Raw genomic sequence first — 127,986 nt, 5'->3', positions numbered from 1 at the left:
GATACTACACCGGTTTTAACCCGATGTCTAAAATGGCAGACTTTTAACATCGGCTTCATAGACATCGGTCGAAAATGAAATAGACACCGGTGGAAAATCGATGTCTATGAAGATTTTTGTTGTAGTGCACGTCTATCATTAATACGCTTCCTAGGGGATCGACACCTGTCCCATGCCTTTATTGCTTATGCAGTATGCCGCCGCCTACGCCACTCATTTTTGTACACGATTTCCCATAAGCGCATGTCCCTCTGCGATCGGACGGCTTTAGACACTTCACCTAAAAAGATACTCGACACCTTTTCGATAATCCCTAGGAAAACTCCCCTTATAAAACCTAAAGGCATTCCGCAGTCATTGCTTTGAGCATTTCGACTGTCTTCGTCTTCGTGTTGCTTCGCCATCTCTGGTGTTCCGACCCTTCCCCCTCTAGCCTATTCACGCCTGGTGCTCTTCCTCTTCTCAACTAACCCCTTCTTCAACCTCCTTCCCCTTGATAATGGCTGACGGTAAGACCTCCTTTTGGTACTCGTGTTTCATTTCTGACATAGACAACCACGACCTGTCCATGATTCGGTCTGACTTGAAGCTTGGCAAAGAATACGAACTTCATATCCCCACACCCAACGAGCATCCTTCATCCCCTCCTGAAGGTTTTATGACCGTTTTCAGGGATCAACTGCTGGGGGGCCTTCGTTTCCCCATCCATCCTTTTATTTCTTCTCTAAGCCAATACTTTGGCATCTGCCCTTCTCAGTTTGCTCCCAACTTTTTTAGAGCAGTTTGTGGTATTGCCATTCTATGCCGCATATACCAAATTCCCCTAACTGTTCAGCTCTTCCATCATTTTTATTCTTTCAAACGCTCGGAACCGGGAGTGTTTATGGTACAGGCTACGCCTGTCTTTAAGTTCTTTTCTGGCATGCCCTCTTCCAACAAGGGATGGAAGTCACGCTTCTTCTTTATTAGATTACCTACATCTTCACCTTTGTATGAATCGACCCCTTGGCGCCCTGATATTCCTTCCGCCCTTCCTGTACACCACCATCAACCTTCCTGCGACGCCGCTTCCGAAAAACTTCAAGGAGTGAGCGTTCGCCTGTCTATACTACTACTGAAAGGTTTTTTGTATTTATTCGGGCTCAGCCCAGTTCCGGCGGATATAGGGGCTCCGCTAGATAAGAATCCGTTTTCCTCTTTGCTATTCTTCGCTAACTGAGATATTTCTCTTTCACTTTGCAGAGGCTGCCATGCTCTGAGCATATTCCTCAGATATAAAAGGTCAATCTTTCTCCATTCTGAAAACTATCAATGCGGAACTTAAGCAGGGCTTGGAGGCCTCTTCCCGGTCTGCCCCTTCTGCCTCGCAGTCCGCCCCTTCTGCCCCGCAGTCTGCCCCTTCTGCCTCTCAGCTCGCCCCATCTGCGCCGACCCAGGAGGAAGCTTCCTCGGCCCTTCCTCTGGTTGTGGCTCCTGTGGAGGACCTGGCCACTGTAGAGCAGGTCGAGGAAGAGCGGGCTGCATCTCTCCCTCCCGCCCAACGTCTAAGGCTCCAACGCAAGAGGAAGAGGGTCATTCCTGCAACCCAGGCATCACCTCCACCACTTTCTTCTGGCCGTCGCCCCTCAACCACCTCTCAATCTTCAGAGGCCAGGACCATTACCCTTGATCGGGAGCCGACTTTGGGATCTGAGGTTCCCCCTCTGTCGCCTCAAATACCAGCCTCGACCCCCAGTAGGGCTATAACTTCCGATCAGGCCTCTCTTCCCGCTCAAGCCTTCTCTCCTGGGCAGCTACCCCTTCCTTTAACGGACCAGCCCGGGAGTTCTGCAACTCAATCTGCCTCCCTCCCGTTAACTGTTCCGGCCTCTACTTCTAGATCTCGGAGGAAAATTCGCAAGAAGTATGCCTTTATTGATTCTTGGCACCTACCCTCTTCCATAGAGTCCGGCGCTGCCGAAGAAACTACAGGAGAGGCTCCCATAAACGGCGCCAAATTTGATCCCGTCCGGAAGCTGAGTCGGATGAAGGCGGGCCTTGTTGTACTGGAAGTTGACGGAAAGTCGCTAAAGAGTTGGATCTACCGGGTACCCCCTGGAAAGGTTCGCACGGGCGGCTGACGAAGAAAGATGACCCAGACGATGACACTGTTGCTCTGCGCACACTCAAACCAGTCCACGAGTCGTTAGAGACCAAAAACCAGGGAAAAAGTCCCCGGGTCAAGCTCTCCGACGCTCAAGTCAGGTACTTTTTCCCCAGAAATCACATAGAAAGGACGAAAAGTAAAGACTAGTGAGAAATGACAAGTGAGCGTACCTGCATAAGGGACAAAGCCTCCCTTTTTATACTGCAACGGATGCCTCTGGGACCCGGCAAGTGTCAGGAAATGTCGGCTGTCAGGCTTTGTCTGGCGGTGATTGACACGTGGCTCTTCCTGATAGGCTGACGGCAAAACCGAAGGCATAGCGCGATCCAATTGTTAGCATATTTCCTGACACCCTGATTGTTCTCTGACATTTTCTGACAAGCGGTTACGATTCCTTTGCTTGTTTGTCTTGTAGCATCTGAACGACGAGTCTGCATTCCGAGATCTGTACTCGCCCTGCTTTTATGTACTATTATCCGACTTGTATGTCCCGATCTGCGTTAAGCTTGTATCCTGACCCGCCTTTGTCATCTGCTATCCACGGTATGAACATCCCGATCTGCAAACTAGGTCTGTGTCCAAACCTGCTTCTAGTTACTTTATCCATGGTTGGCACTTCCCTACCTGCAAGACAGGTCTGTGTCCCGACTTGTTTACTGTTAACTGCTATCCATGGCTTGTACGTCCCGACCTGCACGCCATGTCTGTGTCCAGACCTGCTTATATCCGCTGCTATCGATGGCTAGTACGTCCCGACCTGTAAGCCAGGTCTGTGTCCAGACCTGCATGTATGTCTGTTATCCTTGGCTTCGATGTCCCGACCTGCACGCCAGGTCTGTGTCCAGACCTACATGTATGCATGTTATCCTTGGCTTGGATGTCCCGACCTGCACGCCAGGTGTGTGTCCATACCTGCATGTATGCCTGTTATCCTTGGCTTGGATGTCCTGACCTGCACGCCAGGTCTTTGTCCAGACCTACATGTATGCATGTTATCCTTGGCTTGGATGCCCCGACCTGTACGCCAGGTCTGTGTCCAGACCTACATGTATACCTGTGATCCTTGGCTTCGATGTCCCGACCTGCGCGCCAGGTTTGTGTCCAGACCTGCTTATATCCGCTGCTATCCATGACTAGTACTTCCCGACCTGGCCCATGAGTCTGATCCTTGACCGCTATCAGGGCTGATCCTTGTCCTGCATATAATCTCATCTTTTGACTGTCCCATCTGCTAAGACTTCGACCTTGTCAACGTAAGCTTGACTTTTGACCTTCTTGACCTCCACATCAGCTTGATTTATGACCGGCCATGAAGGCTTGACTTCTGACCTCCTTGACCTCCACGTCTGCCTGATTTCTGACCGGCCACGGAGGCTTGACTTCTGACCTTCTTGACCTCCAGGTCAGCTTGACTTCTGACCCTCTTGTGGCCTTGACTCATAACCACATCATCTTATCGACCCCACAAACATGCGCCGTATCAACAATCTCTCCTCCGTTAACACCAACGACACCTCATCCGACCTTCATCTGACTCAGATTCCAAACAAGATCAACGAGGTTGGAGAAAGACGAGGGTTTTCTCGTCGTAAAACCCAGCTGAAAGTGCGCGACGCAGCAATCAAAGCCACTCAATTGGATCGCACACAGTTTAATACTTAACTAATCTACTAGACCTGTTCAATGACGTATTCCATTGCCGTTGGAGGATCATCATACCTGAGAACACTCGTGTTCTTGCTTATCTCAGATTTAATAAACTTGCCATTAGTTTGTGGCCACTCGTGTTCTTCATTCTACGAAGCATTAGTGATTTCATTCACTAATGGTGCGGATAGAATCGCGGCCTAATATCGGCACAGAAGATTTTCCCCAAATACTTCATGCATTTTTGGTCCATTTTAGGTTTGCTGGCCTTCAATTGGTTTCAGAATCTTTAACTATTTTCACTTGTAGGTTAGAAGGGACGGAATTAAGCAAAATATCATCGGAATCGGAGGTGATTTAGTTGAAGTTAAGTTGAGCTAACGTAGGTTCTGTCATGGTGATTTGTTAGTTGATTCTTTAATTATTTATATGTACTCATCGAAAAAGTCTTCAGTTTTGAGTTTGTAAACGTCAAAAATAACTAGTTTTGAGTTCGAGTTCGTCAATTCTTACATCAAGCTAAGTTCGATCGTGCGTAAGTAGATTAGTGATAATCGGCCTATGAAAATGGAAACTAGTTCTCATTGCAATTTAAATGAATAATTTTGTAAAATTTGCAGCATCTAAATCTGGTGGCAAAAAGCGAATTCGTTCGCCCCAACACTCCTACCAATTTATCCCACGATCAACATGGAGGAAGTAAATCATGGACAGCATTTCAACCTGAAATTATTGTACCTAATCCTCCATCGTCCGCTTGGCTGCAAGCGGAATTTGCCACCACCAAAATACAGACTCGTCCCTGGCTACCCGCCTCGTGGACTCGTCAGGAATCTAGCAGTAACGGTCCTCATACACTCTAGCTCGACGGGTACACGGAGTGTAAGAAACAGGCCTTTCGTTGCTTCCCTCCCCTCGGATTCCCTGCAAGGCTGCAACGCTGTCGTTTATAATATATGGACGAGGGATCCACACCCTCGTCCACGCCGGCGATTCCTCCGCCGTTTACCACCACCACGAGGATAATAATAATAATAATAATAATAATAATAATAATACATTTACATTTACATTGAGTGATTTATCAAATAGCGCATGGAAATTTTTTAAATCATATTTAAGAATCACTAACGAGTGCACGGCTTTGGACGCCCTTTTTATTCTATGCTTCTTAGATCAACTGTAAATTTCAATTCATACTTCTAATAATTCCTAAGCATCCGACTCATATTAAAAAGATTAAATATAAAAATTATTTATGTGAGTTTGGTCTCGAGATTAGGATAATAGTTGGGCATGAGATGAGAGAACATCAAGACCAAGTTGTGTTCTTGATCAGAATCAAAATTTGACATAATAAGTATAAATTTATAGAAATTCAAATATCTTATATTCATCAACGAGTTTCAGTCAATATCCACCGATCAATATAAAGAGCACATATTACATTTATTTAAGGTCATGTTGGTTTCTTAGATTGCAACGGATATAGAAATATCCCCCATTACTTATTTTGAAATTCTTTAAGTCGATTAATAAATTTTAATCAAAACACTAATGGATCTAAATTATTTGGATTTCTATAAATTTACAACTACACGAGAGTTTATAGAAAATAGATTTAATGTCAAATTTTGGTTTTGATTTTAATAGTTAAATTATAAAAATAAATTTGAGCTATATAAATAGAAGAAAGAAGAGAGACTAGAGAGATTTACTTTCCATAAAAGATCGGAAAAGAGAGGGATTTGAGATTATATGCGTCTAAACTATAGAAAATAATTTTTATATTTAATATTTTGAATGGGCCTGGATGCTTTGGTAGTAGGAAACTGATGAAATCTAGTGTTGGTAAGATGGGTACGTAGAACGGGAAGTGCTCCTAAAGCAGTGCGCTCTTTAGCTCTTTAGTCAGTATGGTGCACGATTTAAGAATTTCCCGATTTTACATGTGTCATTTGGTAAATCTTCGTTTTACATTTTCTTCCGCCTTTTAATCACGATGCATGCCTTGTCTGTTCTTACCTGGCTCCATCCCTATGGATTTGAACGTTAATCTACGTAACATCTTCAAAAAACAAAGAATTGACCTGTCACGTACTCTTATATTAATATCTGTCTTATATTAACCCACTCAAATTTATTTTACCATTAACCTTTATTATTTATGATTATCTGGTTCACTCATTTAATTTTATTTTTATGTGATATTAAATAAATAAATATATTGAACATTGACTTATGTATAAGTATGAGAACAGTAGAACACCGCCCATATTAATTAAGTATTATAACATCCCCGCATTAAAATGGACGTGGGTGCTCTAAATATCATTAAATGAACTTATTTTTTTTTATTTTGCACAAAAAACAGTAAAAATTAATACTTTTGTTCTAAATCCATTAAACTGCTTACTGACCAACTTTTAACTGTTTTACTAGCTACTTTGCTCCCTACTTCACCTAAAGCTAACGACTCTCTCGTGCACGTGGATGTGACACGAAACATTATTGCACGTAACAGATATGCTTGTTATATTTTTTTGCTATTGACTAATTCACCCATCTTAAAAATGTATTTTTTTTTTTTTTGCAAATTAATTAAAAGAGACAGACGTATGAAGTACGTCGAGTTTGGATGGAGACCTTAATGCATGCGGCCAAAACATCCCACCTTCTTGAAACAGCAACAATATAGAGAGATAGATAGCTATAGCTCATATGATGCATCATTTCAAGAACTTTTAAAATTGATCTGAATCAAGTCGAAGCTACGGAATAGTTCTGATAATTAAATCGATCACAATTCTGAGAAAAATCTCCTACCATCTGTATAGATACAGATATATATATTTTGAAACAAATTAAAAGAAAAGGTAAGCGTAATCGACAACAACCCCATGCAGATCGTAGTATAGTTAATTAATTTAACTGCCATGGTCAGAATCTCGAACCTTCTTCCCCTTGGCCTGTGTCGTCGTCGGCTCGTCGACCTCGCGATCTCTCCGCTTGAACAGCTGCTCCAGCTGTCGGGTCTCCGCCGCGATGAGCTCCGGCGGCGGTGGAGGCGGAGGGGGCCTCCGCCGCCGCCTCCTCCATTTCCGCTTCCTCGGCGCTGGCGGGCAGTTCGGCGGCGCCGGCGGTAGCTTGCTCTCTTCCGAAGTCGGCGTGCGGCAGGAGTGGTGGGGATCAGCAGCCTCCGGTGCTCCTTCGTTGACCTCCTGCAGCTCTTCTCTTAGCGGAGGGGAGCCAGTCACTTGGATGGGCCTCGACTCTGCAGAGGCGTCTGACATGACGCACAGCAACAAATGAAACACCAATCTATGTTCAAGAGCACATATAGTTACTTCGTCGGGCATTATACGGAGGATTTTTTACTTTTGTATGGATGGACGCAGATGGTGTGAGGGACCATCCGAAGAAGGTATCTCATCTTCTATTGATTCTAACTTTCTAAGGCGACAGGGAAGGGAGGCAAAGCGATGGGGGGTGTGCTCGGAAAGCATATTCTTTTATGTATCTGCGTCTTATCGGACCCGAAACAAGATGGAGGGCCCCTTTTGATGGAATTAGCTGGATAAATATTTAGGAAGCTTTTTGGTGGTGCATTTGTGTCTGCTGGTGCTGTAGAAGTAAACAGGGAAAGGCGGCTCATAGGATACCTTGAGCAGAGGTGGGGCCCAGGGCTAAATGGACTAGGCATTGGATGCTGTTGGGGGCGATAAATGCACCGCCTATTTGCTTGACGGGGAGGGAGTTAATTAAAGGGAATCAGCTCTGGTTTACTTCTGCTGGTGTATTATTGTGGGGAGCTGTTATGTTATGGTGCTGCGAGTAAAAAATAATTTAATTCAGAAATTTTATTCAATTAATTCAAAATTTTAATTTATTAGCGATATTCTCCGTGGCTGGTATCCACAATCAGGGATGCCACGCCGTTGCCTCGCCGACGGCCTGTCGTCGACCTTCCTCTCGTCGTGCTTGAGAAAGAGTGCTTCCTCGTCGAGCCTGCGCGATGGGCGAGAAGCCCACGCGCAGGTCGTCGCCCGTGGCCTTCTCCCCCACGTCACGCTCGAGACCGACCTCGTCCTCATGTACGCCCGCTGCTCTGGCATCCACCTCGCCCGCATGGTGTTCGACCGGATGCCGCAACGGAACATGCATTCCTGGAACATCCTCCTCTCCTCCTACGCCCAAATGGGGCCCCTCGCCGACCAACTTGGGGTCCTCTCTCTTCCCCGCAGTCTTCTCCGCTCCGGCCTTCTTCCCGATCACTTCACGCTTCCATCTCTCTTCAAGGTCTGTGCCGCCGTCAGAGATCACTTTCGAGGCATGGCATTCCACAACTGGGCCATATGCCTCGGGCACGAAGGTTGTTTCATCGTCCGGAGCTCCATTATGGATATGTACGCGAAATGTGGGCTCTTGGATGATGCTCGCTACTTGTTTGAAACAATGCCTCGAAGGGACAGTGCTATGTGGAATTCTATTGTCTCAGGTTATGCAAGGCTTGGATGTTCAGCGGAAGCACTGGCCCTTTATCGCCGTAGGCCAAAATGCGAGGTCGAGGAGGATTTCATGGCCATTCCAAGCATCTTGAGTGCATGTGCTAGGGAAGGAGACTTGAGAAGTGGGATGGAAGTTCACGGTAGAGCTACTCGGTGTTTGTTGTTTGACTGCGATGTCACGATCGGCAATTCTCTGATTGATATGTATGCTAAGTGCGGCTGTGTGGGTGATGCACAGAAAGTTTTCTCAAGAATGAGCCGGCAAAATTTGGTTACATGGTCGACTTTGATCTCTTGCTACGGTGCCCATGGTGACGGCTACGAGTCACTGAGACTGTATCAAGAAATGCTAGAGCGAGGAATGAAGCCAAATCGTATAACATTCACTTCGATCTTGTCCAGTTGCAGTCACTCTGGACTTGTGAGCCAGGGAATGAGGATCTTTGAATCCATGCAAGATGTTCACAGTGTGGAGCCTGGAGTCGAGCACTATGCGTGTCTAGTGGACCTTATAGGTCGTTCAGGAAGGATCAAAGAAGCTCTAGATATTATTCAGACAATGCCCATGGAACCAACTTCTAGTGTTTGGGGAGCACTATTAGGTGCTTGTGTGATGCACAGAAATATAAAGGTCGGAGAGATCGCCTCGTCTAGATTATTTGAACTAGAGGAAAGGAATGCTAGCAACTATGTGGCTCTTTGCGGAATACATGAAGCACTTGGCCAATTGGACTGTGTGGCCAAGTTGAGAACAAAGATGAGAAAACTGGGCATGGTGAAGAAACCAGGGTGCAGTTGGCTTGATGCGGACGGGAAATTGCAGATTTTCTATCAGGGAGATGCCGTGAATCCCCAAGTAAACGGTATCCGCAAATTGTTAGATGCTATGAATAAACATTCATCAATCCTATTATAACTGATCTTGATTGTTACTCTGAATCAGATATCCTTGTGTTGGAATGTCTGCATCTTTTGGCCATGCCTTCTCAATAAGAAGACTCAAATATCTTTTAATGGTTGCTGCAAGCATTGCCTTCTAAAGTACTACATGAAGCTAGAGTTCACAGACATCTACAGCGATGGCCGTTAGTTCAATTCGAGGACAATATTCAAACAATCGAGATATTGGCTTTGCGGAACGACTTTCTCCTCTTTGAGAGAAGATGATTCGAAGTAAAATAAAATGAATCCAAGCACTATCAAAAACTCCAGCAGAAGTTTTGGATGCCAAGAACTTGATCAAAGTAGCCAAAAAAAAAAGAAAAAGATCCAGCATCAATCACTATCTGAAAACAAAGACAGTTTTTAAGTCATAAAAACTGTAATGGAAGAAGAATGATGGTAAAAAAGAGCAAGTTAATCACAAAAAGGGCAAGATAAACTAGTAGATAGCATATCTGTTAAGAATAACACTTCTATTCTTGATGAGCCAAGAATTTCATCTAACAGTATACTCACTGCCGCACAATACAGGACGCCCAAATGCTAATTATTAACAAATCACCAATCAAGATCAATTGTTTAGGTAATCGGAGGATAGCATCAAAATTCATCTATCTTTTACCCTAAATCTACGTTCGTCAGAAGGAGTCACTGAAAACAACCAAATGGGATCACCCTCCATGAAATCCAAAACATGATTCAAATCAACATGAAAGAAAACTGAAGTATTTGTGGCTCATCAAACAAAATCCGACTACCTTAAAGCCAATCGAAGCATGGGGTTGGATCGCTTCTGTCTCAGGCGTGCCCTTTTAGGAAGGCAGAGTCGCCGGGGGGGCGCCGAGGAGGGCGGACTGCTGCATCTCCAGATCGTTGATTTGCTGCTCTCGGTCCATCTCGATGATGAGGGGGACGACGAGCACGAGGAATGTCGTTCCTGCTATCCACGCGGCCTTTCCAGTGCTGCGGAGGAGCTTCTTGGCTACGGTGGACGCCTCAGCAGCGGCGTCTCTGCCTCGCGCGACGATCGCAGACTGCGACACCGATCTCGATATGCGGGACAGAACTCCATCGCCATCGCCGCTGCCGCCCGGGGCTGAGGAGGAAGAAGACGCCATTTTGAGAAAGAATGAAAGGCGGCTCGAAGCGGAGGGAAGGTGAGGCTAACCCTTAACAAGGTGGATTTGTATCCTTATACTAGGAAATTTACAGGCAAATTTACGGAACCACCGGCCACGTTTGGATATGCTCAGAAAACGTCAACTAGTTTCAAAATTTCTCAAACTAGGCCCCCTTTTGAACTACTATACTTCTCAAAATAGCCCCCCTTTTGAAGGTATACTACTATACTTCTCAAAATAGCCCCTCTTTAGACTTCAAAGTTTGTAACTTTTCCAAATATATTCTACATCTTTAGATTTTCCAAAATGCGCCTCTGACTGGGTAAATGTACAAAAGATGTTCCCTCTAGCATACCGTTTTTATTTATACCAAAATTGTAATTTTTTCATTAAGAAAAATAAGGTATCATTAAATTTGCGAAAGTAAAATTTACACAAAAAAATATTATTGACTTAAAATGAGTTATTTAAATTCATGTATTGTTGGTGCTTGATCTCCTTAATGTAAAGTGTCGCATGAGTAATTGATCTCTCCCTTGTAAAGAGTTATATGATAGTGTCGCATGAGTAATTGATCTCTCCCCTGTAAAGGGTTATATGATTATTAGAATAGGTGTCTTATAAAGTCAACTATTAATTAGGACTTTATTGACTATTATAAATAAATTTTTATTTTAATATAATTCGAATTAGTTTTATATTTACTTTATCTTTATACCCATATTAGATATATAGATAAAATCTTTGAATATATTATAGTAAAATATGGTGATATATATAATGGTCATCATGAAATATATCAATATTCATTGTATATTTTAAATTGATATATTTCATTGTATATTTTAAATTTGTTCCTAATCAATTAGATCACCTAATAAATAAAGATAAAGGTCACTTAAGCTAAAGGCTAGCATCTGTGATGAAGTATACCATGTTTCATTGGTAAGGATATAGAGATGTTTAAGCATACAGATAGGTAATCATATGATGAGTTCATAGAACATCTCTCACGACTTTCCAAGTAGTTGTTATTTATCGAGTGGATAATTTTTTGATTGATCCTTATGACTCAAGACAACACTGAGACTCTATATGTTGGGGCTATACTTTGACTCATTTACCGACTCTATTAGAGTCATCAAATGGTGAGATTGAGTGTAGTAATGAAAAAAATGTAGATCCGCTACATCAACAGTCCCCTAGTGTCGGTCCTATGGATATGAAAGGAGGTAAATGCAAGTACACGGACGTTAGGGGCATGATGGGGTAAACCTTAGATCGTCAGTTCTTAAGAATCAACCCCTAACCATTACGCTAGAGATGTCATACGTCCACCGTTTGCGCTACATCCTAAGGGCGAGGTGTAATAATGAAACATATAAGAGTCAGTGTATTATAATCAGGGATGCACCACACATCCACAGGTGTGGATATCCTATGTAATACTATAAGGTAAGCTTTAGGAAATGAGTTTCCTAATTGCACATGTCATATCACTATAGGATATATCATATAGTTGTCGAATCAATAAACAACCCTTGATGTACTAATGGTTGTAGATTTAACTGGGATATATGATATGAAGGGACTGGACTGTATGTTACCATAATCGACTGGTTCTTACAAACACTATTCAGTGATACGTAGGAAATCATGGGGTGGTGCTGCTAGACACTCTTACCATGATTCATTGGATGTTAATCAAAATTAGCTTTGACGTTCTATGATTAAGGAGTTGATCATGATATGAGGCTATTAAGGGTATGCCCAGAATAAAATGTTAGGATCGATTTGTAGCTGAATAGGGGGGGGGGGGGGGGGGGGGGGGGGGGAATAGCTCGTTGCGCTTTATTGCTTGCTCCTTAATGATGATATACAGCAAAATGTAATTGAAGCAATGTTAACACTAGGATTTACTTGGTATCCATCTCAAGATGAGGTGACTAATCCAAGGATCCACACACACGAGCACTCTTCACTAAGAAAACACTCCTTCTCGGTAACTACCGAAGGTGGAGAAACCTCGTACAAGACTCACACAACAAGATACACTCAAATAAGAAGAAAATACACGAGTGTATATAAAAACCTTCTCTTGCTTGATCTTGTTGATGTAGATCGCCTCTGGACCCTTTGGAAAGTGCAACAACACTTCTCTTCCATGCTCGAAGTCTGGCGGTGAGTGTCGGAGAGAATCGTAGTAAGATCAGGAAGAAGAGTTACGGAGAAGAAGCTCACCAACGGCTATATCCTTCGTGCTTCTAGGGCTCCCAATCAATTGGACATGCTCCCAATCGATTGCCACATCAGATCCGTGTCATCCCAGTCGTCCATCACTCACTACTTGCACAATGTTCACATCCCAATCAATCGGCTGATCGATTGGGGAGGTTGAATCGATCGGCTGATCGATTCAGCCTTCTTCTGTGCTCTCGTGTCTGCACGAGAAAACTTGCCCCAATCGATTAGGGAGCCCAATCGATCGGTCGATCGATTGGGAGCATTATGTGCTCGCTATTTCACTTCCCAATCAATTTGTCGATCGATTGAGCCAGCTTTCTTCGCAGCACACCTTCAATCAATCGACTGATCAATTGAACTACAGTTTAATCGATCAGTTGATCGATTGACTTCCTTTTGACTTGCTTAATTCAAGTTTAGGGTCCCTAATTCCAACATCTGGTCAATCGTGCCCTGTTAGAACTCCTTATATCTAGCATCCGGTCAACCTTGACCTGTTGGAACTCCTTATGCCTAGAATCCGGTCAACCTTGACCTGTTGGGACTTCTTCACCAAGTGTCCGATCAACCTTTGACCCATTTGGACTTTTCTCCTCGTGCCAAGTGTCCAATCAACCTTGACTCACTTGGACTTACCGTCTCGTGTCAAGTATCCGGTCCTCTATGACTCACTTAGACTTCCACCAGATGTCCAGTCAACCTTGACTCATTTGAATTTCCTTATGCTAAGTATCCGGTCAATCCTTTGACCTACTTGGGCTTCCCAACATCAAGTGTCCGGTCAACCTTAACCCACCTGGATCTCCACGTGTCTGACTTCACTCACCAGATCTTTCCTTCTGCTAAGATTCACTCACTAGGATTTTTCATTTATCTGGCTTCACTTACCAAGACTTTCACCTAGCTTCACTCATTAGGGTTTTCACCTGACTTCACTCACTAGGATTTTCCTACTACCCGGCTTCACTCATCGGGACTTTCACTTACCTAGCTTCACTTACTAGGTCTTTCACCTGCCTTCACTCACCAAGATTTTCTAACTACCTAGCTTCACTCACTAGGTCTTTCACCTGACTTCACTCACCAGGATTTTCCCTTGCCTAACCTCCAGTTAGGACTTTCCCAGTCAAGTATTCGATCAACCGTTTGACTTATTTGATTGTTCTTCACATCTAACTGGTTAGTCATTGACCAGAGGAGAATTATATCAACAATCTCTCCAATCGGATGATTGCATCTGCAATCTCCATGTATTGTCAAATATCGAAGCCCAAATATCAAAACTTAAGCTTAGTCAATCAGGTCAGCCTTGACCTAGGGATATTGCACCAACATAAAGGACGAGCATCGTCTTAAATCATAAAAAGTTATGGATCCATGACTATTTGTATCCATGAACCATTGAAGGTCATACAAGTATTTGTTTCCCTATTTCCCATTAAGAAAGTCAAATTCAATGTGAATAAATTTTGATGTGATCAAACAATGTATTGACAAATAAAGTTTGATATGGTCATATGAGTTATTTCTAGTTAATGGAAATAAGGAGAATGAAGAGTTCCACGTAAAGTCTACAAATCAATTTTATGTTATTATAATAGCGAGCAAGTGTTCTTGCCGTATCAATAATATTGAATTATTGATATGATTACAATGAACTTGTATTATTGAATTCTAGAAAAATTCTAAAAACCCAAAAGACAAAAATGGAGGAGGAATAATGAGCCTTGAAAACTCAAATCCATTACAATTACAATTACAATAAAATAAAATGGGGCTTACAATTACAAATACCTTGGGGTCACATGGTTGCTTAGTCTCCCCTATGCAAAATACCTCGTTAAGTGCTGAACTCTCCCATACAAAAGGTAGGTCATATCAACTCCACATTAAAATAAAAAAAGGTAAATCACATAAAAAGGGGGATATTTTACCCTAACACGACGATCATTTTGTATAGAGAAAATTAAATACCTAACAAAATATTTAACATCTATTAAAAATTAACCCAAGACCTATTAAAATTTGGAGCAATCAGATACCAATTGCGTCAACAAGCAGAGTCATCATGCTCTCAGATGCTCTCATATGAAAATATACGAAGAGAACCTTTCACGAATTCCTATGTAACAGCATCATATTATTTGGATTCCCTTCGACGTTTCAGATTGCAGTTGATCAAGAGGGTAAAAGAAATGGAAGAATCCAACATAAACGAACATTAATAATTATGAAAGATCAGAATGTTTTATTATGATACAGCTTTGAATTACCTTAAACGTGCAGAATTATCGACTTGGCGACATAACAAATTGCAGCCAAGTGTTCTAGATTAACAAGGAAAAGGCAATAGTGACATACCGGAGCAAAGATACTTCAAGAATTTGGATTCACCATCAGTGTGAAATGAACAGAAGAACTCTGATAAAACTGCAGTTTGTGCACGTAGCCTACATCTTACAATGACACTAAACTAATTTTCCACGTCATCTAGTCACTCACCCATGGCATTGTGTGTTTGTTTTGGTAACATATTTTAGTTTGCTATTCTTTTCAGGCTTAGTTTTAAATTTGTGCTTGGAAGAATTTGAAGGCTCGATTGAGCCTGCTCTACGCGACGCTTTCTCTGTGCTACAGGATCTGCCACCTACAAAGCTATCGTACCCTTTCTCCATGCCATTTGATGCACATGGTTTTTCAGGCATTATCTCGTAGTGGCCGTTTTCAGCAGTATCATAATCATCAGATACTTCAACTTCAAATGGTAAAACTAGCCTCACATGATTGGCTACAATAGCCTCCTTCCATCCTGCATAAAAAACAAAGGTAAATCAAGTTTAAGATGCATCATCGAGACTAGTTAATTAAGATATTGCCGAGTAGAAAAGAACAGGATTAATTAGTGGGGGAAAGACTCTTACGCTGTCCGAGAAAAGAATCTGCAATTTTGCTTGAGAATAAAATTAAAAAATCCTGCTGTGCCTCAGAAGTACTGTCCATCCACCCATCTGGAGAGAAATTGGTCTCATCAGCAGGAACTGGATCGGTGAATTCTTCACGTGGAGAAAAGTTTTCTTTCCTTGTATTTGACACACTGCTCGTAGCACTCCTGTTATCATGGAGGCCCGCAGGTTTCCACAGCATCCTGTTTGGGGGGTGCTGTTTAGCATGAAACTTGTCTGGCTTACTTCTAGTTCTATCGCCACTTCCAAGTGCTACAAGAATAGAGCCAATTATAACTTCAGAACTATCAGGATTGACTGACTGATCTTGATGAATCCTATCAATTCTGTCATATGGTGCCTCTTCATGTTTATTTTTCTGTGTCCAAATCTTATCGAAGGCCGATGAGGTGGCCTTCAGGTCCTTGTAAGGGCCATACCTCATTGAAACTGAAGGTTTTGCTCCAGGGAACTGAACTGTATGCCCATTTCGAATGGTTCTTTTTGATTTATACTGGGTCAAAAAAGAATGCCTGGGATTCATCATTCATCTGATCTTGAACAATATTACAATCAGCAACTTCGGTATCCATTCTAACATCAATTGCTGCAGTAGGGCCTAGAGATTCATTAAGTTCCACAGGATGATGGTCTTCATTTTCTCTCTTTGTAGTATTGAAATCTGAATGAGGGGAATCATTTTTTTTCAGTGATCCTATCCGAGAGTCGAGGCAATGGCAACTGGGGGTGTGGCGCTCCTGTTGAGCGCTGATGAACTCCTGGTTGGCGGGACCTGCAACCATAAGACGTCAGTGCCAGGCCAGGGAAGGGTTCCCCGGCGATGACCCTCCGACGCTCAAGTCAGACACCGGGATATAGAAGAAACGGGGAAGCAAAATGACAGTGTAGCTGGAGCTACAGTAGAGATTATACATACCTCTGACGAAGCTTGGGGCTCCTTATATAGGACCCCAAGAGCGAGCGTGCACGCTTCTCAAAGTCTTCCTTGAAAGGACATGTCAGAAAAAGTACCTCTGACGTCATACCTCAATGATCCGAGCATATCCTGACAAGCCAGTGGAAACTTCCGTTGTACGATTCTCTGCCGGATCATACATGATCATGCCGCCGACCATGCTGTTTGTCGGCGGCACAGGTCTCGAGGAGGATATCAGTCGATCCTGCTTTTGCCTGCTAGTGGGCCGAGCGGATGACCGCTCGGCTACTTCCGCTGTCTAGGCCAAGCGGGGTGACCGTTCGGCTACTTCCACTGTCTAGGCTTGCCGGGTCGTGTTTCCGCTTCGCTGGCTGTGATCCGATCTTTGGCTGATCCGGATGTCCTCCTAGCACATGGCAAGTCACTCGGCACATGCCCAGCCGCTCGGCGCCTGCTTTGGTGATGCTGGGTCTTTGAGCGTCGGAAGCTCGATGCGAGACCGAGTTGTGATAACGTCGGACCGGCCAAGGAGGGGTCCCGATCGGCTGATGGGGTCGCCCGGTCGGACGCTAGCTCGGGGGCGTTGACTGCCTTGACTTTGACCTTCCACGTGGTGTTGACCTCCTGTGGGGCGAGGCCCCACCTTACCCCCGGATCACGTGCCTCCCCCTCAAGTCTAGTCGAAGGAGGTTGTAAGTCCGACTGACTGGAGAAATAGTCTGGAGATCGGTTGGCCGATCGACCATGATGCTAGTTGGACCCTGACCAGTCCGTGCAAGACTGATCTTCTGGGCCGCTCGGCGATCCGATGGCTTGCACTTGGGAGGTTTTTCCTTCGGCGTCTTTGGATGGGCCCGGACCGCGTGGTCAAATGTTGACGTAGCTGGAATCTCCTTGGAATTCGTGCAAATCTCCTCCATTAAGGCCGAGTACGCACCCACGCCTAATAATGTCACCCATTAAATGCTATCTTGTAGGAGTATGCCATGTGTCGCCGCCGCAGTTGTCGTACATTTGAGGTGACAGCTACTGATGTGATGTTTAGTGGTTTGAATTCGAGGGCTGGATTTGTGTTTCAATTCCCGTGACCTAAATCCGACGGCTCCAGTCGGCCGAGCTGATCTTTATAAAGCCGCAACACCGCCTCCGTCTTCACTTTGCATCTTCCTTCTCAGCAACTGCCGGTGACTTTGCGCGACCAGTGCTTCGGCAACCGTTCGTCTTCTTCCCCGACAACCTCTTTCTGTAAGCCTTTTTGACCCTTCCTGCCGTTTAATCTTTAGCGATCTTGTTCCTCTTGTCCCACGCCCCAGCCCGACGTCTGTTTTGTGTTTCTCTGGCGACCTTTCCGCGGAACTTCTCGTTTTCTCCCCTTTCTCCGGCAATGGCCAGTTCTTCACAGCAGTCGAACCCCTCAACTAGAGGCTCTGGTACTCCACCATGGAGACCAGGTTCGATGAGGGTGACGCTGAATCCCTTAGGAACACCTTTGAAATTCCTTATAATCATGAGGTGATTTTGGCTTCTTCGGCCGATCGGCCAAATTACCCGCTGACCGACACCTTCTGCTTGTTCCGAGACCAGTTTGTTGTCGGCCTGCGGTTTCCCATTCACCCCTTTATTATTGAAGTTTGTAATTACTTTTGCGTCCCTCTTCCACAACTCGTCCCGAACTCCTTTCATCTGCTGTGCGGCGCTGTCATCCTATTCCAGCTGCACAGCATCCCTTTAACCCCGCAAGTCTTTCATTACTTCTACTACCCCAAGCGATCCGAGCTGGGAACTTATCTCTTTCAATCTCGGATCGGTTTGATATTTTTTGAAAAGATATCCACTTCAAATAAACACTGGAAGGAGTACTTCTTCTACTCGAGACTCCCTGAGCGGCCAAGCTTTCGAACCCAGTGGCAAGTCGGACTACCACCTCAGCTGGACCTGAAGAAGTACAAAGCCGACCTGATTACCTTCACGCCGCAAATATGTTGGCCAGACAATCCCTATTCTTCGGAAAATCCTACAAATGCCAAGGAATAGTTACCCAAATGAAATCAAGTGAGGAAATAGTCATAAAAATATATAAATAGCATAATCATTTAAAGTTGATGAGAATATAGATTTTTTTTTCTTCAATGAAGTTCAAACCTTAAAGTATAGGAATCACGTGTCCATTTCTAGTATGTCCACAAAATAAGGCAGGAAGAATAGTGAAAATTTGAACAATTTACTCAGGCAAATAACAGGCACCTTTGGAAAAAGTGATGCGAACTTATAAAACACTGTGGGCAGTAATTCAAATACAGTTGTAATTTATAATTTCGAACAACAGGGAAACCAGAGAAGAAAGATTTTATTCACATAATGGTATCACCAGAGCAGGTCTTGTACTTATGTACATATCTTTAGCTCATAAAGGAAAAAGGAATGGACATCTATTGTCCTACTAAAGTAGATAAACGAAAATTTAAAATGAAGATGCAACTTAAAATAAAGAAGTTCAAAGGGTAAAGACCTTATCAATGTTTAGGGAGCGCCTATGCACAAGTATGTGCCTTCTATAATTTATTGTAGAGCAGAACACTCTAGAACATTTTTCACACTTCTGAAACTGAACCTTAGGTGATGAAAGAAAAGGCCATCCTGGAATATCCGGCAAAAGAAGAAAATGCACATTTATTAACTTGGGACCAAACTCTTTGTTTTTGCCAGACTTCAAAACCTACTCCTAGTTACATCTCAAATACCTGTTTTAGAGAGTTGACATACATTTTTCAGGCTCACCATTCGCTCTTGCAGCAGCTTGAGCAAAGGCTAAAATAGCTTCAAGAAATCTAAGTGCTTGCATTTGTTCAGATGATGCTTTTGTTCCCTTAAATGCATATTCATTGTCATTTGAAGAACAACTAGGTTCCTTAGCCTCATTCACATCAGTAGGCTCACCCTTCCATAGTTCAAAAGGGATCTGCTTTCCACCTGCACAATTTTTCAACTTTAAACCTTAAGGAGTTTGAAACCAGAAACATTAGTGCTGGTATTATGAACAGAGTATATTTAACCATTGGACCAGATGATCACCAGTTCTAGACAATGGATCCTTCCCAATTGCTTGTCTGATGAAAGTGCTAGGTGAATCCTGCCCTTCCTTATCTGGCTTCATCTGATTAAATGATATCACAAGCTCATATATTTGGCAACAAAAACACAAATCTTAGCAAGATTTGTTTTTTTACCTTTCTGGTCATAAAAGAATACAATTATACTTAGACCAATGAAGTCCAAGAATCTAATTAATCAACACAGCCTGAGAAAAAAAAATATTTACCCACCAAAAAGTCAAGCAAACACTAAATAAACAAATCTTGTTCAGCAAACAAATCCCAGCAGTGTGATACAAAGCTAGATGGACGTATGAAGACAAATTGGAATTAATGTTTTCAAAAACAGATGCATGTGTTGAATAGTCAAGTCATGGCAGAAAATGTGAAACATTGGTGCATACACTGTCCATATTTAAAAAGTGAATCATACATTAACAAGCACCAAAAAAATCAAATAAAAGCTGTACAAACTATAAATAAAAAAATAAGCAATCCATATGAAAAAGTATTTAATCTAACATATAATGTATAAAATTAATCATAGCAATTCATAAATCCTATAGAGCTTTAGAACTACCACCTAGCCCATCCAAATAATCAAGTCAGACAATTCATACTAATAATATCATAACATAACCCAATATAATTACAGCCTCTTCTGAATTTTTTAAAACTGTGTTGACTAATTTATTTTAACATTTAATTAATTTTACTCATGAAAAATAAAAGAATACCATCTATTAGCCCAACAAATGATTCAGCCAGCAAAATGTTAAGAAAAAAAAACGCCCTCAGACCTTGGACCACAAAAAAGAATACATAGTTTTGTTTAAAAAAAAACTCTCTTCTCTTTATAGTGTTCCAATTTATCAATACATATTATCATACTTATCAATACCCTAACATTGTCACCTATGTTACTTGGGTGTTGGTGTCTGAATTAGACCAATATGATGTGTTGGCAATGTGGTTTTAAGTCAAATGTATTTTATTTTTTGATACATATACCAAGTGTACAAGTACTTGGATAGTGCACATGATAATAATGAAGATTAGAGACATGATGTTGGACCCCGTGGTAGTTTTGATGTAATCAACCAAGTTGGTTAGGTCCTGTTTTGTGTTTGATCCCTGTGTCTGAGTGTGCAGGAGCTTAGGAGCACAGGAAGTCGAGCGGAAGACGCAGCTAGCGAGAAGGATGACACGGGAAGGGAGCCGACGGGCTCGGTGCGTCCGAAGGACGAGAGAGCTGCAGAAGAGTACTCCGGTGGAGCGAGAAGAACGTGCGCGACGTTCGAGGGACGAGAAGCCGGACGGAAGCCTGCTCGAGGAGAAGGCCGGGAATTGGGTTCGGGTGAGCCCTATTTTGGTTGGCCGAAATCACCTAAAAGAACGGAGCGTCGGAAGCTGAAGAAAGCAAGCTGGAATTCGAGCTGCCAGCTTGGAGGTGCCTCCAGCTTGAAGGCGCCTTCAGCCTTGTTGAAGGCGCCTTCAACAGGTCAAACTGACCGTTTCGAGCTGCGGATAAAGTTTTATCCGCTCACCCCTTGGAGGCGCCTTGGACCCCTATTGGAGGCGCCTTGGACCCTCGAGATCAGATTTCCAGAGGCTATTTAAAGGCCCCTGAAGCTAGGAATTCAATACAACTCAAGCAATCAATACTGTAAGCAATTCCTAAGCAACTAGTGAGCTTCCAAAAGTGTAAAAGGCTTCTCCGCCTTCAGAGAAGGAGATTTTTGTTAGTGCGCTTTTCATCGTCCTGGATTAACAACCCTCTTGGTTGTAACCAGGTTAAATTCTGTTTCTGATTTATTTTCTGTCTCCTTAATTTAGTTGCTATTATTTTACTGCTGCTTTTTTTTTTAGTTGAAATCCAAGGAAGGTATAGTTTGTTTTTGATTTCAGCAATTCACCCTCCTCTTGCCGGCCTCCGCTGCACCTACAATTGGTATCAGAGTCTGATCACCTCAGAAGGACTAACCGCCAACTGAAGCACTACGATCAAGACGATGGCCGGAGCAAACATCCATCCCCCAAAGTTCGACGGAGACTTCGCCACATGGAAGCGCAAAATGGAGGTATTTTTTAAAACGGATTTTGATATTCTTATTACAATGAAATATGGTTTTGCATCGCCGAAAGATAAAGAAGAAAACACATGAAGCAAGAAGGAGCAAGCCGATTTCGTCGCCAACGGAAAGGCTGAGTTCCATCTACTTAGTGTACTGCCACCTCAGGAGGTAAATCGAATCGGAAGCTACGACTCTACGAAAGATCTCTGGGAAAAATTCCTGGAGCTTCATGAAGGTACCTCCGAAGCAAAGCTAGCGAGGCGCGACATCCTCCAGATCCAGTTGACAAACCTCCGGATGAACCAAGGCGAGAAGGTAGCGCAACTCCAAGCAAGGATCAAAGAGCTGATCACGCAACTAACCAATCTTGGAGAAGAAGTAACGAACTGGGACTCGATCCGATACGCGCTCAACGCCTTCCCCAGAACTCCAGAGTGGGCCTCCTTAGTAGATGCGTACTACATCTCTAAGGACTTCGAGGTAAGTACTCTAGAACAACTGTTTTCCACTTTTGAACTTCACGAATCTCGAGTTTCAAAGCCCAATGGAGTAGAGAAGACCAGTCAGAACATTGCCTTAAAGGCAAAAATAAACAGTTCTGACTCCGAAGCCTTGATTGACGAATTAGAAGCGGCACTACTGGTAAGACGCTTCAATAAATTTTTTAAATCTAACAAATTTAGATCGTAGAGGCATGAGAGAAAAAGAAGAATGACTCGTTGCTACAACTGCAATGAAGAAGGGCACATCAAGGATGATTGCCTGAAATTGAAGAGCAAGCAAAAGGAGAAGGCAAAGACCAAGTACAAGAAACCAGATTCCTCCAAATACAAGAACCTAAAGGCCACTTGGTCAGACTCATCCTCCGAATCAGACGTGGAAGAATTCTCGGGAAGAGCACTGATGGCCAACCATCAGCCAGAAGAAACGTCTAGCTCAGAGATGAGCATCGATGAAGGGGGAGGAACATCAGAAGAGGAAAGCTGCAGTGAAGGGGGAACCTCACCGAGTCAGGTAAGTCAGGTACGAAATCTAACCCCGACTCAGTCTTTTCGATTTATTAAATCGCTTTCTAAAGACTTATTCGAATTAGAAAAAGAAAATAAAGAATTGAAAAAGAAATTAGCAAAAGCATGCCCACTTGAGATGTACGATAATATAAAATCAGAAAATGATAAATTAAAATTAGAAATTGAAAAATTGAAATCTGATGCATGCTTAAATAAATTTCCTAAATCAAAATTAAGAACTTATGGAAAATTAAATTGGTACATTAGAAAACACCAGGGTCAACTTAGAAAAGTGCCCAAGTTTTTGACCAACCCTGCAGAAAGGAACCTTTATTGGGTTCCAAAATCTTTGTTAGGTTAAATTTCACTTTTAATTAAAAGCTTACAGTGAGAAAATTAAACATTGAAATTCTTTATGGAAGCTTTGTCTAAGGAAGTGGTTGTTGCTCCAATAACCAAGAAAGCCTAGTGCCTCGCCATGACCTGGAAGCTGAAATATTGAAATAAAATGTTTAATTAACTTTCTGAAAAAGCATTAAAACTAGAATTAAATAATGCTTTGAAAGTTTATCAAACATTTTTTAAATAAACCAAAATTTCTTTTACTTAGAAATTTTTCTTGAAAATTCTAACTTAAATTTTTTTTTTTGTTGGAAATTTTTTCCTGGAGAAATTCTAAAAAACTTCATTTTAAAATTTTTTTTAGAACATTCAAAAATTTAGTTTACTTAGAATTTTTTTTAATTAAATGACTTAAAAATTTTTTTTGGAAAATTCAGTTTAACTTAGAAATTTTTTTTGTAAAATTCTAAAAATTTATTTTTGCTTAGAAAATTTTTCTAAATCCAATTTAACTTAGAAATTTTTACTCAGAATTTTTTCTACCTTAATATTTTGTTTAATATTCTCTATTATTGGTACTCTATTTTTGCTGTGATCAAAGGGGGAGAGAAAGGTACAAGTTTAGGGGGAGTTAGGAAAATTAAAAATTAAAAAAAATTTCTAAACTGTGTTGCAATTTTATTTATTGCAAATTTATGCTTAAATATGTTAGTTTAGTAATTTTTCTTTAAAATTATTTTTTTGTGTCTGTTTCTTTAAAATTATTTTTCTAAACTATTTTTGATCCCTGTGTCTGAGTGTGCAGGAGCTTAGGAGCACAGGAAGTCGAGCGGAAGACGCAGCTAGCGAGAAGGATGGCACGGGAAGGGAGCCGACGGGCTCGGTGCGTCCGAAGGACGAGAGAGCTGGGAAGAGTACTCCGTGGAGCGAGAAGAACGTCGCGGCGTTCGAGGGACGAGAAGCCGGACGGAAGCCTGCTCGAGGAGAAGGCCGGGAATTGAGTTCGGGTGAGCCCTATTTCGGTTGCCCGAAATCACTCAAAAGAACGGAGCGTCGGAAGCTGAAGAAAGCAAGTTGGAATTCGAGCTGCCAGCTTGGAGGCGCCTCCAGCTTGAAGGCGCCTTTAGCTTTGTTGAAGGCGCCTTCAACAGGTCAAACTGACCATTTCAAGCTGCGGATAAAGTTTTATCCGCTCACCCCTTGGAGGCGCCTTGGACCCTCGAGATCAGATTTCCAGAGGCTATTTAAAAGCCCCTGGAGCTAGGAATTCAATACAACTCAAGCAATTCCTAAGCAACTAGTGAGCTTCCAAAAGTGTAAAAGACTTCTCCGCCTTCAGAGAAGGAGATTTTTGTTAGTGCGCTTTTTATCGCCCTGGATTAACAACCCTCTTGGTTGTAACCAGGTTAAATTCTGTTTCTGATTTATTTTCTGTCTCTTTAATTTAGTTGCTATTATTTTACTGCTGATTTTATTTCTGAGTTGAAATCCGAGGAGGGTATAGTTTGTTTTTGATTTCAGCAATTCACCCCCCTCTTGCCGGCCTCCACTGCACCTACACATGAATCAAGTGCAACTCATGGTACTTGTAGACGTGGTAATTGTGGAAATTGTAAATCAGAGGCAAGGACAAAGTGGAGCTCATAGAGCATATGGACATGGAACTTATGGAGATTGTATGATGCTCAAGGGTTAGAGAATTGCGAGTGGAGAATGGAGCTAAAAAATTTTGAAAGTTGTTTAATTGGGACTTAGACAATGGTATTCAATTGATAATATTGGGTTTCTCCAACATTCCCAATTAACTTGTTAGAGACCGATCATAAATATCATAAATACCAATATCTATCAAACATAAATATACACATCATATATGCAAACATTAAACGATCATAAGGTCAAAAAGGGGAATATTACCTATCTCAACCATCATGGGTCATAACGGAAATCTCATAAGAAACTTGGAAGTTGTCATACCAGTGTTCTCTTACATCACAGGTACGATTCAAAAAATTGAAATCTCTAGAAAATTAGGGTGTGTTTGATTTGTGTGTTTTCCATTTTCATTTTATGGAAAATGCACGTTTCTAAAAAATGATGTTTGTTTTGCATTTTTCATGTCTGTTTTCTAAAAAAATAGGTAGCATTTTCTGGAAAAATAAAGAATGTCTAAAAGTCATTTTCTATTTTCTAAAAAACACATGTGTTTCAGAAAATGAAAATAGAAAACGCGCAACCAAACACACCCTTAACATTCTAAGGCAACTAGATATCCTAGATAACATCCAAAGTCTACTAGATTCAGCTTATAGTTATAGCCAACTAAAAATATCAGGTTAATGAATATTTAAAGATCCATATCAACAGAAGCCATGAAATTAGTAACAACAAACAAAGGATGCATCAAACACAACCAGCGCATTGGCCACAAACTAGCAATCCAATTTGGCACCCGTATATGAATCCGACATCTAACAGCATATAGTGATAAAATGGCATAACTAATTTTAATATTTCAAGTAAATTTCTTCAAAACGAATGATAGGAACTCAGTCGCTTACCGAATTCAACTATCCCAGAAACGATAGAGGCGATTCCGAGGGTCTTAAAACGACGATCTGACCAGTATTTACGAGAATCTCAACGTGTCCGAACCCAGACGACGGGTAACACTAACGGAACGAATCGATCGATATGAAGCGAAGCGGAGGCCGGCGACGCCTGGTCTATGCACAACCGGGAGATCAGCATACAGAAGACGAGGGCGGTGCCGAACGGATCATCGAGGGGATAGGGACAATGTGAGAGAAGTTCGATGTGAAACCTAGAAAAGCGGCGATCAACGGAGCATTCTCGAAGAAGACGGATGTGAGCGGGAGTATACATTGGAGAAGTGAAAAAAAAAATGACAAAAAAAAGAAAAGTGGCAAAAGGCGATATCGCTCGCCCCTGGAGAAGTTAGTGCGTAATGGGAAGAGGCACACAAGGACGAGATAGAAAAGTTAATGCATAGTGGGAAGAGGTACACAGGGACCAGATAATTACGCCCTGACTACTCTGCGATTCGAACCCACGCTCTCAAGTGACAAACTTCAATGCACTAACCGCTCCAAATAACCCCGTGAGGCACGAATGGTAGGCAATTAGCCGCTAATTGTTCCTTAATGCGTTCGCACGAATGGTCATAAAATTAAACAATTTTCTTATTATATTGGCTAGTAGATGCTAATGTTGTATATGATTTTTTGGGGGGTTAAAATATCCATCATTTGTGCTTTGGAATTAAATTCTTGGTTAAGAAACACAACTATGGTATTTTTTAAAAAAAAATGTTTAATTTTAAAAAAATTATTAATAGCTTAATTTTATTTTTTTTAAATGCAAGCTATTTTTTTAAAAATAATAATCAAAGAGTAGATGATGACTACTTGTCAAAAATGATAAGACATTTAGACACGATGATTACTTATCAAAAAAATATATGGAGTTGATACTTTTTTTATCCTTCAAACTGATTCATCGAATCAAATGACTTAATAAACAGCATTTTCAAAAAATATGTAACATAAGCAAGGCATTTATGTACAATGATTGGAAAGGAACTTTGATCCAATCTAAGTATTTGATCATAGATTAAGCATAAAAAATAAATAGCTGCAGAGAGGCCGTGACCTTTGAAGGAATTATATTTAACCATCCCCATTAAGTGAATTTGATCCCATTCGTCTTATTCCTCCACTTATGCAGACAATCCATTAGTAACTCCAATTTACCAAACAAATTCGCGAACGCAATCACAGAATATTATAGATCAGTGTGCAACAACCCTAAACTTCTTAAGATAAACAAAGTTTCGCCCCAGATTCGACGTTAGACCTGATTAATCATTTGTTATAAGATAAACAAAGTGCAAAAAAACTTTACACACAAATTATGCCCATGCCAAGGCGGTACCTCTGCAAGCTTGCAAGATTACACAGTAGGAAGTTTTTACTCGTTTTTTCCCCATTAGTTGGTCTCCAAACTGCAAAATGCAAAGCATAGAATGTGAACTCAAATCAGTAAATGAATGCAACAAGAACGATAAGTGCATAAAAATGGCATGCTTTTTTAGGAGAATGACACCGCATTCGATCAAACAACAAAAGCAACAAATATCCTAACATCAAGTGCAAATCTCCAAAAGGATCCGAAATGGATGAGTGACTAGATGAGGAGTTACCATGCGTCATCTTCTCTTCTTGGTAGACTGTAAAGTTGCTGGAAGTGGTATCGATCTTTTTTTGACAAAAGCTCTTGTTCTGCTCTCTGGTTCATCCTCCTCACTGGACACATTCTCTTTAACTGAGGTATTGTTCTCTACATTTTCCGAAGACAATTTCTTCTTAGAGTTTAACTTCCCAAGCAATCTCCTCTCTGCTTGATCGACTGAAACTGCTACTTTAGCTTTTGGTGCGAGTTTAGCTCCCAGACCCAACCTACACAAGCATATTAATCAACCAAGTCTCATAGTGACATAGTGTCCGACAAATAATAAGCATAGCTGCGCAACATTACCGAACCAAATGCCAACAAGATACCAAAAGTGGTGAAACTTGACAAAGCACTGAAATTGGTAATGCATTTCGATATTGTCTTTGTTTATCATTAGGTTTATTTCTTAAGTTGTGATGCTTTGTCAATATTCAGTTTATTGTTGGTTGTTAAAATATTAGTGTGATATTTAGAGGCATGGACTGATATTATTAACCCATGTTTCAGCCTGAAATCCACATCTCCGTTAGAATCAATATGGTTATATGGTTTCCCATAGTTCTAGATTAAGCTTTCTCAATTTTCAATAATCCAAAAGACAAGAAAAAGAATAATATAAAAAAACAAAGGTCATGTGAGTGATATGCTCACATGCAAACCAGAATGTAACAAGGTAACCAGTAGGCAATTAATGGAATCATGGAGTTCAATGTTTTTACTTATCACAACAGAATAGAGATATGTTTGCAGATTGTTATTAAAATATGTGGATATACATTATTTTTCAAGATCCTATATCTCATTTATTAGTCTTCAGAGCTTGGTCCATGCCTCTAAATATCACACTAATATTTTAACAACCAACAATAAACTGAATATTGACAAAGCATCACAACTTAAGAAATAAACCTAATGATAAACAAAGACAATATCGAAATGCATTACCAATTTCAGTGCTTTGTCAAGTTTCACCACTTTTGGTATCTTGTTGGCATTTGGTTCGGTACCCATCCTATTTTCTTATAAACTCAGACCCTTCTTAGTCCCTCGATAATGTGTCAGGACCTGCTCAGATTATGGCATCATTGTATTAGACAGTAGCATCTTAATTATCCAAATAAAGAGCCTGATTTGTCTGTTAGTACACCAATTAGGGATTGTAAAGGAAAAACATAATTAAGCACAAGCAACGATAGCCCTACTCAAACCTACCTTAGTTATATTGATTTGAATAGTGAAGCATTATCATTTTAGGTAAAAATGATATTATGGATTAAACAAAAGAAATAGATAAGTATTAAACAACACCACATTTTTTTTGTTCAATAGAAGGAAAAATGTCCATCTAAGATTCAATGAGAGGGAAAATTACCTTACAAAAACACAGATATAATAGTTAGCGAGGCAGTAATATGTCTAAACAAATAAAAGTATACAGGCCAATCCAGACCGCACCAAATACAAGCTTGAAGGTAAGAACCACTAGAAGACACCATCGCCCCAATATAGAACAAGCTGATGATGCTTTTTAGTTTGTTTATGAATCTTTTATCACATGGACTTTGTATTATCTAATTAAGTAGGTTAGAAAACACGCCTCCTCCCTCCTATGATCTTAGACGTTTTAGCGTTAGGCTGCAGGAGCTACGCACAGAGAAGAGGATGAGGAGATGCACCTACTACGAGCTTCACCAGCGGTTGGACGGCCCTGGAAACTGGTCGACACGACGTTTTTGCCAATAGAGGGAGGTGCTGTAGGAGGAATGACAAGGAGTAGACGGCGCCAGAGGGAGCGGTAGAACCGGAGAAGTTCCCTGTATTCGTGTTTCTAAACCCTAATAGATTTCAGATATACGACGACTGTTAACGCTGACGAATCTGGCCATTATCTACCAGAACCTCAACGTGTCCGAACCCAGACAACTGGTAACGCTGACAGATCGATCGATACGAAGCGGACGCAGGCGACGACTGGTCGACGCAGAACCGGGAGATCAGCACACAGATAGGAAGGAGGTGAGAGAAAACTTCGATGGAAAGCTTAGAAAAGCGGCGATCATCGGAGTATTCTCGAAGAAGACGAAGAGGAGATGTGAGCGGCAGTATAAATAGGAGAAGACCAAAAAAACGACTTTGTATCAAGTAAACTAGGTTAGAAAACACACCTCTCCTTCCTCCGATGATCTTAGACGCACGCAGAAGAGAGGATGAGGGGATGCACGTACTACGAGCTTCACCAGAGGTTGTACGGCCCTGTAAACTGGTCGGCTCGACGTTGATGCAAACGGAGGGAGGAGGCGCTGTCGGAGGAAAGCGGAGGAGTAGACGGCGGCGGAGAGAGAAGGAGAACCGGAGAAGCACCGTGTTCGTTTTTCTAAACCCTAATAGATTTCGGATACACGATACGGGTTATCTATAAATCCGAACCCGACTAAATCCCCACTGACAAAACTGAACCGACTAATAATAACTTATTATTAGCGGGTAGCGCGGATCACCTGGTTAAATCCGACCCGACTTTCGTCGTATAAGAACACAAAGGGAGTTGATGGGGGACGGCCGATATGGATCGCAGCAGGGATGACAAGCTCTCAAGCGATTCCAAGAGGCCGTCTCCTTGCGATGTGGAGGCGCTGAAGAAGTGCTTGGAGGAAAACAAGGGCGATTACGTCAAGTGCCAGGCGCAGATCGAGGCGTTCAAATCTTCTTGCTCCTTGAAGAAGCCTCCATCTCCTCAGGTCTCATCTTAGTTTTCGTTCATCATAGATACTTTTGAATTTGCATTTCACTTGTTTGATAAAATTCCCATGAGGAAAGTTGCTTGCAAACTTGTACAATATACTTGTGTTATTTGATAAAATTCCCATGAGAAAAATGTAATTATTTCTTCTAGAAATTGGTTGCAAACTATTCTCATCCTACATTATACTTGTGTTATCCATGCTTGACAAAATGTTATATGGAGTTTTATGTCTTTTCAAGTGTTTGATTGATGCAATCTGATGTCTTTGGAGTTGAAACTGTTTGTTTATTGAAATTGTTGCCGCAATAGCAGTCTGAAAATGTTGTTCATCGGAACATAGTTTGGTTTCTTGAATCATTTGTATGTTTCACTCGCTTGAATTGTGATGAATTAGCAATTTAATACATTGCAGATCAATATATTGACTGACTAGCTTTTAAGTTTTTTTTGAAAATGGATTCAGAATGAATGGTTATATGTACTAAAGGGAATCCTAAATGTGCAATAGGAAAACAAATAGAAGTAAGAGAAGATTGTTTATTGCGACAAAGGAATTCTCCAGGATACACAGTTTGACTGAGGATAAGAAACAAACACAGATCGAGTAGAGAAACAATATTTATTTATCTTCACCCATAGAATAGAGGAATGGACGATGAAGAACTGTCAATGTATTCATGGCTGCCAATTTCATCGGATGACAATTTAAACAGTCTTCATCTGCTCCTTTGAGATCTCCATTGGGCCTTCTATAAAAAGCAAATGTGAAGGGGAGATTGATTGATGAATTGCATTGGCACCGCAAGCACTAAGAAGAAAATAGTGTTAAATTTATAAATGCATTAAATTTCTAAGTCTACACAGGTTGATAGATGGTAAATTTACACTTCCTACTCATTGCAAACTTGAAACCAGCAAACAATCTGGCCCAGTTTGAGTACTAAACTGGTTGTACAAACACCATCATATTTCAAAACTATAAAGCAGTAAGTTTAGTCATATTAGAGCTCTCCATGAGTCTTTGAACCTCTGCAAAGCCTTTTTTTCTCCTGCATCAATTCAGTTTGTATCCACAACTTCTGTCAATAACTTTGAGGCAATGCACTCAGTCCCAAGCTCCTATTATCGTTGGCACCGATACTGTTTGAAAGTGGAGTAGAAGCATAAAATCTCATGCTCGAAGGTAAACTTAAGCCCCTCCTAAGAATACTCCCATTACAATGCGAAAAGGCTGCAACAATACAAGCTGTTCCAGTATACGTACCAGATTCTCTATTTAAAATTAAAGATAGAAAAATTAATTTTATTAAATATAAATATTCATTTTGCACTGTATAATATATCAACTTTTTTATAATTTATTTTATTTTTATAATTTATATTTTTTTTCTCTTTCTTATTATTTTTTTCTCTTTCTATCTAATATTATTCAATTTGTTCTTTTATATCTATCCTAAATCAAATAATATTTTAATATTTAATGAATATATTTTATTTTTTAAAGTTTAGAAAGATATTATTTTTAAAAATAAAATGGATAGAATAGTTGTATATATATATATATATATATATTTTTAAGTAAAATGTAAAATTTAAAATAAATTTGGTATTTAGTAAAGCTTACTGGTATGATGGGAAGAAAAGAGTAAAATGAAACCTGTGAATTAAGAATTACTTCAGAGGCAGCGCCGAGAACTGCATCACTTCATCCAAAGCTGCTCCCATAGTCCCATGGCTCGGAGTTCCATGTTGTTGTATTCGGGTGCGCTGCCTTCTACGAGGGCATCTTGATTAGAGCATATCCAATGTAAAATTTACGGGAGATTTACGGGAGGTTTTTAAAATAAAAAAAAGTTAAATAAAAAAATTTAAATCATTGTAGATATAAGATTGTAAATATAAGATTTGAGGTTGATATTTCAAGAACAGTAATGAAAACTTAAATTTTTTTTATTTTTATTAAATTGATGTATATATATAAAGCCATGTAATTATATGTTATGAATTATATTATAAAATAATTCATTTAGAATTTTAATCATTGTAATGTTTCATTATAATATTGACATGACATATTGAAATCATAACAAAAATTTATTTAGAACTTTAACGATTAAAGATGTCTTTAGAATTCTACGATTTTTTTTTTATTCCAATGATGATGCTACATCAATATTCTAAAAATCAACAATGACAATATTTAAGATTTAAATAAATTTTATATCTTTTCCTATCCTTATTTATTGTATCTATAATCATATCTATCATATATCTATAAGTTATTTAACTTTCATATCTATCTTTGTATTCAACTGAGTTTTGAGTATCTATATCTTATCTATCATCCTATTATTTTCTATTATTCTCATATTTTTTTTAAAAAAAATATTTCAATGTTCTTGTTAGCTCTTTCTCGTCTCACACTCCTTCGATCGGGTGAATATTTTCCGTGGAAAAGAAAATGAGATATGTGTTGATGACTGAATAAAAAGACAAATTAACAAAGTTATTTTTTTCTAAAACGGAAAGCAATATATATATATATATATATATATATATATAACACTAATATTATTTAATATTATTTTTATGAATTAACTGATATTTTTTAACGAACGATTAATTTAAAAATAATAGATTAGTGGTTATAAATATTTTTTTGATTTATTTTGATGATTAATTAAAAATATGTGTGGAACCATATGGATCACTTCAGGGTACATGAGATATATGATCTTAATTAAAAATAAATAAATAAATAATACTAATAATATTATATTGCACCAATTATAAATTACAATATAAACAGTACTATAACACTTATCAATTATGGTCTATAAATTAGAATTGTTATAATATATATAATTTATTTTTAATTAATATTATATTATAATATTATGTAACAGATTGTGTAGCAGTTATAACAATATAAAAAAAATATAATTTTAAAAAGAAAAATATGAAGAGAATCAGAAATGTTATTTTGACCATAAATGAAAACAGAAAAGCTCCTTGTGAGTTGTGACAATTATCCTCCTGACTTTTACCCCTTTTTTTTTAATCAATTTTAGCCATTTACACAATCGGATAGTTTTTAAAAGAGCAGCGCACTTTCGAAAATATAAATAATTAATGATATTTTTTCCTAATAAAAATGGCATAATTTAAGTCCAATAACAAAAATAAAGAGAGAGAAAAAAAAAATCTAAAATCCATGTCGGTTAGGCCTTATAAAATTTATACAAATCGCCGCTCTTCCGTACCATCCCTCTCGTCCAGCTTCTCGACGCTGTCTCAACGCGTATCCCCATCTACTTGCCTTCTCTGCAAAGTCTCCGCCGCTGCTTTTATTGGCACCCACCTTCCCCCAAACGCCCCAAGGCCGCCATGGATTCCCAGAAGCCGTCGCCGCTTTACCCTAAAATCACCGACGACTCCAATCCCCAAATCCACTCCCCTTTCCCCTCCTCCTCCAAACACTCCCTCTATCCCTCCCTCGACTCCCCTTCCAGTCCCACTCCCTCCCCTCCCCCCTCCGCCCCTTCCCTCTACCCTTCGCTCGACATGTCCGATCTCGTCGAGAACCTCTTCCCCGATACCTCCCACGGCGATGGCGTCGACGACGACAAGCAGACTCTCCTTCCGCCTCCCGTCGAGGAAACCATCATCCGCATCCCCGGCGCGCTCCTCCACCTCATCGACCCCCACCGCAGCGTCGAACTCGCTGCCGGTGACTTCTCCCTCGCCCGCCTCCGCCAGGGCGACAACGACCTCGCCGTCCTCGCCCGCGTCGGCGACGGACTCGTCCAGTGGCCCCTCGCTCGCGATGAGGCCACCGTCAAGCTCGACAACTCCCACTACTTCTTCTCCCTCCGCGTCCCCCCGACCTCCGTCGGAGACCAAGACGACGGCAGCGGCTGTGATCTGCTTAATTATGGCCTCACCTTCGTTGCCAAGGGTCAGGAGGGCCTCCTCGAGGAGCTCGATCGCCACCTCCAGGCCTACAGTAGCTTTTCCGTGCAAAGGATTGAAGTCAAGGGCAGGGATCTGCCTTCGGCAGAGGTGCTGGATGGGTCGGTGACCAAGGAAGTGACGCCGGAGGAGGGGATGGGGCCGAAGAAGCAGATGTTGGAGGAGCGATCAGCGGCGTACTGGACGACCGTCGCGCCGAACGTGGAGGAGTATAGCAGCTCGGTCGCGAATATGATCGCTAAGGGTTCCACGCAGCTCATCAAGGGCATATTGTGGTGCGGGGACGTTACGGTTGATCGGCTCAAGTGGGGAGAGAATCTTCTGAAGAGAAGAATAGAACCAGGTTCAAAACCCGCAGAGATCAGCAAAGACGCCATGAAGAGGATGAAAAGGTTAAGCTTGCTGTTTCATTTCCCCTATTTTAGGGGGAAACTTACGATAATATACCTCTTCTAATTGATTCTCACCAAATCACACTCCATTAACCACATTTCATTTCATTGTGCAACGGTGTTTTACTTGGCCTCAAACACTTACTGATCTGTCTATCTTCCTCCAGGGCGAAGAGGGTCACAAAAATGTCAGAGAAAGTTGCTACTGGAGTTCTATCTGGAGTTGTGAAGGTTTCTGGTTTCGTCACGAGCTCTGTTGTAAATTCAAAAGTAGGCAAGAAGTTCTTTGGACTTTTGCCCGGGGAAGTCGTCCTTGCATCTCTAGATGGTTTTGGTATGATTCTATTTTTACTTCTCTATTTGCTTGCTTGATTTTCTAGCTCAGTTTAATGATTAACCTGTAGCATGTTAAACAGCTCATAGTCAGAACTAATAATTGTTGCTTGCTGCTGTTTTGTTTCTTAGCTTGATTAGCATATTGTATTCATTTGGATCGTCATTTTTCCATCAATGTTCTTTGTTTCTTTTACACGGATCTTCTTGTCAAAAACGAACTGTGTACCCTTATTGTAGCACACAATGTGGTTGCTAGTATTACCATCCAAGAAAATTGGATGCAATGCCCATTTACCTTGGCAATACAAGATTATCTGATTAGTTTTTTTTTTTTAATCGTAGGTTACTTCTATGCTATACGAGTACGTCACAGTAAATTGCCATCTTTTGAACCTATGGACAGTGATCTGATTTTGTAGTTATTTCTGGTCAAGTTATGATATATCAACTGACACCAGTATGAGGTTTGATAACAAGTTAGCAGTCTTTAGTGTGTTGATTTGTAGAAGAATATTTGATTGATTTCTTCCAGTGTCATCTAGCCATGACTCACTCGAGTCTTCCTAACACAAGAATTCTAGAGTGTGATTTTTTGTTAACTGATAAGTTTTTTTCTATTTGTGAGCCTTCCCAATTTCCACTGGATTTTGTGAGAACTGTTTCCATAGGATCGTCTAATGCATTGTTTCTTTTTCCCTTCGGACAAAGTATAACAGGAATGCCAAGCAACAATCTTTTATATATTACCTGGTCTATCTTCCACTTAATCAAATTCTCATAAGGTGCAGTAGTACAATTAGATTTTATTGTGGCAGAAGGTTTCTTTTAGATCACTAGCACAAATACCACTGGAACAAGACAGTCTAGATGATGGATAAGATTTTTAACATGTGGTCAACTATTAAAATGGTAAATTTTGTAGTGATTCTTTGATTTTATCACGCCAATTACGCATAATAATGCTTACAACTTTATAATGTCTTGTCAACCGTTCACTACTAAGGCCTAACTTCAAAGGTTATAGGCTTCCTCATGGCTCAATTGTCTGTTTATGCCAACCAAATTAACTCGTTTTGTCCTGGTATTTATATGTCGATAGGGAAAATTTGTGATGCTGTGGAATTGGCCGGCAGCAATGTTTGGCAAACATCTTCAGTTGTGACAACTGGACTTGTGTCACACAGGTATCAGCTTATATATTAATCATTGGTTAGCTTTCTTAACTTTCAATTTCACTTAGATATCTTATCATCTGTCTTTTTGTTCCTTGTGTTAAGATTTAGGGATGTAGAGTTTCTTTTGATACGCAATTTGCTGTAAGTTTACCATAGCATGAATTTGTCAACTGTATCTTAGGCCATTCTAGTACTCTGAATGTACGAACTTGAAGAAAAAAGAGGTGTTGGATACATAAATTGATACCATATGTTGAGCATGCCCAAGTTAGTAGGATAAATCCAAGTAGACTAGAAAACCATTTACATATCACTTCATCTTATTAACATTGTTAATGTGTTTTTCTTTTTGAAAGTTGGAGACCGGCAGTTATTGTCACTGAAACATTGTTAATACTCCGGTTCACATCAATAGAATTAGATTCAAGTGGACCAAAAAATGTATTACGAGTTGACTTCATTTCCATGCCATTAGGATAAATTCAAGTAGACTGAAAAACTTGTTGTGAATCAATTTCATTTTACTAATACCATGAGTTACAATACTATATAACTTCATTTTACTAACCCCAACATGTCTACTCTTCTTATATTGCCTACACATCATGAGCACATTTCAGTCCAAAATGAGTAGTCATTTAAGAGGACACACTCTTTGGATGTTTGTCAATGCGGAACTAATGAGTATGAAACATCTTTAACATCAAAGTTGCCTACACCGACATGTCCTTTGGTTCTTGACACATTTTTGATAGACTCTTGTAAGTTTACTTGGTCATTCATTATCTATCGAATCTTGGTATTTTAGATATGGTGATCAAGCAGCTGAAATCACACATGACGGCCTTGGAGCTGCAGGGCATGCTTTAGGAACCGCATGGGCAGTCTTCAAAATCCGGAAGGCACTTAATCCTAAGAGCGTCATGAAGCCATCAACGCTAGCCAAGTCTGGCCTCAAGGCCGCTGCAAACGAAGCGAGAACGAGCAAGGGTAAATGACGAGAGAGCTGTCATGTTTCATTCGGTATGAAAATGTCCTGCAATGGCGCTTTCATGTTCACTTTCTTGGCCATGGTTTGACGAGCTGGTTTTGTGTTGGTGATGGTCGTGTTCTATTTTATTTGTTGTTTCGTTTTTGGGCCTTTTGCGCGTGTCGATATTAACTACCAGGATTTATGTGCCACATGTATATGCTACAACGAGATTTAGGTATCGCATACATGTGTTAGAACAAGAATAACTTGTATGATATTGTTGTCTAGTATGGTGCATTTAGCCGGAAAAATGAACTTGAAATATTAATTGAAACTATGATTCTTTTTATTATTATTTCAGGAATTCATGTTTGTTAATTTGTTTTTTGAAAGCATATATATTGACCCGCTAACCTTTACAATAACTATTGGGTTGGACAGATTTGGTTGATCAACCAATTTTGACGAATTGATCACTAATGTTTGTGCAGATGGGCAGTTAAAAAAATAATTAAGTTGAATTTGAAGCAATCAGTTCTCACCGAAGTTTTTCATTGAATGTTAGAATAAAATAAAAAAATGATAATCTTAATTAGTCTTATTAACTATCTCTGGATCAGTTTCACAAAGATTTTTCATCAATTATCAGGATAAATTAAGAAATGCATGCAACGGTTTATTCAGAAATTCAACATCCTTTTATTACGTCTCTCATTTGAAAAAAAAAACTCATACAAATATATTATACCTGGATCGAACCGCGAATACTTAGATGACAATCTGGATATCCTATCAACTAAATTGAGAAAGTACATATAGAGATTTATTTTGACAATCAATATTCTGGTTTTTTTTTCCATAATATAAAGTAATTAAATCTTGAACCCTAGATCTTTCATCTATGACCTAACTATAACACTCTGCCCTTGGGACAAACAGATGGGCAGTTAAGACGAGAAGGATGGTTGCTAATCAAGTCGATCAAGATAGATGGGTTAACGCAGACCAAGTTGGTTGGGCTTGCCAAATGATCTGGACGATTTCTAAGGATCAACTTACTATTGCCACCTAACATGTTGAAGGTTTTCCTAGTTCTCATTAGCCATACTTGCATTTTGAAACAAAATCCTTCGAACCGGAACTTCTCTAGCTAACTTTTCCATCCGAGACCCGAACTAGATCATGAGACTCACAAATTTCTATATTTAGTATAATTTGACCATACCAGGCTGATGATTATCCTAGTTCCTTACACACCCTATTTCCTGAGATAGCCTATCAAATATAGTATCATGTGGTTTTTTCAAACGAAGGATCAGCAAGTTCAAACAAATCCATAATCTGTTTTAGGAATGGCAGTAACAGTCAAAAGCGTTTAGAACCAGCATAATGCAACATCTACTAATCAAACCGAGTGACAAGGCTGCAATAAGCACATAACTAAAATGCAATTCTTACCGAAGACTGAAGAACAAAAGCAAGGCAAGAACCTGCCCAAGTTGGATAAAGGAAGAAAAACTTACAAAAGAAAACATGTGTTAACTTTCTCTACCGTTGTTGCAGGACTATCAAAGACTACTACCTTGACCCTCTATCAACTCCGTGATACGAAAAAATCGTAGTCTGGGTGCTGGTTCACAGATCTATTATTGCCTTTTGCTACTGCAGCCTTAGACATCACGGATGCAGTTTTCTTCAGTGTCCTCAATCTCTCTTTTATCAATTCTGAGATATTGAACTCAGACCTAAAATTTGGGCCCATGTCCCTTGGTTGAAACCAATTCTCTCCCTGCATTGAAACATGCATGGCCAGTTAGAAGAGATTTGTAAGACAATAAAGCCAAGATAAGTGAGAGAGATAAGATATTTTCGCACAAATTAATTGTGATGCCTAGACTCAAGCATCACTGGTGATCCAGCATAAGATTGTTCAGAACAACGTTAAGCAATGATGAAATGCTATCGGATAATGATCAAAAAGAAGACAGCTATATTCACAGTTCTGAATTTTGCCAACCTGACTAGCTATTAAGGCATTTGCCAAAAAGCAGTGGATGAATTATGTTAAAAACCGGAGAATAGAAATGAACATCTCCAAATGAGAGAAGAAATTTGCACAGGTGGGCTCCAGAAACTGGTGTTGAACATTGGTTTTCTATGATGAAATTGATCATCAAACATGGGATGTTTAGCAGCAAAGAAATACAATACTGATCAAGGACATTGAGATGATCACTGAGCCAATGGTTACAACTGCCCATCACTTCAAAAGGATCATACCTAATGGAGTTGCAAGGACCCTAGTTGACATTTCTGTCAATCTAAGTCGTTGTATGACAACTTCACCTCCATAACAAGACATTGCCAGAACCTATGTAGATAATGTTAAGAACAGGAGATTAAGAAGGATGGTATGTGAGGACAAGGGGAATGTGCACAATTTAAGAGTATGCTTCAGTCAAATATGTTGATGGTTCTCCTGACGAAGAAGATTCATGGGTGGGTCATATTGGCCATTTCAACCTGCCCAAATTGCCATGGCAATAGGAACAGAAAAATTTAACAAGAAATGGGACAGGGATGTGCCACATCATTTCAGAAAAATGCCCCAAGAAAAAAGCAATGTAGGGTATCACTGAATTAGCCATCAAGGATAGGAAACTGCTATTTAAATTGGAGTATATCATACTTCTGTGATAATTAGGTATACTTCTGTGCTTACACGGTACTGGAACTAGTCAGGTAAAAATACAATTATCTAGAAATAGATGAGTATAGGACAGAGGATGCAAGATCCCACATGTCAAATACAATGAGCACTCAATTTAATTTGATATATCTGTTGACAAGAATCATGTCTGAGTTTAATCCAACTGGATCCAGACTTTACTGGAAGGCAAACCTAATCCATTTTATAACAAACCTGAGTACTTGGTTAACAAGGGACCGGACCTAACCAGCATATCCTATTGTCTTCCATTAATTTCCAAAAAGATATATAGTGCCACATCTGTATTGTTTACTGAAAATTTAACACAATGATAACTCTGTTGCATGGCATTATTTGGCGGCATCAAAAGTCTAGAACCCATGCTACATTGATAATAAATAAAAAAATATAGCTTAAACTTTGAGTACCTTGACATCATAACATGCTTTATTTCAATAGGTTCACTCACTGAATGCAAGTAAAGAAAAGTGGGTTTAGGAGCAATAGAAACTTCTGGACAGGTGATTACCTGCTGCATCAGGTTTTGCCCAAGAAGTCTCACAAGGTTGGCATCGTGGTAGCTACATTGTTCACTTATAATGTTATACTTGGTCCTCTTTTGTATGCCTAAAATTAAGCACTTGGATTAAGGGTAGACATGACACCCCGCATTGACGGTATTCAATTAGGCCTTTAAATTCAGCCTCTTACCACCTTGACCAAATTTTCTCATGTGATATCTTCTGTTATTGCACTTCATTTGTGTATACCATGCTGAGAGGATTGTTGCAGTAGATCATATTTCCCTTTTAACATTTATTTGGTCTTTATGATGCATTATTTGCAAACCTCCATGTTTATTGAACCTTATTTTACCTATATTCATTTAGCCTTGTATTATTCTGCTCATATGCCCTTATTTTCCTAGTTTCTTTTTTTTTTAGTTTCAGAATGTTTATTGAGCTGATCCAGCTAGATAATCATGGCTGATCTATTTCTTGATTGGCATATGTCAACCAGTGATGTTTTTTTTTTGGTCTAGCAATACTTCAGATCACGTGCACCACGTGAAGTCTATCATTCGATGGATTGACCCTAGTAGTGTGTGACAATCTCCTTGAATAGCTCTACTTTAAGAAAAGGTAGGTCAAAACTGTGCTTTGGAAGGTTAATCATGAAGCAATTCAAACTAATGGCATAACACTCTAGAGGACATCTAAAAGAAAGTCAGGTTCTCATTTCTAAATCAACAAGAGAAATCTTGCACAAGTATAAGGTCAAAATATAAACAAGACCAGATGTACCTTATCATTATATGTCTGGAGACCTACAACTGGAGAAATCAGAGTATTAGAAGCATCAGAATCACATTCTGGATTACTTCTACAAACAAAATTTCCAAGCGAGTGATAAGTTAAAAAAGAAGCACGAAAATTTGCTTCAGGTATACGATATATAGGGTACCATGCAACAGAGTACCTGAAAAGAAAAGGGCATCTTCAGATTAATACTAACCTGAATAAAATTTCACAAACTTTGGTAAATCTAGTTAAAGTATATAAAAATAACTGTTTCGGACAAACCAAGAAGCAGGATGAAGATCTTGCAGCTTAGTAGATTCCAGCTTTAATGGATCTCCAAATATGCGTCTATCAGATAACTTACCCAGAGTCACCAATTCTTTGATCCTGTGTTAAGTTAAAGAAAGAGCCTCAGGAAAAAGAATCATGCAAATATTAAATATAGCACATGCGCTTGAAGACTAAAATTAGGGAGTAACTAAACACTATCTCCTACAGAGCCAACTGCATATTTATGAATATGGAAATGTATGATAATTATAGTTAGATCCACAAAAAGAATGTATATCTGTTAGTTTATGGCATTATGTTAATATCCATGGGCCAATGTTTTCCTGTATTCAATAATCTGTCCTGATACAGTTTTCGCATAATTACATCATAATAAACATATTACTTATCAACCATGCCTACGAAATTTCAGGTTGAAAATAACCATATATCCATTTCAAACATGTCCTGCAATAGTAAACAACAAACTGACACCCTCCCATGGAATTAATGGAATAGTTACAAAACAGACCATAGACAACCTAGAATGGTATAAAACTAGAGGACAGATGATTTATCAATCAGTTATCCAAACGCAGCTTTGCAGCAAGTAAATGTTCTATAGATTAACTGAACATAACAACCACTACTTTCAGTCATTCTTAAATTATACATGGTGCATTTTGTTGACGAGTATAAAGTCATGCCTATATACAAACCCAGATGAAGTTAAACAAATCCTGGTCAGATTCAATGATTTAATGTTCAAGCATCTTTTGGAAAGATGATGAAAATGGTCACCTTGAGAAACAAGATTCTTCACCAAAATTAGATTCATGCAATTCCAAAACAATGTCACACCTAGTTCAAATACAGTATTTTTGTAAAGTTGGGGTTGTAATTTGACAAATTTTGAAGCATAATATTTTAACCAGTCGCATGATGATTGGAATCTGGCTTCATAGTTTCCAGGGTGTTATTGCAAGGAGAAAAAGTTGCAGGAAGCTTTTCTAAAAGCAGAAAAAATTTATAATAAGATTGATCAGCTAAGTGAGAAAAAAACCAAGAACATCACTAACTTCTCAAATAATGGCTGACGCCTAGGAGGTTGGTCAGATTCAAAATATTCAAATATGAGTTCCTCCTGATCCTGAATTTTATCAGAGAAATCTTCAGAGGATGACAACTCTGACAAGGATATATCTGCATTGTCACATGGTTTTGGCAGTAACATGGAAAATATTGGAAGAGAACCAAAAGAATGAGAAGAATTCTCTGTGTTATCCACTTGAGAATTTAGATCACGATTTATGCTACCCATAGACATAGTAAATAGTTGCACAGCAGAGAGATAAGGCACAAAATAGGTTGTAAATTCCACATCACTATTTTGCAGCCTTCTAGAATTGCAATTTTCATGTGCTTTCACTTCCAACCCAAAGCAACCAGGTTCTTCATACCACTGCCAAATCTTCTCTAAGGAGATGTCAGAAAAATGGTGCCAGCATAAAGAACCAGATATCCGTTGTTCTTTCTTACAACTATTGCAAGTTCTGCCAGGTTCTGATTGTCTAATAACCGGTGAAGCAGAAAAAAGAAAATTTTCAAAGTCAGCGACCATACTACCAGTCATTAGTTGAGTGTCTTCTACTGCAGTTTGCAATTTACAGGCATCATTGACAGCTATTATTATCTTTTCTAAATCAGTTTCAGATCCAAGAAATTTCTTGTCTTTCATCTCAGGTGTTTGGCAATCAATCCCAGCAAATGAATCAAGAACTTCAGTTGAATGATGGTTGCAATTCAAGTTGTTAGTCGATTCAGTAGCTCTAGGATATGAGAACTCTATAGCCTTACCCAATGATGGTGAACTATTTGGTACTAAATCATCCATTTCAACAACTTCAGGGTGATGAAGTTCCTTATTGTTGACCAAAATCTTTATGCAGTCTAAAGTGCCCGCATCTGAAACAGATGAATCTCTCCTCCCCACTGGGACCCACTTCTGCATTGGAGTTCTAATGGTGCTCAAATTGTTTGATTCTTTGTGACCACCAAAATCAAGCTTTCCGAATTCTTGGCCTTCAGTACTTGCATTGGAGGGACCTAGTGTGTCCCTGGAGAACAATTTGGTATCACTTCCAGAACTAGCTTGAATGTGCCCTACACTAAACTGATTTGATGTGGTCGGAATATAGCTGAATTCACTATGAAACACTCCATCACATACATTTCCTGACTCTTTTTCCTCCTCTATGCGAAACTGCATTTCCTTCTCTATTTCTGGCAGATCACTATCTGTCAAGTTAGATAAACTCCTTCCAGAAAATTTATTACGTGGTGACTTTACTTCTGAATTATTTTGGTTGTTAAGATGTACAAGTGGTGCCTTCTGTGGGCCTTCTTTTGGCTGGAAATGATGCTTTTGGACATTGGGTGAGTCGGTTCTAGCAGTGTAAGGTCCACTCCAATGACTATGCTTTGCATGTTTGACAATTGAAGTAGATTTGCTTTTTACACCATTACCAGAATTTCCAACTGTGGACTTTGGAAGAATTTTAGCTGTCTTAGACCCTCTAGAAACAACTTGGGTTCCCTCTATTGTAGAATTTGCATCTGAACAAGGGTATTTGTAGGTTAGTCCAATTTGTTGTTGCCTTGGCCCAATGAATTTGTTACCTTTTGTTTTCATCCTATTATCCTTTGTTGATATATCTTTGTGTGGAGACAAAACATTGACACTATTAGGCTTAGAACAGCCCTTTTCAAACTTCTGAACCTTCTGCCACATAGAGCAATAGTTATCTTTGCCCCCATGATTATGTATATTTGCATCAATAGATCTATTACCTCCATTCAAACCACTATTATTGATAGCTCTTCTAGCTCTTCTACCTCGTCTCCCCGATACAACTACATGGAAGCCATTGCTACAGCCAGCCTGGTTGCTGCAATCAGCTCTTTCAGTACAGTTACAAGTATCAAGATTGTCATTGGGCAAATATGTATCATTTCTATAACAATCTTTTGATATTTCAGCATCCAAATCACATAAACCTGCAGTTGTATTGTCAGTCAAGGTGCCACAAGCAATCTCTTCAAAATGTGAAACTATTTTGCTCTCTGAAGAACTTGGTCTAAGTTCCTCTTTCAAAGGTAATTGCATTAAAGCATCATCACTTGAGTTCTCATCGATGTCACTATTCCAACATTTCAAAGTTTTACTAATTGGAATGCTTGAGGGATTACCATCACGAATGTTGTTTTCTTTACAATGATCTTCTCTTGTGCTCCCATCAGAGGTAAATGGAAGTACTGCTTCTGCTTCATCAGTTATACAGGATGAATTAAGAGAAGTGGTGGTGTCGCAACCTATTTCGTCACCCGCAAATCTTTCAGGTGAAGGTACTATTTCAGTATCATCCATCTCAGGGCTGTATGATGTACATGATGACAAATTGGGACAGATTACAAACTCATTATTATCCTTATCTAGAATAATGCCACTTCCCAATAAATTATGTGGTGTGGCCTCATCCGACAAATTATTATCTGAGAGATGTTTCTTTGAAGAATAAATAGAACTAGGGGTGGATGTTTCAGAAGCAGAAGCACTATAAATGTTTCCATTGCATTGAACACTTGACTCGATTGAAACCTTCCTAGATGCAACTCGTTTATACTGCTTCCCCTTCTTTTTGCCTTTTCTTCTTGAATTTCTTTTAACTCTCTTATCCACCTTTGGAAAGTCATTAACCATGAAGTCTGAACCAACTTCATTTGTGTTATCACATATTGAAGTGGAAGAGTTACCCGATGTAAAGCGGCAAGAAAGAGTACTTGAACTGGTTAGAGAACTGGACAAGTTCTTCGTGCTTAGGCCTGAACTACTTGCTTCACTGGAAATGCAAGAGGAAATAGACCTTGAAAATTCTGTATTTGCAGCCTGAAGATCAACTATTAACAGTCTTGGAGATGATGGCCTGTGGCCATCCATATTAGAGGGGGAAGCTAAATCAAGTTTTCTGTGAACAGTAGTGTCTGTCAAAAAGGAAGGAAAATTTGATGCCTTCCTGAACGCATCAGTACTGACAAAGAGGACTGTGTATAAAGGAACCCTAACAAATAACAAAAGATAGATCGCATTATGGAATAGGAGAAAATGCAAATAAATAAATAAACCCGATAAATATAAATAAAAAATAAAAACAGAACAGTCAAACATAGACTAGTGCAGGCACAATCATTCAAGATATTTGAGAAAACACAACACAAGTTCTCCATCAAGTAAGTTAGCTAGACCGTGTATGCACCTTATTTTGCTCAAGAGAGTAGCACATACCATTTTAACTGCAATGAACCAAAAGTAAGCAGTGGTACAAAAATGAAAACAAAAATGATAGTGTCACAAAAATCAAGTAATTCCTTCCTAGAAAAAGCTCCTTGTCAAAGATAATATTGTTGTACGACTGCCAAACACCAATTTAGGTATATTCTGGAAAGGCCCTCTCAAACTCAAGGGCTCAGTTAGCCACAATGTTCAGCTGGAAGCGCAATCAGTCAAAAAATTTATCTCTGTTTTCCACTTGGTTACTGCAGAAGAATTGAGCCATTGTGGCCGACCATGTGGGGTCGCTGGGGTGGCGGATTCCACCTTTTTTTTGCTACCATTGTCTATGAAGCCATTGTTTCCACAGTTAATGTCGAACCGATATATCATGAGTTAGACAAGAGGAATGTAGAAGAAGAGGAAAAATGGGAAAATGGAAAGTAGGAAGAAGCAAAGAGAGGGAAAAGGGGAGAGGAGTTCAGAGAAGAGGGGAGGAGAGAAAAGAGACACCTGAAAGAAGAAAAAAATTCAATTATGTATGTATCTGAAAACGAATTCTAGCAAAAAAATCAATGTCAGTTCCGCTTAAGAATGATAGTTAGTTACATGCTCCAGTATATCCAACCATGCTGCCAGTTTATATATTAGCATGAATTAAATGCAAAGTATCAGAATTCTCTTTCGCCACTATTACTAGACATCAGCCTACATCCTACACCCTAACCCAGAGGATAAAATAAATAATATTATTAATATTGCAAAGGACATCTGAAATTTGGGAGTTTAAAATGGCAAAGAACTTCTGAGAGAAATTTTAGAAAGAACAAATAAAAACAAAAAGCTAACTGCAAAATTGTAATGACTACATCTTGAAAATTGCTAAGCTGGTCAAAAATAAATAAGAAAAAAAAGACTACCTTAGTTCAGAACCCGATGGGGCAAGTCCAAGTGGTTGAAGATCCTGGAGAAAAGTATTTATACATTAGTAGAAAAAGTATTTATACATTAGCAGAAATTTACTACATGAGCACATGCTTTCAGATAATCAGCTTCCGTATTCCATGAAAAAAGTCATTTACTTTTGGACACGTGTGGCTATTGATCCGATCTACTAATCTCCTTGATAATGTAGTATTTCTCCCATATGCAAACTTTTCAATAACACTATTTCTCCTCCCATGTCCATTAGGCATTGCCAGCTATGCCTATATATGTAAAAATTAATAAATCAATGCACTGTGACAAAATACATGGACCATATGACAGTTTTGAAATTCACTCGCAAATCAAGCAAGAAAAGGAGCATCCAAGTAGCATATCTTTTTGTTGAAGAAAAAGGAAATACCTTATAATCCTTTATTGCTTTTTTAAGCACAATATCCAGCAAAAAATAGTGATGGATTTCCATTTTAATTCATTGGCCTAATATATCTTTCCTATTAAATAAAACATTGGAAGTACATAAAAGATTCATCCAATAGAAAGATAGACAAGCTCATTGGAACATATCTGTGAAAGGCACTAATGAGACGTGTCTTCAAGAACCACAAATCGAAAAAAATACATTGTTTTTGAAAAATTCCAATGAATGCATGCACAATAGATTATCAAACCTAAATGTTCAATGAACACATAATACTTTAACACATATTCCTTCTGAAACAATGAAAAAAAAAAACTAGAATGTTTGAGATGATTGTACATAACTATTTCAACAGCTATGTAGACAGACAATTCTTTCAAATTGAGAATAATAAATCAAGACAATCAGATGAATTCTAAGGAGAGCAATTAGATGAATCTAAGGCTCAACACACAAGGATAAGGAGAGCAATTAGATGAAATCTAAAGCACAACATACAAGGAATAAGCAGGGAAATAATATATTGCATTAACATATCATGCAAGTTAGAAGAAATAACCAGAACAAAATCTCTTGAAGAGTGAAATATGATAGAATGCAGATTCGAATTAGTTGGTTAGCAAATAATCCTTGACGTGGCTGATAGTGTATGAATTGCACTAACAATATGTAACTACGAATTCAAACAGTGAAAAACTTGAGATGGCTTTTAATGAGTAAAAAAAGAAACATTCAATTAAGACGAATCATAACATGCAATGTGAAGATTTTTTGAAAAAGAAATCCTTGAAAAGACGAAATCATGTCCTCAGAAGACCTCTTATCCATCACATTGTCCCACATCAAATGGACGGATCAATAATAAATCGGGCAGAACCTAAGATCCGATGTACTTCCAGAAAACACAGGCCTGCAGGAGAAGGATGTGAATATGCACAATCAAATTACACTGGAGAGAATTATCTTCCAAACGGAGTACCTTCCCTACTTTTGATGTAACATAAAAGGGAAACAACAAGGACTTTGAAGAAGAATGTTTTATCTTTATCCTCAGTCCAGTGCAGATGAAATTTGCCTATAACCGCATCTAAGACACTCATCTTTCCAAATTTTAAATAAAAGAAGATTAGATGCAAAAATCAAAAGAAATATTTTTTAAAGCAAAACTCCGATTCAATTTGGAGAAGGAACGTCAGAATCAATCGTGTCAACCACACAACCTTTCCCCTAGTACCATAGTCAAAAGCAGTCCACTAATCGTATTGCCCAAAAAACGCCTGAATAGATCGAAGGTTCATCCGTCAAACAATCAATAGGAGGGCATATAAGTGAGCAGATCGAAATAATTACGGTGCACACTCGACGACGACATCCATAGATAACTTCACGGCAATCATCCGCCCAGCAAACAAAGCAGCGTGGCGAGCACAAACCATCTCCAATCTCCGTAGAAAGAGACGGAAACACGGAGAAAAAGAAGGAAAAAGAGAAACAAAGACAGCCCCGGACAGGCTGTGCGACTTTACTAAGAACAGTAGCAATCGGAATCATCGAACCGCACATAGGAAAAGCATCACCGAAATTAGCGCAGAGGAAAGCCGGAATACTCGGCAGGATAACCCATATTAAAACCATGACAAAGGAAAGAGAGCGAGGACGATACCTCGGAGCGCGAACCCGACGGGCCGCACTTCTTCCCGAGGGCCGATCCTCCGATGACACCCCGCCCCTCCCTCCCTCCCTCCCTCCGAAGCTGCGCTTCAGGCGATTGATTCGGCGATCAAGAGATCACGAACGACCTTCGAAAGAGAACGAAAAGTTTTACCTTCTTCTCGAGCGATTTAGGCGCAGTTCCGCGATCGCCGATTCCCGGAAAAGACGAATAGTAGCGGATATTATAAGGGAACAAACTTCAAAGGGACACAGGGGATGACAGTGAACGAGTATGACTAAACTCACCCGTTCACTGTTACTCAAATGATACCTACGTTACAATTGGACCTACGTCGACGCCACTTTATATGGCCCCACCACAGACAATGATCTGAGGTAAACCTACGGGTAGAATTAGTAGTAAGAGTAAATTTACCAAAGGAAAAGTCCGCTTTCAATCGGTGAGATTGCCTCCTCGCAGCGGCGCTACCGTATACAAGAATTTCTGCTTAATCGTATATCAAAAATCGGTTTGATTAATTCAGTTAATTCAGAAATTTAATATTAATTTTATATAAATTTTTTAATTGTTTTTTAAATAAATTGAGCTAATTGTGTTAATTAAAATAATAAATTTTTAATTTGATTTTATTAAAATTTTAATTCAATTTGATTCAATTAACAAATATTAAATTAATTTTTGATTAATTCAATTAATTTATATACTGGATTAATCCAATGATCATCCTAATTACTAGAAACCTAGACGGCGAAGTTAAAACACTGCACAATTTATGAAAATAAACTAAAATTATTCATTTTCAAACAATATAATTAATTTTCAAAATTTTAAAAAATATATATTTTTATTTTTATTTTACCCTTTCTGTTCAAGAACAGCATAACATAGTGAATTTTAAAAACCAACATTTTCTTTAACTTAGCTTGTGACACAGTAGTCGATTGGAAGGATAAAATTAAAAATAAATATATTTTTAAGAAAAATCTAACAGTTAATTATGTCTTTTAAAAATTTTATAATTTTAAACACGTCCGTCCATCAGTGTAGATAAAATAAATTTCCCTGTCTAATAAATGCATAATATCAAATATTCAGATTATTTTATATTTTAAAAGAAATATTTTAAATTTAAAAATCATAAAAGAAACCTTATGCAAGTTATTGAAATTGACTTTTAAATCAATATGTGATTAAAATAATTTGTGTACCACAAAAACAAAAAATTAAATGTTTAAAAAAGAAGCTTTGATGGTTTAGTGGCACCAAACTCAATTAATTTAATTGAATAGATTTTAACATTAAATGGACATAATAATGGTTCTTTGATTCTAATAGTAAAACAATAATTGTTCTTTAGATCAAAAGTAGAAACAAAATTAAGGATGATTTCTGAAGTTTAACAAATTTTGGGCTAAAGTGGAATTTTCTCAAATAGAAACTGGGGGATCATTTTGCAAAAAAAGGCGTTAAACATAACTAATAAGGGCATCCAATGGTAAACTAAAAAACAGGTTTTTTTTTTTTTTAATCACATCACCTGCACATCAAGAGTTATTATAGATACACTAAGGGGATACCAATGATAAACCTAAAAAATAAATTTATAAGCCCACTATTTTATATATATATATATATATATATATATATATATATATATATATATACACACCATGTCTGGCGATTCTTGCATGACGAATGCACGATTTCACTATAGTCACACCCCATCATCTTTTTTTAATAATTTTTTACCGTAGTAGTGCATCGTCAGAATTAAAGAAATTATATATATGTCTCTCTTGTATAGTATGCATGCATTGTCTCTAGAGCTATTAGACGAGCTAACCCGTGGTCGGGCGAGGCAGGCCGGTCCATCATCTTGACAGGTTGTGAAATCTCTGACCTAACCCAATCTAAGGCATGTTGTGAGTTAGGCGGGTTAACCCCACGGACCCATCAAAATTTTTAAAAAATAATAAAAAAAAGTTTCATATCTTCAACGTTTCACTTTAGAAATATTTCATCAATCAAATAAATTCATAAATAGGTATTTTAAATGTAAATGGATACAAATAAGTACTCATGTTTGATGAAAAATACTATTCTATTTCAAAATTATTATAAAGAAAGATAATAAATTGACATAAAATTTGACTTACATGTGTTTCTCACCTACGGGCCAACCCAAGCCTGTCGCGAGCATAGGCAAGTCGGGCGTGACTGACTTGGGTTGATAAAATTTCAACCGAATCCACTTAAATTATTTGGCGGGACGAGCCAATCCGACAGATTCAACCCAAATTTACAACTCTAATTGTTTCTCTCTTCTGACACATACATGTATCTTACACATGCATTACCTCCTACACAATTATAGCAACTACGCTTTCATAGTTGTTACAATTATAATTGTTTTTCATATTGTAGCAATTATAGTTGTGTATCTGCTATAACTACTACGAACCTATAACTGCTACAACAGTGTAGTAAACTTCCAAAGACCATAACTTTTAACTTAGATATTAGAATGAGATGTTTTTTTTAGTTATAGATCTTTGAACGAGCTTTGATTAAAAAAAAAGATCGTCTCATTATAATATTTGAATCAAAAATTGGGTTTTGACCACATCAAATCCCTCACATCATATGTCACCCACGGTCTCTCACATAAGGTCGGGCATGGTATCATTCCTTATATATCATAACTTTTGACTCGGATATCATAATGAGACGATATTTTTTTTAGATTGAAGTTCATTCAGAAATCTATAATTAAAAAAAATCGGCTCATTCTGATATTTAAGTCAAAAGTTATGGTCTTTGGAAATTTACTACACAATAATAACAACTATAGGTTTGTAGTAATTATAACAGCTATGCAATTGTAGCTACTACAACATGAGAAACAACTATAGTTATAGCAGCTATGAAACTGTTGTCGTACAACATGAAAAATAATTATAGCTGCAACGGCTATGAAACCAAACCATAGCTACTATAATTATATAGGAGGTAATGTATGTATCAGATACATGTATGTGTCAGAAGAGAGAGATAATGCATGCATACTGTACTTAGAGGTGTAAACGAGTCAAGACATGCCACTTGCAAGCTCTTCGGGTCTTGGCTAAAAAAAAAGTTCGTTCGATTAAGATAACAAGCTGAGCTTGAGCGTGATTTCGAGCTTGAAAATATTATCGAGCCAAGTTCAAGCTTAACAGTATTTGGTTCATGAGTTTGCGAACATGTTCATTTAGAGGCTTGTGAATATGTTCGTTAAGAGGCACATTTATCTTATTTTATATATAAAAAATTAAATATCATATAAATAATAAATATAATAATATTTATGAATTATTATAGCTAATTATCTTAAACGAGCTCGAACTAAGTTCGTTTAAATTTTAAAAAAGCTTTTTTCGAATCGAACTCGAGGTATTTAATTTTATTACAAGTCAAGCTCGAGCTTAAGAACTAAAACTCGAATCGAACTTGAGTCGAGCTTTAGCTCAGAGATAACGAACCGAGCCCTAACTCAAGTCTCTTACTGTTCGGCTTATCTTAGTTCGATTACACTCTGCTCTACTAGAGAGATAAATTTGTGATTTCTTTAATTCTGACGGGGTACTGCTACAGTAAAAAATATATATATATAAAAGGATAAATATCAATGGGTCATAAAAATTTAGGAAGTGCTTAGTGTTGGGACAATTTCCTGTGATCAAGTTTGACCAGTTTGACTAAGCTTGAGTTGAGTCAAGCTTGAGTCGGGATTTGAGTTTTGATGTTTGACAATATAAGGAGATTGCTGGAGTAATCGTCCAATTATGGAGATGGTCAAAGGGTTGACCAGGTTGATAAGAAGACAAGTCAAGTAGGTCAGGGATGACAGGAGACTTGACTGGGTAAGTCCTAACTGGAGGTTAGGCATCTGGAAGTCCTAACTGGAAGTTAGGTAGTGGTAAAGTCCTAGTGAGGAGCTAGGCAGGGGAAAGTTCTGGTGAGGAGCCAGACAACGGGAAAGTCCTAGTAAGGAGCTAGGCACGAGAAAGTCTTGGTGATGAGCCAGGCAATTGGAAAGTCCTGGTAAGGAGTCAGGCAATTGGAAAGTCCAAGTGTGATCTTGGCAAAGGAGAAAGTCCTGGTGATGAGCCAGGCAATTGGAAAGTTCAAATGTGATCTTGGCAAAGAGTATAAATCCAAGCATGTGGTCTTGGCAAGGTAAGTCCTAGTGTGACTTGGCAAGGAGAACTCGACAACTAGGATGAGGCCGAAGGAGACTCTTGAAGGCAAGGCGTGAAGGATGGGGAGATATCCGAGGGGCGCAAGGCTGATGGAGGAGGTTAGAAGGCTAGTTCGAGGTTGGTCGGGTGTGGCCAAATACTAGGCATGGAGACCCAACAGGTCACGGTTGACCGGGAGTTGGGTTAGAAACTTTGGACTTGAATTTGAGTCAAGTCCAGGTTGGTCAATCGATCGGACGATCGATTGAACCAGGGTCCAATCGATCAGCTGATCGATTGGAGTGTGCTACGAAGGAAGGAATGACCCAATCGATTGGTCGATCGATTGAGACCATAATTCGCGAGCACAGAGGCCTTCCCAATCGATCGGTCAATCGATTGGGAGCTGTCGATCGATCAGCCGATCGATTGGGCAGGGGAGTTCTCGCGCGATCGCGAGAACACAGAAAGCTTCTGAATTGATCCACCGATCGATTCATATGTTCCCAATCGATTGGGATTCAACCGTTAGGCAGGATGTAGGTGATGGACGGCTGCGATGGAGCGGTGCTGATGTGGCAATCAATTGGGGATGGATTGGATCGATTGGGAGCACTGTTTAAAGCCTGGGCGAAGCATTTTCTCCACAGAACTTTGCATTCTTCTCCTGCGAGCTTACAGCGATTCTCACGGTGATTTCTCCAACACTCACGGCAGTTCTTGAAGGCACTTAAGGAGCATCTTCAAGGTTCAAGAGGCAACAACAAGTAGCAAGAAGAAAGGGTATTCACTTGTATTCCTAGGGTTTCTTCTTGTATTTGTGTTTGTGTTGTGTGTAAGTTTGTACGAGACTTCTTCGCCTCCGGCTGTGACCGAGAAGGAGTGTTTCATAGTGGAGATAACGTGTCGTGTGTGGATCCTTGGATTAGTCACCTCATCTTGAAGTGGATACCAAGTAAATCCTAGTTGTTAGCGTTGTGAGTGTTTGTGTCTTTGTATTTCGCTGCACATTATCAAGACTAAGCAAACCGACGCAAACGCGACGAGCCGCTATTCACCCCCCTTCTCTAGCGGGCACAAAGGTCCCTACAATTAGTATCAGAGCGAGATCGCTCTTCTACGGACTAACCACCAAGAGAGCAAGAAGCTAGAGGAAGAAGAAGATGGAGAGTGAAGGACCTCTCGGATGGGACATCCGGATTCCACCTCCATACGACAAAGAGGACTTCAATTTTTGGAGGAACTGATTGGAGAATTGGTTTCAAATGGATTGGAACCAATGGATGGTATTGGAGGACCCATTTGAATCTCCAAAGAACAAAAAGGGGAAACCCCTTCGACCTCGACATTGGGCCGAGGAACAAAAGGAGCTAGCAGTGGCGGATAAGGAGGTAACGAACATATTGCTTAATTTATTACCTTCTAATATCCTTTTGATGTAAGTGAATGCACGAGTGCAAGTGATCTTTGAAAAAAGGTCATTGACTATCATGAGAGCCCCACTCAATTTCAAGGAGTGGATGAGCCTAAGAAGAAGGGCTCATTGGTCCAAGAAGAGAAGGACCAATCCGATGTTGACATAAGGTCAACATTCGAGGAGGAGAAGGAAGAGGAGGATAAGGAAGAAGATGAGAGATCACCCACATCTTCAAGAGAGGAAGAGGTGGAAGCATCCACATCCTCAAGGGCTGAAGAGGTGGAAGCACCCACATCCTCAAGAGGAGAAGAAGAAGAAGAAGATGCAACCTCCACAATGCAAGCTACATCAAATGGAGAATCAAGCATCATCCCTACAAGCAAAGGTATAGAAATTTCAATTGTAAATAACAAAAATCATATCATTTGTTTTGAGTGTAGGGAGTATGGACACTATAAGAGCAAGTGCCCCAAATTGGCCAAGAAGAAGAGCCAAGTAGTACTCAAGGGCAAGGAGAAGCCCAAGGAGACAATCCCCACAACAAAGAAGAGCAAGGAACACATTGTGTGTTTCTTGTGCAACCAAAATGGACATTAACGAAGTCAATGTCCAAAGGGGAAGAAGTCGGTTAAGGTCAAAGGAGGAAGCACAAGTCAAGGGGGAGCTTTTAAGAGCAAACCCAAGGGAAACTTTAATAGTGCAATTCCTCTTAGTATGATAAAATGCATGTTAGAAATAATCCTTATCATCTTAATACTATTTATCATGAGAATAGGAGGTATGATAGCCTTAAGGGAAAATACATTCCTCCTCATGCTAGAACTACCACACCTAAGGTTAGGAAGGTAGATAGTAACTTAGGTAATAATTCTAAGGATTATAGATATATGCCTAAAAATAGAAACACTCATAGGGGTCAAGAAAAATCCAAATCTATGGATTTAATGATCGAAAACCAAGTCTTGAGGTCAAGACTTGATAACTTAGAAAGGACCCTAGCAAGAATGGAAAATATTCTTAAGGGTCAAAATGAGCAAAACCTAGGAAAGTCTGGACAAGAGCCATCCAATGGCTATAGAGGTTTGGGATACAAACCTAAAGTCAAGAAGGATGTGACTTCCTATCATAGGGTTTCATATAGCTATGAAACCAAACCTAAGTCTAGTGGTCAAGCCAAAAATACTAGGGAAGTCATCCCTAAGAGTACTTTTGTCAAGACCAAGGTGACTAAGGCCAAATAAAGTCACAAAGAAGGTTACAAGGGAAGTTATTCCTAGAAGTGACCTAGTAGAAGTGACCAACGCTTCTAAGAAGCCTAAAAAGGTCCTTAGGAAGGTATCTAGGGAAGTCATCCCTAGTGAGTACCTAGAGCATCTAAGGAGCACCAATAGGTTTTGGGTTCCTAGGAGCATATTCTCTACACCCTAGATGGGTTTAGAGAGTGTCAACTCAAATTGGAAGGGTAGTTAACCCAACCTTGTTAAAGTTGACACTTGAGAGCATTTTCAAGGTTATTGTTAACATTTGAAAATGAAAAGAATTATGGGGTTACTCTTTGAAAGAGTAATATAGGTGCCAAAATTTGAAGAGTTGAACTTAATCTAAATTGACACACTTAAGAAAAGTATAAGAAAAATCAAGTTAGAATTTTGATACTTTCTTAAGGAATTAAGAGAAAACTCATGCTTTAATCAAATGTGATTAAGCTTTGAAGAGTAAAAAGGTGCCAAGTTTTGAGGATTTGAAATTAGGTTAACATTGACACACTTAAAGGAAAATCATAAGAGATACTAAGTTGAGATTTTTATGTTCTCTAAATGGGCTAAGGGACAATTTAAACCTTAGTAAAATTAATTGCTCTTTAGAAGAGTAAGTTGTGCCAAACCTTGAGGAATCACATCAAAGGTAAGTTGGCACACTTGGAGAAAGGATAAGAAATGCCAAGTTGGGGTTTTGGCATTTTCTTACCAACTTGGCATTTTCTTAGAAAGTTAAAGACGAATCTGAGCCTTAATTTGATTTCATTTACTCTTTGAAAGAGTAAAATGTGCTATACTTTGAGGAATTTGTTTAATTTAAAATGACACAAATTTAGAAAGGGAAAAGAAATGTCAAAATTGGGTCTTGACATTCCTTCAAGAGATAAGCAATCTAGGCTTAATTTTAAGATTTTAGCTAAGGTTTAAGGATACTTAGATAGATTATCTAGGTGTATTTTATCTATGCTAAAATGTCATGATTGATTGCATATTATATGTCATGACATCATGTGTTACATTCATTTTATTATGAAAAACACAAAAATATCATGTCATGTCATACATACATCATGTAGCTATAACATGTTTTTCTTTTAAATATTGCTTATGTTGATGTATGTTATTAATCATCATGCATTATGTCAATTTACTTTTAATTAAGGACAAAAGACATTTATTATGAATGGTAAATATCCCAATTAGTGGGATTATACCAAATGTCATTCTAGGTGAATGATCATAAATCTTATAATGCCTAGATAGATATGCATGATCCCTTAGCTTAGGGCAAAACCAAATATACATCTCACAAGAATTATAAGGTGACTTGTATGTGGTTTAATACACGTTAGATATAAGTGAGATGCTAGGATGATGAACAAAACTCAAGATGTTGATTTAGTGCATCTTGTTGAGTTTTAGGTTTATCAAAACATAGAGTTATGTGTCTTCCAATCATTGGGAAAGCTAATGTACAAGTCATGTGCATTGAGCCCAAAGAACATGGTTGGATATTGGTTTTGAAAATGATGTTAAAATGGTTTTGGAAAATTTTGGTGAAGATTATCTTTTGATAGTAATCATCATTGGAAAGTTAGACACAAACTAGGAGAAAACATTGAAATTTTCAAGGGTTTTCAAATTTGTGTAAATCTTTGAAAATATGAAGTATTTTCATAGAAAACTATTTTTCCTTGATAAAGTATACCCTAAATAATGTCTACTTAAGTTTTCATGATTTTTAGAATTTTGTAGAATTTTTTGGGAGTTTCTAAATTTTGCTGAAATTGGATTTTAGAGAAATCAGAAACCCAATCGATCAGCCGATCGATTGGATTGGGTTTAATCGATCAGTCGATCGATTGGGAAGCCAATTCCAGTGAACAGAAGGGTACTGAATCTGAATCGATTAGCCGATCGATTGACCCAGTCTAGATCGATCAGTGAATCGATTCAGAGGGAATTTCTGCGAGCAGTAGCTTGCGGAATCGATCAATGGATCGATTGAAGTGATTTCAATCGATTGAGTCTCAACTTCAATCGATTGGGAAGTCTAATTTTGGCATAAAAAGCCTGATTTCAATATTTCAAGTCACTTCGAGTCTCGTTAACCACTCCAAACCCCTTGGAATAAATTTATATACATTTTGGGGGGAGTTTTCTTGATGAAAATAAGTATGGATTGGTTAAGATAAATCAAGGTGAAGTTTAGGATGAGGTTAGTTTCAATTTCAAATTTTGGAACCTCAAAACTTTAAGTTTTGATTTTCAAAGGTCATTAACCATTCCTAACCCTTTGGAATACACTTGTATACATTTAGGGAGAGCTTTCATGATGAAAGTAAGTATGGTTTGGTTAATGTCGACTTAGGTGAAGTTTAGGTTGAGGTTTAGTTTCATTATTGAATTTTGAACATCAAAACTTTGAGTTTTGGTTTTCCTAATTATTTAGGAACCCCAAGTCATTGTTGGTGCAATGATAGAAGTTTGACTATGTTTTTAGGGGGAGTTACTCTTTGAAAATATAAAAATCTTTTCAAAGACCTTGGAAGGGGGTTAACCCTTCGTGATGAATTAATACTCAGGGTCGAGTATTGGGGAGCAATGGAAGATTGGTTATCTTCGTTGTTAGGATGATAAATACTCTCGGATGAGTATTGTGGAGTAGATTACTGCTCAAGGGGGAGCATTGAATTAATGAAGGGGATCAGACCTTCATTGGTAAAGTGGCAAATGCTCTCGGATGAGCATTGTGAAGAAGATTACTGCTCAAGGGGGAGCATTTGATTAATAAAGGGGATCAGACCTTCATTGGTAGAGTGAAAAATGCTCTTGGATGAGCATTGAGAAGAAGATTACGGCTCAAGGGGGAGCATTGAATACAATGAATGAGAGTTTCATTCGGAAGTTGATGTATGCTCTAGGATGAGCATTGTGAAGTAAAGTTTGTGAAGTAAAGTAGAGCTCAAGGGGGAGCTTTGGCGGTAATGAAGACTATGAGATCTTCATTGTGAGGTTGTTAACAACATATGAGGTTGTAAACAACGAAGAATTAACTCTTATGGAGAAGAGTTTATTTTCTGGTTTTGATGTGTGACAAAGGGGGAGGATTGGAGGTTAAGTTAGACCTTCATCCTAAGCAGGGGGAGTTTGCCCTCTAGGAAAGGGAGAGAATGAAGGAAACTTTCATTCATGCTTTATCATGGAGGTAAGACTATGAGATTTAGCCTTGGAGTAAAGAAGAGGTTAAGGCTATGAGATTTAGCCTTGGTGTAAAGAAGAGGTAAGGCTATGGGATTTAGCCTTATGATAAAGAAGAGGTTAAGACTATGTGATTTAGCCTTGGTGTAAAGAATAGGTAAGACTATGAGATTTAGCCTTGTGATAAAGAAGATGTTAAGACTATGAGATTTAGCCTTGATGTAAAGAAGATGTTAAAGTTATGAGATTTAGCCTTAGTATAAAGAAGATGTTAAGGCTATGAAATTTAGCCTAATTCAGAGTAATTGTCAAACATTAAAAAGGAGGAGATTGTTGGGGTAATTTTCTGTGGTCAAGTTTGACCAGTTTGACTAAGCTTGAGTTGAGTCAAGCTTGAGTCGGGATTTGAGTTTTGATGTTTGACAATATAAGGAGATTGACAATATAAGGAGATTGCTGGAGCAATCGTCCGGTTATGGATATGGTCAAAGGGTTGACCAGGTTTATAAGAAGACAAGTCAAGTAGGTCAGGGATGACAGGAGACTTGACTGAGTAAGTTCTAACTGGAGGTTAGGCGTCTGGAAGTCCTAACTGGAAGTTAGGTAGTGGTAAAGTCCTAGTGAGGAGCTAGGCAGGGGAAATTCCTGGTGATGAGCCAGGCAACGAGAAAGTCCTGGTGAGGAGCCAAGCGATTGGAAAGTCCTGGTGAGGAGCCAGACAATTGGAAAGTCCAAGTGTGATCTTGGCAAAGAATGTAAGTCCAAGCATGTGGTCTTGGCAAGGTAAGTCCTAGTGTGACTTGGCAAGGAGAACTCGACAACTAGGATGAGGCCGAAGGAAGCTCTTGAAGGTAAGGCGTGAAGGATGGGGAGATATCCGAGGGACGCAAGGTTGATGGAGGAGGCTAGAAAGCTAGTTCAAGGTTGGTCGGGTGTGGCCAAATACTAGTCATAGAGACCCAACAAGTCACAGTTGACCGGGAGTTGGGTTAGAGACTTTGGACTTGAGTTTGAGTCAAGTCCAGGCTGGTCAATCGATCAGGCAATCGATTAAACCAGGGTCCAATCGATCAGCTAATCGATTGGAGTGTGTTGCGAAGGAAGGAATGACCCAATCGATTGGTCGATCGATTGAGACCATAATTCGTGAGCACAGAGGTCTTCCCAATCGATCGGTCAATCGATTGGGAGCTGTCGATCGATCAACCGATCGATTGGGCAGGGGAGTTCTCACGCGATCGCGAGAACATAGAAAGCTTCTGAATTGATCCACCGATCAATTCAGATGTTCCCAATCAATCGGTCGATCGATTGGGATTCGACCGTTGGGTAGGATACAGGTGATGGATGGCTGCGATGGAGCGGTGCTGACGTGGCAATCAATTGGGGATGGATTGGATCGATTGGGAGCACTGTTTAAAGTCTGGCTGGAGCGTTTTCTCCGGAGAACTTTGCGTTCTTCTCTTGCGAGCTTACATCGATTCTCACGGTGATTTTTCCAACACTCACGCCAGTTCTTGAAGGCACTTGAGGAGCATCTTCAAGGTTCAAGAGGCAACAACAAGTAGCAAGAAGAAAGAGTATTCACTTGTATTCTTAGGGTTTCTTCTTGTATTTGTGTTTGTGTTGTGTGTGAGTTTGTACGAAGCTTCTCTGTCTCCAGCTGCGATTGAGAAGGAGTGTTTCATAGTAGAGATAGCATGTCGTGTGTGGATCCTTGGATTAGTCACCTCATCTTGAGGTGGATACCAAGTAAATCCTAGTTGTTAGCATTGTGAGTGTTTGTGTCTTTGTATTCCGTTGTACATTATCAAGATGAAGCAAACCGATGCAAGCGCGACGAGCCGCTATTCACCCCCTCTCTAGCGGACACAAAAGTCCCTACACTTGGTAGATGGGTTTAGGATGTTGGAATAGGAATGAAATCTATTTCATTCCCATTCTTGATGCTTGGTAGATGGGAATCGGAATCAAAATATGGATTTGATACCCCTAATTTCATAACCCACCCCCCTAGGTTATCGTTAAACTCATTCCTCCCTATTCATGTGATTTTTTAGATGGCCTAGCCCCTCTCCTTTGAACTTTTTTCTTCTTTTTCTTTTCTTTTGCTTTTCACGTTTCATCTCAGCGCCTTTCTTCCTTGCTCGCCGCCGCGTCTCTGCTTCCCCGTTTGTCGGCCCACCCGCAATTCTGCTTCCCCGGATGCTCGCCCGATCGTCGGTGCTTCTTCTTCCCCGACCCCACCCGCACTTGTTCTTCCCCAACCCCGCCCACGGCTCTGTTTCCCCGGCCGGCCAGCTGGTCGCTTGCGCTTCTTCTTCCCCGACCCTGCCCGCGACTCTGTTTCCCCGGTCGTTGCTCGCCCGCGCTTCTTCTTCCCCCCCACTCGCGACCCTGCTTCCCCAGCTGATCGCTGGCTTGTGCTTCTTCTTCCCCGGCCGCCCATGTCTCTTCCTCTTGGCCACCCCCTTTCTTCTCCCCCTTCTTCTCGGCCAACCCCCCTCTCCTCCTCCTCCTCCTGCTCGGCCGCCCATGCCTCTTCCTCTCAGCCAACCCTTGTAAGTTGTGACAAGTTTCTTTTCTCTATGTCATATTTAACAATTAGTTAATTTTCTTCATTGCTTATGCTTTTACTGCAAAAATCTTTTTAATTGAATATTCTAAAGTTGCTCTTATTGATAGGTGCATTGTTTGGTTGTTACAGTGGAGTTGTCTAGCCTTTAAAAGTAGTTGCTCACAAATAAATAATAGTTGCTTCTTTTTTTTTTAAGTGTAAGTGCTTTCGTTGTCTGGTATGTTCACAATTCATAAAAATAGGCTACCTTAAACTACCTTTGCCATTTGATCTGATAATGTTCAGTTATATAAGAAAGAAATTTGATAAATACTGATAATTCGGATAAAGCATTAGGATTGAAAGATCCATCTATGGATCTATTTGAGAAAGCATTAGATAACATACTCTTGCTTCTAGTAATCTACGACGATGAATCAATGTTTCACAGTACTTGCCTATTCCTGATGAACCAATGGACAAGAAGTTCTCTTCTCTTTATTTGATTTCTAATTTCCTTTGTGAAACAAATCATTTCAATTGAATTTCTAAGGCCTGATATTTAGGACAGTGGTGAACAAATTTAGACCAAGAATTATAAATACATAATCCGGTAAATTCTAATAATGCAGAAAAGTAAAGAAACCATAGAAGAAAAAGGAAAAAACATACAAACTATTTAATTATGGCCTATATTTATACCACTTTTCTATACCTTGGTTTAACATAAGCCACTGTTTAAACCCAATTTTCTAGGTAGGAGACATGAGTCAATGAGGTTATATGTTTTATCTGAAATGTTGAGCATTGTTATGATTTGGTCCCATATTTATTCATGTATGCATGAGCTGTTTGATATTTATTCATGTATGGTTTCGGTTCTGACTTATTATTGGTGACATTGATTGTTATATGATGTAAATAAACATGACACGACCACTGTTAAACTATAGAAGACGTAGATTATTATGGACTTTGTGGAATATATATGGAATGCTCATGGGTTGTTTGGTTGTCATACTTTATCAAATTGCAATACTTGCATATCGTCAAAGTAGGATTCGTCAAATAAAAAGTAGGGAGGACAAATCAATTGCACATGTAAAATGGATATTCAACCTTGCAAAAGAGAGCAATGAAATAAGTATTAGTGAACTTTGAATGGATAGGAGAACATTCAAGATATTGTTGTTGGATCGTGAAAGTCGTAGGGGGGAGGGTGAATATCGATCGAAAAAAGTTATCGTAGAGTAAGCAGCGGAAAAGTAGAATCACAACGCTAACAAGAACCGTTTTACTTGGTTCGGAGCCTTGGTCAACTCCTACTCCAAGGCCCGCACTCGTCGAGTGCTTTTGTTGGGCAATCTACTAGCAGTTCGAAAAGATGATTACAAAATTTGAAGTATAGAAATGCTAAAATAAATGAAATACCGACAACAAGTAAGGAAGAAGAAATCAACGCGTTGTCGGAGAAGCTTCGTCGCAGGAGCACAGCGCAGAATCGCAAGCGTCAGAAGATGTAGTCGTGAGTTGATTCTTTGCTCCAGGGCGCATCCTCCTTATATAGGAGGCTCCGGGTGCCCGAATCCCTTCCGGGCGCCTCGAGTGTGACGTAGCTCAGCCAACCAGAGTGCTCCACATGGCGACATGCGACGGGGATAAAGTTTGCACTCCGGGCGCTCAGATCCCTTTCGGGCACTCGGACCTCTGTTTTCCAGCAACTTGTAAGAAAACGTTAGTCCGAGGTAAAATGAAAATCTACCTTGCAAAATAAATTGTTAGCACAATTAAAAAAGAATAATAATTAGATTCTGTCTCGCCAAGACTGGAATCTAGTCAGAATCTCAACTTAGAGTTCCGAAATGGTTATAAGTTAGATCGACGCCTAAGTTCCCTTCCCAGAAACACGTCCTCACAGTCACTCCCCTCCAGTGACTTATCTCAACTTACCTATCAGACGTCCGGTCAGTCCGTCGACCCGTCTGGACTTTGTGCTAGCTATCCGGTCAGCCCGTCGACCTAGCAACACAGAGTTAGCACAGTAGATAAAAATAGTATAGTAAACCTAGGGTTACCTCCCTAGCATTGCATAACTTCACTCACTAGGACTTCCATTATCTGGCTTCACTCACTATGACTTCATCCATCTAGCTTCACTCACTAGGGTCTGACTTTACTCACAAGGACTTCCTCCACCTAGCTTCACTCACTAGGACCCGATTGTTAGAGTGTATACTGAAAGCCTAAGCTTTTGTAAACATTTATTTTAAATAAAGAATCACATTTGGTCAAATTGTCTACATTTAGTTGTAGTTGTTCAATTAATTTATATTGTAGATAACATAGTATGTGGTGCAACATACAGAAGATGATGTTATCAATACCTTATAAATTATAAACAGTAGCTCACGACCAAAATGGAAAGGAACAAACCATTGGAAGGTCGTAGTGTAATTAGGAATTAGTTTATCTTGACTATATAATTACACTAATACACTTAGAGTGTATTGAGTAGGACCATTTGAGGTCGTTTCTTTTATACTGACTTTATAGAGGAACAAAGACCTCAGTTATTATGGAAGTGTGTGCTCTTAATCCTAATATAATAACAAGCACATATATTTGATATTTATTTCTTTAATTTATCAATGGGTGAGATTTAGTTCGATAAATCAATAAGCCCGATAAGTTGAGAAATTATATCACTTATAGTGTGTGTTGTTGATTATAGAAGAAAACTGTGTCCTAGAAATCTAGGTTGATAATGTCTCTAATATGAGCTCATAAGGATTGTCATGTTAAACCTTGTAGGTGGACTCAGTCCGACATGATGATAAGGTTGAGTGGTACTATTCTTGGATTAAGATATTAATTAAATGAGTTGTCAGTAACTCACTTAATTAGTGGACATTCGACATCTTAAACACAGGGAGACTAACACACTCATAATAAGAAGGAGCCCAAAAATGTAATTTGGGATTGGTGCGGTAGTTCAATAATAGTTCTCTAGTGGAATGAATTGTTATTGATAAAATTAAGTTGTGTGTTCGGGGCGAACACGGGATGCTTAATTTTATCGGGAGACCAAAACCAATTCCTCCTCTCGGTCCCTATCGTAGCCTCTTATTTATAGAATACTATACCCACCTATACCCACCTTCGTACCCATGATGTAGGGCCCGACCAAGCGAGCTTGTGGTTCAAGGTAGGGCCGGCCAAGCCTTAGTTCATGGGTGGCCGACCCTAGCTTGAACCCAAGCTTAGGTGGCCGACCCCCATTAAATTTAAAAGAATTTTAATTTTAAAATTTTCTTATGTGAAAGATATAATTTATTGGAGAGATTTAAAATTAAAATATATTTTTTAAAAGGATCTACAAAAGATTAAAGAAAGAGATTAGATCTCTTTCCTTATTTGTAGATTGGAAAGATATTTTATTTTTCTTCTTTATAAATTATTCACATGTAGAAAAATTAAAATTATAGAAATTTCTTTTTATCAACCATGAAGGGATTTTAAAGGGAAATTTTATTTTTTAAAAATTTCCGAAGACAAATAAGGAATTTTAATTGTTGATTGAAATTGCCTTGTTTGCTCTTATTGATGTGGCCGACCATGACATGAAGATTTAGGAAATTTTGTTTTATTTTTATTAATTAATTCATGTCAAGGAAAGTTAAGGAAATTTTATTGTAATTAAATTTCCTTATTTACCAAAGCTAAGGATTATAAAAGAGGGCCCCCGCGGGTTGGGGTGCCTTCATGAGATACAACCTCTATTATTCTCTCCCTCTTTTTCCTTGGTGTTGTGGTGGCCGAAACTCTTCCTTGCTTGGAGCTTTTGTGGTGGCCGGATACTACTTGGAGAAGAAGAAGAAGAAGGAGAGAAAGCTTGCATCGCTTGAAGCTTAGTTGGTGGAAAAAGTTCTTCATCCTTGGATTTTGGTGCTTGGCCGAAACTTGAAGGAAGAAGAAGAAGGTGCTAGGTGGTCCTCATCTTGGAAGATCATTGCCCACACAACGTCCGAGGTTAGAAGAGGAATACGGTAGAAGATCAAGAAGTCTTTCTAAAAGGTATAACTAGTATTTTTCCTTTCCGCATCATACTAGTTATTTTTGGAAATAATACCAAATACAAGAGGCATGCGATTCTAGTATTTCGAATTTGTTTTCGATGTTGTGTTCTTTTATTTTTCTTTTCCTTATGATTTGATTGTTCTTTTCGGTTGACCTAAAGTTATTTAAGGAAATTAAATATTAACTTTCCTTAAAAGGCTTTGTCTAGGCGGTGGTGGTTGTTCCCATATTCAAGAAGGCCATGCGCCTCGCCATGTAGTCCTGAAAGCCAATTTTGGAAACTAATATTTAATGAAATTAATAACTTAGGTGATTTGGATCAAACGTGTTAAGTTCCGCAGGAGATCCGAGTCTAAACCTAAAAGAATAAATAGATTAAACTTTGGATCAAACGTGTTAAGTTCCGCAGGCGATCCAAGTTTAATTTAAAAGAACACATGGTAGCTAGGAAAAGGTTCAGACCTTTGTACAAAATTTTTGTACAGTGGAACCATTAGGTTTTCCGAGTAGCAACCAACAATTGGTATCAGAGCTAGAGTTTTGCCTCTGTGTATTTGATATTAGTTTAATTATGCACATGTCATACATAATTTAGGCAGGTTAATAGTAGGATGTGTTAACTTTGTGGATGCAGGATCCAACTATTATGACTTTTAGTTATTATGTGTGTGATTGAACCCTTGGACATGTCAAGGGCATTTATATATGCGTGCATAATTGTATTATAAAATACAGCAGGAGTTGTATTTAGTTTTTTTAGGATTTTATGTTCGATCTAGTTTACATGACCATTCCTTCGAGGAATATAGGATCGGAAAATGTAAAATTCTATTTGTGTCACGGATCGAATCTTGCAAGGCGTGGAACCTTTTGAGGACCAGAGGCGCAGCGGAAAAAGGAGCAAGATGGATGCGACAGCAAGACCCGATGGCGGTGGCCAAATATGGCAGCAGCTTGGGATGACAACACACGGAGGACAACCATAGATAAAAGCCATAATAGTTGAAAATTAGATTTTCTATTTATTGCTTTTATATTGTGCTGTGTGTGTATGTTAGTATACATGTTTAGTAGGCTAGCATAGTTAAAATTCCTCATTTATAAATAACTAAGTGGGAGAGAGATTTTAAATAAATTCCACGGTCTCCATTACTAGTTTGTAAGTGATGCAAACAAGCTTGCGCGTTGGCTCTGAGTGTCTTCCTCCATATCGAATGAGCTTGTTTGTGGATCACTAGAACAAACTTCCATTTGGGATGACTATAGGAAGTTAATTAAGAGCGTGTGATCTTCCCCATCGGAAGGGGCATAATCTTATTAATGGACTTAGTGTCAAGTAATGGTATACACTTAGGCACAACTAATAGTATCCTCCCCATTGGAGTCACTGCTATTATTTGTGTGACCAAAGGATACCAACTATTAATTTTATTTATCAAAAAGTTAGGTTGACAAGATAATAAAATTAATGGGTTAAAACCCTCCTTTTACAAATGTTGAATTTATATACGTCCACACTATCGTGGCATACAAAATTCACGGTGTTTTGAGGTGTTGGTTAATTTAAAATAGTATTGTTTGAGGAATCAATATTATTCTAAATTTAGAGTTCTGACCAAAAGTTATTTGTGATTCTTAGGATGACTTTCAACCCACTGTCCATCATACTACAACAGAATAGACTTACTGGTCATAACTACATAGATTGAAAAAGGAACCTGGACATTGTTCTTACTGCTGAAAGCTATAAGTTTGTACTGACTGAGCCTTGTCCTGATGCACCCACTGGTGAATCTACCCAAGAGGAGATTGAATATCATAAGAAATGGGTAAAAGCAGATGAGATGGCGCGGTGTTACATTTTGGCTTTAATGTCAAATGTATTGCAACATCAGCATCAAGATTTACCAACAGCTTATGATATTATGAACAATCTCAAGGAACTCTTTGGTCATCAGAATCGGGCTTCTAGACAAGAAGCCATGAGAAAGATAATGACAGCCACCATGCAAGAGGGTACTCCTGTGAGGGATCATATCCTAAAGATGATGGCTTATCTGAACGAAATACAGATCCTTGGAGGAGAAATTGATGGGGAAACCCAGATTGATATGATTCTCCAAACACTACCTAGAAGTTTTGAGCAATTTCACCTGAATTACAATATGAACAAAAGGGTATATTCATTGGCGGAACTACTAACAGAACTTTAGGCAGCAGAAGGATTGTTTCGTCACAATTCTCATATTCACTATGCTGAAAATGGTTCTACTTCTAAACCGAAAGAAAAGAAGAAGAAGAAACAAGTTGGTTCAGTAAAGAAAGTGAATAAATCTCAGAATACATGACCTAAAGCTGGAATGAAGAAGCTGAAGGGCAAGTGCTTCATCTGCAAGCAGTCAGGGCATTGGAAGGCGGACTGTCCTCGTAGGAATCAGAACAACAAAGGTATATCTCATGCTCTAGTTGTTGAAACATGTTTAGCGGTGTTATCTACCAGCACCTGGTGTGTAGATACGAGAGCCACTGATCATGTCTGCAATTCCTTGTAGGGGTTCCAGGAAACCCGACGACTAACTGAAGGAGAGATTACCGTCTACATGAGCAATGCTACTAAAGTGGCGGCTGTTGCAGTGGGAGATGTCTATTTATCTTTTAATAGGAATAGAAATTTTGTTTTAAGAAATTGTCTTTATGTACCCAGTTTTAGAAAGAATTTAATTTCAGTTTCTAAACTATTTTTGGATGGATATTCAGTTTCCTTTAGTAACGATGTAGTTATTAAAAGAAATAAAGTAATTATCTGTTCTGGTGCATTAGTTGGTAATTTGTATACTTTAAATCCAATTTCTCCCACAAAGTAAAACATGGAAATTTATAACTCATCTTCTAACTCAAATAAGAGAAAAGAACCTTCGGAAATGAACCAAGCATATCTTTGGCATCTAAGGCTTGGTCATATTAACTTAAGTAGAATTCAGAGGCTTATAGCCGATGGACTTTTGGGTTCATTAGAGTTGGAAAAATTTCTGACTTGTGAATCTTGCTTGGAAGGTAAAATGACCAAGAGGCCTTTTAAGGCCAAGGGGTATAGAGCCAAAGAAGTGTTAGAATTGGTTCATTCTGATTTGTGTGGTCCTATGTCTGTCCAGGTAAGAGGTGGTTTTGAATATTTTGTCTCTTTTATAGACGATTATTCAAGATACGGATACATTTACCTAATGCGCCGCAAGTCCGAGTGCTTTGATAAGTTCAAAGAGTACAAGGCTGATGTAGAGAAACAACTAGGTAAAAGTATCAAGACACTACGGTTTGATCGTGGTGGTGAATACCTCTTAGGAGAGTTTAGGAATTACTTATCAGAGGCCGGGATTCAATTCCAGCTAACAGTACACCCCAATAGAATGGTGTGAGCGAAGGAATAGGACTCTTATGGAAATGGTTAGATCGATGATGAGTTATTCGAATTACCAAATTCGTTTGGGGATACGCCCGAAACAGAAGGTACATTCGAACTTAGTACTTTCTAAATCAGTTTCTTCTACTCTCACGAATTATGGAATGGGCGAAAGTCTGAAGACATATTCGGATTTAGGTAGTCCAGCACATGTGCTGAAACCAGATCTTGATAAGTTAGAATCTCGTAAGTTCGCGTGTTTGTGGGGTATCCCGGAGGAACGAAAGGTGGTTTATTTTATAGTCCTAAGACGGAAGGTCATTGTTAACACCAATGCCCGTTTTGAAGAAGACTATATAATGGATCACAAGCCCAAGAGCAAAGTTGTTTTAGAAGAACTTAGGGAGGACACGTACCAACAGTACAAGATGAAGTACCACAAGAGACTGCAACACGTGTCACACATGATACACAACCACAGACTGTGCCTCGTCGTAGTGGGAGGGTTGTTAGGCAGCCTGATAGATTCATGTTTTTGGGAGAGTTTTTGGACTTGATCCCGGGTAAACATGAACCTGATCCCCGAACATATGACGAAGCACTCCAAGATATAGATGCAACATCTTGGCAAAAGGCAATGAATTCTGAAATAGAGTCTATGTACTCTAATAAGGTCTGGGAGCTTGTAGAACCACCTGATGGTGTAAAAGTCGTTGGATGCAAGTGGATCTACAAAAGGAAAAGAGGAACAGACGGGAAGGTAGAAACCTTCAAAGCTAGGCTTGTTGCGAAAGGGTACACTTAGAAAGAGGGAATCGATTATGAGGAGACATTTTCACTGGTAGCCATGCTTAAGTCTATCCGGATACTCTTATCTATTGCTACTCATATGGATTATGAGATTTGGCAAATGGATGTCAAGACAGCTTTCCTTAATGGAAGTCTTGAAGAGAACATCCATATGAAGCAACCAGAAGGGTTCATTGAAAAAGGCAAAGAGCATCTAGTGTGCAAGCTCAATCGGTCCATTTATGGACTAAAACAAGCTTCAAGGTCTTGGAACATCCGGTTTAATGAAGTAATCCAGTCATATGGATTTATTGAGTGTCCGGATGAGTCTTGTGTATACAAGAAGTGTAACGGAAATGTGGTGGTATTTCTTGTACTATACATAGATGATATTTTGTTAATTAGCAACAATGTCAAGGTATTATCGGATGTAAGGGTATGGTTGTCCAAACAATTTGATATGAAGGATTTAGGAGATTGTGCACACATTCTTGGGATCAAAGTTATAAGGGATCGCAAGAAAAGAATGTTGTGTCTGTTCCAAGCTTCATATATAGATACAATCCTTGCTCGTTTTAGCATGCAAGATTCTAAGAAAGGTTTCTTACCTTTTAGGCATGGAGTAGCTCTATCTAAAGAGATGTCTCCGAAGACATCAAAGGAGATAGAGGATATGAGAGCAGTTCCTTATGCTTCAGCTGTAGGAAGCCTAATGTATGCAATGCTATGTACGAGACCTAATATTTGTTTTGTCGTGGGCATGGTTAGCAGATATCAGAGTAACCCTGGACAAGGACATTGGACTGCGGTAAAGCATATATTAAAGTACCTGAGAATGACCAGAGATTATATGCTAGTTTACCAAGCAGACGATTTGCTCCCTGTGGGTTACACGGATTCAGATTTCCAATCAGATAGGGACAACAGTAAGTCTACATCAGGCTATGTGTTTACTTTGGGAGGTGGAGCCATTGCATGGAGGAGTGTTAAGCAGAAATGCGTTTCGGACTCAACCATGAAAGCTGAGTATGTAGCAGCCTCTGAGGCGACTAAAGAAGCAGTATGACTCAGGAACTTTCTAATGGACTTAGATGTGATTCCTGGTTTGCCCAAAATCATCACAATTTATTGTGATAATAGCGGTGCAGTTGCAAACTCGAAGGAACCACGAGCCCATAAGACAAGTAAACATATAGAGCGCAAGTACCACCTGATACGAGATATCGTGAAGCGAGGAGAAGTTGTCATCGCCAAGATTGCATCAGCGGATAACTTGGCAGATCCTTTCACTAAGGCCCTTCCAGCAAAAGCTTTCGATCGGCATGTGGAGGGAATGAGAATCAGATGTATGGCAGAAGATATGGCAGCTTAGTCATTAGTATAAGTGGGAGATTGTTAGAGTGTATACTGAAAGCCTAAGCTTTTGTAAACATTTATTTTAAATAAAGAATCACATTTGGTCAAATTGTCTACATTTAGTTGTAGTTGTTTAATTAATTTATATTGTAGATAACATAGTATGTGGTGCCACATACAGAAGATGAGTACCTTATAAATTATAAACAGTAGCTCACGACCAAAATGGAAAGGAACAAACCATTGGAAGGTCGTAGTGTAATTAGGAATTAGTTTATCTTGACTATATAATTACACTAGTACACTTAGAGTGTATTGAGTAGGACCATTTGAGGTCGTTTCTTTTATACTGACTTTATAGAGGAACAAAAACCTCAGTTATTATGGAAGTGTGTGCTCTTAATCCTAATATAATAACAAGCACATATATTTGATATTTATTTCTTTAATTTATCAATGGGTGAGATTTAGTTCGATAAATCAATAAGCCCGATAAGTTGGGAAATGATATCACTTATAGTGTGTGTTGTTGATTATAGAAGAAAACTGTGTCCTAGAAATCTAGGTTGATAATGTCCCTAAGATGAGCTCATAAGGATTGTCATGTTAAACCCTGCAGGTGGACTCAGTCCGACATGATGATAAGGTTGAGTGGTACTATTCTTGGATTAAGATATTAATTAAAAGAGTTGTCAGTAACTCACTTAATTAGTGGACATTCGACATCTTAAACACAGGGAGACTAACACACTCATAATAAGAAGGAGCCCAAAAATGTAATTTGGGATTGGTGCGGTAGTTCAATAATAGTTCTCTAGTGGAATGAATTGTTATTGATAAAATTAAGTTGTGTGTTCGGGGCGAACACGGGATGCTTAATTTTATCGGGAGACCAAAACTAATTCCTCCTCTCGGTCCCTATCGTAGCCTCTTATTTATAGAATACTATACCCACCTATACCCACCTTCGTACCCATGATGTAGGGCCCGGCCAAGCTAGCTTGTGGTTCAAGCTAGGGCCGGCCAAGCCTTGGTTCATGGGTGGCCGACCCTAGCTTGAACCCAAGCTTAGGTGGCCGACCCCCATTAAATTTAAAAGAATTTTAATTTTAAAATTTTCTTATGTGAAAGATATAATTTATTGGAGAGATTTAAAATTAAAATATATTTTTTAAAAGGATCTACAAAAGATTAAAGAAAGAGATTAGATCTCTTTCCTTATTTGTAGATTGGAAAGATATTTTATTTTTCTTCTTTATAAATTATTCACATGTAGAAAAATTAAAATTATAGAAATTTCTTTTTATCAACCATGAAGGGATTTTAAAAGGAAATTTTATTTTTTTAAAATTTCCGAAGACAAATAAGGAATTTTAATTGTTGATTGAAATTGCCTTGTTTGCTCTTATTGATGTGGCCGCCCATGACATGAAGATTTAGGAAATTTTGTTTTATTTTTATTAATTAATTCATGTCAAGGAAAGTTAAGGAAATTTTATTGTAATTAAATTTCCTTATTTACCAAAGCTAAGGATTATAAAAGAGGGCCCCCGCGGGTTGGGGTGCCTTCATGAGATACAACCTCTATTATTCTCTCCCTCTTTTTCCTTGGTGTTGTGGCCGGCCATCCTCTCTCCCTCTCTTCCTCTTTGTGGTGGCCGAAACTCTTCCTTGCTTGGAGCTTTTGTGGTGACCGGATACTACTTGGAGAAGAAGAAGAAGAAGGAGAGAAAGCTTGCATCGCTTGGAGCTTAGTTGGTGGAAAAAGTTCTTCATCCTTGGATTTTGGTGCTTGGCCGAAACTTGAAGGAAGAAGAAGAAGGTGCTAGGTGGTCCTCATCTTGGAAGATCATTTCCCACACAACGTCCGAGGTTAGAAGAGGAATACGGTAGAAGATCAAGAGGTCTTTCTAAAAGGTATAACTAGTATTTTTCCTTTCCGCATCATACTAGTTATTTTTGGAAATAATACCAAATACAAGAGGCATGCGATTCTAGTATTTCGAATTTGTTTTCGATGTTGTGTTCTTTTATTTTTCTTTTCCTTGTGATTTGATTGTTCTTTTCGGTTGACCTAAAGTTATTTAAGGAAATTAAATATTAACTTTCCTTAAAAGGTTTTGTCTAGGCGGTGGTGGTTGTTCCCATATTCAAGAAGACCATGTGCCTCGCCATGCAGTCCTGGAAGCCAATTTTGGAAACTAATATTTAATGAAATTAATAACTTAGGTGATTTGGATCAAACGTGTTAAGTTCCACAGGAGATCCGAGTCTAAACCTAAAAGAATAAATAGATTAAACTTTGGATCAAACGTGTTAAGTTCCGCAGGCGATCCAAGTTTAATTTAAAAGAACACATGGTAGCTAGGAAAAGGTTCAGACCTTTGTACAAAATTTTTGTACAGTGGAACCATTAGGTTTTTCGAGTAGCAACCAACACCGACTTCACTCACTAGGACTTCCTCCACCTAGCTTCACTCACTAGGACCCGACTTCACTCACCGGAACTTCCACCACCTAGCTTTACTCACTAGGGCCCAACTTCATTCACCGGGACTTTCACCACCTAGCTTCACTCACTAGCGCCCGACTTCACTCACCGGGACTTTCACTTTACCTAACCTTTGGTTATGACTTACCTTTGCTAGTCCATTTAGTCCTGAATAAACTTCTCTCTCTCTCCCAAACATCAAGTCTTGTTTGGGTCAACCTTTGGTCATATTGTCAAACATCGAAACCCTAGAGGTCGATTGTACCAATAATCTCCCTCTTTTTGATGTTTGATAATTTTCTTAAGTTAGACTTATGTCTTTAAGGGTTAATTCTCAAGATTTAAGAAATTCGAAAAAGTTTGAGAGAGTTTAGGAATGTTTTAACTTTTTTAACTTAAGATATCACTCTCCCCCTTTGGCACACATTAAAAGGATATGAACTTAAAGTTAGTTTCTATTAGGTTTTGCACCAACAATGTGCGAAAAACTTTCCAAAGTGTTTGCAAAAATATCTTTTAACGTATATTTTAAAATGACTAAGGAAAACATTTCTAAGTAAACATCAAAGAGAACTTAAGTAACGAGAATTTTTTAAATTAAGGCTTAAAAAAACTTCTAAGTAACTTTTAAACAGATTTTCTAAGTGACAAAAGTGAGTTTCCACGATTAATAACTTTTGAAAGTTTAAGTAACCTTTTGATAGTGCATTTTCAAACTATTTTTCAATGTGTTTTCACAAAAAATTGTAAAGCAAAGAGAAATTTTGTAAAAGATTATGAAAATAATTTTTTAAACTTTGTTTCAAAGATTTACAAAAGTAATTTTTAAAGATTACTTTTAGTTTTTCAATTAGGGCTCCCCCTTAACTTGACACATTCTTAGGATTTCTTGTTAACCACAAGTAAAACTTCCTATGTGTCTAGGGGGTTGATCAAAATTAAAAGAATACAAAGTTTGAAGGTGAGTTTTCAAAATATTTTCCAATAAAAAAAAAAATTAAAAGTGATTGTGCACCAAAACCTTTTAAGAAGATATTGTCAACTTAAGTTTTAAAATGTTTACTAAATAACAAAATAATTTTTCAAAATATGTTAATTCAAAATAATTTTTGAAAAGAATAGAGTGTTTTTTTATATAAACAAATTGGAAAGTAATTTGTAAAATAGTTTTCAAAATGATTAAAAAAGTTTTGAAAATATTTTAAGAATATTTTTCAAATAAAGTGTGAGAGGGTTTTTCAAAAAAATTTATAAAAATAATTTGTCAAAAGATTTCAAAAACACCTCCCCTGATGTCAACACTCCCCCTGAAGTCAACACTCCTCCTAAAGTCAACATTCCTCCTGAAGTCAATTTCAAGGCTTTAGCACATTTGTCTACCTAAGTGTGTTAAAGAGATTGGATAAGTAACACTCATGTTTAGTATACTATTTTCATAAATATTTCTACATCCTTATTATAATTATTTATTTAAGTTTCAAGTTAAATGTAATAATTTTTTATTAACTCAATTTAATACTTATTTGATTAAAACAACTTAAATTTTGTATTAATTGATTGAGTTAATTTAATGACATTCTTAGTCATAATATTTATTTCATTTTTTTTTGTTTAATTTAAGTAGGATTAATTAAGTTTGAAGTCAGTATTGATTCGAAGTTAAATTTATTTAGGTTTTTTTTAAAAAACAAAGTCAACAAATTATTAGATTAAAAAAAAATTTAATTAATTTTTAACTTAATTTAAGTTTTAAGTTTAACATAATTTAATTAGTTTAATTTAATTTAATTTAGTAAATTTTAAATTTAATTTAATTTTTAGTTAAGTTGTTTTTAAGTTTGATTTTTAATTTTAGTTTTAGTTTTAATTAAGTTAGTTTAAAATAATTTTTAAGATAGTTTTTAAGTTAAACTAAAAATAATTTTTAAAATAGTTTTTTAATTTAATTTAATTTTTTAAATAATTTATATAATATATTTTTAAGTTAATTTTATAATTTTTTTAAAATAATTTTTCGATTAAACTAATTTTTAAGTTAAATTAATTTAAAAATAATTTTTGTAATAACTTTTAAGATAATTTTTAAAATAATTTTAAATTTAAGTTAATTTTTAAAATAAATTTTGAAATAATTTTTAAGATAATTTTAAAAATATTTTTTAAAATAAAATTTTAAAATAATATTTAAAATAATTTTTAATGTAATATTTTTTAAAATATTTTTTTTTAAAATTTAAGTTATTTTTAAAAATAATTTTTAAAATAATTTTTTGGATAATTTTTAAGATAATTTTTAAAATAATTTTTAAAATAAGTTAATTTTAAAATAATTTGAAATTGAATTTTCAATTTGATTTAGTTTACTTTTAATTCAAGTTTAGTTAGATTTTATTAGATTTAATTTGGTTCGATTCGATTCGATTTAGTTTGATTCGATTCAATTTGGTTTGATTCAATTCGAAGTCCTTAGTCATCTCACCCGATCTAGGTTTTCAATCAGGGAATCCTATACTTTTTGTGAGATGAGTTAGATTCAGTTTCAGGGTTTGGTTTAATTTTGTGTTAGATTCAAATTTAGTTTTGGGTTCAACAAATAGGTATTCTCTGGATAAACTTCTGGGCTATGGTGAGTCACTTGGACATCATTAGAGTAACCATGCCTTTGAGGTTTTTCAAATAGTCCTATCCACTGAATTTAGTGCTAGTTAGGATCCGTAAGGGGTAGCTTTGGTTAGTTTCACTAAGCCAAATGCACTAGGTCGAAGCAATATCTTCTTAGACATACATAGACATAGTTTCCCTAACGTACTATCATCCAAAACTTCACCAGTACCGTAGGTCAAGTTAAACTATTGTCCCTTTTTAAACTAGTCATAATTACCCTGTCGGGTAGGTTAGTTTTTGTTTACCCTGTCGAGTAAGTTAGTTTTAGAAGTGCCAGCTATTCTGAAGCCTCCTCCTAAATTATTGATTTTTATTTTAATATTTTTGTATAATTAAGATTATTTTTAGTTAAGATTTATTTTTTAATTTTTAATTTAAATTTAAGCTTTAAGTTTTAATTTTAATTCAATTTAAGTTTTAAGTTTTATTTTTAAGTCAATTTAAGTTTTAATTTAATTTTGAATTAATTAAATTAGTCAAATTGTCCCTCTTTAAAGGAGTGTATTTCATGTTTAAGTTTTTATTAATTTAAAATTTAAATTGATTAAATTGTTTGAATTATATCTATTGATTAATTTCATAATCAAAAGATACTTGATTATATCTTAGATTTGGTTTAGGCTTATAATTCAAGTCTAGATTTAATGATTTAATTATCTGTTCTTGTTTATGAATTTTATTTTCCAAAAGATTGATTTGTTTTTCTAATTTTCTAAAACTTGAATATGGAATTTTAAAGATTAAAGAATTATATTCTAAATTATTATTTAGATTTTTATTAGTTAATTTATTTGGTTGAGCATGCGTATCTAATTGTTGAGGTAAATTCAACCTAAAGCAATGATAATTATCTAATTTACTAACATGTGTAGAAAAAATTGGATTGTCGTGTATAGTAAACTTACTAACCTTTGCTCCCCCTAGATCCTTAGGTCTTTTTTCTGGGCATTGAAGTTTGTAGTGATCCATCTTTTTGCAATTAAGCATTGGATCTGCTCCTTCCCTTTTTGAACTTTAGGTGTTGACTTCTCCTTTACCTCTGGTTGTGTTGTTTGAGTCTTATAGGTGGGACACTTACTTTTGTAATGCCTCTTTCACTGCATTTAAAACATATTAAATGATATTTAAATTTTGAATTTTCAAATTTACCTTTAGAATCCTTGTTAGGATTCTCCTCCTTGTCCACCGTCATCTCAGATTCGAATTCTGACTTTTGTTCTAACTCTAATTTAGATCCTTCCACCTCTTCTTGTGTCATTAAGGATATAAATCTTGTTTGGTCTGATTCTGAGATGACTCTGGGGATTCAGACTCAAATCCGAACTCTAGTTCGACTTGATCCTCTAGCTCCATCGGCTCCTTGTGAAGCTTGATCAACTGGGTCCAAAGCTCATATGCATTCTTGTACTTTTCTAGTCTGCATAAAACATTGTTAGGTAAAATATTAAAAATAAGTTTACTTACATTTTCGTTCAATTCTAAGTCCCGAGAAGATTTTCTCAATATCAGTCAATTATCAAAATTCAGACTTCCTAAGTAACATTCCATTCATCGCCTCCAATAGTTGAAATCACGATATCTATTTTACTTTTAAAAAGAACCCCCCTTGCTCGATTGGTGGTTGCACCAATTCAGAGCGGTACCTGCTCTGATACCACTTGTTGGATCGTGAAATTCGATAGAGGAGGGGGGGGTGAATATCGATCGAAAAAAGTTATCGTAGAGTAAGCATTGGAAAAGTAGAATCACAACGCTAATAAGAACCGTTTTACTTGGTTCGGAGCCTTGGCCGACTCCTACTCCAAAGCCCGCACTCGTCGAGTGCTTTCATTGGGCAATCCACTAGCAGTTCAAAAAAGATGATTACAAAATTTGAAGTACAGAAACACTAAAATAAATGAAATACCGACAACAAGTAAGGAAGAAGAAATCAACGCGTTGTTGGAGAAGCTTCGTTGCAAGAGCATAGCGCAGCATCGCAAGCGTTAGAAGATATAGTCGTGAGTTGATTCTTTGCTCCAGGGCACATCCTCCTTATATAGGAGGCTCTAGGCGCCTGGATCCCTTCCGGGCGCCTGGAGTGCGACGTAGCTTGACCAATCAGAGTGCTCCACGTGGCGACGTGCGACGGGGATAAAGTTTGCACTCCGAGCGCCCGGATCCCTTTCGGGCGCTCGGACCTCTGTTTTCTAGCAACCTGCAAGAAAACATTAGTCCAAGGCAAAATGCAAACCTGCTCTACAAAACAAAGTGTTAGCACAGTTAAAAAAGAATAGTAATTAGATTCTATCTCACCAAGACCGGAATCTAGTTAGGATCTCAACTTAGAGTTCCGAAATGGTTCTAAGTTGGATTTGTTGGAGTGTATACTAAAAGCCTATCTTTTGTAAACATTTATTTTTGAAATAAAAAATCACATTGGTCAATATTTACATTTATTTGTTAAATGTAATTGTTCAATTAATTTATATAGTAGATAACATGGAGTGTGGTGTCACACTCAAAAGATCATGTTGTTGGTTTTTTATAAATTATAAATAGTTGCTCACGACTAAGATGGAAAAGAACAAACCATCGGAATAGTCGTAGTGTAATTAAGTATTAATTTATCTTGATTAATAAATTACACTGATACACTCTAAGAGTATTGAGTAGGACCATTTAGGTAAGTTCTTTTTATACTGACTTAATAAAAGAACTAGACCTTAGTTATTATGGAAGTACGTGCTCTTAATTCTAATATAATAACAAGCACATATGTTTAATATTTATTTTTTTGACTTATCAAAGGGTGAGGTTTAACTCGATAAATCAATATGCCCGATAAGTTGGGAAATGATATTACTTATAGTGTGTGTTGTTGATTATAGAAGGAATCTGTGTCCTAGTTATCTAGGTTGAGAATGCCCCCAAGAGGAGCTCATAAGGATTGTCATGTTAAACCCTGCAGGTGGACTTAGTCCGACATGACAATGAAGTTGAGTGGTACTACTCTTGGAGCTAGATATTAATTAAGTGAGTTGTTAGTAACTTACTTAATTAGTGGACATTTATTATCTTAAACACAGGGAGAATAACACACTCATGATAAGAAGGAGCTCATAATGTAATTTGGGATTGGTGCGGTAGTGCGATAATAACTCTCTAGTGGAATGAGTTATTATCGATGAACTTGAGTTGTGTGTTCGGGGCGAACACGGGATACTCAAGCTCATCGGAAGGCCAAAATCAATTTCTCCTCTAGGTCCCTGTCGTAGCCTCATTATAGCTTCAAGTCCATCCAAATATAAGCCCATCTTGGTGTCCAAGAAGGGGGCCGGTTCAATGCTTGGTGACCAAGCAAGGGCCGGCCACATCCTCTTCTATAGGGGCCGACCCTATTGCTTGGTGACCAAACTAGTAGGGGCCGACCACAATAATTCAAACAAGGAGGCTTGTTTTGAATTTTTAAAATCTTCTCTTTGTAGAAAACTATAAGTTTTAAAAGAGAGATTTTATTTTTTAAAACTTTCCTTATTTGAATTAGGCCACATGTTTTAATAGAGAGTTTTAAAAGTTTTAAAACTTTCCTTTTTAAACCATCCTCATGGTTTAAGAAAAAAAAGGAAGATAAGTTTTAAATTTTAAATTTTTTATCACAATGTTAAAAAAGGAAATTTTATAAGAGAAGTTTTAAATTTTAAAACATGGTTTTAACTTTTAATTTTTAGAACTTTTTTTTTTTAACTCCTACTTTAGGAAAGAGAGCTTGTAAAATTTTATAAGAGTTTTTCTTCTTGTAAAATTTTATAAAAAATAAAATTCTTTTCCTCTTATGGGGGTCGACCACCCTTGGTTGGTGCCCAAGCAAGGTGGCCGACCATGTTTAAAAAAATAAAATCATCAAATTTATTTTTGGTGATTGATTCAATCAAGAGGAAAGAAAAGGAAAATTAAAAGGAAAAAAGAAAAGCTAGAGGAAGATTTTAATTTTTGTAAAAATTCTTCCCTTATTTGCCTTGGGCAAGTATTATAAAAGAGGGGGTGAGGAGGCTTCATGAGACACAACTCTTATTCTCTTGCTTGGAGGATCTCTTGGTGGCCGACCCTCTCTCTTCTCCCTTTCCCTTTGCTCTCTTCTCCTTGGTGGTGGTGGTGGTCGGATTTTAGAGGTAGAGGAAGAGGAAGAAAGCTTTTGGGTGGTGTTCATCGTGGAGGATCGTCACCCACACGACGTCTAAGGCAAGGCGAGGAATACAGCAGAAGATCTCGAGATCATTAGTATAAAAAAAGAAGGTATAATTAGCAATAGTTTTCCGCATCATGCTAGTTATTTCTTTTTGTAAGAATTCCAAACACAAGAGGTATTAGATCTAGTATTTCTAATTAGTTTTTCGAATTTGTGTTTTCTTTGTTTTCGAATTTGTGATTCGATTGTTCTTTTTGGTTAACCTAGAGTTATTTAAAGAAATTAAATATTAGCTTTCCTTAAAAGACTTTGTCTAGGCGGTGGTGGTTGCTCCCATATCCAAGAAGGCCATGTGCCTCGCCATGCAGTCCTAGAAGCCAATTTTGAAAATTAATATTTAATGGAATTAATAACAAAGGTGGATTTGAATCAATAGTGTTAAGTTTCGCTTGTGATTCAAATCTAAACCATTAAGAACAAATAAGTTAAATTTGGAATCAATGATGTTAAGTTCCGTCTGCGATTCCTAATTTGACTTCTAAAGAACACAATAGGTTATTTAAGGAAAGGTTTGACACTTGTACAAAATTTTTGTACAATGAAACCGGTACGTTTTCCTAGGACTAACCAACAGGATCGGCGCTTAAGTTCCCTTCCCGGGAGCGCGTCGTCACAGTTATTTCCCTCCAGTGACTTACCTCAACTTACCTGCCAGACGTTCGGTCAGCCCGTCGACCCGTCTGGACTTCGTGCTAGCTACCCGGTCAGCCCATCGACCTAGCAACATTGAGTTAGCACAGTAGATAAAAATAGTACAATAAACCTAGGGTTACCTCTCTAGGATTGCCTAGCTTCACTCACTAGGCCTCTCAGTGTCTGGCTTCACTCACCAGGACTTCATCCACCTAGCTTCACTCACTATGGTCTGACTTCACTCACCAGGACTTCCTCCACCTAGCTTCACTCACTAGGGCCCGACTTCACTCACCGAGACTTCCACCACCTAGCTTCACTCACTAGGGTCCTGCTTCACTTACCGGGACTTCCACCACCTAACTTCACTCACTAGGGCCTGACTTCACTTACCGGGACTTCCACTTTGCCTAACCTTTAGTTAAGACTTACCTTTGCTAGTCATCTAGTCCTGACTAGACTTCTCTCTCTCTCCTAAACATCAAGTCATGTTTGGGTCAACCCTTGGTCATATTGTCAAACATCGAACCCCTAGAGGTTGATTGCACCAACAATTGTGTGACATGGTTCAAGATGTTGGAGGTTTAAAAGCCACAAAAAATGCCACCATTGATGAAATTGTGGCCTTATTTGTCTATGTATTGGCACATCATAAAAAAAAAAAAATTGAATGATGAGTCTCCTTTTTTAAATGAAGTCGGGAGACAGTGAGTCGTCATTTCAATCTATGTCTTTGAGCAATTTTACTACTGCACAACATATTGCTCAAGAAACTTGAATCGATACGCGATGACTACGAAGAAGATAGATGGAAACCATTTAACGTAAGTATTTTTTAATTACCTATAATTCTTCATTATATAATTCTTATAATTAAAAATTATTATAGGGTTGCTTAGGTGCTTTAGATGGTACTTTTATCCAAGTGACACCCCTAAAGAAGAAAACCAACGTTATTGCACAAGAAAGGGGAGATTGCAACAAATGTGTTAGGAGTGTGTTGCCCACAAATGCAATTCATATATGTTACCTGAGTGGGAAGGTTCCGCCCATGATGGTTGGATATTTCATGATACCATCAATAGATCATCGGGTCTTAAAGTCTCCCAAGGTAAATAACAAATACTTTTTATTTGAAGTTGGAATTATGACAGAGTTTCAAATTTCCGGAATACTTGCATTTATTAATTTAACTAGTATCCTTGGTTTAGGCTGATATTATTTGGTTGATGCTGGATATTGCAACTAAGATGGATTTCTCGCACCTTATCGAGGGCATAAGTATCACCTCAATGAATGGGAAGGTTATCGTCCCGAGATAGCCGAGAATATTTTAATATGAAGCACTCTTGAGCAAGGAATGCTATTGAGAGGTGTTTTGAATTGTTGAAGGGCCGTTGGAAAATCTTAGCTTCCCCTTCATTTTTCCAATGCAAACCCAAGTTCGTATTATCATTGCCTGTTGCTTGCTTCATAACTTGATCCATAAATTCATGAGCCATGATCCTCAGGAGTGTATTCATGATCTCACTCTAAGGAGAAAAAGAAATCATCCGTTGACAGAGTTCAAAAGTTTCGAAGAGGGCAAAGATTTCAGCTATGCAAAATGTCGATTCTAATTTTAAGTTACTTAGTGCTCAGGTTGAGGGATTTATGCAAATTGTTAGCTCACACTTTGAGTCAATGCCATCTTGGGTTCAAGGTAAATCCTCAAAAATGCAACAAGTTTTTAAGATGTTTGATAAGTATGATTTCGTTAGTAAGAACAAATACAAGGCTGCTCAAGTAATTTGTAAAGATCCTGTGAAGGTTGAGTTATTGTTCAGTTTAGATCCCTCTAAAGTTGAAGATTTTATACTCAGTTGCTTGGAATAGCGTGTTTGTGATGTCGTTAGATTTGATGAATATTTTTTTTCTTCTATCATTTTGATATTGTGATAGATGTTTTGATTATGCAAGGCTATGACAGAGTTGTTATCACAATATTACGTTTTTTTAATAAAATAGTTCTGTCTATGATTTTGTGTGATTATTTTTATATTTTACTGGTAAAATAAAAATTTTGGTTGATTCCCATTTCATAATTTAAGTCTAACATTAATCAGAATAATATTCATACTAATATCTATACCAAGCACAGTAAATCTACTAATTATTCTAATTACCATTAACCTCTCAATCAAAATATATTATCATTCTCATTACCAATTATATACCAAGTACCAATCGCCCCTAGTTCTTAACTTTGGAATCAAATTTTTTATTTAAACCAAAATACCAAACCCCGATGATGCCCTAACGTTGAAGCAGCCGCATCGATCGCCTCGACTCGGCCGGGCGCTATTGCCGGTTCATGGAGGGATGAGCGAATCCTGGAGGCGGAGAGCTTTCGATTGAAGTAATTAGCTTTCCTTCTTGCTTGTTCCGCACTATTCTGGCATAGATTACGAAGATTGCTTGAAGTATTTTCCGTTTCTTTTTGCTGCTCGCTCGGTTTCTAGGGCTTTTCTCGGCCGGCTGATCGCTCTTGGCGATTCATCGTTACGGATGCTGGTACAAATCAGTCGAAGAAGGGGGAAAAAAACTGTTTTTAGGTGCGGCAACTGATTATGGTACATTGTTATTTGATTTCTAGAGAGAACTAGTATCTTCCGCTTCATAGCTCTTTATCTCTTCCTTGCTTTCGCCTCCATTTCAATTAGCGCAAAAATCTATATAGATGGATATTGTTTCTAATCAGTAAGTAAACTATATTGATTACATGTAATTTGATTTCTGAAGGGAACTAATATTTTCCATTTCGTAGCTCTTTATCTTTTCTTTTGTTTCCATTTCAGTATGCTAACTGTTTTACTGCATTAGCGCCAAACACCGTATAGATGTACATTGTTTCTCTTTTACTTGAGATTGGTACAAGTCTAAGGTTTCTCGTTGAAGAAACACGGAGGATATGATGGAGTAGTCTATGATCTAAAAAATTAGTAAAGTTTAGTTTGAATCAGCGTGCAAGCTAAATTGATTACTTGATTAGTGTAGTGTGTTTGTTTTTGTCTCCTGATGTAGAGTAAATGTGTTTGTTCTTTATTTAATATGTAGAACTTGATATGTAGAGTTAGAATATGTCTTCGACATTCATGATTAATTTTGACAGGCATTCTATTATGTTGGTGCTTTAGGAAAGGATCTGCAACTTCTGAAAGCCAGCAGAGTATGGGAAGTCAGATCGGTACAGACGATGGTGACTTGTATCTTGACACAGAAACTGATGAAAAGAATGATAGTGATAAAGAAGAAGGGATGGAGGATGAACACATTGAGCTACACATTGAAGATTACGACCAAGAAAGATTTGAGCCTAAAACTTCTGCAGAGGGTGCTGATGAGAAGCATAAGATGGGCTCTAACCTTTCCTTTTCCAAGAAGAGGATAAGATCAATGGACAATACCCAAGATAATTTGGAAAAGATGCAGAAACTCAAGGAGGAGTCACATTTAGAGATGCAATCTTATGAAAAAGGGAACAGGGGGAGTTATGATAATGAAAGGCACAGCAGATGGGATAAAGACTATGATGTGCCACTGGATAATCATCCTGCTTCTAAAGTTAAAAGACGGATGACAAGATGGTCTAATGAGGATCTTGTATCAAGATCACTGGATCTTCTAAACTTTACCAATTTTGTCAAAGTTTTTGCGGGTGCTACTTCTGCCGATCCAGAAATTGAGGAGTTGAACTCTCAGCTTCTTGAAATAAACCAGAAGTTGAATGATCTTGTACCCGTCAACAACCTACTTCTTCCCAAAGATTTAGATAAGCAAATGCTTCAAAGTAAGAGCAAAGTGTGGAAAAAACTCATTAAGAGTCGACAGCTGATCATTTCACGGCTGATTAAGAAGAATCCTACATTTGGTTTTCTTTCTAAAAAATTTAACAAGAAGATCTATATACCAGAAAAAGAATACCCTGACTACAATTTTCTTGGACTTTTAATTGGTCCCATGGGGAGCACAAGAAAAAAAATGGAGATGGAAACAGGAGCCAAGATTTCAATGAGAGGTAAAGGTTCTGTTAGAGAAGGAAGAGCCTCGAGATATAATGAGATCAGGACAGAGGCAGATAAGGATGAGGATTTGCATGTCTACATAGAGGCACATACAGAGTTGTCACTCAACGCTGCAGTCAAGATTGTAGAAAAGTTGCTAGTTCCTGTGGAAGACTCAAAGAATGAACAGAAGATGGATAATTTGAGGCTGCTTGCAGAAATGAAGGATAAGCGTAGAATTGACGGAAAGGATCAAAAGACAACACATCTGTGTGACATCTGTGGACAAGCTGGGCATTCTACTACATCTTGTCCCTTGTCTGCTTCAAATCCTGGAACAAGCAAAAGTGAAAATTTCCTAGGTGATGCAGGCAGTATTGGAGTTCCCCCTTTTATCCATCCCCCAATTCCTAGTTCCATTCCAATCTTGATAGGCAATCAACAATCCAATGCTTTGGCATGTTCAGACAACAAGCCTTCAGAAGAGAATGGTTTATCAAATCTATTTGTAGGCTATCTTCCCCACTCTGTGAATGAAGATAAACTAATAGAACTCTTTTTGCCATTTGGATGCATATCCAAAGCAACAGTGATCAAAGATAAGACCACAGGTATAAGCAAGGGGTATGGTTTTGTCCACTACACTGATCCTGCCTGCGCTGCTGCGGCTATGACCCGAATGAATGGGTATAGGATCGACGGAAAGATTCTTTCAGTCAGGGTTGCTGTTGGACCATCTAATACCAACGCAAGTGTTTTACCAGAGGTCAACACAAATTTTATCAAGCTACTAGACAATCCAATCACAGCCAGTTCTCAGGGAGGACCTAGTGCGGTGAGCTGGATAGCTCCTCTAGGATCTCTTCCCAAATTTCATGCATCTTGTTCTCCAAAAAGCAGCTATAGGTCACATGCTAATTTACCAAGCTATCCAGCTGCAACCATTTCCCAATGTGTATCTAGTGTTATAAGGACTGATCCTACAGCATCTGTTCTTCCTAAGTCTCATGCATCTCTCCCGCTAAAAACCAACTTTCCATCGTATGCAGATTTACTGAGCTATTCAACCACAGCTATTTCTCAGGGACAAACTGCTGTTATGAGATCAGTAGGTCCTCCAGTGTCTATTAGTCCCAGATCTCATGTGTCTTTTCCTCCAAAACATAAGGTTGATGTACCCAGTTATCCTCCTGCAGCTATTTCCCAAGGAGAACCTAGTGTTATTAACTGGCCTGATCTTCCTGGATCTATGCGTGAAGTGCACACCATCTTTCCCTCCAAAAAAACAGCCTTGCATCACAATACCATGTTTTAACTGGACCTTCCCAATCAGCTACTGGTATCTCATTGAAAAATATACCAACCCCTGTGATTCCTCATGCTATGGCCGAGATGAGAGAACTCAAGCAGTTTCCTGGTTATCTAAAGAGCATTGACTCGTGAAATAAACTTAATCCCTCCACCACCATGAGCACCCAGTTCCCTGGAAGCAAAGGCAACACAAGCTTGTGATTGTCTGTTTAAGCTTATCTCAATATGATCAACTCAATAATGTTGTTTGCACAATGATGAGTATATTGGACATGAGAACGGATGGAAAAGACTAATCCTCTAAAATCATCCATGGTGCTCTATTGTAATCCTGTTGGTTTGAGAGATGCCTGCCATTTCTTGGTTTAGGGAGAAAACAACCATATCCGATGCCCTTCTTTTGGTAGCAACGTGCATGTTGCTTGCTTTCTAGCTAGTTATTGACTTGCTGTTAATTTTTTTTTTGGAAGAATTAGGCAAATGAAAGATTTAAACATAGATTGAAGCCATTTGACTAGATGTCTCCCCCTTTAGCTTACAATTATGTCAAATTGTATGCCTTAAACTTCGTGCATGCTACATGGAAGAAGCTCTTCATAGATCTTGAGTGGAAGAGAGATTGTGTGGGTGTGTATTGAGAGAGAAAAGATAGCTGTACATTTCTTTTTAAAAAAACGTGGATGAATCCCTTTGTTATTCATAACAAAAAAAAATTATTCAGGCTAAATACCTTTTACTATTCACTAGATCCTTAGTGAAGGAGGCCTTTTGTGTCTATATAGATGTACTGGTAATTTTTTAAAGGGCGTACTTTAAGTTTAATTTTACCTTAAAAAAAGAAAACACACCTAACTTTTAGAAGGATCAAAAGTGCATTTATTTTCAATTTTACCCTTATGTATAAAATCTGAAATTTTCTAAATCTTTTGAGCAATATTGAGAATCTTTTATAATGATAATAGAGGACACATTTGGACAGCTTGGCACTGCAAAAACTTACATGAGTTAGAATGAGCTAAATCGGAGCTCTCTAAGTTTATTAATGAGTTTTGATTGAAATCCATTGATGGATCTAGGGGACTTGAATTTTCTAAAACTTAAAATAAGATGGGAGAGGTTAGTGTGTAGAAAGTATATATGCTGTCCAATATTGGTCTTAAGACATGTAGAATTATGGTCATGTGTCAACTCGAATAAACGTTGGTGCTGGTTTTTGAAGATCGACACCACAGTAGTGCTAGTTTTCAAATATCAACACCACAATGATGCTAGTTTTTAGAAACTAGCATTATATTATTGGTTCTGATCTCACTGTGGTGCTAATCTTTAGAAACCAGTACCACAGTGTTATGAAGATTTCAAATCATTTTAAGCATCGTCGGGAAAAATTTAAAAGAGTAAATGAGAGCTTATATTTGGACTCAGATTCACCTAATAAATCCATAAGAGTAAGCATGAGTCCGATCGGGGCTCTCTAGGTTTATCAATGAGTTTTGATCGAAACTTATTAATGGACCTAAGAGACTCAAATTTCTGAAATTTTATAATGAAATGAAAGTGTGGAATATGTAGAAGGGATAATATGGTAAGAAATCCTAGAGTTGAGCATTCTACACAAAGTAATAGGCCCGTGCCAATTAGCACAAAGCCTAAAACTTTATAAGCCTTTTGAGCAATGTTGAGATTCCTTTAAGATGATAATGGACGGTATATTTAGACTTTTGGGCACTGCATAAACCTACATAACTCAAAATGAATCCGATCGGAGCTCTCTAGATCCATCAATGAGTTTTGACTGAAACCTATTTATAAACCAAAGGGATTTGGATTTCTAAAATTTTATAATGAGATGAAATGTGGACTATGTAGAAGGTAAATATGATGAGCAATCCTAATCCTCAATTTCCTACACAAAGTTATAGCCCTGTGCTAATTTGCACAAAGTTTGTAACTTTTTAAACCTTTTGAGCAATATTGACATTCCTTTAAGATGATAATAGAGGGCATATTTAGATTCCTGGACACTACAGAAACCTACATGAGTTGGAATGAGTCTAATAGGAGTTCTCTAAATCCATCAGTGAATTTTAAGCCAAATCCATTGATGGACCTAGGGGACTCGCATTTCTAAATCAGTTGGCCTCATGAAAGGGGTGAGAGGTTGGACAAATACGTAATGAGACTTCCATCCCTTGTGTCAGGTTAGGATCTTCCTTAAGAAGCTACAAGAAGGTCTTGTCATGAAGTTAAAGACCCCGACCTCCACTTTCTTTGGATATAAGAAATAATGAAAGACATAGGGTGTGAGGGGCACTCCATCAGGTAAAATATGATGACTACCTTGTAGAGTAATCGAAAAGAGTTATGAGCCAATTGCTGGAGAGGAATATGAAAGTACTAGGAGATCTTGAAAAAAGAAGCCCGGGATGGAAAATCGAAGGCTGCCTAACAGTTGAATCTCAAAGAAGGTGATGAAGTTGGTTGGTCAAGAGAATTTGGGATGACAAGATGGTGGTCGATAGGTATCTCAAATCGCAATTGGTCCCAATCGCCTCTATTGAAATCGGATACTATGGATTCATACCAGAAAGTGGAGGGGCTTTTGGAGGCCATGGCTAGACTTGAGATAAGAAGAAATGGAAATGAAAGGCAATGAGATAAGTAAGCGCACAGAAATGTAGACTTACACTGTGAATCACCAGAGAGAATAAGAGAGTGAAGAAGATGTCGAATGCGGCAACATTCTTCTGTCACCAACCCTAATAAAGTTGCATTGCAAAATTTTAGTCGTCTGATCCGAAGGTAGCAAGGCAGATTAATCAGATCCACTGTCAGATCAGCCTTCTGGATCTACAAGATCTCAACTGTCTCTGAGAGTTGATCTCTCGGCATGACCTCAACATGTGTCAATGGCATACCACAGTAACATCGATGGTCGGATGTGATAAGCCGATCATAACCTTGATATGCGATGTCGCGTATCATCAGTTTTAATGATGCATGACTCGTAGATTTCTTGAGTCATCCAATGATATGGTGGTGAAGTAACTCGGCCACATCAACCCTAATGTTCAGGTCGGCAGGTGGGTGAAACAACACTTTAGTCCAATTAGTCACACTCGAACCTCCTTTGAATAAACTCAATGGGGAGGCTTATAATGTGGCAGATAGTAAAGCCTCCACATGGCAAGGTCAAGTCAGAAGTCAAGTTTCTCTGTCAAAAGTCAAGCCAAGGTGTAAGTTGAAAAGATTGGATTGAGTCAAGACAAAACTAGGTCGAAGTTTGAAAACTCTACCCCAGTTGAGCTTGGTCCCTCTAGTCCTGTTCACCCGGGCTCCCTCACCTTATGCCACAAACTCCTCCAGTCTGATTCACCTAACTACCTCCGGTTTGGTTCACTGGCTCCCTCAACTCGATCACTCTCGTCTCCCAACTCCTCCGATCCTACATTTGCGAGAGCTCCTCTAGATTTACGTGGGTTATGAGATAAGCAGAGAATGTGAAAGTATGAGGGACGTGGATAGTGGAGTGAGGATTTATGTGGCAACCCATGATGCGAACGTGGGCCAAGGTATAAATGGAGGCTCATCTCAGTGGGCACAAGTACACACGCATATACGCATCCAAACCCTTCTCTACTGTTTTCTCTATTTTCCCTCCAACTAGCGCTTGTGTTAATTTGAGTGTCGAAGTAGTCAACCTTGACACCCATTCTAGCCTTCGGCTGAAGTGTTGCAGGGATCCTTAAAGTTCTCTTCATCACCAGAGCTGTAGGACTTCCCTTCACTATAGTTACTAGCTTTTGTTGACTCACCGGGCTACCATCTTAGACAAGAACACTCACAATCCTTTTCATGGTATCACTATTCAAAAGTATTCCTCTGAAACATCACTATGCTCATTCTTGCTTAATAATTTCAATTCAATTTCAACCAAAAAATAAGATTTAAAAGTGTAAGTACCCCAAGGTAGTTTGATGTGATCAACTAAGTCAGGTTAGATCCTGTTGTTATTTAACCTCTATGTCTAAGTGTGCAGGAACTTAGGAGAGCAAAAAGTCGAGCGAAATACGCAACTACCGAGAATGATGATACGTGAGAGAGACGACGGACTTAGTGCATCCGAGGTACGAGTTGCTGTGGAAGAGTATGCAGGTGGACGAGAATGAGACCCATGATATTTCCGAGGGACTAGAAGCTGGAGCGGAAGATTGCTCGAGAAGGCCGGAAGTTGGGTTTAGGTGAGCCCTATTTTGGATGGTCGAGATCACCCAAGCTAGCAAAGCCGGAGTGGAAGACCCAGATCATTGTGAGTGGAGCTGGAGCGGAAGACTCGGACCAAGATGAGTGGAAATGGAGCGGAAGATCGGGACCGAAATATCAATAAAAGCTGATTTTTTGGTCCGAGGCGCCCGGAACCCTTCCGGGCACCCGGAGTAGAAAATTATCCGGAACGCGACATGGCATGTTCCATTGTGATGGGGATAAAAGTTTATCCCCTCTCAGGCACCTGGAACCCTTCTAGGTACCCCTACCAGGGTTATAAATACAGCTCTGGTCCTAGAAGCTTAGACATAATACTTGTAAATGATTTCTTTTGTCTAGCTTTGAATTTTGAGTGCTTTAAATACTGTAAGAGACTTCTCTACCTAAAAGAAACATCAGTGAGCTTTCATCTTCCTTGGATTAACAACCTCCCTAATTGTAACCAAGTAAATCCTTTGTATCTCTTCCTTTCTTCATTTAGTTTCTTGTTTTCTTATGCAAGTGTTTAATTTAATAAAATTGTAAAAGTTCGAGGAAGTTTTTTTTAAATCTTTTTATTGTGCACGCTATTCACCCTCTCTAACCGGTCACAAAAGGGACCAATAAGTGGTATTAGAGCCCAACAACTTCAGGAGGACTAACCGTAGAATGAAGCACATGAGATGGCTGGATCGAACATCTACCCACCAAAGTTCGAGGAGGAATTCGCGAGTTGGAAGAAAAGGATGGAGGTTTTATTTAAAATAGATTTTGATTTACTTTTAATAATGAAATTTGGTTTTGTAGCACCTGAAGGTAAAGAAGAATACCAATGGACGAAGAAGGAACAAGCTAACTTCGTGGCAAACAGAAAAACAGAGTTCCATCTGCTGAGCATCTTACTGTTACAAGAAGTCAACTGGATTGGAGCCTATGAGTCAGCTAAGGAGCTCTGGAGAAATTCTTGGAACTACACGAAGGGACCTCGGAGGCAAAACTAGTGAGACGGAACCTGCTCTGGAACCAAATTAGCAACCTCCAGTTAGAAGAAAGCGAAGCTATCACACACCTCCATGCAAGAATAAAGGAACTCATCACCAGACTCACGAATCTCGGGGAAAAGGTAAGTGATAACCATGATTTTGCTACATTATCTTGATTCATAATGTAAGTTTTTAATGATCTTCTCATAGATTGAATTCATATTTACATCACATTTCATAATTACATTTGATCTTGGACTTAATTGTAAATTAGCATATAATCATGGTATTTGATGCTAATAGTTGATATATTCTTTGTAGGCATCAAAAGGATCATGAACCCGATCACATCAGATCATTTGGGCTCAAATCTAGGGCTAAACGAGACGATCAAACATTGGAGCGATTTGGACCATTCATCCAAGATGGGTTAGATGAGTTGGATCAAACAGAAATGGATGTAGTGAAAGATGATACATGACAAAGTATACTAGGGACCTATGTTACTTGATCTTTGTTTCATGATAAAAACAAAACTCATGGTTTCTGTTTTCTTTATACTGTTACAGCAAGGCATTGAAGACAAAAAAAGTTTAAGATCTGCGTATTGTCTAACAATAATTTTGCTTAGTTAATACTTGGACTTGGACTGAATTTTAGAATATCTTAAACGTAGTAAGATCATTGTTTAAAAGTTGGTCTGAATTTTATACTTGGACTTGGACTTGGACTTTCACTTATTGCTCATCTGAAAGTTAATCAGAGCTATTTGAAGAAGAGATGATTGGTAAAACGTATGCAATCATGTTATTTTAATCAGTATTGGGTAAAAAAGTCTGTCAATGGGAAGCTCAACCGAAGACCCTAGTCTTTGTCCGGTCGAAGTTAGACCGAAGTGAAACTAATAAAATCATGATAACAGGAAACTAAAATTAAAATATTAGTATTTACCTAATCTATAGCTAGCATTCTAACATTGGCGACTAACTTGAATGTTAGAAGACTACAGCAAATCTCTTGATCATCACACTAAAGAGATCGACTTTAAAATAGAACAAGTCCTTCATTTTGGCCGCAGAGAGGACTCAGAAGAGATCTCCTTGAATGGATTCAGATTTTATACCGATGGCATGCTATACTGTTATACTCTACCTTTCGTGACTGTTCTTGGATTAAGTGAGAGTCCGTTAACTTCAAGATCAAGTTCTATAGCCTGATAATAATAATAAAAAAATGTTTTTTTTCTTGGTTTGTTGTAGCATTTTCAATACTTGGAATGAGATCTCTTGTGTATACATAAGTAATAAACCACAAGAAAATGAACAAAGATAAATTGAATCTAGAACAATAAGAGTTAGCTTAGACCCACCCAGCTGAACAAATAATATGTGACCCAGACCTAAGAGTTCAAACTAGATCGTCAATGAGAACCCAAGTCAGATATCCTTAATCTCTAAGATTGCATCCAAAATAATAGAAGAATCTCTACTTGACCCAGACTGGATTATAGCCATACAGGAAGAACTGCCCCAATTTGAAAGAAATAAAGTATGAGATTTAGTATCCTTACCCATAGGCAATAAATTTATTGAGACAAAATGGGTATTTATGAACAAATTAAATAAAAATGGGGAAATTATTAGAAATAAAGCTAGATTAGTAGCTAAAGAATTCAGTCAAGTAGAAAGACTTGACTATGATGAAACTTATGCCCCAGTAATTAGACTTGAATGCATTAGGATGTCACGTAGCTTTGCAGCTCATAAAGGATTTAAACTTTATCAAATGTGTGTTAAATCCACTTTTTTAAATGGGGTAATAAAAAAAAGTATATATAGGTTAATCACCTGGGTTTGAAAGTTTAGATTATCCTGACCATGTGTTTAAACTAAAGAAAGTATTATATAATTTTAAACAAGCACCTAGGTCCTGGTATGAAAAGGTTAACATCCTATCTAATTTCCAAAGGATTCAACCAAGATTGAATTGATCCAACTCTATTTATAAAATCACTTAACCATGATATTTTTATAGTCCAAGTATATGTAGACGATATAATTTTTGGTTCAACAAATTCAAAATTTTTACAAGAATTTATGACCTTAATGGAACAAAAATTTAAAATGAGTCTAGTGGGTAAACTAAAATTTTTCTTAGGTTTACAAATTAAACAAATAAATGAAAGAAATTATATCTATCAACAAAAATACACAAAAGAATTACTTAAAAAAAATTAGAATGGAAAATTCTAAAGAAATAAAAATATCAATGACAACTAACACAACTTTAGATAGTGATCTAAATAGAAAACTAGTAAATCTAAAATATTATAGGAGTATCATAGGCAACCTCTTATACTTAACTACAAGTTGACCTGATATTTTATTGCAGTTAGTATATGTGCTAGATACCAAACTTGTGTTAAAGAATCACACCTAACTAATGTAAAAAGAATCTTTAGATACTTGAAAGGCACACCAAATGTGGGAATTTGGTATCCTAGAACACCTAATTTCAAACTGATAAGTTACTCCGACTCAGATTATATCGACTGTAAATTAGATCGGAAAAGTACAAGTGATGGATGTCAACTACTTGGACCATTACTAGTTAGCTGGTTTAGTAGAAAATAATATTATATTGCGTTATCTACTACTGAAGCAGAGTACATAGCAATAAGCGAGTGTGTAATACAATTATTATAGATGATACACACATTAAAAGACTTTAACTTAGAATATAAAAATATAAAAATCTTTATTGATAATCTAAGTTCAATTAACCTAACTAAGAATCCAGTACATCATTAAAGAACCAAATATATATTGAAATTAAATATCACTTTATTAGAGATCAGATCGGCAAAGAAGATATTAAACACAACTATCTTGAGTCTAAGTCAAATTTGGCTGACATCTTTACTAAACTACTTCCGGAATATGAATTTAGTAACTTACGAAGAAGACTAGGAATGTGTATAATAGACTAGGACTCTTATTATCAAATAAAATTTCAAGTGATTTGTAAATTCTAGGCTACTCTTATTTTTTTATTCCTTTAAATATTTCTATTTCCCTAGTGTTTCAAAATATATTTTGGCCTTAGTTTAGGACAAACCCCTAGAAAAGTATGATCATATAGATCTAGATAACGAGCATCTCATAAACATACCAGGTCTACCTTGATTGTGCATCCAAAAGCTTAGAATGGCGTGAGATACGTAGGCCTTTTGCTTGAACTTCATATGCTTATATTAGTGCATTAACATAAATCTAGGCAAAAAATATAAAAATACAGTGATCAAGTTAAGTAGTGCTTCTTAGTAGATAACTAACTGGATACATGTACTTAACTTGACTAACCAAGTGAACGCTACTATCTTCTAATAGTTGGTTAGTAACTAAAGGTTAGACATTTAAGGATAATTTTTAGATAATTATTATTTTTAAAGTAATATCAGATTAAGGGGGAGGATCTGAAATCTGTTTTGAAAACACTTTGAAAACAACTTGTAAAAAATCCTTAAAGATATTTGAAAAGCTTATTTGAAAACTTGCTTCAAAATTGCTTTGAAAAACTCTTGAAAAATATTTTTTTTCACAATTTTTAACTTTATCAAATTTCATTTTTAAAAATATTTTCAAATCTAAATTACTTAATTTCTTTGAAAATTATTTTACAAAATACTTACAAATTTTCTAAAAATGCTTTTGAAAAGCACTTTTTTATAAACGTGATTACTTTTTAAATATTTTTGAAAAATACTTGGAAATGTTTTGCAAAATTTTTTTTGAAAAATACTTTAAAATGCATTTTGCAAATTACTTTAAAAACTTGAAAAATCCCTTAATAGCTTCAAAATTATTTTGAAAAATACTTTAAAAATTTTCTTAAAGTCTTTCACCCTTCCCTTATAAAACTTTAGTGTTTTAAAAATTTACTTGTTTATTTACACATTTCATACTTTTGGTATGCTTATATGCATATTTTTTTATGAATGTAAAAGGAGAAGAGTACGGGTTTAAGTAAGAAAAAGTAATAAAACTAAGAAATTTTGAAAAAGACTTAACTTTCAAAATGATTTCTCTTAAATCATTTTTTGCTATTTCTTGTTGTATTATTTTTCTACCTTTAATCCAGGTTATCATTGCATCAAAAAAGAAAAGATTGTTGGTGTAGTTGGCACCAATATTCAAATCTATGTTTCGATAAATGATAAATAAATTAAAGTTAGATGTATTGTGATTTAACCTTTCTACTAAGTGTGCAGGACTTAACTGGTCTAACACCAGACTGAAATTCAGCTAGGTCAGGAGGACATAATAGTTGGTGTAGAAGTCTAGATAGGTCAAGGAGTGACCCGATATCTGGCAAGAAGTCCGACTGCGGAACCTGACAGCTGGTCGAAGTTCAATTGGGTCTGCGGATCTGGCAATTGACAAGAAGACCTAATGGACTAAGGCAGAGTCAAGCGATTCTACATGGTAAGTAAGGTAAGTCACTGGAGGTGAGTGTTGTAGTGAGGACGAGTCTCAATTAGGGATTTTAGGCACATGTCCAATTTAAGTCCATTTTGTAAACCTAAATTAAGACCATGACTAGATCCTAGTCTCAGGAAGACAGGGTCTAATTAATACTATTATTTTATAATTGTACTAACTCTATTTTGCAAGTTAGATATTTTCTTGTTGAACTAACATGGTTTGTAGGAGCAAAATGATCAAGAAACCTCGGGTGAATAGTGCTCAAGGTGCCTCCTGTGCTGTTGGAGGCGCCTTGGAAGCATTGGTCAAAGGCCCAGAGCAGAAGGCCGCGGAGGTGCCTTCCGTGCGAAGTAAGGCACCTTGGAGCTTGGTGATGAAGATGCCTCGGAGAGCTTTGAAGGCACCTTCGGTTGGATAAGACAGAAAACTTCGCTGATGATAAGAGCCATATTTTTAGAGATATATTTTTAGGTTGAAGGCGCGGCATTGGAGGCACCTCTAGTCCTCTTTTAAAAGGACTGTTCGACCACCTCTTGAAACACAACTCATATACACGATCCTTCAAATTCTAGCTTCTCCAACTTCGTTCTTCCATTGTGCTGTGACACTGCTATGCCCTACTACTACTGAAAAGATGCCTGACACCGAGATCATTTCGATAATCTACAAGTGTTGGGTAAAGAAATTTCCTTTTATACTTGATTATTGCACAAAGGAAAGTGTAGTTTATTACACTTGTCCTTATTATTCTATTGTACTCGATTCCCTCTTCCAGTGGTTCCAAAAGAGGTTTATAGTGGATTGCTCATCGAAATGTGTTGAGGGATCGTCGGTCTTGGAGTAGGAGTTGCTAAAGGCTCCAAACTAAGTAACTCTTCGTATGCTTTTGTTTTCTCACATTTTATTTAATTCGCTACGTACTCAGTTTTTAAAACCGAGAAAGAACAAGTTTTTTAAAATCACATGATTCACCCCCCTTCCCACGTACGTTTCAATCCTACAGGCCTCACCAGACCTACAAGTGGTATTAAACCCTAACCACTTTAGAAGAACTAACCTCTAGCTAAAGTAAAAGAAAGATGGTCGGATCTAGCAACTGCCCACCAGTGTTCGAGGGAGATTTCACATTTTGGAAGGGCCGTATGGAGGTATTTTACAAAACTGATTTCAATATTTTATTAACAATTAAATAAGGTTTTGAAGTATCTAAAAGCAAAGATGGAAAAGAACTTGAGGAGCATTGTTGGACTAACAAGCAGCATGACGAATTTATGGCAAATGGTAAGACTGAGTTCCATCTTCTGAGTATGCTACCTGTTCAAGAACTTGAGAGAATCGGTGCCTATGAATCTGCCAAAGAACTTCGATAAAATTTCTTGGAACTCCACAAAGAACCAAAAGAGGCAGAATCCGACTTCTCGATGGATATTGATTCATTTTAAGAAGACTCCATGACCGAAGATATTATAGGAACAACACTAATAGTCGAATACCTTTTTGAAGAAGACAAAGCCACTTCGAAAGTGATCAATGATGAAGGGGGAGCATCTACCTACGAGTCCGACACGGTGAGTAAGGTACGTAACCTTCCTTCCGATCAACTATATGAGTGTATAAAAATGTTAAGTAAATCTCTATACAAAACTAGGTCAAATATTCAAAGTCAAAAAAAGAACTTTGCTTCCCTAGTAGAAATTTTAAAAAGTTAAGGATGAAAATGCAAAACTAAACGAGAAAATTGAATTATTGAAAAAGGACTATGCATGTCTAAATTTTAATTTCTCATGAATTTCATATTCTAAAAATACTGGAGGACTTAGTTGTATTTAAGGTATCATAGGGGCCAAATAGCAAAAGTGTCTAAAAATTATATTCCTAGAAAATATTTAATACATTCGGTAGGTATAAATTTATATTTTGTTCCAAAATCCATCTTGTCATATTAGTTTTTTGTAAGAAATTTGAATTATATTGATTTATCAAAAAATAAATATTTTTGGATACCTTCTGTATGATTTTTAGTTTAATTTTTCTTTGATGTACAAATAGATTATCTGTTAGTATAAAAATTTTCAAAAATTTTCACTCTTATATAACTTTTTTGTGAATTTTCTTTCAAACAATGAATTTTAAAATATTTTAAAATTTAATTTTTGAAAAACTCAATTTTCTGTGTAATGAGTTATAGTTTTCATTAGATTAAACTTTTTTGAGATTTTATGACTATCATATAATTTTTTATGTATTTTTTTTATAAAAAAAATATAATTTTAAAATTTAAAATATTTAGAAAATTAATTTTGAGATAACTAATTTTTCAGTTAAAAATCGTTATATTTTGAATACTAATAAAAATTAGCAAGATTTTTAGATAACAAACTCTATTTTTATTCAGTTAATTTCCAAAATGATTATTTTTATTGAAAATATTTATTATGGTTCAACTGCTTATGATTGTTATTGAAAAAATTTTTCAAGATTTTTAGAACTTTAAAATAAATTTTAAATTATTTTTGCTAAACTATGGATTATTTGATACAAATTATTTTTTTTAAAAAAAAACATTTTAGTAAAAAGATATATAACTAAAAATTCTGTTTAAAACCCCTAGAAAAGTTCTAATATTTTTCTAACCTTTTTTTGTATTTTTCCTAATATATTTTTGATGTCATCAAAGGGAGAGAAATTAGGGAATAAGTTAAAGGGGGGAGGTATAAAATTTAATAATTTTTTATTGAATTGATTGCAATTTTTTGTAATAATTGCAAATATATTTTGATTATAATTGTTTTAATATTTTGGTTTAACTTTAACTTAACTTGGGTTGATGCACATAAAAAAAAAAAAGGAGATTATAAGTACCCTGGATGAATTTTGATGTGATCAACCAAGTTAAGTTAGACTTTGTAGTTTTGATGCCTTGTGTCTAAGTGTGTAGGAATTTAAGAATACAAGAAGTCGAACGGAAGATGCAATAAGCGAGAAGGATGTCATGAGAATCGAGTTGATGGGCTCGGTGCTTCTGAGGAACAAGGAACTGTGAAAGAATACACCGACGGATGAGAATGACGGTTCTAGGTTGCTTAGATATCTACCTAACATCATCACTACAAATACTTTATTTGGTCGAGTAAAACTTGTGCATACATAAGATTTCCCACTACTTATGCATATGAGAATTGTTCCATCTTCTTTATTTGAAGTTCAAGTCATGGACACTGTTGCCAGCTAAACTTGTAACCTCTTGACACATGTGTGTCACTAGGTATACAATTCTGCATGTCATATCTTATAAGCATCTTTGCAAGATAGACATGTTGTGAAAGTCTAAGAATGCCTCTTGAATGATCACGACAGATTTGTATGCCTAAAATAAAAGATGTTTCACCAAGATCTTTCATTTTAAAATTATTAGATAGAAATGACTTGATTTCGTGCAGTATACCTTTATTATCACTCGTAAGCAATATATCATCCACATACAGAACAATTATAACAAGCTTGCTCGTATTAAACTTGACATATATGTACTGATCAACGGGGATAACCATTTGATCAAATTTTTTTTACCATTGTCAGGATGCCTGTTTTAAACTATAAATAAACTTATTTAATTTACAAATTAGGTGCTTTGAGTCCTTACCCTCAAAGTTCTCTGGTTGTGCCATATATATAGATTCTTCTATGTCTCCACTGAGAAATGCAGTTTTTACGTCCATTTGATGTAGCTCCAAATCATAATAAGCTATAAGTGTCATAATTATCCTAAGGGAGTTTTTCGTCGACACAGGTGAAAAAGTCTTCTTGTAATCAATGTCTTCCTTCTGAGTGTATCCCTTGTCAATAAGATGAACCTTATACTTTTTGTTATTGCCCCTTAAATCCTGCTTGATTTTAAATATTCATTTGCATCCAACGGGCTTCTTACCTTCAGATAATTCAACAAGTTTTCAAACGTCATTGTCTACCATAAACTTCAACTCTTCTTGCATGACATTAATCTACCTTTCAGGATTAGAGCATTGTTTGACTTCTTCAAAAGATACATGATCAGTTTCAAACCCTATGTCAAAATCATACTCTTGAAGATAAACATAATCATGAGAATTCACGGTTCTCCATTCCCTTGTAGATCGCCTTAAAGACACTTGCGTTTGAGGTAGTTGAGATACTTGCTCATCAATATGATACAACATCTCAATTTAGTGGTAGACTCCTCCAATTGCATTGGAGATGTCATGAGAGTATCTTGATTCACTACACTCACTAGATGTGCAATATCCATAATGTGCGGTATGGTAACTAAACTACTGATCATACTAATAGTGACCACAAGAGGATCACCAACGCTTTCCTTAAAACATACTTCATTGGCGTTTTCCATTTCAAAGAAGGATTTCTTAGAGGGATTGTAAAATTTATACTCACTTGATTTCTCAGAGTAACCCACAAAATTACAGCTAACTATTTGTGAGTTCAATTTACTTTCATTAGGCCTGTATGGCCTAGCCTCAGTGGAAAAATCCTAGACCTATAAATGTTTAATGCTAGGTTGTCTATCTATCTACATCTTGAATGAGATTTTAATTACTGTCTTAATGGTACTCTATTGAATAGGTAAACTGTAGTTTTGAGTGTCTCACCCTATAAAGACTTTGGTAGAGAAATGCAAGCTGATTATTCTTAGCATAAATATATGTCTACTAATATAAAATACACTAAACCTACTTAAAATATCTTCTTTTGGGCCGATACAATAGTTCAACTTAGTAGTATGTTATATTGATAAATCCAAGAAAACACTAGGAACTTAAGCCTAGCAGATAATTACTTAATGAACCTTAATAATTCTAAATTAGGCTTATCAATCGATTGATATCATATGACAATAGTTTAGTTTTACCCAATTGATTTAAAAGTCTACTATATACGACATGATCATATATAGAGTACGCCCAAAAGAAGCTAAAGTTTTCTTTTTAAATTCTATAATTTAATCATTATTTAATACTATAATGGATCACTATTTAATATTTAATTCTACATGAAAATCCCATCGATTGGAAGGAATTTTAATCGCCAAAAATAATGAACACAATATATGAGAATCGATTAAGTCATCACGATTTGATCTAAAATTAGGTTAATCGTGGCAGTTCTTCTCGAAGACAACAGTGGTTCACCACTGTTCTTCGTGTTCATTATGAAATACTTGAACTGTTAGGACCAGTTGAGTTAGAGGAGGGTGAATAGCTCGCTTCGATTTTTTTGATCATTTTGATTGCACAGCGAAAACTTAGAAGCAATGCTAACTCCTTGTGTTACTTGGTATCCACCTCTTTGAGGTGGTTAATCCAAGGATCCGACCCTCTCTTATACATACACTATGAAAGAATTCCTTCTCAAAAGTAATCTAGAGGTGGAAAAGCTTCGTACAAACTCACACATGAAGAAATACAAGAATAAGAAGATGAGAAGCTAATGCAAATGAAAGCTTACAATATTACAATAATGAAACCCTAACTTGCTCTCTTCTTGCTTGGAAACACCTCTTGATTAACTTGGAAATGTAGCACTTCACTCTAAGTCTCTAAGAACTAGCTATGTGTAGTTGAGAAATTGTGAGCGAGAGAGGTATAAAATAATGCTTGCGTCAACCCTTTTCTAAGGCTCTTCGACCACCTTTGAATCACTTAAGATTCTCCTTAAGCAATTACCACCTCTACAACCTACTCAGAATGACTATATTTTTAAACTTAAGCGACTACCTCAATCACTTAAGTCATGTTAAATCGATTTGCCAGATCGATTCAACGTCATTCTGTGCTTTCGTGAAAAACAGCTCTTAAGCGATCACCCTGATCACTTACCATGTTTCAAATAGAAAGTTTCGTAAGCGATTGCTCCAATCGCTTATGATGTCCCAATCGATTACAGTAATCAATTTGGAAACCTTTTGTTTCGAACAGAAGGTTTCTTAAGTGATTGTCTTAATTGTTTAAGATTTGTTGAATCCTTAACCCAAGTGATTCAACACCTCATTGGTTGATCTGACTATAAGCTCTCAAGTGACTAAGCATAGTGCTTAATCGCTTAAGGTCTACCAAATCGATTGTCATAATCGATTTAGCAGCCCTAGCTCCTAACTAGAGTCTTAGGGTTCCTTACCCAACATCTGATCAACCGTGACCTATTGGGATTCCTCATCGCCTAGCATCCGGTCACCCTTGATCTAGTGGGACTTCTCTACCAGGTGTTCGATCAATCCTTTGTCCCACTTGGACTTTTCTCTTTGTTCCAAGTGTTTCATCAACCTTTGACCCACTTGGACTTATTATCTCGTGTCAAGTATCTGGTCAACCTTTGAACCACTTGGACTTTTCAATCACCAGGTGTCTGGTCAATCGCTGACCTACTTGGACTTTCCAATCACTAGGTGTTTGGTCAACCGCTGACCCATCTAGACTCTCCATTGTTTGACTTTACTCACTGGGGCTTCCTATCTATCTAGTTTCACTCACCAGCACTTTCTCACTGCTCGACTTCGCTCACTGAGACTTCCCAATTATCCGACTTCACTCATCAGGACTTTTCAACTGTCCGATTTCACTCACCAGGACTTTCCACACTGTTCGACTTTATTCACCGGGACTTTCCATCTATCTGGCTTCACTTAGTATGACTTTTCATCTGCTTAGTTTCATTCACCAAGACTTTCTTCACTGCCCGACTTCACTCAACGAGACTTCTCACAACCTAACTTCACTCACTAGAATTTTTCCACTACCTGACTTCACTCACCAGGGCTTCCTAATTCCTGCTTTACTCACCAAGACTTTCTCACTGTCCAACTTCACTCACCGAGACTTTTCACACCAAGTGTTCGTTCAACATTGACCCACTTAGTTTTTGTTCTTCTGTCAACCATCCTATTGGGCTTGCTCTTGCCTAACCTCCAGTTAGGACTTTCCCAGTCAAATATTCAATCAACCTTGACTTCCTTGACTACTCTTTCACTTCAAACTGGTCAACCTTTGACCAGAGGAAACTTGCACTAACATTCTCCCTAATAAACAATTGCACATACAATCTCTATATATTATCAAACATCAAAACTCAAGCTCAAGCCAAATTAGTCAACTTTGACCTAGAGACAATTGTACCAACATGAACAACATGAAAGATCAAATCTTTCTTAGGTTTTCTTATCAAAAAATTTTGACGATCAAACATGGTTCATACAAAAACAACTGTACATAGCATGAACACAACAAATCGAAGAAAAACCTAAACTGTATTGCCATAAAATTGAAGAAATAGAGCCTTTTCTCTGATATCAATTGATAGAACTCGTGTTTTCTTTTAACTGCATGAATTATAGGAATGAAATAAGAACTCAAATAGAGAAAACACAAGACATGATCTAGTTTCATCAAAAGCATGACACAAGAAAGTAAATACATAAACTATAAATTACAAATAACTTGAATGCATGCAGCGGAATTGTCATTGTTCTTCGTGTAGTTCTTGTCAATTCGGCGATCCTACAAAAGAAGAAGGAGAAGAAAGGTTAATCTTCCGAAAGAGTTAGGATTGACAACGCTAAAAACTTTCTTGTCAATGGGGGACAAAGAGTATGTCAAGATTATCCTAAACCCTTGGAGACCTCCTCCAATCCGTTATCAGCCCATAAATGATAACAGCTTGCGGCTTAGGGTTTCTACACATTGAATCTGTATTCAATAACCCGAAACTCAATAAGCATAATGATCCTGTCCGAATGCTGAACCAACGGACGATGGGCACGTGGCGCTCCCTGACTGCTGATGTGGATCTTCGACTGGTTGCACGAAGCTCCGGCGAACCTGCACAGAAGTCGGGCCGGGAAGGGGTTCCCGACGGCGACCCTCCGACGCTTAAGTCAGGCAAGCAAGCAGTGACAAAGTGGCTCTCGAAATATTAGAACGCGTACCTCCGGCGAAAGGTGAGGACCCTTTATATAGAGCTGTGAAGAGGCTCGGGCACACATACCGAGGTGCATACGTGTCCTCTGTCCATACCTCGGTATGGGCTTGTCAGAAGAGCTTACCTGACACCATACTGCTACAGTCCAAGCACATCTATTATGGGACAGCGGGATCCTCTGTTGTAAGATCTTGCGTATGGCCTGGTCGTTGAACATACCCGCTGTCAGGAGATGTTCCCCCGATGTTTCCTTTGTCCTTTTGTCTCTTCTGTTGTCGCGCCGAGCGGCCAGCCGCTCGGCAGGCATAAGTCCGACCGGGCGTAGGTATCGGTCAGACGGGTGCTCGGCTGAGAGTGTTCCACAGCAACGATGCTTTATGCTTCGACCGAGCGGGCTATCCGCTCGGCCAGGTGACCCTTTTCACTTGAGCGTCGGAATCCCGCCCATGGTCGAGTTGTCTTCTGTCCGGCCCGGGAAGCTCCTGGCCGAATGTCAGGTCGGCTCGGCATCCTTCCGTTCGGCCCGACATCCTTCCGTTCGGCCCTGCGTCCTTCCGTTTAGCCCGGCATGCTTCCGTTCAGCCCGACATGCTTTTGTTCGGCAGGGCATCCTTCCGTTCGGCCAGGCATCCTTCCGTTCGGCAGGGCATCCTTCCGTTCGGCCCGTCATCCTTCCGTTCGGTAGGGCATCCTTCCGTTTGGCCCGGCATGCTTCCGTTCGGTCCGGCATCCTTCCGTTCGGCCCGGTATCCTTCCGTTCGGTCCGACATCCTTCGTTCGGCGTGAACTTGGGGTTGACCTCCACGTGTCTTTGACCCTCCACCCATGAGGGTCTCCCGTCCATACCACCGGATCACATAAGTTAGATTACTTTAAAAAGTTTGAATTGTATTAACATGTTCAACTTACATATAGATCCTCCTAATAGGGATAATAAAATCCAACATTGAAAACATACACAAATCTTTGTCGATGTGTTTGAATTTTCATGTTAAAACCCTTGGGTGCTCGACATACAACTCTCAACAAGAAAAAGAGGAGGGGATCGGGAGGGTTTTAAAGTCCACATCAGAAACATAGTAACTTCACCTAGTCACCAGCTAGACCTTATCAGCCAAATCATCTCAGACCCAAAGTCGAATATTCGAGTGCGGTTGTTGACATCCTAAACAACCTCGTATACCATTTGCAAGCTCTTTTAGGGCGCGTTTGGTTCAAGTTATCATGTATAACCTTGGTTATGTGATTACCAGGTAATCACATAACCAAGATTATAGGGAATAAAATATAACCAAATATTGTTTGGTTCAATCTAGGTAATGCAACAAAAACTTATTTGTTTGAATATTTTAATGAATAACTTAGTTTAATATTTTACTATATTACCCTCAGTTACAAAACCAACTATACTTAACTATACGTTTTTTTTACTTTTTCTTTTTCACGTTTTTCTTTATTTATATATATATATATATATTATTTTGTGTTTTTTTTATATTTTATATTTTTTTTCCATTTTTTTATTTTTAAGGTTTTTTTACTTTTTTTTTTTATTTTAAAGTTTTTTTAAAAAAAATAATTTTTTTACGTTTTTTTTTCAATTTTTAATTTTTTTTTACATTTTTAAATTTTTTAAGTTTTTATATATTTTTATTTTTTTTTAATTTTTTATGTTTTTTTTACATTTTTCTTTTTTTTTGTTTTTTAACGTTTTTTTATTTTTTTACTTTTAAAATTTTTTATGTTTTTTTATTTTTTTTAATGTTTTTATTTTTAATGTTTTTAAATTTTTTTCTCATTTTTTTTATGTTTTTTCTATTTTTTTAATGTTTTTCTATTTTTTAAAGATTTTTTTACAATTTTTTATTTTTTATGGTTTTTTATTTTTTATGGTTTTTTTAAATTTATAATTTTATTTTTTATATTTTTCTATTTTTTCTTTATACTTTTCTTTTGCCACATTTTTCTCTTATCCAAGGGTATTTTGGGTAAAAAAAATTATTAACCCCGGAATCAAAAAAAACCTTAGTTTTTAAGGTTTTTCGATTCCTGGTTGCATACCTCTTTTGTTGACGTGTCGGACATGAAACATGAAATTATCAATTACCTAAATCAAATAGGATTTTAATCTTGGATAGATAACTAAAATTATCCAAAATAACCCCTAATCAAATACATCCTTAATGTTTTTATTCGACGTCAAAATATATATATTTATCGATACCAAATGTGATGTTTCAAAAATTCAATTGTTCGTGAGGCCTATCTTATCGATGGAGGACATTCAAAAATCCATGGCAGCACTCGACCACCGCGAAATCATGCCAACGTCCTCGTCACGTGCCCCTCGACAATAAACCAAACGGAAACCATGCCAACGAATATTTTCAGTTATTCTAATTCATTATGAATATATGCAAATAATATCTTTATTTTGGGTTAAATCTTGAGGCAGTATTAATTGCGGTTAATATTTATTATTAATATTGCTAATTAACTGATTTAAATATTTATTACATTTTTCGTGTTTAATAATAATTAAATAAACATAGTAACTTTTTTTTGTGCTATAAATCTTATCCCTCGTTCAGGATAAGATTTGAATAAGTCTCGGCTAACACTTTAAAATACAAAGAGAGGCAAATAAGATTTGATATTTAAGGTATAAAGAGAGGCAAACGGTCTCATTCTTTGATTTATCGATTTCTCTGGCGATGGAGGATGATGGTGGGATTCCGCTGGATACGGCGCGAGCAGAGCGACCGGTGTGGCTGTTGAAGTGTCCGCCGGCGGCGTCGAGGGCATTGCAGTCGGCCGCCTCCGGCTCCGTCTCCTCCACCTCCCCCAACCCCGTCGTCGCCAAGATCGTCCACACCATCGATCTCTTCAACCTCGACGATCCCTCATCCGAGCAGGTAATCGCATTTTCTCTTTAATTATGTATCTCTTCTTCCTGCTTCTTTTTCTCGTTCGTTCAATTGCCTAGCTTGCCGCCTGGGATTAGGGTTAATATTTTTCCAATTTTCAGTTTAACTTGGAAATGGTTCCAAATGATTCTGGTAATGCGCCGAGGAGTTATAAACTGAATGCGTCCAAAGATTTTGTTCCGATGTCTACTTTTTCTGAGTCTAATCAAGGTAAGCATGTCTTTTCATTTCTTTTTGTCGGGACTAAAATTGGGCATAAGAACACTGACTTCAAGTGCTCTAATGCCTTTTAGAATTAACTATTAGCCAAACTTTGGCAATTAGTGAAGCATGTTTACACATGTTTTTTTGGTGAAGTCTAATCACAAAAGTAATTGTTAATGTAGGAAAGCTCTCGGTGGAGGGGAAGGTAAAGTATAAATTTGACATGGAGCCTCAAAATTTCAGGGATTATAGTAAAATATGTCGCGAAAGAACGAACAAGTCTATGATTAAGACCAGAAAAGTCCAGGTTGATGCATTTTATTTTTTGCTTTGTCAACTTATTTTATTACTTCTTCTTTGTTCTATGTCCAAAGTTAAATCCTTATTATTATTTTTTCCTTCCATAATTTTAGGTTATCGATAATGATCATGGAGGGCTTATGAGGCCGATGCCTGGCATGGTTGGCCTAGTTTCATCTGGTTCAAAGGTGGTAGTTTTTTATCTGTGTAGCAATTCATATTCAGTTGTCATTTGATTCATTGTCAATTGACTTAGTGATAATTGTTCATATTCAATTGTCATTTGATGTTTTGACAGGACAAGAAAAAAGTAACTCCATCTAAAGGATCGGATGCAAAGAGGACCCGCAGGGACAAAGGCGAAATGTTGAACATTCTCTTTAAATTATTTGAAAGACAACCAAATTGGGCGTTGAAACAATTGGTCCAAGAGACTGACCAACCTGAGGTACTACTAGCTACTTCAATAATGCTGATTTTTTCTGCTCGGTTTTTCTTAGTTGAAAATTTTATTTTGAACAGCAATTCCTAAAAGAGATATTAAACGAGATTTGTGTGTACAACAAGAGAGGACCCAATCAAGGAACCCACGAGCTCAAAGCGGAATACAAGAATTTTGGGGGAACCAACAATGAATGATGTGGAAGGTAAGAAGTTTTGTTCTTCATGTTTTTTCTTCTTTTGCTCAAGCAAACATCAGTTTGTATCTATGCACTTGATGGATTCCCTCGTGTTTAGATAGATAACAACACATGCCGGTTTAAAGAAGAAGATCCACGTGACAATTTTTTAGAAGAAACTAAATAGAAAAATAGGGGTAAACGCGTCGTTGGCTATGCTTTGTGTTTATTTTGAAGCGTCAACATCTTTAATTTCATCTTCGATTTAATCAAAATTTATTTATTTATTTTCAATTAAAGTGACAACCGTAAGCATAAAGCTGACCGACTTTTCCTGTTTTAATTTGTGCAGCTCTCCACTGTCATTCCAAAGTTGCACCTGCTACTGCTAGACTGCTTTTGCTCTTTAAGAACAAGACCACCCAGCCTCTCTGCAAGCTACAAAATAGAAGTGCAATGTTTATGCATAGTTCTTTTAATAATGGTGCTGTTTTTTTAAGCATTAATTCATGGGATTTGAACCTTGCATTTTAATAGAAAAATTTTAGATTGTTTCCATTGTACTTTTCTTTTTTAAGAATTTTCAACTGATGTGGCATGCTAAAATTTTCGTTGTCTTTTGTTTAACTTATAAGAGCAAATAACTGTAATAATTTTTCTCCCATCTACATAATTCAAAACTCAAGGAAAAATATTGAGTAGGTCAAGAGGATTCAGTAGCTAAAAGAAGGCTAGCTGGATGTTAAGCAAAAGATAGAAGCCCGTACCCAAGTGATAACGGTCAAGATAGCTCAAGGAGGATTATATCCTTGCAATGGAAATCCTAAACAGGTTAAAGCTAAATGAAGCATCAAACATCATTGACATGCTCATTGATACAGCCTGTTGTGGGTGGTGTTGAAAGTAATGTGGAGTCAATAGTCAAGATGATATAATAGTCAAAGTCAAGAGAAGGTGACAGTTAAAATCAAGGTGAGGTGACAGTCAAAATTATAGATGCAGTCAGAGTGTACGTACTCAGGCGACCACTTACCTTCGGGACTTTAAGGGCAAGTATTTAAGTATATAACCAGTCGAATCACCCTAGACTTAGTTTCCCACTCTTCAAGAGCAAATCTCTCAAAATATAGTCGGTCGACCCCAGTGCCCGTCGGACCTTTGAGACTTAACTTCCCACTTCTCCTGTGTAAGTCTCTCAACATATAGTCAGTTGGCCCCAGCGCTGGTGAGACCTTCTGGACTTATCTACCCACTTCTCCTGTGCAAGTCTCTCAGTATATAGCTAGTTGGCTCTAGCACTGATTGGACCTTTGGGACTTAGCTCTCCACTTCTCATGTGTAAGTCTCTTAGGATATAATTGGTCGGCCCCAGTGTCGGTCGAACTTTTGAGACTTTGCTCCCCACTTCTCCTATTCAAGTCTCTCAAGATATAGTCAGTTGGCGCCCCAGAGTGGTTCGGACCTTCGGGACTTGGCTCCCCACTTCTCATGTGCAAGTCTTACAGCATACAACCTGTTAGCTACAGGGCCGGTCAAATTTTCTCTAGGAGATAGCAATGTCAGAGAGTTGTAACAACCAGACAGACAATAACAGTTGCTTATCAAAGAATATTTTGCTATCTTGGCATATGCACGCAATGCAACCTTGTCCTGAGTGTGATCATACCTCTTCCTTTGCTCGTCATATTCTGACACTAGACATTCTCTAACACCTCATCATTACAGAGGTTATGAGGGTCAGTATAAAAAGGGTACTCTCCATTGGCCAGATATGCAATACTACACACACATACACATATCTACTTTACTATTCTACTGTTAATCTTTTGCTCCATTTTTTGCTACAGTTCTTACTTAAGCGTCGGAGTGTCTGCGCCAGGGACCCTTTCCCTGGTTCTCGTTCTAATATTTCCATTTACTCTCTCTGGTATTACTATAAAAAAATCAGGAATACCGACGGGTACACATACAAAATATATATTCCGTTGGCAATACTTTTGGTTTTCTGATGGAAGAAAGATTCCGTCGAAAAACCCATTTTGTTTAGGGTTTCAGTCTCGGGGTTACCGAAGGAATTCTAATTCAGTCAAAAAAGCCCACTTAGGGGTTACCAACGGAATTAAGATTCTGTTGGTAATGATGGCACAAAAACAACCTCAGACTCTTCGCATTTTTTCCATGCGCAGCAGCCCTTCTCTCCCGTTTTTCCCGATCGTCAATAAATGCTCCTCTCCCTACCTTTCTCTCCCTCTTTCTGACACAGGCGGCCCCTGTGGCGGCTGCCAGCTACCTATTGGCAGCTGTGCCAGCCGCCAGCTGCCTGCTGGCAACTGTGCCAGCCGCCAGCTACCTACTGGCGGCTGTGTCGACCGCCAGCACCTACTGTGTTGGCGGCTGTGCTGGCAGCTATGCCAGTGTCGGCCACCAGCACCTGCTGTGTTGGTAGTTGTGCTGGCCTGTGCCAGCCACCAGTACCTGCTGTGTTTGTCGGCTTGTGCCGGTCAGCAGCAGCAGTTCCTGCTTTGAACTTTTCATTTTTATGATAAATTTAAGTAGAATTATTTTTATTATGTAAACAGATAGCATTTACTGCTCGTCTTTGGTTGAACTATACATCTTAAAGTATAATTTAGTAAATTGTACTTTATGTTATTTAACATGGTTCAATTTAGGTATATGTTATGTTAGTATGTTAATCTATAACATAATATAGTCTTTTTGTTTGTTTTGTGTTAGTATGTTAATCTAAGCTAATTTTTAATTCTCAGTTTATTAGTTTTAGGTGAAAATGTCTATAAACAAAGCTTGGATGTACAATCGATTAGAAAATTAATTTATTAGAGATGATTTTATTGCTGAAGTTGAAGAGTTTGTGAACTTTGCTAAGAGTCATCCAAAATGTATAAATGGTGTTGAGTTACGGTGTCTGTATAATCATTTGAAATATAGGAATAGAACCTTCCGTGATGAGGATACTGTGAAAGTACATATATGTAGAAATAGTTTTGTGTCAAATTACTACGATTGGTATTGTCACGGAGAGCCTTATTTGTATAAATCAATTGGGTCTTCTGGTGATTTATCATCTGTCACAACTTTTACTGTGCCTGAATTATCAACTAATGATATTGCAATATAATCAATGATTCATGATGTGATGAATGTTGCAATTGATTATTCCAATATAGATAAAACATTAACAAATGAATATCTACAACTATATAAAATATTAAAGGCTAGTAATAGAGAAGTGTGGGAAGGTATTCCCTCTGGTCATTCCTAACTATCAGCTACTGTAAGGTTATTGAATATGAAAGTAAAACATCATTTTTCAGAAAGATGTTATGAGGACATATGTCAATTGATGTCATAATTGCTTCGTGCTGATAGCATAATGACTGATAATTTTTACAGTACAAAGAAATTGGTTAAAGGTTTATGTTTGCCTGTAGAGAAGATTTATTGTTATATAAACAACTGCATGATATTTTGGAATGAAGACAACGATCTATGTGAATGTAAAATCTATACATACCCTCGTTATAAGCATGATACTCGCATACCAAGGCAGAAGAAGAAAAAAATTACTTAGAAAGTGATGTATTATTTTTCGTTAACTGTTAGACTTCAACGTTTGTATGCATCTGCTGCTACAGCTTGCCACATAATTTGGCATTATGAGCATGAGCACGATGAAGGTATAATGTATCATCCTTATGATTCTCCTGCATGGAAATATCTTGATGTTGTATTTCCCTCTTTTGCAATGGAACCACTTAATGTGAGATTGAGACTTTTTGCAGATGGATTTCAGCCATTTGGTCAGTCGGGGCAATAATATTCATCTTGGCTAGTTATATTTGTAAGTACCCTGTGGAGGTTTTGATGTGATCAACCAAGTCAAGTTAGGTCCTGTTGTCTTTTGATGTCTTGTGTCTTAGTAAGCAGGAACTTAGAAGCACAGGAAGTCGAGCGAAAAATGTAACTAGCTAGAAGGATGGCATAGGAGAGAATCGATGGGCTCGGTGCGTCCGAGAGACAAGGCGCTGCGAAAGAGTACATTAGAGGACGAGAATGAAGAGCGCGGCGTTTCCGAAGGACTAGAAACCGAAGTGGAAGATTGCTTGAGGAAAAGGCCGGAAGATGGGCTCAGGTGAGCCCAATTACCAGATGACCGAAATCACCCAGGTGAAGCGGAGCTAGACTGGAAGCTCAGACAAAAAGTCAACTTGCTATTAACTTTGGTCAGGGTGCCTGGAGCTATTCCAAGCGCTCGGAGTTCAGGTGCCCGGAGCTGGTCGGGGTGCCTGGACCACTTCTAGCGCCCTCGACTGCGGATCAAGTTTAATAGGGTCCAAGCACCTAGAGCGAGTCCAAGCACATGGAGTGTGTCCAGGCGTCCGGACCAGAAAACTTATCCCAAAGTCAAGCTGTCACGATCCGTTACGATGCAAATAAACTTTTATCCATGCTCAGGTGCCCAGTTCCCTTCCAAGTGTCAGGAGTAGGGATGTAAATATAGCCTTGATCTCATTAGTTTACAACAACACTTGTAAACAAGTTTTCTTTCTATTCTACTACTCTTGTGAGTTGTCAACGTTGTAAGAGGCTACTCCGCCCAAAAGAGATTTTAGTAAGCTTCATTTATCTTGGATTAGCAATCCTCTGATTAGTTGTCAACGTTGTAAGAGGCTACTCTGCCCAAAAGAGATTTTAGTGAGCTTTATTTGTCTTGGATTATAAATCCTCTGATTGTAAACCAAGTAAATTTTTCTTTCCTCTATCTCTATTTTATGAATTTATTTTCTGTTATTATACAAGTGTTTATCTAACTTAGTTTGAAAAGTTGAGAAAAGATATTCATTCATTTTTCAGGACTATTCACCCTCCTCTAACTGGCCGCCAGGAGACCAACAAGTGGTATCAGAGCAAGGATGCTTCAGAAGGACTAACCGCCGACCGAAGCAAAGAAATCAATGGTTGGACCAAGCCTCATCCAGCCAAAATTTGAGGGGTGTTCACACACTGGAAATGCCAAATGGAGGTATTCCTATGAACTGATTTTAAAATTCTTTTAATAATAAAATATGGCTTTGTAGTTCCTACGAATCAGCAAGGTGAAGAAAAAGAGGAGTACCTTTGGACGAAGAAGGAACAAAGTGATTTCGTCGCCAATAGCAGAGCAGAATATCACCTGCTAAGTGTATTACCACCTCAAGAAGTAAATCGCATCGGAAGCTATACCTCGGCCAAAGATCTCTGGGAGAAATTCCTGGAACTCCATGAAGGCACATCTGAAGCGAAGCTCGTATAACGGGGCATTCTTCGGAACAAGCTAACGAACATTCATCTAGAAAAAGGTGAGAAGGTAGTCGAACTATACGCGAAGAACAAGGAGTTGATCACTAGACTGGTCAACCTCGGCAAAATAGTAACCAACCGGGACTCAGTACGCTATGCACTCAACACTTTTCGCAGGACTCCAGAATAGACTTCAATCATAGACGCCTACTACATCTCAAAGGACCTAGAGGTAAGTACCCTAAAGGAACTTTTTTCGACTTTGGAATTACTTGAAACTCGATGTGTAGGTACAACAAAAGAGTCAAGCCAGAACTTAGCACTAAGAGCCACAGAGAAGGATAAACCTGAGTTGACTCAGATCTAGAAGCTGACCAAGAAGCATATATGGTAAGGAAGTTTAAGAAGTTTTTTAAATATCTAATAAATTTAAAGAAATGCATAATAGAAAAAAAAATCCAAGAAATAGAAGAAAGGTTCGATGCTACTAGTGTCAAAAAGAAGGACACATAAAGGAGGACTACCCAGATCTCAAAAAGGAAAAAAGACAAGGGGCCTAAGCAAAACAAGCACAAGAATCTCAAGGTCACTTGGGACGAAAGCTCATCCGAGTCAGAAATAGAAGCATACGCTAGACTAGCACTGATGACTAGTCACGAAAAACATAGCACCATAGAAGCCAACATCGATGAAGGAGGAGCGACATCAGATGAATGCAGTAAGTAGGGGGAGAGTCAAGCTTCATATTTGACATGGTAAGTGAGGTATATCTCTTACCTAAGCAGGGGGAGAATCAAGCTTCATATTTGACATGGTAATTAAGTGAGGTATGTCTCTTACCTCTTAACCAATTGTATTTTGATATAAAATCCATATCTAAATTAATGTGCAAATTGTAACCTAAAAATGATAAATTAAAAAAGAAAAATTTAGAAATAAAAAAAATCTTAGCAAAATCATGCTTAATAGAGGATTTTGATAAATTAAAAATTTTAAATGCTAACTTGAAAGGAAAAAAATTTAAAATTTAAAAAATTTTGTATGTTCAAATTTTACTACTTTAAATTCTAGAAATTATCAAGGATTAAGTTGTATTATAGATTCCACAAAGGTCAAATCAGATAAATAATAAAAAGGTTTATTCCTAAAGAGTATTTGATAAATCCAGTAGTAAAGAAATTATATTGGGTTCCAAAATCATATTTAAATTAAATTTTTATGTATGCCTTGCTTTTAAATTAACTTAAATTGACTAACATTCTAAATAAATCGTTTTGTTTAATTTCTGCTCCAAATTAATTGGACATTAATTTTTTTGAGAAAAAATAACTTCATTCTTTATCTATAGAAATTTTTTTTATCAATTTCTGTTCATTATATTATTTCTTATAAATTTTGTAACAAAATTAGTATTTTTTTAATTTAATTTTTTTCTTTGCAGTTTTATTATGAAAAAGTTAATTTTTTTTTATGAAAATTTATCAAGTTCTCTATCCAAGAAAAATTTTATGAAATTTTTTGACTATTATTAAATTTTTTGTGAATTTTTTTATTAAAATACTAATTTTTAATAGTAAAAATTCTCGAACACTTAATTTTCAAAATTTTAACTTTTCTACAAAAAATACTTTCACTAATATATTCTCATAAAATTTCTGAAGATTTTTCAAACCTCAAAACTATTTTTTAAAGTATTTTTTAAGAAAAATTCATCTTTCTATAATAAATAATTTATTATTACTTAAAATGATTTTATTTTCTCATAAAAATTTTATTACTACTTTGGATATGTTTGCTTAACTTTTATAAAAAAATTTAGAATTTTTAACAAACAAAATATTTTTAAAATTATTTTTATTTAAAATTATTTTTTAAACACAAAAATCAAAATTTCAAGAATAAATTTCAAAATTTTTCCTAAGTTTTAGTCACTATTTGTGTATTATGTAGACTTTAATTTCAACTTAATTTGTTAAAAATCATTATTTTTAATGTGATCAGGGGAGAGTTAGAAATTAATTAAGTTTAAGGGGACGTATATTTTTCTTCAAATATTGTAAATCTAATATTTTAAACTTGTATATTCATTTATTTCAATGTCTTGTTTTACCCTAACTTAACTTCGGTTGATCCACATCAAAAAGGGAGAGATTGTATGTACCCAGTGGAGGTTTTGGTGTGATCAACCAAGTCAAGTTATGTCCTGTTATCTTTTGATGTCTTATGTCTAAGTATGTAGGAACTTAGGAGCACAGGAAGTTCAGTGAAAGATGCAGCTAGCAAGAAGAACGATACAGGAGAGAATCGATGGGCTCGGTGCGTCCAAGGGACGAGGTACTACAGAAGAGTATGCTGGGAACGAGAAAGAAGCGCGCGGTGTTTCCAAGAGATGACAAGTCAGAGCGGAAGATTGCTCGAGGAGAAGGTCAGAGGATGGGTTCGGGTGAGCCCAATTCCAAATGACCGAAATCATCCAGGCGAAGCAAAGCCAAAGTGGAAGCCCGGACAAAAAGTCAACTTGCTGTGGACTTTGGTCCGGGCGCCTGGACCACTTCTGGTGCCTAGGGCACCCTCGACTGTGAATCAAGTTTAATAGGGTCTAGGTACCCAGAGCAAGTCTAAGCGCCTGGACCAGAAAACTTGTCCCAAAGCTGAGCTATCGCAATCCGTTGCAATGCAGATAAACTTTTATCCATGCCCAAGTGCCCAGAGCCCTTCCCAGGAGCAAGGCTATAAATACAGCCTTGATCTCAGTAGTTTATAACAACATTTGTAAATGAGTTTTCTTTCTATTCTACTACTCTTGTGAGCTATCAACATTGTAAGAGGCTACTCCGCCTAAAGGAGATTTTAGCGAGCTTAATTTGTCTTGGATTAGCAATCATCTGATTACAATCTAAGTAAATCTTTCTTGCCTCTATCTTTATTTTATGAATTTATTTTCCGTTATTATTACAAGTGATTGTCTAACTTAGTTTGAAAAGTCAAGAAAGGGTATTCATTTATTTTTCAAGGCTATTCACCCTCCTCTAACCGGCCACCAGGGGACCAAAAATATTAACACTATACAATTTATTATCATGGATGTGCATAAAAGATGAATTTATGTTCCTTACAGTACTTATTTCTGGTCCAACCAATCCCAAAGATAAGATAGATGTTTTCTTGCAATCTTTGGTAACTGTGGGGAGGAATATAGGGGACGGTCTTGGCCACTTGGTATAATCATGTGCAAGCAGTCGGGAACTTCATATGTGAAACGAATGTGGTCTAAATCTAGCTTGTTAAACTCCAAGGTAATCATAGTATACCACACGCCAGAAATATTCATGGTTGATGTGAGGAGTAGGATCCAAGGAGTACTAGGAAATGAGGAGAGAACCTATAGAAACTTATAGGAATGAAGGATTAGTTGGCATCACGGAGCAAGAGGAACGTAATATGATGAAAGGTAATCGCTAGGGCTTTTTAAAGAAAAAACCCTACAAACCTCTTTAAAATAGACCATTTGCTTGTTTAGGAAAAAATATAGGCTAATTACAATCACTATCTGATTAGAAGAGAAAGAGATTCTTAGCCATACGAAAAGTCATGCTAGCTGTCACGTCTAAAAAAATGAAGTTGATAAACACATAGTAATAGTAGAGAAAGTGTAAGTATCCCGTGATATTTTTGATGTGATCAATCAAGTCAAGTTAGGTCCTGTTGTCTTTTGATGTCTATGTCTAAGTGTGTAGGAACTTAGGAGCATAAGAAGTCGAGCAAAAGAGGCAGCTAGCAAGAAGGACGACATAGAAGAGAGTTGACGAGCTAGGTGTGTTCAAAGGACGAGGCGCTACGGAAGAGTACATTGGCGGACGAGAAGGAAGCGCACGAAGGTTCTGAGGGATAAGAGACTAAAGTTGAAGGTTGCTCAAAAAGGCAGAAAAATAGGTTTGGGTGAGCCCTATTTCGAATGGCCGAAATTACCCAAGCGAGCGGAGCCGGAGCAGAAGACCTGGACCAAAATTAACTTACTGTTGACTTTGGTCCGAGCGCCTGGAGCGATTCCAAGAGTTCAGACCTGGTCCGAGCGGCCGGACCATGTTTTGGTTCCCAGGGTGCCCTCAAGGGTACCCTCCATGCAGATCGAATTTAACTTGTGAGAAGGATGGAAAGGGAGAGAGTCGATGGGCTTGGTCCGTCTGAGGGACAAGACGCTGTGAAAGAGTACACTGGTGGACGAGAAGGAAGAGTGCGGCGGTTCTGAGGGATGAGAAGTCGGAGCGGAAGGTTGCTCGAGAAAGCCAAAAAATGGGTTCGGGTAACCACTATTCCGGATGGCCGAAATCACCCAAACAAGCGAAGCTGGAGCGGAAGACCCGGATCTAAAGTCAACTTACTGTTGACTTTGGTCCGAGCGCTTGGAGCAATTCCAGGCACCCGAACCTGGTCCGGGCGCCCGAACCTGGTCTGGACGCTCTGACCATGTTTTGGTTCCCAGGGTGCCCTCGAGGGTGCCCTTGATGCGGATCGAGTTTAACAAGGTACGGGCGCCCGAAGTGGGTCCAATCACCTGAATCAGAAAACTTATCGCCGAGCTGAGTTGTCACAATCCGTTATAACAAGGATAAAATTCTATCCACACCCAGACGCCCGGAACCCTTCTAGGCGCCCAGAGTAGAGATATAAATATAGCCCTGTACTCAGTAGCTAAATACAACACTTGTAAACAATTCTTCTTTTATTTAGTTCTGTAACTGAGTGCTTTAACTACTATAAAAAGCTTCTCCGCCTGAAAAAGATTGGATAGTGAGCTTTCAACGTCTGGATTAGCAATCCCTTTATTGCAAATCAAGTAAAAAATTTGCCTATTCTTTCTTCCTTTAATTAGTTTCTTTTTATTCAAGTGTTAGTTTTAATCAAACTGTAAAGTTTGAGGAAGGTTTTGTTTGTTTATTATTATGCAGGTCAATTTACCCCCTTCTTACTGGTCATAAGGGACCTACAGAAAGGGCCTTTGTGACAGATGTAATAAGCAAATCATTATCTTGTTAAGCCAACGCGTGTATCAATAAAAACCTCGCTCCTCGTCTATGGCATCCGATAGTCATCTAAATCCAATCAGCCCTAGAGCTAGTCAGACCTTGATAGTTACTGTTAAAAAGAGGTGGCGGTTAAAATCAAGATATATATAGCTGGTCGGCTATAGCGTTGATCGGACTTTTGGATCTCGCTCCTAACTTCTCATGAGCATGGCTCCCAGTATACATCTAGTCAGCCTCAGAGTCAAGCAGACCTTTGGACAGGGTTCCTAATACGCACCCTCAACCAGACCAGATGTACGTCAACTAGGTTCTTAGCGAGTCACGGTCTTCCACTTTATTGGTGGCTTCATCCCTGGATTTATAACTCGAGCGGTAATATTTATTTGTCGCCCGTCATATACAACTTGATATCTGCTAAGTACTTATGAAAATTATAGCTTGTTCAGGGTGCGCCGCCACCTGCAAGGGTAGGCTTGGTTTTATTATCCATTCGACATAGAAAGGGACAAAGACTAGGTCATTCCTCTGTACAGTCACACAAGTGCTTACAAAGACTTGAAAAATAATAGCATGAAACAATAAGGATATAAGATGGGAGCTAATAAAATTCAATAAATTTAAGTACATGCTCAAGGGAGTTTGTTGCCCGCACTAGGGCCAAAATACAAGCTTGTGAGGGTTAGAATACAAGATTGAATGAACTGGGAAGTACTACTTAAAGTTTGGGATGACATCTGCAAGGAGCTCATCCAGAAGCTTCTATCGGTTAACGAAGTAGGCTGGGGGCTCAGATGCTAAGTAGTCGGCCTCCCAAATTTGCTTGACGACTCCTTCTTCCCCATAAAGGAATGGCATGTTAATATAGGGGATGAGTTGCAGGCAAAAGTCACAGGACTGCAAGTAAGCCACCCTCTTGGCTTCAAAGTGTTCATCCTCCATCGCCCTGTAGTCTGCCAACTCAGCCATGGATGCCACCAGTTCAGATAAGGTCCTCACTTCCTCATACTTAGAGGTTGTCAGTTCAGATCTCGTGGCGTCCAGCTCAACTCACAAGGACTCCAACTTTGCTTTTTAAGCATCCATGCTTTTCTACTGATCAGAAACCAATAGAATCTTGGCTGCTAGCTCCGCATCTTTTGCAGCTAGCTCTGAGGCGTGGGAAGATTCTATCTCCTTGAACTTGTTGGAGAGACCCTGACCTTCAGTGATTTTCTCATCCAGATTAGTTACCACCCAAGCCCTCCTTGCCATTTCGAACCAGAGCTTGGCCTTGCTTATTTTCAAAGCAGCCTCTAGCTTCTATATTTTGGCCGCTTTAGAACTCGCTAGTTCCTGAGCTTCTTGTGTCTTCCTTTCCAGCTCATTCATCAAGTCATCTTGAGTCTGGTCCTCCTGTTGTGCAGCCATGTCGGGGATATGGAGGGAGGCTGGAAATGATTCTAATTATGTTACCTGCCCCTTTTGTACCACGTTCTCATGGGCCAGATCCACCAAGGCTCGGGATATGTTCATCTCAACTCTCTAAAACTAAAAATAAGTAGTGTTAGCAGTGTTCTAGTTAAAAGGATAAGCCAACAGAAACTCACCCTGGTTATGTCTTGGGCAAACCCATCTGCCATCCCCATGATGGTGCTGCCTTCAGTCCAGGTCATCGCTCCCTCCCATTCCTCTATCAATAAACCCTTCAGTTGTATCCTCCCATAGGCAGGAGGCAGATTTGACGGTGAGGCTACCCCCTAAGCAGAGGGCATATCGAAGGTAGCTGAAAATTAGTAGCGACTCTTCAACTTGTGGGACAAATCAAGCTCAGAGGAATCCCCTGTATGTTGGATGGTCAGAGGAGGGAAGGACACCCAAGGATTGGAGGTCATAAGGGACCTGCTAAGATGGGAAACCATCTCCCCTTAGATTGAACTGTGAGTGTGCTGGAGGTGTCCGCTCGGAAGACAGGACTGGAGTGTCTTCCCTAGCGGGTGTTCGCTTAGAAGTTGATTGCTTAGTGGTAACCAATCAGCGTTTCTTACGCCTGACCCTCAGGGATGTTTTGGAAGCAAGGGAAGACATTTCTCCTCACTCGTTGTCATGCCAACATCACCCGCTCAGCTGCTAGAGGCCTCTCCGGAGAGGTCGGCCAGCTAATCTTCCCTCTCGACCAAAAGGGCATGACCTTGCTAATCTAGCTCGGCCTCTTCCACTCGCAGTGTCTCCAAAGCTAGCATCTTGAATATGGCATCCATTGCATAAAATAGAAAAGACCTCAGTTAGTGATAGCATAAAAAAATAAGTTAACCATTTTTACCCAAAGAGATGGGAGGCACAGTTTAGACTAGACTCAGTCAAAACATATAGAGGCCCTCCTGCAGCAGTTGAGGGATGTTAAATTGCAAGCCAACCAACTTCTCTAAAGGGGAAACAAGTTCTAGATCGTGGTGGTAGTCTCCTAACTCAGGCAAAGGAGAAAGATCCGCTTACCAATTGGTCGGGCAAGACACGAGGTCAGACACTTAGATAAAGAAGTAATAGGATTTCCATCCCTTATTAGACGAAGCTAAGGTAGTTTCTTGAAGAAAACTACCTTGGGAATAGATTGAAATAAAAAAAATCCCTGGCCTCTCATTTGTTGAGATAGTAAAAATAATGAAAGGTCGTCTAGCTTCTCCTAAGTAGAAACAAATTCAAGATCATGGCTGTGTTGGTTGCTACTCGGAATACCGTCTTAGTTCCCCCTGTACAAAAATTTGTACAAGCATAGAACTATCCTAGCTACCCATGTGCTCTACTGAAGTTAAATTTGGATTGCAAACGATGCTTAACATTATTAATCCAAATTGTCCTTCAGAAGTTAAACTTGGATTGGAAATGATACTTAACATTTTTACTCCAAGTTTAACCGATGTGATCTTCCTAAGTTAAACCATATTACAGAAGTTAATCAAATATCTATTTCAAAGATCGGCTTCCAGGTTAAACATGGCGAGACACTAGTCTTCTTGGGTATAAGATCATCCACCACTTCCTAGACAAAGTTTTTCAAAGAAATCGGATATTTAACTTCTTACAGTAAATTATGTTTAACTACAAAGACCTCAATAGAAGCACAATATCGAAACATGAAATCGAAACACAAAATCAATAACAAAAACGATAACATAAAATTGATAGCCTCTCGTGTTTAGTTTTTCAAGATCTATACAAAGAACATGAACTAGTTATGATGCGAAAACAAATAACTAGTTATACCTTTCTTTGTAGCTTAAAGACCTCTTGATCTTCTATTGTATTCTTCTCCTCCTCTTGGACGTCGTGTGAGCGACGATCTACCAAGATGGAATCCACTTGAATCACTTCTTCTCCTCCAAGACTCTCGAGCCACCAAGGGATGACAAAATAGGAAACTCCTTCTCTTCTTCTTCTTCTCCAAGTAGTCCGGCCACCAAGAGATCTCAAATTGCTTGATGTCGCCAACCCTTATGTTTCCTTTCCTCCAAGCAAGCCGCCAACCCTCAAGGAAAGAAAACAGGGGGAGAAGTGAAGGGAAGGGGAGGCCGGCCACCAAGGGAATAAAAGAGGAGAAAGCCTAGGTTCCATCACATGAAGGTACCCTCTACCTCTCTTTTATAATCCTTGGTCATGGCAAAAAAGGAAAGTTTTAAACATAATTAAAACTTCCTTATTTGTGGCCTCCCTTTTAAAAAATGAAATTTTAACAATAATTAAAATCTCTCTTTTCTAAATTTCTTATTGTACATGGCAATAAAGGAAAATTTTAAAATTAATCTCGCTCTTTTAAACATGTAGACAACTACAAAAAAGGAAAGATTAATTAAAACTTCTCTTTTTTAAATCATGGTTACAAAAAGAGAAAGTTTTATCAAAAATTAAAATCTCTCTTTTAAACATTATAGATAACTACAAATAAGAAAAGATTTTAACAAAATTAAAATCTCTTTTTAATCTTTTGTAGATAGCTATAAAAGAAAAGATTTTAAAATTTTAAAACTCTCTTTTAAAACCATGAGGATGGCTATAAAAGGAAATTAAAATATTTCTTTTAACTAAAAAAGGAAAGATTTTAACAAAATAAAATCTCTCTTTTAACCATTGTAGATAACTACAAATAAGGAAAGATTTTAACAAAATTTTGTTTCAAACAAAACTTCCTTTTTCCTTTACCTATGGTCGGCCCCATGCTTGGTCACCAAACATAGCTTAGCCGGCCACTACATGAGCTCCAAAATAATGCTTGGTCGGCCCCCTTACTCCAAGCAAGGATGTGTCCTGCCCATTACTTGGGTAAGAAGTGGATTTTGTGGATACAAGGCATTATAGAGGCTACAATAGGGACCGAGAGGAGAAATTGATTTTGGTCTCCCGATGAGCTTGAGCTTCTTGTGTTCACCCCGAGCACCCAACTCAAGTTCATCAATAATAATTCATACCACTAAAGAGTTATTATTGAACTACCGCATCAATCCCAAATTACATTATGAGCTCCTTCTTATCATGAGTGTATTAATCTCCCTGTGTTTGAGATATTGAATGTTCATTAATTAAATGAGTTACTGACAACTCACTTAATTAATATCTAGCTCCAAGAGTAGTACCACTCAACTTTATTGTCATATCGAACTAAGTCCACCTGCAGGGTTTACATGACAATCCTTATGAGCTCCTCAAGGGGACATTATCAACCTAGATTACTATGACACAGTTTCCTTCTATAATCAACATGCCATATAAATAATATTATTTCTCAACTTATCGGGCCTATTGATTTATCGAACTAAATCTCACCCATTGATAAATTAAAGAAATAAATACTAAGTATACGTGCTTGTTATTATATCGGGATTAAGAGCATACACTTCCATAATAACAAAGGTCTTGTTCTTTTATTAAGTCAGTATAAAAATAACTACCTCAAATGGTCCTGCTCAATACACACCTAGTGTACTAGTGTAATTTTATAGTTAAGATAAACTAATATCAAATTACACTACAACCACTCCAATGGTTTATCCCATTCCATCTTGGTTGTGAGATACTATTTATAATTTATAAGGAACTGATAACATGATCTTCTGTGTGGCACCTCACATCATGTTATCTACAATATAAATTAAATGGACAACTGTATTTAACATAAATGCAAATATTTGACCAATATGATTCTTATTTTAAACTAAGTGTTTATACAAAAAGCTAGACTTTTAGTATACATTCTAACAGGCTGTGGTATCCTAACTAGGGAGAGGAGGAAAGATCCACTTGCCAACTAGTCGGGCAAAACATGAGGTTGAACAATTGGATAAAGAAGTAATGGGATTTTCATCCCTTATTAGACGAAAGCAATTTCTTGAAGAAACTTCTTTAGGACGAGATTGAAACGAAAAACCTCGGGTTCTAATTTTTTGGGATAGTAAAACTAATGAAATGTATGAGGGGACAAGGGGATATCATACAGACAGAATAGGATAGGCATTCCATACATTGAACGGAAGGCATTGGGAGCACGTTGCTAGAGTGGAATATGGAAGTATTCACTTATTTTAGATAGAAAGGAAGGAATAGGGAAGCGCAAACCAGTTTGAAGATAATCCTTGAAGAAGGCAACGTGGCCTGGGGGAGGACAATAGAGACTATCTTAGGGACCAGGAATAAGAATATGTAAGTTTTTTAAGATTTGCAGGGATAGACAGATCACCTCACGATCACAGTTGTCGAAATCAGAATGAATAGACGTAAATAAAAAAGAATACATAAGTTTTTTAGGGGGTGAAGGTTTCTTGGGCCATGAATGAACAAAGGAGAAATGAAAAAAAACACTTAATAACGAAGATCACAAAAAATGGAATGTAGTCGGGAGAAATCATCGGAAAAGAAAATCGAAGATGACAAGACACGAATGGATTACGGCATAAGACGCTTAGGGTTTTTTTAACATGAGCTCTGAGAACTCTTTAACGCCTAACCGTCTATTCAAAACGATCAAATTGGTTGCAACCATCAGATCAGGGGGTTGCCAGTCCACACAAAAAGGCGTGCATCAGGTATCGCATTGGAGAATGAAGAGTTGGTGTAACACGTGGCGCTTGCCCATGAAACAGTATTTATGATAGAGGAGATAACCAAATAATTTCACCGATACGTCCTCACATGCATCGCGGTCGCCTTGCCTTGCGTATCACATGTCTGATAAGAATTTTTTCGAGGGATGATGAGCAAAGTCAATAGTCGTTCGAATGATCAGGCGGTAATAGGACTCGGGTCTAGTCATTGGGTCTTGAACCTCCTTCGAATACACGTGAAGGGGAGGATACGGCATGTTGTGGGTGGCCCCGAAAGTAATGTGGGGTCGATAGTCAAGATGATATGACAGTTAAAGTCAAAGGGAGGTGTCAGTCAAAGTCAATGTGAGGTGACAGTCAAAGTCAGGGATGCAGTCAGAGTGTACGTAGATGGACAGACCACTCACCTTTGGAACTTAGCTCCCTACACTTCAATCATTCCCAGAGCCAGTCAGACCTGCCAAGACTTAGCTCTTCACTCTTCAAGTGTAAGTCTCTCAGCATGTAGGGATGAGAGTGATGTATAAATGCATAGATCCACCTTAGAATGATCTATCTAGTTTACAGCAAATGGCTAGCGTTAAAGACACGTCAAATCTATTTATAGCTAGGGCTTTACCAAAAAGTCCAAAAGGGTGAATAGGTCCATCATAAAAGCCTATCTATTTCAACACCAAACAGCTCGCAGTAAGGACAACATCAAATCTGTTTATGGCTGGGGATTTGTCAAAAAGACTATGAGGGTGCGTAGGCCCACCATAAAGGCCTACCTAGCCTGCAGTAAATAGCTCGCGGTAAAGACACATCAAATCCATTGATAGTTGGTCACTTGCTCAAAGTGACTTCATGTGGCTTTGAGGTGACAGTGGCGACCCGAGGATCATGGGCTAGGAGAGACTAATAGAGATCACTTGGAGCTACTAATGACTCCTAGACACAGGACGGTGATACATAATGAGGAGGGTGTAGGGCACCCACTGATGGAGGACACATGACAGAGTATGGACAATGAGAATGAGACACGACTAGTATGGACACAGATCAGGAGGACGAGACACAAGCAGCATGGACACAGATCATGGGTGATGCTAGTTAATACCTCAGCTCAGTAGGTGATACCGAGGATGAGCACGCAACTAGCATGCACAACAAAATATACGAGAGTTGGTACACGAGTGAGCACATGTACATGATCACGGTTCCCCTTCCAGATCTGACAGTTCCTCGGACATGACATAAGGGGTCCAAGATCATTTTGTATGATTGTACATTTTTGATGATATATATTTACCTTTTCATCAAAAAAAAAGTCTCTTAGCATATAGTCGGTCGACCCCAACACCGGTCGGATCTTAGGGACTTAACTCCCCACTTCTCTTGTGCAAGTCTCTCAGCATATAGTCAGTTGATCCTAGCGTCGGTCGAACCTTCGAGACTTAGCTCCCTGCTTCTCCTATGCAAGTCTCTCAACATATAGTCGATCGACCCCAGCACCAATCGGACCTTCGAGACTTTGCTCCCCACTTCTCATGTGCAAGTATCTCAGCATATAGTCGGTCGACCCTAGCACCGATCAGACCTTCGAGACTTAGCTCCCCACTTCTCTTGTGCAAGTCTCTTACCATATAGTCGGCCCTAGCACTGGTCAGACCTTCAGAACTTTGCTCCCCACTTCTCCTGTGTAAGTCCCTCAGCATATAGCCGGTCCACTTAGTATATAGTCGGTCGGCCCCAACGTCGGTCAGACCTTCGTGTTGGTTGCTACTCGGAAAACCTAGAGGTTCCACTGTACAAAAATTTTGTACAAAGGTCTGAACCTTTTCCTAGCTACCATGTGTTCTTTTAAATTAAATTTTGGATCGCCTGCGGAACTTAACACGTTTGATCCAAAACTTAATCTATTTGTTCTTTTAGGTTTTGACTTGGATCTCCTGCAGAACTTAACACGTTCGACCCAAGTCACCTTAAGTTATTAATTTCATTAAATATTAATTTCCATAATTGGTTCTCAGTACTGACGTGGCGAGGCACATGGCCTTCTTGGATATGGGAGCAACCACCACCGACTAGACAAAACCTTTTGTAGAAATCTAATATTTAATTTCCTAAAATAACTTTAGGTTAACCAAAAAGAACAATCAAGTCACAAGGGGAAAAAAAACAAAAGAACACAACTTCGAAAAACATATTCGAAATACTAGAACGTAAGCCTCTTGTATTTGGTATTATTTCCATAAATAACTAGCATGATGCGGAAAAGAAAAATTACTAGTTATACCTTCTAGAAAGACCTCTTGATCTTCTACCGTATTCCTCTTCTAACCTTGGACGTTGTGTGGGCAACGATCTTCCGAGATGAGAAACCACCAACCACCTTCTTCTCCTCCTAGCTAGGTTCGGCCAACAATAAGGAAGCTTCACCAAGGAAGAAGATCAAAACACCAACCAAGCTCCAAGAGATGCTAGCTTTCTCTCCTTCTTCTTCTTCTTCTCCAAGTAGTATCCGGCCACCACAAGAGCTCCAAGAGATGCTAGCTTTCTCTCCTTCTTCTTCTTCTTCTCCAAGTAGTATCCGGCCACCACAAGAGCTCCAAGGGGAGAGAGAGGTTTGGCCACCACAAGAGGAAGAGAGGGAGAGGATGATGGCCGGCCACACCAAGGAACAAAAGAGGGAGAGAAATAATAGAGGTTGTATCTCATGAAGGCACCCTCACCCCTTCTTTTATATTCCTTGGCCTAAGCAAATTAGGAAATTTAATTACAATAAAATTTCTTTAATTTCCTTGACATGATTTAATTGAGAAAAATAAAATAAAATTTCCCCAATTAAATTCTAATGGCCGGCCACATCATGAAATCAAATTAGACAAGTTTCAATCAACAATTAAAACTTCCTAATTTGTTTCCAGAAATTTTAAAATTAAAATTTCTCTTCAAAATCTCTTCATGGTTGATAAAAAAAAATTTTCATAATTTTAATTTTACAACATGTGAATAATTTTTAAAGAGAAAATAAAATATCTCACCAATCTACAAATAAAGAAAGAGATCTAATCTCTTTCTTTAATCTTTTGTAGATCTTTTACAAGAGAGATAATTTAATTTTAATCCTCTTTAATAAATTATATCTTCCACATAATAAAAATTAAAATTAAAATTCTTTTTTAATTTAATTTGTCCGGCCCCTCTAGCTTGGGTTCAAGCTAGGGCCGGCCGGCCCTAGCTTGGTTCCCAAGCTAGCTTGGCCGGCCCCCTTTAGGTGGGTATAGAAGGTGGGTATAGGTGGATATAGTACTCTATAAATAAGAGGCTACGATAGGGACCGAGAGGAGGAATTGGTTTTGGTCTCCCGATAAAATTAAGCATCCCGTGTTCGCCCCGAACACACAACTTAATTTTATCAATAATAATTCATTCCACTAGAGAACTATTATTGAACTACCGTACCAATCCCAAATTACATTTTTGGACTCCTTCTTATTATAAGTGTGTTAGTCTCCCTGTGTTTAAGATATCGAATGTCCACTAATTAAGTGAGTTACTGACAACTCATTTAATTAATATCTTAGTCCAAGAGTAGTACCACTCAACCTTATCATCATGTCGGACTAGGTCCACCTGCAGGGTTTAACATGACAATCCTTATGAGCTCCTCTTGAGGACATTATCAACCTAGTATCTCTAGGACACAGTTTCCTTTTATAATCAACAACACACAC

The 127,986-nt window shown here is 38.0% G+C and overlaps 9 protein-coding genes across 13 annotated transcripts; 4 read left to right on the top strand and 5 right to left on the bottom strand.

The window, feature by feature from the left end:
• The first annotated feature begins 7,344 nt into the window (after positions 1–7,344).
• LOC121971078 (pentatricopeptide repeat-containing protein At3g12770-like) lies at positions 7,345–9,518 on the top strand. The gene is made up of 2 exons (XM_042522177.1): positions 7,345–9,164; positions 9,245–9,518. The coding sequence occupies exons 1-2, from the start codon at positions 7,721–7,723 to the stop codon at positions 9,292–9,294; spliced, it is 1,494 nt and encodes a 497-aa protein (XP_042378111.1). The 5' UTR covers positions 7,345–7,720; the 3' UTR covers positions 9,295–9,518.
• Positions 9,519–9,660: 142 nt separating this feature from the next.
• LOC121971079 (mitochondrial import receptor subunit TOM9-2-like) lies at positions 9,661–10,402 on the bottom strand. Its single transcript, XM_042522178.1, has one exon. It carries the CDS (start codon positions 10,359–10,361, stop codon positions 10,056–10,058), a length of 306 nt encoding a protein of 101 aa, XP_042378112.1. The 5' UTR covers positions 10,362–10,402; the 3' UTR covers positions 9,661–10,055.
• A 4,495-nt stretch (positions 10,403–14,897) lies between these two features.
• On the bottom strand, positions 14,898–18,383 carry LOC121973650. Its single transcript, XM_042525040.1, has 2 exons — positions 15,530–18,383; positions 14,898–15,417 (listed from the first exon to the last, which is right to left on the bottom strand). The coding sequence occupies exons 1-2, from the start codon at positions 16,095–16,097 to the stop codon at positions 15,107–15,109; spliced, it is 879 nt and encodes a 292-aa protein (XP_042380974.1). The 5' UTR covers positions 16,098–18,383; the 3' UTR covers positions 14,898–15,106.
• A 661-nt stretch (positions 18,384–19,044) lies between these two features.
• On the bottom strand, positions 19,045–19,645 carry LOC121973649. Its single transcript, XM_042525039.1, has 2 exons — positions 19,560–19,645; positions 19,045–19,457 (listed from the first exon to the last, which is right to left on the bottom strand). The coding sequence occupies exons 1-2, from the start codon at positions 19,639–19,641 to the stop codon at positions 19,234–19,236; spliced, it is 306 nt and encodes a 101-aa protein (XP_042380973.1). The 5' UTR covers positions 19,642–19,645; the 3' UTR covers positions 19,045–19,233.
• Positions 19,646–26,679: 7,034 nt separating this feature from the next.
• Positions 26,680–29,666, bottom strand: LOC121972770. The gene is made up of 5 exons (XM_042524406.1): positions 29,426–29,666; positions 28,206–28,325; positions 27,744–27,768; positions 27,229–27,497; positions 26,680–27,030 (listed from the first exon to the last, which is right to left on the bottom strand). The coding sequence occupies exons 2-4, from the start codon at positions 28,269–28,271 to the stop codon at positions 27,235–27,237; spliced, it is 354 nt and encodes a 117-aa protein (XP_042380340.1). The 5' UTR covers positions 28,272–28,325; positions 29,426–29,666; the 3' UTR covers positions 26,680–27,030; positions 27,229–27,234.
• Positions 29,667–33,263: 3,597 nt separating this feature from the next.
• LOC121971077 (protein EARLY-RESPONSIVE TO DEHYDRATION 7, chloroplastic-like) lies at positions 33,264–37,206 on the top strand. The gene is made up of 4 exons (XM_042522176.1): positions 33,264–34,367; positions 34,535–34,701; positions 35,803–35,887; positions 36,687–37,206. The coding sequence occupies exons 1-4, from the start codon at positions 33,391–33,393 to the stop codon at positions 36,874–36,876; spliced, it is 1,419 nt and encodes a 472-aa protein (XP_042378110.1). The 5' UTR covers positions 33,264–33,390; the 3' UTR covers positions 36,877–37,206.
• Positions 37,207–38,225: 1,019 nt separating this feature from the next.
• LOC121971076 lies at positions 38,226–48,692 on the bottom strand. Of its 3 annotated transcripts, none has more exons than XM_042522173.1 (7): positions 48,489–48,692; positions 46,542–46,667; positions 46,380–46,423; positions 42,212–45,250; positions 41,145–41,249; positions 40,866–41,040; positions 38,226–38,640 (listed from the first exon to the last, which is right to left on the bottom strand). In XM_042522173.1, exons 2-7 carry the CDS (start codon positions 46,653–46,655, stop codon positions 38,446–38,448), a joined length of 3,672 nt encoding a protein of 1,223 aa, XP_042378107.1. In that variant the 5' UTR covers positions 46,656–46,667; positions 48,489–48,692; the 3' UTR covers positions 38,226–38,445. The 3 variants fall into 3 exon arrangements, with proteins under 3 accessions (XP_042378107.1, XP_042378109.1, XP_042378108.1); XM_042522175.1 differs by lacking the exon at positions 48,489–48,692 and adding an exon at positions 48,176–48,404; XM_042522174.1 differs by lacking the exon at positions 48,489–48,692 and adding an exon at positions 47,643–47,743.
• A 34,344-nt stretch (positions 48,693–83,036) lies between these two features.
• On the top strand, positions 83,037–86,839 carry LOC121971075 (splicing factor-like protein 1). Of its 3 annotated transcripts, none has more exons than XM_042522169.1 (3): positions 83,037–83,187; positions 83,291–83,383; positions 83,966–86,839. In XM_042522169.1, the coding sequence occupies exons 2-3, from the start codon at positions 83,337–83,339 to the stop codon at positions 86,145–86,147; spliced, it is 2,229 nt and encodes a 742-aa protein (XP_042378103.1). In that variant the 5' UTR covers positions 83,037–83,187; positions 83,291–83,336; the 3' UTR covers positions 86,148–86,839. The 3 variants fall into 3 exon arrangements, with proteins under 3 accessions (XP_042378103.1, XP_042378105.1, XP_042378104.1); XM_042522171.1 differs by having other exon boundaries at positions 83,941–86,839; XM_042522170.1 differs by having other exon boundaries at positions 83,291–83,401.
• A 19,651-nt stretch (positions 86,840–106,490) lies between these two features.
• Positions 106,491–108,392, top strand: LOC121973648 (transcription initiation factor IIF subunit beta-like). Its single transcript, XM_042525038.1, has 7 exons — positions 106,491–106,735; positions 106,849–106,957; positions 107,134–107,258; positions 107,365–107,439; positions 107,550–107,699; positions 107,774–107,898; positions 108,224–108,392. Exons 1-6 carry the CDS (start codon positions 106,535–106,537, stop codon positions 107,888–107,890), a joined length of 777 nt encoding a protein of 258 aa, XP_042380972.1. The 5' UTR covers positions 106,491–106,534; the 3' UTR covers positions 107,891–107,898; positions 108,224–108,392.
• Positions 108,393–127,986: the final 19,594 nt, after the last annotated feature.

The sequence above is a fragment of the Zingiber officinale genome, chromosome 4A (assembly GCF_018446385.1).
Source record: "Zingiber officinale cultivar Zhangliang chromosome 4A, Zo_v1.1, whole genome shotgun sequence".
Taxonomy (NCBI): domain Eukaryota; kingdom Viridiplantae; phylum Streptophyta; class Magnoliopsida; order Zingiberales; family Zingiberaceae; genus Zingiber; species Zingiber officinale.
This window is presented reverse-complemented; position numbering and strand designations above follow the sequence as displayed.

Excerpts from the sequence above, each read along its gene's own strand:
- LOC121973648 (XM_042525038.1), top strand. The coding sequence starts at position 106,535 with ATGGAGGATGATGGTGGGATTCCGCTGGATACGGCGCGAGCAGAGCGA. Across the intron at positions 106,736-106,848 it reads ACGATCCCTCATCCGAGCAG|TTTAACTTGGAAATGGTTCC; the intron begins GTAATCGCATTT and ends TCCAATTTTCAG. Across the intron at positions 107,259-107,364 it reads TTAAGACCAGAAAAGTCCAG|GTTATCGATAATGATCATGG; the intron begins GTTGATGCATTT and ends CCATAATTTTAG.
- LOC121973650 (XM_042525040.1), bottom strand. The coding sequence starts at position 16,097 with ATGATGAATCCCAGGCATTCTTTTTTGACCCAGTATAAATCAAAAAGA. Across the intron at positions 15,418-15,529 it reads AGATTCTTTTCTCGGACAGC|GATGGAAGGAGGCTATTGTA; the intron begins GTAAGAGTCTTT and ends TTTTTTATGCAG.
- LOC121971078 (XM_042522177.1), top strand. The coding sequence starts at position 7,721 with ATGCCACGCCGTTGCCTCGCCGACGGCCTGTCGTCGACCTTCCTCTCG. Across the intron at positions 9,165-9,244 it reads CGTGAATCCCCAAGTAAACG|ATATCCTTGTGTTGGAATGT; the intron begins GTATCCGCAAAT and ends ACTCTGAATCAG.
- LOC121971079 (XM_042522178.1), bottom strand. The coding sequence starts at position 10,361 with ATGGCGTCTTCTTCCTCCTCAGCCCCGGGCGGCAGCGGCGATGGCGAT.
- LOC121971075 (XM_042522169.1), top strand. The coding sequence starts at position 83,337 with ATGCTGGTACAAATCAGTCGAAGAAGGGGGAAAAAAACTGTTTTTAG. Across the intron at positions 83,384-83,965 it reads GGGAAAAAAACTGTTTTTAG|GAAAGGATCTGCAACTTCTG; the intron begins GTGCGGCAACTG and ends TTGGTGCTTTAG.
- LOC121973649 (XM_042525039.1), bottom strand. The coding sequence starts at position 19,641 with ATGAAGCCAGATAAGGAAGGGCAGGATTCACCTAGCACTTTCATCAGA. Across the intron at positions 19,458-19,559 it reads GGATCCATTGTCTAGAACTG|GTGGAAAGCAGATCCCTTTT; the intron begins GTGATCATCTGG and ends AAAATTGTGCAG.
- LOC121971076 (XM_042522173.1), bottom strand. The coding sequence starts at position 46,655 with ATGCCTAATGGACATGGGAGGAGAAATAGTGTTATTGAAAAGTTTGCA. Across the intron at positions 46,424-46,541 it reads ATAGCCACACGTGTCCAAAA|GATCTTCAACCACTTGGACT; the intron begins GTAAATGACTTT and ends ACTTTTCTCCAG. Across the intron at positions 41,250-42,211 it reads CGTCAGCCATTATTTGAGAA|GATCAAAGAATTGGTGACTC; the intron begins GTTAGTGATGTT and ends AACTTAACACAG.
- LOC121971077 (XM_042522176.1), top strand. The coding sequence starts at position 33,391 with ATGGATTCCCAGAAGCCGTCGCCGCTTTACCCTAAAATCACCGACGAC. Across the intron at positions 34,368-34,534 it reads GCCATGAAGAGGATGAAAAG|GGCGAAGAGGGTCACAAAAA; the intron begins GTTAAGCTTGCT and ends ATCTTCCTCCAG. Across the intron at positions 34,702-35,802 it reads TGCATCTCTAGATGGTTTTG|GGAAAATTTGTGATGCTGTG; the intron begins GTATGATTCTAT and ends ATATGTCGATAG.
- LOC121972770 (XM_042524406.1), bottom strand. The coding sequence starts at position 28,271 with ATGGGTACCGAACCAAATGCCAACAAGATACCAAAAGTGGTGAAACTT. Across the intron at positions 27,769-28,205 it reads TTGACAAAGCACTGAAATTG|GCTGAAACATGGGTTAATAA; the intron begins GTAATGCATTTC and ends TGTGGATTTCAG. Across the intron at positions 27,498-27,743 it reads AACATGGGTTAATAATATCA|TATGCTTGTGTAGGTTGGGT; the intron begins GTCCATGCCTCT and ends TTGGTTGATTAA.